The sequence below is a fragment of the Thamnophis sirtalis genome, unplaced genomic scaffold, assembly GCF_051295495.1.
Source record: "Thamnophis sirtalis isolate CommonGarterSnake01/CBP01778 unplaced genomic scaffold, rThaSir2_p1.2 scaffold_5, whole genome shotgun sequence".
NCBI lineage: Eukaryota > Metazoa > Chordata > Lepidosauria > Squamata > Natricidae > Thamnophis > Thamnophis sirtalis.
The window spans coordinates 62927152-63071330 of NW_028261385.1; the positions used below are offsets into that span (position 1 = coordinate 62927152).

Genomic DNA, 144179 nt, shown 5'->3' on the forward strand with positions numbered 1-144179 from the left:
CCAGAAAGAACAAATTAAAACAACAGTGAAGAAGAATTCTGACAGACGGTTCTGAATAACATGAAGAGCAGGAGAAGAAAAGGACATGTTCTTGGATGAGCTTCAAAACCAGCTCTGGTGGTCTCTTCCACGCTACATAAAAGGAGAGGGAGCTAAGGCCTCCTTAAACATTATTTGGGCAAGAATAAAAAGGGAAGAGACCAGGGGTATCCAAAAGAGGGGACTCAAAGAAGTTAAGGTGGTGCTAATATCAAGTATCATACTACGATTAGGCTTGTATTTTGGAAAGTGTCCAGATGATGTCAGCATTCCAGCCAAATGCTGTAAGAAAACCAATATTCACCTAATTAGTTACCTGTCTCCAATCTTCAGTTGGTGGCTCAAGATAATGATTACATTTCCATGCATAATATCGACTGATATAGGCGTATAAGAGTAAGGTAGTTTTATACGTTGAAATACTGCTTGTAAGTTCAAATAAGAATGTAATTTTATTTAAATTTTGGGAAGACCTTGCGGCAGTCACTGATGCTTTTTCTATTTTTTTTCCCTTCTTCTCCAGTTAGCAGGTAGAATGATGGATTCTCATCAACCATAACTCATCCCAACAATATCTTGACATAGTAAGAGTAGCAATATATTAATGTTATTTGGCATGAACAGGATGCCAAGGATTGTAAGGAATCTAAATGTATGACTGTTGCCTTAAGGCAATTAATGCCTCCAAAGACAAATTAATTACTAGAGCCGCCCCAAACAAGGTAGTGGCAGAACTCAATTATACACATTTTCTTTCTCAACAGTAGAATGATAAAGAACATTTCTTCCTCCGAGACTAGTCAGCTGTAACAAGAGCAATTAAATTAAAAATGATCTGTCTGACCCATGCATGCTCTTTTCTGTTTTTCAAAATGTTTTAGAATGATTCATAAGCAACATGAAATAGAATAATAAGGCATTAAGCATTCAGGCCACACCATCAAGCTGTAATGACAACTCTAATGACAGGTCAGCCATAGCGTTTCCAGCAGTGCTTGTTTCCTTCCAATATCAAAGGGGGAAAAAAACAGTGCAAGTGCAAAAGTTACCAAAATAATAACTGATGGCTAAATGTGAAAAAGGGAAGGTACATGCTTGACCAGTAGAAAGCTTTGATGTTTTTCTTTTAATGATGATTTCTATATGCAAATGGCATTTGAAGCTTCTTTTCCAAAATTAATCATCAGCATCTCAAAAATCTACGTACTGAAATGTGATATTTACTCAATATCAAAAGCAAATAGGATGTGGAATTTGAAAGATTTTTAATGAATCAGCGTACATAGCTCTCCAAAACATAGTTGCATTTCCGGGACTCAATATTCTTGTTTTTGACATTCTGGCTATCCCTGCACTCAGAATCTCAAGTTGTTTTCTTCATTTATTATCTTGGTTTTCATTTGGCTTCTGTTTGCGTTAGGTCCCTTCCTGACTTTTGATCTCTGGATGCTTACTGTTTGTGCTCCTGATATTTCTTCATTGCAAAACTATGGCAGTAAGACAAAACACAGAATATACCTATCAGGATAAAAATTTAGGGGAAAAACAATCTTCCATAGACATAAATATTACTACTGCTTCAAATTCTTGGTTACATGTCCCTTGCATATGCCTCACAATCTCAGTTCTCTGAAATATAGATGAAAAGCACAGAATAAGCCCTACAGCTCTGTAGCTTCAAAGGTGCTTCAGAGGGCACATGGGTATTATGGCATCTTCTAACTCTGATTCAGATGCTGAAGAAGCAGAATTCATGGACTGTCCTTCTGGAAAGACAAAGGTAATGAAGGATATCCCAGGTATAATGACCCATAGGATGACTCAGATAATGAGGAAGAAGATTCTAATAGGATGTCAAACTCAAGAGTACACTAGGTGTAAAGGCCAGGATTGGTGAGCATGACTCCTCAAGGAAGGCAGCAATTCCTCTAATTAAGCCACACCTATATAAGGCCAATTTTCATACCTTCTCCTCTTGACCAAAAGGATTCTCCTGCTCCACACATATGTTTCTATATTCTTCTTCTTTTTCTAGCATCTTGTGTGTGTCTTCTGACTGATTCCTGAACTAATGTAGGCAGCTCTCTTTGGCCCAAGTCCTTTGGACCAGAGGTGGTATTCAGCCAGTGTGTACCAGTATGCGCAAACTGGTAGCGGAAATTTGGCCTGGGTCACAGAACTGGTAGCTAACTCTGGCTGGCCATGCCCCCAAACTGGTTCACTCACTCTCCAGACTAGGAGGGTCCAAAACGGCAAGTCCTTGCTGTATGCTTTCCCAGGGCCCCGAGGGCTGCCCTCCTGGAGAGCCACTGCTGCCACTTTGGAGCTCTCTTTCCCCTGGAGCTTGCAATCAAGATCAAAGGCAGGCAAATGGGCCTGGCCAAGGGGACTGCCAGGTAGGCAGTGTGGAAGACAAGTAAGCATGTCAGGGCCGCCTAGCCACAGGTAAGGGACCTAGCAGCCTATTCCCTTTCTCATGGCCCTGCCATTCAAGCAAGCTCCAAACGATAGGGGGTGTGAGCTTCAAGCAGCGGGGGAGTCGGAGCCAGTGGGGTGTGATCTCCAAGTGGTGGGTTGGGCATATGACCATCAAGCCACACCCACAAAATTAGCCACGCCCACAGAACCAGTAGTAAAAAAAATGAATAATACCACTGCTTTGGACTATCCCAAACTGCTTTCATATCTTTGCTTCTGAATTCCTCATACTTGAAGCTTGTGAGCTGCTAAAGTTATAAGATAAGTAAAACCCTTTGAGCTCTCCTGAACCGTAACTGTTTTCTGTCTACTAAATGGTTCTTTTCCTAGGATCTTACTACAGCTGTGAACCATAGTCCTGTGATGCCACGAAACAACCCAGCTGACTTGAAGCATTTCTGACAATGTTATATGCATTTTGAATCATTTCTGCCTTTGAATTAAAATCAAATCAAATAGTCTCATTAATTAATTATTTATTAAGATGATTTAAATGGCCTTCCAATTCACGATGACTCTGGAGGGCTTATATAAGTGAAGGTTGGGATTTTTATAGCATTTCAGACAGATATCAGAGCAAAAAAAAGTGTATCCCTTCTTTTTTTTCTAAGGGTTACAAAATAAGCTCCAAATTTAGTTTGAATGCCTATGGTGTTATAATCAAATTCCTCCTAATTTGGCTTTGGCATGTTTTTATTTTAAATTTCTTGATTGATTGCCCGAGATGTAACACCCTGTCTCAATGAAGGATGTTCTAAAAATGTTTTAGATGCATAATATGCATTAATATCAGGTTTTAAAGTGTTGATATTTATGTATTAGTTCTGCTCGGTCATTTTTTTTAGTCTGTTGGCATATACCACAAGGCAAGAGGAAAATGATATAGATTAAGGAATATGAACATATTTATTTCCATGAAGACAAATAGAGAATTGCATTGCGAAACTGCATTTTAGAGATTCAGGACATATTCTAAGCAGATCAGTTGTACTTCCCAATGCTACACATTGAAACTGATCTTTACCTTTGCATCATAGGTGGTATTAAGCAGGTTCTGACCAGTTCTGGAAAACCAGTAGCGGAAATTTTGAGAAGTTCGGAGAACCAGTAAATACCATCTCTGACTGGCCCCACCTTCATCTATTCTCTGTCTCCTGAGTCTCAGCTGATTGGGAGGAAATGGGGATTTTGCAGTAACCTTCCCCTGCCATGCCCGCCAAACCACGCCCACCAAGTCACACCCATAGAACCGGTAGTAAAAAAAAATTGAATCCCACCACTGCTTTGCAACTTCTAACCTTAAATGTCTGAGAACATGCAGACATCCCTATAATGAAATTAATGCTTCCCTTCTGATAATGAATCAAAGCACACATTGTTTGTTCTTGTATCAAAAATGCTAAAATGGGAGTTGCTGGTGCTCCCCTTTCAGGAAGGAAGGGTGGGAGGGAAGGAAGGAGGGAGGGTAATTGCTATCAAATAAATGCTTGTAGTCCTCAGCTTATGACCACAATTGAGCCCAAAATTTCTGCTGTTATGTGAGACATTTGTTAAGTGAGTTTTGTACCATTTTACAACCTTTCTTGCCACAGTTGTTAATTGAATCACTGCAGTTGTTAAGCTAGTAATATGGTTGTAAAGCAAATCTGGTTTTCCCATTGACTTTCCTTGTCAGAAGATTGCAAAAATTGACCACATGACCTTGGGACACAGAACCAATTGCCAAACGTCTGAATTTTTATCACATGATCATGGAGAGGCTGCAACAGTTGCAACTGTGTAAAACGGTCATAAGTCACTTTTTTCAGTGCTGTTGTAACTTTGAACGGTCATTAAATGGACTGTTGTAAGTCGAGGACTTCATTTCTATCTGAAAAATCTCTTGTAGGTTGTGATGATGAAATGGCGTCATGTATTTTCCTGAAATTTCTAGCATAGTCAAAACTCCTAGCATAGTGAGTGGATGGAGTAAATGGAAAAGTACTATTTATAAATAGTTACCAGCATAGGTATTGGGGAGAAAAGATTAAATTTATATCTCAAAGTCACAACTGAAATCTTGTGATTTATATACAGGCATCCAGTGTCAAGTTGTTACTATCAAAGGCCAGACTTAACACCCTGGTTTTATAATAGACATTCCATCATTTTTCATCACTGCAATTAGCAGCAGATTCCCTTAACAACGTGACCAGGGTGCTGAATTTCTAGGTTGAGGCATGGAGTAAAGTTTCTAACAGTAGGAACATAAATCACCTATCAATTTTGCTGTCTCAATACAAAAGACAGCAAACAAACTTGGTTTCAGATAAACTGTATGATGTCATTAGGGGAGTACAGTATTGGTTTTTTAGCTAATTCTGACCTAATTTGATGGATCTGTGTAAAAATCCCACTGACTTGTATTAATATTGTTAGTTGTTTTGCTCTTTCAGTGCTGATGTTCCTTAACTTCATCTTTTAAACTCAGCCAAAAAAAAAAACCTATGTTGTAATTAGTGGCAAATTAGTTTTGTAAACAGCCTTCTGGAGATTCACAGGTTGAAAGAAGAAAGATAAGTAAGGATTAATGAAGGGGAAGAAAACAGGTGGAATTTGTGGAACAGATGTCAAACAAAGGTAAGATAATACCATTAAAAATAAAAACTGTTCCTTTGTGTATTCTGATTCTGCTTGTGAACCTTGTGTTAACTGTTCAGTTGAAGCAAAGCAAACTTATATTCTTCTGGCCTCTTGGCATCTTGTACCAGAAGTCCATTTGTAACAAATCACATTATATGAAAAACTGTCAGATCTTATGATAAATTGATACTCTCCTTCCCCAACCTCCTGCATCAGTGAAAAATCCACTTCTAGGTGGCATTTAAATGTCACTGGTCAAGAGGAAAGAAAATATAATTGTATTTTATTTTTAACTTTATTGATTTAGAGCCAACTAAAATCTACTAACCTTATCAGTTATCTCTTAAAATTTGAGTTTATTTATAAATGACCGCTTCTTTCCTACAAACAAGCACTAGAGATAGATCCAAACTGGATCATCTAAGTGCCATGTTAATATCAAAGTATTTTTATACATTTTAAAGTATTTTTGGTCTCTTCAGTCATTAAAGTTATCAAACTGGCTTTTAAAAGATCAGTCACTGGACTGGGAGGAATAACCTTTCTTTCGTTGAAGGCCTTGGGAGTACAACTGTTTGACAATGGGAAACATTATATTGAGAGCGGACCCGTCATTGGATGCAGTCAGATAGAGATGGGAAGAGCTATTTGGATTTCTGTAGTCAATGGGTGGTTGAACTTGATTATCTAAGTGGCCCCTTCTAAATTCTATGATTCCATACTTCTGATGGAAGTCTGATGAGTGAATGGCAAGGATGGGTTCCAGCTGATGCTACTGCCACTTCGCTCAGGGACGTGCTGCACTTCACACACAGCCACATGCACAGTACTAAAAAAATCAAAATGGTGGTGCCTAAGCGCTGCTGAGAGAACCAGTTCAGGGGCATGGCAAGCCGAGTTACTACCTACTCAGCCGAACTGGTCCTAACCAGTAGGAACCCATCTCTGGTGAATGGACCTAGACAGTGTGTGAAGACTAAACCATGGCCTCTAAGTCTGAGTCATTTTGCTCCAGAAATGAAGATGGGGATGTTGATCTTCCATTACACATTCAAAACATGATGGGTCTAGCAGTAGAATCTATTTTAAAGATTTAATGGAACAAAAGCCCCCCAAAAAATTGGATGAAAATATATACTTTGTTAGAAAAAATGATAAAGCAGTATACTGATCTGAAACCTGAGATGTTTTTGTTGGGCATTCTACCATAAATACATGACAAAAAGACTATATATCTGGTTTTACATATATTAACTGCAGCTAGAATTGTATTTGCACAACAATGGAAAAATGATGAAATACTGTCAGATGAGAGTGCAATTATGAAAATATTAGAATGTGCAGAAATGGACAGATTAATGCTCATTATTAAGGATAAAGAAGAAACTGAATGTTTCCTGACGTGGGATATATTCTACCAATGGTTAGACAATAGAAACAGAAGTTAGAAAAAAGGAGGTACAAAAAAAGAGGAAATGTTAATGTGGAGAGAATTTGATGATGAAGATGTTATGTATTATTGTAATTGCATTGATGTACAGTTATATTATTAACAGTATTGTAATGAATATTATAACAAACATGTGGATTTTGATTGTCCAAAACCCAGATCCCACTGTCAACTTCTAAAGCGTTTCCATGACTATTATCAAGTTGATATAAAAAAGAGAAAAAAGGGAGGAGAATGCCATGCATATCTTTGGCCAGATTCAGGTCTCATATTTCTACAGCTAGCGTGTGAAATGTGCACGTTCATAGCCTGCCGCAGCACCTTGTTGGTGGATGTCATTTATGACACAGACAGAAGGGAGGGGATACAGGGGTAAAGTTCAAGCTCCATAAAGCGGAATCAGTTTCGGCTCCACAGAATAACATGCCAAAATGTTGATCCTAATAAATGAATGGATTTATTTTGAACTTTGTCTTGAGGCTCATAATTTAACTAGGTCATTGTTTGGAAACTTCACACCCACACTGTTCAGTGGAAATGGAAAGTAATACAAATAAAATAAATAAAAAATGTGGGTGGGGGAAGATTTCATGGAATAAGAGTCTATACAGCATTTCTAAATGTAGCAGTTTAGGGAGCACAGAGCAAATTATCCGGCGTACAAGTTACTCATTAAGTAACTTGCTTAGGACTACCATATGATGGCAAGAAAAAAATCATAATGATCATAGATCAGGGGCTGCCCTGTCCGTGGACCGGCTCTGGTCCGTGGCATGTCAGCAATTGGCCCACACAAACAAGCAAAGCCCCATCCATGGGATGCAGGCAGTATGCAAAACCATCTCCCCTCCGGTCTCTGGTGTCCAAAAGGTTGGGGGGGGTTCACTGCATTAGATGACAGCAAGGTAATATTGATTATGCTTAATCATATGTCAATGGATTATCTTACTCAGTAACTCTGTGAATGTTACATAGGAACAGAGAGAGAACTGATGATGAAGGAGCCCACAGGTAGAGTCTTGATTTTGGGTCTAGAGCTTGGATCTCTGAGAACTTTCTTACCAATAGCTACTGAAATCAATCATGAGGAAACCATGAGAACGTTTTACCGTCCCTTCCACCCTTGAAGTCCAGAATACTATATCAATGGCATCAAGGCCATTGAGAGATCAAAGAGATTTAGAATGGGTGCACCACCCCAAATCAAGTTCTATCAGAGATAATCAACAACCATGATCAATATTATTATGAACCATGGTGGCACAGTGCTTAGAGTGCAATACTGCATGCTACTTCTGCTGACTTCCCTCTGTCCGCAATTTGGCAGTTCAAATCTCACCAGGCCCAGCGTTGACTCAGCCTTCCATCATCCTGAGGTGGGTAAAATGAGGACCCACATTGTTGGGGCAATATGCTAATTCTCTGTAAACCACTTAGAGAGGGCTGTAAAGCGGTATATAAGTCTAAGCGCTATTGCTATTTCAGTAAGGTATCCTATTCTGAAATCTGTCTGAAGGGGATCCAGATAATCTGCTTCTCCCAGGGCCATTTGAAGCTATAACCACCCTTTCAACAAATCCCCCCAAAAGTGGGAGATAGGAAACTGGATGAAAATTGGCCAAAACCCAGTACACAAATGAAAGTACAGTTCGTCAGATTAATTGGATTATCAATATAGAGTATTTATTGAATGGAAAAAGGGATTATGCAAAACAAAATTATTTTACAAGTTTAATGTGCACTAAACCAACAAAAATGACATACTACAAAACAAGTAAAATTTTCAAATAAAAATAAACACAATTATGTCTTATGCACAGGATCAAAACATTTAATAACCAACAAATAATGTTACAAATATTAATGAAAGTGCTTAGTTCTTAAATGTTCTTCTAGCTTTGAACAGCTGAAACGTCTCTAGCTCTTTTTACGTCTAAAGTTTTGTGGTATCTTTCCAAATGAGTGCCTATCAAGACAAATACATACCATCCTAAAGATTGTCAATGTTTTCATTTTATGTAGATCACCTCTGTATTTATTAATACCTTTGTAGGCAAACTTTATTAACACTGTCAAATAGAAAAATTTACTATGTAGGTAAAAAGCACAGGGTATTTTACTGATTACTAGAAAATTTAAGTTCTTTGTTTTCATGTAACTTCTTAGAATATGTTCAAAAAACCCACCTCTAAATAGCAGACTGACTGGCTGAAATTTCCTAAACAAATTGGGCAACAGTTTTACATGAAGCAAATGTGTTTGCTTGTAGGAAATTAAAGCAGATAACCATACATTCTTTGCAAATCCATCTTGCTGTTGCTTTGCATGGGGGCTTCATTTTAACAGATGTCATGACAATGATTACCATGAAGGTAAACATAAAAGTTTCCCTTGTCCAGTCATATCTCACTCCAAGGGAAGGTGTTCATCTCATTTCTTAGCCAAGGGAGCTACTGTTGTCCAAAAACAATTTCCAAGGTCATGTGGCCAGCAAGACTATATGCCAAGAATGCTGTTAACCTACCCATTGAAGTGGTACCTATTTATCTACTCACATTTGTGTGTTTCCAAACTGTCGGTGGGCAGGAGCTGGAGCAGGTAACAGGAGCTCACCCAATTATACAGCACTTGGATCTCAAACCCGGTCTGTCAGCCTTCCAACTAACAAGCTCATCATCTTTAACCATGCCCCCATGCCTACTCTAAAGGGTTCTCTTAAAATCTCCATAGTTTAAAATATTATTATATGTGGAAAGGAGGATAGTGAATAGAGCTACCACATCTAAGCTGCAAAATTCCCCACAGCCATTGGGTGGCAAAGTGGTTTCCTGTGTCTCTGCTGTGACTATCATTTTGTGGCCCTCCAGCTCTGAATAAAAGTCTAGTAGCCTCTAATGAAGTGCAAACTCTTTTAAAAAGAAAAAAGAGCCACCATAATTGGTTCTGTATGGCAATTTATTACTAGCAATTATTTCAAGTCTAAGGTTGCAATGGAAAAAGAAGCTTCAGAGAAATATAGTAACCAAGTTAACTATAAGCAATCATTTCATTTTTTTTTCTTATGTGCCATTACACAACTCAGAAAGTAAGCAATAGCTTTGTCTGAGAGTACCAATCAAAAAAAAGCAGGAGGGAAATGTATTTTAGGAAGAGGGACAACATAAGATTTCAGAAATATAACTGCAGTGTTGATCGTCAAGTTCATGCATATCAGGCTATCAAGTTCATGCCCAGGATATACAATCCCTGGGCAACCACTGTAAAATATGTTTTAAAAAAAATCTAAAATATAAAGTATTTAAAATATATTATCTGCAAATCTTTCGTCCCATCTAAAAATTTAATTAAGTTGTTGAACTGCAAATAGAGTGATCTAGATTGAGGTCTACATTCCATGAAGATCAGTGGGTGATTTTAGGGCTAATCACTATGTGTCAGAGGGATCTGTCTCACCAGATGGTATAGATCCAATTACTCAACCCTGCAACCACTTTGAACTCCAAGGTGAAAGATCAGATCTACAATAGATGTAATGAATCCAGGGACTAGGTTTACTTTCCTGGCAGTGAATTGTGCAGAGAGGAAACTGAGTAAACATGCATAGAATAGCACAGTTAATGACACTTTGAGTCTGATAATTCTCCAGTGGATCACATCACTCAAATGTCTATCCCTGATGACGGGAGAGGAAGAAATCAGAATGTCTATTGTTTCATTTGGGGGGGAAAACCCATTAGAACATATGCCTTATAACTTAATCTTTCTACATTTTTCATATAAGTATAATCACATCCTTTTTTTCATAACAGAAACATTTTGCAAAGTGAATGCAGTCATGGCTATGTATGATTGCAACTATCATATGCCCACCCAGTCATTTAAATCTTCCATTATGTGTCAACTTCTGTTATTATTGATAGCTGATTCTTTTCTTCTTAAAAAGAGCTTTTGTTGCTACTGTGTGCTGAGGATGGTTTCTAATTCATCTGGCAGAAATAAGTCTTTACAGAGTTCCTGTTTATAGAAATTCTGCTGTTCATATTTGGATGCTAAGCGATACTTTTGTGGTATAGCAAGGAACAATCTCTGTAAAGACAAAGCATAAATATACCGTATTAACTGGTCATTTTGTGGATAGCGTAACTTTTTGAAAACAATTAGGTGGATATTAAAGCCAAGTTTCTAATATAGCTGGAAGAATCCATCTCTTTTGTTCACAACTAATTTTCATATTATGAATCGTTTCACTGAAATGCATGTACCATTTTAAATAGAAAAATCCCATTATTTTTAATACTATTCTTGATCGAAATACAACGTGTTCACAGGAAATAATGTGTTGGAACAAAAGGGAGATGCTTCTGAGTCTCTAATGGATGCATAAAATTCAGTGTAATCTAGTATAAGATAGACCAAAAATACATGCAACAAGGGACCATGCAAGAAAACATTTAAAAATGTTGCAGGGGTGATAAATCACACCCCCTTCTCTAAAATATGCAAATAATTCCCAGAACCACCAATTGTTTTTAATAAATTAATAAACATCCCAATCTTGTAAATTTCAGCATTTTTGCATGTGAAATGATTCCCAGATCCTGACTTGGGATAAAGTATGAGAAATGCATTAAAATAGGCTCTATGTATGATTTAGCCTGGTAAGACCCAAGACATCTTCTGCTCTTTCCCCCATACCAGGCAAGTTCCCCACTGCCTTCAAATAAGCCTTTCTGCTACTTGTGTTCTATTGGCCTCTTCTAAATATCAAGAAGCTAGTAAAATGATTTTATTCACAGGTATTAACTTCCAGTAACAAGGCAATTCTACTGTTGCTGCCAAAGAACTAAATAGGGCTCTTTTTCTGCTATACTGTAGTTTTCTTTTTTGCTTTCCATTCTGTTTCCTGTAACTGTTGAATTCAAGATTGAAATTTATGCTATGAACCAATCATTGGTACATGAGAGAAAGAGAAAATGTTTGGATTGGCTGTGGATTGGTCCTGATAGCCTATAGGATCCTTGGTGCTCTCTGAGCTTGGATATTTTTTGCAGACATTTCATTACCCAACTAGGTAACATCATCAGTGTTAGAAGACAGTGGAGTTTGCTTGCCCTGTCAATGTTGATGGGAGTTTTCTTGGTAATTTCTTCATTAGGCTGTCGCTTGACATTTGTCAGAGTGGTAGTTCCTTGATTGGGGTTTTGTTTACTTCTTGATTGCTGGTCTAGAATTAATGTTGGTGTTTATCTCTGCTTATCTCAATCTGAGTGTTGATTGCTGGCAAGGAGATGTTTTGGTCTTATTTCCTTTTTAGCTTTTTGATTATCTATTTTGTATAGTATGTAGATGTTGTTTATACATATGTGCCTGTTGGTGGCTGATTTGTCTGAGTGCCAGGCTTCAAGGAATTCTCTAGCACAGGGGTGTTCAACTTGTCATTACAGCAGCATATTGTGATGTATTGCTACTTTTCCCCCCTTCACTAAACCAGGCGTGGACGTGGCCAGTGCATGATGCATCCGGACAATGGGCTGCGAGTTTGACAACCCTGCTCTAACATTTTTGGACTTGACTTTTGTCTATCTCAGTGCTTAATACAGGAAATTAAGCATCTTCAACAAACCTCAATCAAGACCACTTTAATACCCTCTTGTCTCTGAGCCACTCCATTCCCCTCTCTCTCTTTTGTCCCATTCCTATTTTTCATTATTTTTTCTTCTCTCTGTTTTATTACAGTCCATAGTTTTCTCCCCATCTCATCCCTTTTCCATTTCATCCCACCAAAATCAACTCAGAGGCAACATGACCTGAATGTTCCTCCCTTATCCAAGTTAAACAACTAGTGCCATTTGTTCAGGCATTCAGGGCCTTTTTATTAGATGGGTTTACTTATTATGCAAATCCCTAGTTTATTGAATTAACTATGGTAAGATGAATGTTTATAACACACTGAACCACAATTTACTGGCCTTAGTATCTCTGATCTTTAGCGAACTTAACAAGTTTGCTAAAATCAAGCCAACCTTATTACAGCATAAAGCAAACAGGACACTGTCAGTCACTAAGGCAATTTAAGCCCTTATTTAGACTCATTCTTTATTTTATGATAGCATGTTGTATCTTGTTAACAGTTTGAAGGAACATTCCCCATTTCTGTTTATATACTTTTAGGTTCCTGGACTTAGATTAGTTTCTTTGAACAGCCACAATAAAGTCTATAGCATGCTTGTTATACCTGATAGCTTGTGGCCTGACACTCACAATTATACACATGACCTTCCTGATCATTATCCAAAAAGGTTCTGCCTTATACTATCACTGTGTAATCCATTTGTCAGCTCTTTTCCTTCCCTCAATGGCTCCCATCTGGAGTAAATATTTAGTTTCCTATTGCGTAAATAATCTATTTGCTCTAAAAATGACAATGATTGGTAAGCACTTATGGCACAGTTTGACTAAACGGGAATAAAAACAAGTATCTTAACATTTGTGCTCTAGGCAACTTGTGACAAAACAAAATAAATGTAGATTTATGTCTACATCAAACAAACATCCTGATTCAAAAACTAACAGATTAAAGGAAGTTAGGATGATACAAAATCAACTATGGTAAATGGAGAGAAATCTCTTCTACTACTAGAAGAAACGTGCTTCTTCTGGATGAACACAAGTCTGAGATGGTCCATAAACTAGTCCAAGCAAAAAGCTATAATTGTTTCCTTAAATAACATTTAAGAAAATATTACTGGCAACCCAACCATAGTTGCATTTTCATTGGCAATGGAATTTTCCCATGTATTTTCCATAAGCAAGTCCCAAAGAAAAGATTTAACTGATCCTTTCCTTGCAGAACTGCTATGAATCTATCTCTGATGTTAGTTTTTCGCTCTGACTCCAAGGAGACCTAATATTAACTCTAATTCTATCAATAACCTAACCCTAGTTTAGTTTTCATTGGCAATGGGATTTTCCCATGTGTTTGACTGTAATATATATACAAGCCTGGATGAAAAGCTTTAACTTTTGCTTTCCTTAGAGAGCCAATAAATTTTTTTCCCTGACATTAATTTTTGGCCCAGGCTCCAAGGAAACCTTACCCTAATTCCACCCCCATAACTAATCCAATCTAGTTTAATGTTCATTGGCAATGGGATTTTCTCATGTATTATAAAGTAGTACACAACCCAAACAAAAAACTTGCACCTCCTTTTTCCTTAGAGAACTTTTAAGAATCTATTCCAGACATTAATTTTTGGTCCTGACCCTAAGGGGACCTAACCCTAACCCTAAACCTAAACCTAACCCAGCTATAGTGCCATTGTCATTGTCAATGGAATTTTCCCATGTATTTAAAAGTCTGAACAAAAAGTTTTAACTGAAGCTTTCCTTGCCAAGTCACTATGGATCAATCCCTGACCGTAATTTTTTGCCCTGACTTCAAGGACCCCACACCCTAACTGTAGCTTATCCATAACCTAACCCTAGTTTTGTTTTGTTTTGCAATGGGATTTTCCACATATTTAATTGCAATACATTTACAAGTCTGAATGAAAAGATTTTAACTTTCACTTGCCTTAGAGAACCACTGAGAATCTATCCTTGGCATCACTTTTCTGCCCTGACTCCAAGGAGACCTAAGACTAATCCTTACACTATCCCTAACCCTAACCCTACTTTAATTTTGTTCACCAATTGGATTTGTCATGAATTTTACTGTGGTCCATAAACTAGTCTGTGTGTCAAACTCACAGCATCACATTGTCGTCACATGACATTTCATGACTGTTTTCCCTTCATGGAACTGGACTGGGCATGGCCTGCATATGACACATCTGGCCCACGGGCCACCCCTGAACTAGTCTAAATGAGCATCTTCCTTGCAGAATTTCTAAGAATCTATTCCTGACATTAGTTTCTGTCCCTGATCCAAGGAGACCTAATCCTAAACTTAATCCTACCCCTACCCAAAGACAATATTCACTACCCAACCTAGTTTCATTTTTTTTGGCATTGTGATTTTTCCATGTATTTTATTGTGGTTCATAAACAACTCCAAAGAAAAGCTGTCACCATCACTTTCCTTAGAGAACTTCTAATCTATCACTGATATCTGTTTTCAGTCCTGACTCCAAGGAGACCTAATCCTAATCCTAACACTAATCCTAATTCTAACCCTAACCATGACCTAATTTCATTTTCATTTGCAAAGCAATTTTCCCGTGTACTTTAATGTGGTCTACAAACAAGTCCAAACTGTAAGCAATCACTGTGCATTTCTTAGAGAAACTCTAACAATTTATTGTTCTGTCCTGACTCCAAGGAGACCTAACCTTCACCTTAGTTTAATTTTCATTGGTAGTGGGTTTTTTCCCCATGCAGTTTACTGAAATTTTCATCAATCAATGAAGAGAGAGCAGATGTTGAAGCTTATTCCCTACGCTTAAATATAACTGTGAATATTGTTTGATATGTGCATCAATTTTCTATAATAAATGGCAATGGACAGACAAAAATGTCAGGAGTTGAGGTTTCTATCTTCATCACTTATCATGGATCAATAGCTCATTCTATCAGTTTTATTGGATCTGCCCTTCTGATTTCAAAAGAACCCTGGCACAATGTGAAGTACTTTCTAGATACATTTTCCATGAATGAAAAAACTTAACCTTTTTAATTTCTCTGTGTCATTCTATTAAAGGCATAAGGGGGGGAGTAGCAACTTTTTTATTTTTGATTACATGGTTTAAAAGAAGACAATGGACGGTGAGGAGGGCAAAAGTAAAATTGGAAAACCATCACTTCTGTGAAGTTGCTTTAATATTCATTCTGTAATTGTCAGCAGAAATGGAAATAAAATGGTCTGTCAGGAATTAAGCAAGAGGTTAACACTTGCTTTACTATAAAGGAGCATGTTAGATGCTAGAGAGAAAAGGGAAACCTTTTCAAATTGGCCTCACCTTCCTTTCTGAGTTGCTGGGTGCACTTTTCTATCATAACAGTTAGAAAGTGGTTCTCTTTTTAAAAATAGAAACATGGCATTGCTATGCTGACTTCCAATACAATTATTGTATTTCTTCACTTTTAGTCGAGGCTGAAATGTCTATAGTGCTGTAGTTGACAGATTCCTCAATTTAGCAGACAGCTGGATTGAGGGTATGTACTCTCCCTCCCCATAATGCTTAGCTGTCTCTACCAAATTCCAGGTTCCTCGTGAAATGCTTAACATGGAACGAATAGGCATATACAATTCAATGTTTTCTAAAATGTGTCCAGAAAATAAGTTAGAATGAAAAGAAAATTAGCTTGGAGTTTCATTTAGATGCATCCATACCTCTCTCTTGTATATCCATAATGTAGGCTTTCATAAATTCTTTTTCAAACAGTTCACGATCGCGGTCACTTTCTGTTATTTCTTGAATCTCCTGAAATGAGGTTGTTTCGAGAGGGTTATCCTTCAGGCTTATAAATCTGCAAGGTGATGACATATTACCATGAAAAGGTTATATAATGCTTCTTATCGGGAGCAAATTGTTACTTGTTATACCCACATGATTTGTAGCCCTATAAATTTTCTCTTCTTCCTACTTAGGTGCAGAGCAAAGTCAATTTGTCTGTGAACAAAACTTTGCTACAATGTTCAGTGTTCATAACACTCATTATCTATTAGAAATATTAATTAAGAAGTGTATTTTCTAGAAGCAAGCATAGGAAACCCTAAAAGTGTAAGCTTAATCATTCAATCAAAAAAAGTATCCCCAGGTGTCTTGATGCGCTGAAGCTGCTTATGTCACATCAGTCATTGAATATTAATTTGTGTGACTTTTTAAAAAAGCAAACACACACATGCACACACAAAAACTATTGCAAACTTATAGCAGCCAATTAGGGGCAATTTAATACCCAGAATCTTATTTGTGTGTTGTTAACAATACACCTTATTCCTCCTTATTCTGTTTTGTGGAATATTTATTCCTAATGATTTTTGACTAGCCTGTGAGAAGAGAACTTTGGACCTTTTGCTAGTATGGACCGAGTGGTCTTTTATTTGGGAAAAACAATAATATGCAATTCACCAGGCTCACACAGATTTTACTTTATGCATTGATAACAATAGCACTTAGACATATACCGCTTCATAGTGCTTTTACAGCACTCTCTAAATGGTTTACAGAGTCAGCATATTGCCCCCAACATATTGATGACAATATGATGACACATAATTGCACTCTAAACCATAAATGCAAATAATTGCTCTTATATGCTAAATGTTTATCTTAGCCTACCTTCTTCCTGTTTATGACATAGCTGTTATGTTTCATATTGAGCTGCCTATTCTGGAATTAAGAACCAAGGGAATAACTGGAATAATCCACAAGCCACGACAGACCATGTATTTATTCCAATATGCTTAAGATGTGTGGCATTAACTAATTAAACTACTGTATTTGCTCATATTAATGCATGGTAGGGGTGGGTTCCTGCTGCCATTACTACTAGTTCGGCACCTGAAAAATTTTGCACACACGTGCATTTTCACTAAAAACAGTCTGCGCATGTGCACATTAAAAAAGGAAAAAAAATAACATTTTTTCAATGAAGATTATTCTGTGCGTGTGCAGAACAGAAAATCAAGATGGTGCCTCCGAGGATACCTGAACCTGTACAGTCACATGTCCACCAGAGTTACTACCTATTCAGCCGAACCGTACCGGTAGGAACCACCTCTGAAGCATGGGTAGACATATTGCAACTTTGTGGAATCTTTTAATTAAAATACACCCACTTCAGAATCCAAGCAAATAGCAAGACAAAATGCAAAGGAAGAAAATGTGTCTGAATGTAATTGACTTACTTTAAGCCAGTGGAAGAGTTACAGATGGCTGTGGGCATCTGAACCAAATCTTCACCACTCACAACCAATAAACTGAGTTTTGGCAAGTTGACCAAGGCTTGTGGGAGGTAGGTCAGCTTATTCTTCTGCAGAAGAAGAGTTTGTAACTTCTCTAGCCTTAGAAAATTAACAAAATGGCAAAATTAAATGTACATTATAGAATCGCAAATGTATACATATCAACATATTGTTTAATAATGCAATATAACATATTAATAACTGAAATATTTTTAATCAAAGTCATAAAGTAAGATGAATGCGCAAAACCAACAAAATAGTTGCAGGGTGTGGAAAGTATCATTTGATGTTTTCTTCTATCCTAGGTTAAAAGGTAGGGATGGCTGTTTGATTTCAGCATTGGTGGCAACAGAAAGATTGTTGACATGCAAATTTTTGAAAGGCAGAGACAATGAACACCATTTTGTGGCCTCTCAATCCATTATCTCTGCACAGTTTCCAATTTATGCATAACTTATACATAACTACTTATGTGGTGCGTAGGAGAATATGCTACATGAAACCCAGCATGTACAAACAATAAATCACCCAAGAAAAACTGTTTTTATAGTTCCACTGCCTTTTGTTTTGGACTTCTGTAATGAATATGAAATTAAAATGGAGTGAATGAAGCAGTTAATTAAAAACTGATGAATGTCAGCTTACCTACACATTTCTTTTTGGTTTGCAAAAGTGGGATTGTGAAAAACAAGTGATGCTGTTTTCTTACACTCATCAAAGGAAATTTCCCAAATTTTCAAGTTTAACAGTGTGCTTAGATGCTGCTGGGTGAGACAGGAAAATGTGTGTACACGCAAACCCAGTATGATTGCTTTAAATCTGAAAATATTAGTTGGAGAGAGCTGACTTCTGAATCATGTGGGCATATAATGTTATCAACAGACTCCTTTGGTTGATTTCTGTACCTTCATCTATCAAAAACATAACTTGAGTTGTGAGTAAATTGCAGAATTCTACTGTATCTGAGTAAGGATATTTCCACGTCATTTTCCTTTAGGACCTGTTCCAGACCTGATTGATCTTGCAGCATCTATTTTTAGAAGCTCAGACAATTTACTTCTAAGTCTGCCTTAGTTTATTGAAAACTGCTGTAAAGTTGGTATTTTCCGTTGATAAATATAGATCTACCAATTTTGTATAATCTATTTTCCAGGGACTCAAACCTCAAGAGGTTACAATATCTCTCTCTGCCTCTCTCTCTGTCTCTGTCTCTGTCTCTGTCTCTGTCTCTCTCTCTCTCTGTCTCTGTCTCTCTCTCTCTCTCTACCTGTCACCATCTACCAATCAGCTGGATTTCTGCAGCCTACACTTTCTTTCTTTCTTTTCTTCTTTCTTTCCTTCCTTCCTTCCTTCCTTCTTTCTTTCTTTCTTTCTTTCTTTCTTTCTTTCTTTCTTTCTGAAGGGTCCTTGGTACTCTCTGTGCTTGATGGTTTTCGTGCAAATGTTTCATTACCCAAACTAGGTAACAACATCACTGCTGGCAAGGATGTGATTTGTTCTCAGTTTATAGAGCTTGCCACGTCCGTGTTGTAAGGGTGGTCTTGGGAGTACTTTGGTTGGATGTTGTCAGTTTATTGATTGGGTTATGGTTTACTTGATCGTTGATCTGCTATTAATCTTGGACTTAGTCTATGCTCATTTGGGTGGCTAAGTGTTGGTGCAGAGGTGTGAATGACACCAGTAATCCCTCATTTCAACCCTGAGATACAAATATTCTCCTTTATTGGTTATTTATAAAATGTATTGACCACCCATCTTACCACAGGCTAATTCTGAGAAGCTTACAATCATAAAAAATATACACATATATGAATATGTATAAAAGCAATAATTAATTTAATATGAGCAAACACCATTATCCAATTACAGATGGGAGGAAGGTGGATCTTTTGTTACTCAATCAGCCACCTCCACTGTGATGCTCCCCCATTGGGGCCCCAAACTAACTGGCAGAACCAGGCCTTTAGACTCTTACAAAAGGTCAGAGGGTTGGGAGCTGACGTCATATGGGGCGGGGGACAATATATTCCAGAGGGCATGTGCAACAGCAGAGAAGGCCCTTCTCTGAACCCCAAAGCTAGATTTACTTTCCACACTGTTAGAGGAACACTATTCTGTTCTTTGAACATCTCTTTATATATTGGCTAAAAGTTACCTTTGTTCTTCCACATCAAACAATCATAGCAATGTACAGCCCAGGTCACCTATACTGGGAAACACACCTGATTGAAAAATTGCTAGGATTTCAGTGCAGAATCCCACAGGGATATTGAGGAACAACACTGATTGGCTTGTGATATTATCTGGGTATATTCCTAGCAATTGAGGATGGGAGAAGTGAAGATTATCATGGGTCAGTTTCAGATTGCTTTGTAAGAGGAGACAAGGAAGCCCTGTCTTCAACAACATCGTAAACTCGGGAGCTTTGTGACTCTAGCATAAATGAGCTTGACAGTTTTCCAATCACTTACAAATGTTGACAAAATAGCCAGGCAATGCTTTATTTGCTAAAACCAACTGTCACTGCAAAAACCATATAAAAATCTACCTGTCTATGTCTTGTGGGAGATCTCTCAGACCGTTGTTACTTATATCAAGCCACTGCAGATTTGACATCCGGAGTACACATATTGGGATTGAAAAGAATTTGTTTGTTGATACATCTACAAAGCTCACTTGTTTCAAATTGCTTAGCTGTAAAGAAACAGAGCGTTATTTAATAAAGATTTGAATGAGGAAATAGACGACAATTATAGTTGATATTTTGCTGGCTGAATGAGGTCAAAATATGCTATATTGCATATTTGCCATAAGGCTACACAAGCCATTATTTTTAAAATGAGGCCATGTTCAGAATTAAACATTTTCAGTATTTCTTATTTGTTGCATGCATTTCTTCCCTCAGAGAAATTCTATGCTTAATAGACTGTTGCATTTTATCTCAGTGAAAGAACAATATTTTACATGTTGGTATTCACAGTAGTTCCTACTGAATAGGCATTTGAATGACACAATTCTATGATTATGCCAATGCCATGTCTAGGTTTTAAAATAGATTTATGTCTCCTAAATGAGTATGCCTTTACCTCTCAGTAATTGCCAAATGTTTAATTACTTTAATTTTTTACAAAAAAATAATTAAAAAGATAAGTTGCTTTCTTTCTACAGGCTATGACCAAAAATGGTGAGATGGTGACCATGGTAGTATGGTTGAAGCATCATCCCTTTTTATGTCTGGAACATAAGGCACAGAGAGAGCTTCAATTTCACCATCATGGCAGCCAACTTGACCTTTTTGCACATACATTGTAAATATCCTCACTCCTTCCTCATAGTGTGTACTACCTAAAGACAAGGCAGCAATATCATCCTATATATAGAAATTGATGAGACCTGCAGCTGAATCTTCTACAGGTTATTTAAAGACAGCAAACAACAGCAGGTAGGGCTCAAGACAGACAAAATGGTAAATATGGTTGTGACTAAAGCCTTGATTCTTTGCAACTGTGTATAACATTGATGAACATATAAAAAGGGGAAGACTTGGATGCTTCAACTGCAACCTTGGCAATTTTGATTCTTGGAGATATTTTTGACACATTTGGAGATATCAGGCAAGCTGAATACCTCAGATATTTTTTCTCCTCCACAACCTCCTAGGGCTGTGATGGCGAACCTATAACACGCATGCCACAGGTGGCACACAGAGCCCTCTCTGCGGGGCTTCGGGTCTGTGCCATGCATGTGCCTGGGATGGGGCCTTTCCTGGTCTCTGCAGGTTCCCCCTCCAGTGTGCCCTATATTTCTCCTCCATTTCTGCCACCTGTCCCTTTCCCGATCTTCGCAGGTTCCCACCTCCACAGGTGCCCCTCCATGGGAGAAAGCTAGGGCACACTGAGTAGAGAAACTGCGGAGATCAGGGAAGGGAGGGATAGTAAAAATGTAGTAGAAAGTTAGGGTGCGCTGGGGTGAGAAACTGTGGAAGCAGGGGAAGCCAAAAGGGGACATGGGAGCACTGTGCAAGGCTCCATTTTGGCCCTGGAAAGTCTCCTGCACCAACCTGAAAGCCAAAATGGGGGGCAGGAAGTATGCACAGGGGAGAAAGGTGTATGCCTGGGCAACGTACATGCATGCATAGGGGCTGGGTGCATGCACAGGGAGTGCTCGCATTGTATTTTGGGGATTGGGTCATGCGCGCATGCATTCATGTGCACACACGCACACTTTGGACACTTGACACCAAAAAGGTTAACCATCACTGTTCTAGGGCCTTAATAAGACTAGAGTGGGGTGAGATTATACTTTCTTTCTCACATATACACATATATAATAAATCCATTTCATTGCTTAATAACAGATTGTGTCACATCTAATTTCACATATTGAGGAGAAAGGTGAAGAAAAAGTCAGGTAATAACTGTAAAAACCTGATAAATGCATTTGACATGGCACACAAATAAATATTTCATTTGCAATTTCTCCAAATCCAGTAAGATAAAGTTCAAAAACTTCATATTCAGGATAGTCTGAATATTCAAATATACTGCTATTATTACAGTATCTATATGAATCCAAGATGGAAACCAAGAAATACAAAAACTCAAATCTTTTCTTCTTACAATCCATATAAGGTAATTTTCTCCTGTAAGGGACATCATAAAGAAATTTTTACTGGGATATTTACTATGATATTGACATAGTCAGACTGGTTGAGTAGTCGTGGTGGTGCAGTGGTTATAATGAAGTATTTTCCAGGCTAATTTTTACCCACTGACAGGAGTTCAATCCTGACTGACTCAGGGTTGTCTCAGCCTTCCATCCTTCTGAGATCGGTAAAATTAGGAGCCAGATTGTCGGAGGAAATAGGCTGACTCTGTAAACTGCTTAGAGAGGCGATGAAGTGGTATATAAGTCTAAGTGCTATTGCCATTGCTATTCAATAGTATATTCTTGTAGAAAAAAAAACAGAATTGTACCTCTTCTCATAGACTGAATGATTCCCTACTGGGGATTCATAATCATTCTCTTTAATCAATTAGCTTAAAAGTTATGATGGTAACAGTTGACAATTTTAAATGAGAAACCATGCACATCTCTTCATAAACATTGAGATTCTCAAAATCATACATTTCAATAATCCTTTAAAAGATGACAGAGAGAAATGTTATATGACTAAGAAGCTGCTAACCGACTTTAGAAATAAATATTTGAAGGAAAATCTCACAGCAAAAGCACCATTTTATTATTACTATAAAAGTGATTTATGGCAGTAACACTAAATTTTTTTGCCTGAATAACAGTTTTCCAAAGCATGTCTTTTTTAAAAAAACCATATTGCTGGATTCAAAATTAATTATCCAATCCAAAACAGATATTAAAGGAAATAGTGTTTTTATTCTTATTCAAACAAAATAATCTCCATTGTCAAAAGTGTATGGAACTATGTAATATATGGTTGTTAGAAGAAAGAATACTAACCTAATGGTATAATCTGGTTAATTTATTAGTGGCATGAGGAATCTAAAACTGTTCTTCCAAACTTCACAGCCAGAATGGCCATGGCTGAGGATCAGCGGAACCAATTCCAACTGGTTGGGTGGTTTGACATTAGTCATACAGCCCCTAACTCAAAGAACTCAAAATGGGGAGAGGGGAATGCTGATATACCAGGGGTGAAATTTAGCGGGTTCTGACAGGTTCTAGAAAACTGGTACCGGAAACCTTGAGTAGTTCGGAGAACCTTTGTCTGCAATGTCACTTCTCTTCATTTTGGCTACCATAGTGATTTTGAAGAGAGAACCTCCGTCACAAAACTCCAACAGCTAACTTTATCCAGACAGAAGAAAAAAAATGGTGGTAGAGAGCAATTTCTGTCAACAGGAGTGATTTATTCTGATCCAATCCACGCAGTTGTACTAGATCAATTTTCTCAGCATATCTTGGAATCAGGATTGCTTCAGAGGACATTTTTATTCCCAATTAATAGAAAATAACTCTCAAAGAACCTACAGCATTAGGCCTATGTTTAGTCAAAATACACTTTTCAATATATAATTTTATTTTAAAATTTTGATTATAATACTAAAAACATACAAACTTAAAGAAAGAGAAGAGAAAGAAAAAATTAAAAATGTGAGAGAGAAAAAAGAGAAAATGAGAATATAATAAAGAGGAAAGAAATATATAAAAAAGTAACTCTCAACATTCATCATAGATATAAACATATATAGTGGTTCTCCACCCCTACAGTATAAGGATACAAACAAATTTTTCTACATCATATATCCCACTCCTTATTTACAGACAAATCCACAACACATCAACTTTTCAGTCCAAACAGCAACAAGAAAAAATAATAAACGGTTGCCATAATGGTGGGATTCAAATAATTTAACAACCAATTCTCTGTCCTAATGACTGGGTGAATGGGTGTGGCCAAGTGGTCATGTGGTCATGTGATTGGGTTGGCATGGCCAAAGTGAGTGTGGCTGAGTGATGTCGCATGACCAGCTCAATATTGCTTTTGTAGGGGGGATGCATGTGGTGGTCCAGGCAGGTCAGGGGGATCCATTGTCTCCAGCAGAGAATGGTGAGACCAGGGTGAGAGCCAAACACTTGTTTGAGTATTGCCACTCCTCTCAAGCCATGCAAAGGACCCCCAGACAGCAGCACAGGCTGCCCAGAGCCCTAGGAAGTGGAGGGCAAGAGTCCAGCCTGGCCTTCAAGCTCCCAGGGCACTTGGACCACACAGATTAGCCCTGTCTTCCACATCCCCCAAGCCCTTGCAGCTTGCAATCTCCTACTGCCCATGGCACGCTGATAGGCAGAAGCCCCCTAGGTTCCATGTTCTCTCCTTCCTACCTCTTCCTTCCTCCACACACAAGTTGGGATATGACTTTCCCATGTGGGGGTGGGGCAGTCCCAGGGAAAGGCCAGGAAATGGGGCATGGAGGTGCTGGTGCCACCCATGGCCAACCTTAGATCCACACTGCGCATCAGCCCCACCTTCTGGGTGTGCATACATGAGGCTCCAAGCACTCAAGGGCTGGGCTGGTGTCCTAGGTGAAGGGCAGTGCTCAGTAAGCAGTCCACAGGGACGCCACCCCTGTGCGCTTGCCACTTTGTGTGCACGCCCCATGGGGCAGGGCTATGGTGGATCTAAGCAGGGCCTGGGCAAGGAACCAGGGCAAGGAACCAGAGAGTAGCCAGAGAGAAGCTGGGCCACAGGTGTGACTCTAGATGAGTGGCCAAGGCAAGATAAGTAGTGGCTGAGAGGGGCCAAGTGGAATGGGGCCAGCCAGTGGTGCAATCAGCCAGTTTGCCAAACTGCATAGAAAATTAACAGCCAGTTTTCCGAACCAGCTGAATCCCACTCTGGATTGCCAGCTTTGTAACAATATGTCTTATATTAACCTTGATGAAATAAATCAACTATATATTTCTTCCTTTTATTTTTAACAGACTTAATCTTTAGTTAATTCAAATATTGTTGTAGGATTGATTTTTTCTTCAATTCTTCTTAGCAAATTTCTTCAAGCTTTATTGAGTCTCTCTCATAAATTAAAAAATCCTCTAGGTCTCTGTTTTGGTTTGTCATTTGTATTTCTCTTTTGATTTTTAAAACACCAGCTAGTTTCTTTTGGGAATTCACTAAAGCATCTAGACATTCTCTGGTTTTTCATTCGTAAATCAATTTTTGGTACATGATTTTGATTTTTGTAATTTCTTCAATAATCTTTTGGTTATATTCTATCCATAGAAGTAGACATCGTTACTAATCATTACTAATACTGATGGCATTATGGCTAATAATTTCTGGCATCATTCTTCAAAAATCTCCTTTACTATTTCTAGTGTTATAGCATTTTTTATAATTTGTAAATGTAAATAAAAGCCTGTAATTTTTTTTCACCTCTGATTAGGAACTTCAGTGCCCTGTATTTCCTAAATTCATAAAATTGTTCATCTTTATAAAGCCTTACAATAATAAATAATAATCTGTTTCCCACAAGAAATTTATAACGAATATAATTTATAATTAATTCCACAGTGACATAGTAAAAAACAATATTTAAAATTTATCTGGAAGCTCCATTCATTTGTAACTTTCTTAGATCAAAAGTCCTCATGCTTATAATTTTTATTTTCCTCAAATTGAAGATAAACTCACCTGATAAAAACTGTTCAAAGCTGTTCTTCAAAAAGTCTTCAATAGTTTTAAGATAATAGGCAATTTCCAAAAGTGATTAGAAAGTGAAGCTTGCGAACTTAGTGTTCTTTAAAAGGCTCTGCCACAGTTGTGAGCAAGATGGATAATCCCATTTTCCCGCAGTGTTCAAAACCTATTAAAAAAACACTATCCTACCATCTCCTCATGAGTAACAACCATACAGAGCACATGTAAGCAATTACCTAGCTTCTACTTATACTGGGAGGTTTTAAGGAACAGATCTATGTACTGGTCCTTGGTCTTTGTCCAACCAGTGGTGGGATGCTGCCAGTTTAACAACTGGTTCGGTGAGCATTCGTGTGCGTGCACTTGCATGCAACTCTGAAAATGGAACATATAGAAGCTAAGCTGCTTACCTTCCATGTCAGCAACAGAAAGTAAAACAGTGAGGGGGGAAATCAGCTGTATCACACGATTGAGATGAGCTAGAAAGCAGGAAATAAAGGACAGGATAGGGCAGGGGGTGGGTGGGCAGAACCAACTGATCGTTAGAGCTACCGGTTCACTCGAACCAGTCTGAACCCACTAAATACCATCTATGTCCCAGACATTGGCTCCATTGTTGCAGTCTTTCGTTTGCCATGCCTCCCCCAGAAGTCTTCTTTAACCAAATAATCTGATTGAAAACAATGACATTAAGATTAAATTTACTTCCAATCTATTAAATGACATGCCTAAATTTTCACTATAAAGTTGCAGCCTGTGCTCATTAACAAGATTGAATATAGTAGGTTTTGTTGTGAAGTAAACATGTGTAGATTTCTATTAAATGTATTTCATAAAACTGAAATAGATGGTTCCATTATAGGTTAATATATTAATATTTCATATCGCTAAGACATAAAAAAGTTAGCATTGCTCACTTGAATATATTAATTAAATGTTGAATTCGCCCCCATGGAGACCAATGGGACATAAAAGGCACTAAGTAGATTCTTTTATCCTGGATAACATTCATTATATTAAAATCAATTGAGTTTACTCTCAGGAAACAGATTAAGGATCCGAATGTTAATATCTCCAGCTTTTTGTTTACTGGCATAAAATAATGTTTTGCTTTTAAGGTAATTCTTTTTCTTGAGAGCAAACATCATCTTAGAGCCAAGATATTAAATAATCTTTTTTTCTAAACCAGACTTAACAAAAACAAATTAAACTGAGCATGTCTCCTCATGATTACATAGATTTTTCCATATAGATTTTGGAGGAGAAATTTATAAGTGCTAAGTTTTTCACCCTTAGCAATTTTATGTATGAACTTCAACTCCCAGAATTTTCCAGCCAGCACGAATTGAAGTCCACACATCTTTAAAGTTGCCAAAGTTGACAAATACTGCATAAATAATTTGGCATAGTTTTTTGGGGGGATACTTTTAAGCTCTTATTTTAGCCTTTAGCTGTGAGATTTTACAGTGAGCTCTCATCCCAATGTTAACCATATCTGAGCCTTGGTGTTGCTGCTATGGATATGACAAAAGTAGAAAATTATTCTGTTTACAGAATTCATTAACAACAATGCATTATATTTATTAGAATTGTATTTGAAAAAAACAATGTACCTTGTTGCCTTATTCTGTCCAACCAACCTTCTAATTCCAATAATGGAGGTTTTTGCTAGATAAACAGAAGTTGCCAGTAGAAAGGGTTGACTCCCAATCTATTATGCATGAATTAGTAATAATTAGTAATAATAGAGGTAGTCTGATATAATGTGAAGATACTGGACTAGAACCAGTGGTGAAATTCATTTTTTTCCTATTGGTTTTGTGGGCGTGGCTTAGTGGGCATGGGTTGGTGGGGGTCATGTGGGTGTGGCCAACTTTATGTTACTCACTGCAACCCACCAAGCCACACCCACCACGAATCGACAGAAAAGTTCACTAGGCCAAGTCTTCTAGCATTCAACCTGGCTGCTTCTTGCCTCCTTCTCATGCTTGCTCTTTGTGTATGAGCCTGAGAGGGAGGAGAGGAGCAGCCACGTTGAATGCTGTAGCAGAGAGAAGCTGAACTTTTCTCCCTCCCTTCACAGAGCAGCTGCTCAGAAGGCAGCCGCCAGGTGCAGTCTGTCCCTTTATTGTGCCCTCCTCACTCTCTCCCTCACCCACTTCTGAGCAGGCAAGGTGACTGGTGAGGTGTTTAGCTGGGCCACGTGGTGAAGGCAACATATATAGGGCAGAAATGAGTAGGCGGGGTGAGTAGCCAGAATAGGGAGCAAGCAGCCAGAAGGGAAGAGTGAGTGGCAAGAAGGAGTGGCAAACAGGCGGCATGGGTGGGGCCAACCAGGGGTGGTTTTTACCAGTTTGGATAACCGATTCAAATCCCTACTGGTTCATCCAGACCGGTCCGACTGGTCAAATTTCACCCTTGACTAGAACCTAAAATAATTAAGATTCAATTTCACCCTCTGCCAAAGGAAATCACTGACTTTGGATTACTCAATGTCTCTCAGCCCAGTTTACCTCAGAATGTTGCTATTATGGGAATAAATTGAAGGAAGCTTTGTAAAAGTGGATGGCCTTTTGTTTCTTCGATCAAGAATCATAGCAGAACTAAATCTGGACAATTAACAAAGTGCTTAAAGATTGCGAGACTTCTCTGAACTGTTTGTTTCATGACATGCTACTTCCTTATTTCAACATAATCTGGAATTATCTGGTATTAGTCATTCATTTCTACAAAGGTCAGTATATACTGAATCCACAGATAAGTTATCTGTTACAGAATAACAGAGTTGAAAAGGACTTTGGAGGTCTTCTAGTCAAACCCCCTGGTCAAGCAGGAAACCCTATACCACTTCAGAAAAATGGCCATCCTATCTTGGTTGTGGCAATTGGAACATTTCACCCCTAGTCGTTCTTTTCATTAAACTAGATATACCCAACTCCTGCAACTGTTCATGTTTTAGCCTCCAGTCTCCTAATCACCTTAGTTGTTCTTCTCTGCATTCTTTCTAGAGATCTAGAGAATATACTGTGTGCACCAATGCTACCCAAGTATCCTGAACAACAATTTAAGGACCATCACAAATGCTTTTGTTGCTATTATACCACTTTCATATGTGCCCGAGTGTTGACTGTTGAATGCAAGTTGTGTTTTATTATTTTATTTTGTTCACTTACTGTTTGTCTTTTGGTATTGCACCCCCTTCCCTGTGATTGTAAGCCGCCCTGAGTCCCCTCAGGGAGAAGGGCGGCCTATAAATCTTAATAAAATGTCTAAAAAAAAAAATGTCTGTACCTCTGTAGGTTACATAACATCCTTTTCAAGCAATTAAATTTCTGGGAATAGTTTACATTCCGAATGAAAATATTCAAATATTGCTATATGTATAGATTATTTTTGGTATTTACATTTCTTCAGAAATTTCAAAATCCTTGGAGTTACAGCCCACTCCCTCATACCATATCTAGTGGCTACTAAATTGGAGAAAGCTGAATTACTTCAAAAATTCTGGATAATAAACTTTCCGGACAATCATTGATGAAGTGCCTCTATTTCTCTATCTAATTGGTTCCACTGCCAATTATTCTTACCACAAGAAAAAAAATCTCTAACATATAAGTTGATGTTGAATGATATTCCCCTGACATTCTGATTAACAAGCTAGCAAAATAATATGCTGAATGGCATGACAATTATATGGAACTGTATCTGACAAAAAAAATCCACTCCAAAAGTGCTCATTATATGATTTCAGGTAAACTGGAATGAAGCACCTAGTAACAATCCATAAAGTTTGGTTTTCTGGGTGGGACTTTTCAAGATTTGTTTTAAACTATTATGGAAAATGATGGCGAGAGAGAGAGCATTATCAAATTTGCACAAGATAAAAATTGGGTGGGTTGTACAATATTCTAAAACCCAGAAACAATATTCAGAATGTTTATAATACATTAAAGGAGGAGGGTGAAAAATCTACCTTGTCATTTAGGAAAAGTTAATTAAATATCCAGATAAAGGAGCAGGGATAGTGTTCCAAAACACAGGAAAATAGTAGTTTCATGATTAAACTTCACCTTGAATACTATATACTTTAAAGTTTTGGTCAAACCAGAAGATAAGCAAAGGATGAGACTGAAAATAAAAAGAGAAGGCTGGGTGAACTTGATATACTTTGCTTTTAGAAAGGATGACTGAAAGGGGAGATAATTTTGATGTTTTGCTGTCCAGACAATTCTGACTTTTTCTACTTCAATGGACAACACTTCACCAGGAGTATCTGTCAGTAACTGTTTTGATTTCTTGTAAGATCATGTTGTGATGTTAATGATAGCATTCATCCACATTGGTTTTTACTGCCTTCTTTTTTTTTTGGCTGTCAGCTTTTCCAAATATCAGTCTATTTGAAAAACTCTTCCTTCCATGTTATACGTCCAAAATTTTAGCTTCCTCAATACCGCTTTTATAGAGTTGTCTAGCTCCACAAGTACTGACTGATTGTTCTCTGGGCTGTCTAATTCTCAACGATTTGCAGTCCAAATGCATTGATTTTTCTTCATTCCATCTTTCTGATGGTCAACCATATGTTACTTCTGGCAAGCTGTGGCTTCCATTTACATCCCTTTGTTGGCAGGAGTATGACAGCAGTCTACAAATTTCAGAAGGGATGTACCACAAAAGAAGGCCGACTCAGAATACTCAGATTAAATTATACAAATGTAGATTCTGGCTGAATGTTAAGAAAAACTCTGTAGCTGTTAGAGCAATTCAACACTTGAACCAGTTTCTTAAGTGAGTATCTCCCCTTTTCAAAATATATTCAGCAAAGGCTAGATAGATAATAATCAGGGATATTTTGATTTAGATGTCTATATTTCTACCCTGAACAGGATGTGGCACTTAATGGAATACCACAAGTTGCTTGTCAAATCATTTGATCAAAAGGAAATATACATCATAATCAATCACACAAATAATCATTCCATAAAAAAGATTACAGTGAACTGGTTGTCCGTTTTCTCTTTAAGAAGAAATTTATCCACATATTTCCAGAAAGGCCTGATCAAAAGTTACAGAGTTTAAAAGCTTTGCTTTGTTTTGCCAAGCCAACTGCTAGACAGCAGAAAGGTATAAAATTAATCTTAACACTATTTCACAACTAACAAGGGGCTCACAAAATGCTAAAAAGCAAATGGAAATATAGCAGATGAGCAATTTATTTACTTGTTACATTTTAAGTTTGCTCGTTTGAAGAAACTTAGGCAATGGTCATGGCACTCATTTCATTTTATGCCTACACTCCCAGGCCTCCTCTCTGTGCCTGACATACCAGAGAGCCCACACTGCTTCAGTGATATAGAGAGCCTTCTTAATTAAATATTACTACAGACAGTATATTCTAGGATTTCCATCACTGAGGGAAATTCCAAGCTGCAGCTGAAGCTGCTTTTCTCCCATGCTGTTTCCAGCTGTTTTTTTAATCCAACCTCTGACATTCCAGTCTGGATAGCAGTAGGTTGGCAACAAGGCTGCACTGATGTGTTGGTTATTCCCCTGCTTCTTGCTCTTCCCTTCCATGTGGAGGAGGTGAATCTCATTAGTTGGCTCCTATCAATCAATACCTGCTTTTTTATTATAGAGATTGTTCTTCCATCACCAATCCTTGTGCCTTTCCTTTAGTTTCACAGATGTTGGGAAACCAGCAGTTTAGTCTAATGGTTAAGGCACCAGTCTAAAAACCAGAAACCACAGGTTCTAGTCCCACCTTAGCCATAAAAGTCAACTGGGTGACTTTGGGTCAGTCACTCTCTCTCAAGTTGCTGTTGTGGGGAAGATAGAAGGAAGATGTGTTGGATATGTTGAGTTATTTGTAAAAATAATAAAGGCAGGATACAAATAAATATTTTTTTTCTTTTAACATCCCTATAATCCCTTGCATAATGGTGGAGTTGGGGCAACTGAATGGAGCTGATGCCTTTCTTGACACCTATGAGGGATTCATAGCAGGTATTTTCTCCTTGCACCCAGACGGAGAAATATCTGCCGCTACCTAGGATCAAACTCAGAGCCTTCAGATTCTGGAGTGAGAGCTCCATAGGCTATCTTGCTTCTCAATACAAATAAATAAGTAAAAATATGGATGCCTCCACCTCTTCTTCTCATGCAATCATTTTAACATTAGAATAGGACCTTTCCTTCCCTCTCCCCTTTCCAGTTCCATTTTGCTATAATAATCAACAGAACTTTTGTTTCAGGATTCCTTTGCAGGTCCATGGAAACTCTGCAGCAAGACAGAGCAGATGCTTCAGTTTCATTATAAACAGAATAGCAGGTATTTATCTGTACTTTGCAATTTAAAGACTTAGAAAAGAAGATTTGCCATAGTGGGGACAAAGCTTGAGAAAGCATGCTTCACTTATTCTAGACAAAAACTAAAAGAGTAACCTGCTGGGAGATGTAAGGCATGAATTTCTAAGACTAAGGGCAGTTTGCCAATTTAGTGAGCTATCATGGGATCAATTGCAAAATTAATTTTGTAAAAAAATAGCAACTGCCAAATGGCAAAGAACTGAACCGCCTATCAGTGCAGAACAAAATAATCACACAAAACAGCAACTAACCATGGGAGGGAAGGGGACATATCAGGTACTGCAACCAATTCAATTTTGGGGTTGGCATTAGAATGGAATAGAATGCTGGAGACCATCCGCTCTGAAGAGCATAAGGTGGCCTGTTGCAGACAATAACAGTTAGGAATCAAAGGTGGAAAACATAAGTGCAGTGTATCTTTGCAATGGACTGAGAGGGGGAAGACAACATTTGTGGATTCCCCATTTAGAAAGAGGGGAGTTTTCCACCTTGACAATGGGCTGAGCAGGAAGTACAGATCTGCTGAGTCAAATATCTATCCAATCAGTAGCTCTGGGATTCCTTGTGTGCCTTTGTTTCTGCCTAGGGCAAAATTTCTATTTGCCAAGGGGTATGTATGTATGTATGTATGTATGTATGTATGTATGTGTGTATGTGTGTGTGTGTGTGTGTATGTGTGTGTGTATTTAAAGTCACAACCCCTGGTATGCCCAAATATGGGAGGAAGATCACACTTCCATTCTCTGTCCTTCGGCTCGTCACAAGAGACCATCCAGACAGAAACCCAATATTTTTTACTGTTGCCTTTTTGTTACATTTGTTGTATTTGTGCTGATAAATAAATAAAGGGAGACTAGTATAGATCTATTTCAAGCTATTTAGCTCTCATCAGCTAGCCATACTCTTACAGGTTCCAATCCCAGTAAGGGAATGGCTAGCTGATGAGAGCTAAATAGCTTGAAATAGATCTATATTAGTCTCCCTTTATTTATTTATCAGCACAAATACAACAAATGTAACAAAAAGGCAACAGTAAAAAATATTGGGTTTCTGTCTGGATGGTCTCTTGTGACGAGCCGAAGGACAGAGAATGGAAGTGTGATCTTCCTCCCATATTTGGGCGTACCAGGGGTTGTGACTTTAAATATATACCTTTCACCCTGGCCTGGCTGATAAGGAGTCGAGCTCTGTAGCTCAATGGTTAACACATCTGCCTTAGAGGCAATAGAGCACAGGTTCGATTCCCAGCAAGGGTATGGCTAGCTGATGAGAGCTAAATAGCTTGAAATAGATCTATACTAGTCTGCCTTTATTTATTTATCAGCACAAATACAACACAAATGTAACAAAGGCAACAGTAAAAATATTGGGTTTCTGTCTGGATGGTCTCTTATGACGAGCCGATGGACAGAGAATGGAAGCAGTGAACTTCCTCCCATATTTGGGCATACCAGGGGTTGTGACTTTATATATATGTATATGTATATGTATATGTATATGTATATGTATATGTATATGTATATGTATATGTATATGTATATGTATATGTATATGTATATGTATATGTATATGTATATGTATATGTATATGTATATGTATATGTATATGTATATGTATATGTATATGTATATGTATATGTATATGTATATGTATATGTATATATGCATATGCTTTTCTTCCCTACTTCTTTCTGAGCTGTTTGCAAACAACTGTTCTTTTACTTTCTGATTCATATCTGATTTTGATGTGTGTCCTTTTATCTTCTGTCATGAAAAACTGTTCTTTTGGGTGTTGATGACAACACATGTTTATAACTTGAAAAGGATTGCAACTGATTCTCAGAGTTAGAGAATTATATTAAAGAGAGCTGAGGAGAGGAGATTGATAAATTTATGTACAGTGAAACTTCAACTTAATGGATCAGTTTGGGGAAGCAGATGTCTGTTACTCTCAGGTATCTCTTGAACTGCAAATGATATCATTTGCATTGGTTTATATAATGATGTTCTCAAGGAAATGGCGTAAGTCTTTAAATAACAAAATTTGAAGGGCAGTTCTCCTATTAGGTAATTTGCAACAATTTATGCCACTTGCACAAATCATGCAAATAGCTACTAGTGCCCTAAAATTAACAAGAATGTTACCTGACTTATTCAGAAGTGAATAATGATTTGGATGAAATCCAAAATGTTACTTTGGAAAGGTGGCTGGTCACAAATTTCATTCGAAGACTGCTGAATCAGTGTTTGTTAAATCATGTTTTTTTTAAAAAAAAAATCCTGCTTTCTATTTATTTTTAAATTCTTAAAACGAAGTAAACTTTACATGTATACCTCAAGTGATAATAGATGGGCCCAATTCTGGTTACAACATCCCACTCATTCTGGGATATTACATAGGTAATCAGAGTGGAAGACCCTATCATTATATTCACATTCTGAACATTCCTGGTCATAAATACCAGAAACATGTTTCTGGTATTCTACCTATCATTCTATGCCTTTGTCTATGTTTCTATGGTTCCATGATTCCATCCATGATTCTATGATTTGAATTAATTAGTTAAACATTACTTGCTTTTTCCATGAATTCCATCTTGGTAAACTTCCCATGTATTCAATGCTTTATTATATTTAACTGATCATATAATGTGGTTGATATGAGGTTGTGTGCCCTGGAAATCTGCAATGTTGATAATATCATGCCAAAAAGGTGTCTTCCTTAAATGTACCAAAAGTGCTTTTTTCAGGAGACAACTGGACTTCCTTGTTTTTCTTTTGAAAACATTTCAGTTCTCATCCAAGAAGATTCTTCAGCTCTGACAGGATAGTGGGGAATGAACAAGCAGCTTGTCAGAGCTGAAAAAACTTCTTGGAAGAGAAGGTAAACTTCTTCAGAAGAAAAAACAAGAAAGTCAATTTGCCTCCTGAAAAAGCACCTTTGGGACAATCATGACCTCGATGACTGAGAATCTCTCAGACTGTCTTCCTTAAACTTTCTAGTCCCTTGCAAATGGGATCTGATTGAGAAATATGAATGGATGGACTAACAGGTGATAAAGTGCCATTGGATATTTTGTTTGAGGCTATATTTAAGAAATGAGAGCCAGTTGGGTGTACTAGTCAAGGTAACAGTCTAGAAACTAGGAAACTGTTAATTCTAGTCCTGCCTTAGTTCAGCTGATTTTGAGTGATTTTGAGTCAGTCACTCTTCTCCGAGAAAGAGACAATGGCAAACCACTTCCAAAAAACTTTGCCAAAAAAACTTGTCAGTTTCCAGGAGTTAAAACTGATTTGAAGGCACACATACATATTTAAGAAATAGCAACTACTGAAACTAGATGACTTGGTTAATTAATTCTTTTGCTCATGGACTTGGAGGAAATAATTATATAATCCTTTTAATAAAGGAAGTCCTATATATTTTATTCCTTTTAGAAGGTAAGTGGATTTCTGCAACACTTGTAACAATTTATTTTTTAAAAAAACCTACATTATCCTTTCATTGTTAGCAGCATTTACCTCCCTTTCTTTCAAGTACTGTCCCTTCTAACTCTAAATCAGCTCTAATGCAGACTGTGCCAGTTAAACTTCCCAGCCACCCTTACTCCTGCCCTGATTTTTATTAACAATTGTCATCTTCGTTTGATAAACAACCAACATTTCTGTTGATCTTCATCATTTAATTTTGAAATGCTGCCTGTGCACATTTCAAAGATCCCACTGCTTTTCGGCTTCCTTTCCTAAGTGGCAAGAGTTGTGTGATTAATGGATGTGTTTTCAGTTCTTCTTTATTTATTTGTGTCATTGAAAAGGATTTGCTGATAAAGTTGCTTGATTGTGGTTTCAGCAGGAACTTCTCATTTCATAGCATATCAGAAATAAAAAGGTCCGTGATCATTTCAATTGTTGATTCACTTTTCTAAAACATTACCATTAATTAAATACATTGGGTTGAATAATAGTATAAACAAACCTATGAAATTAAATGGTACATTGACTTCAGTGGGTCAGAATTTTAAGCGTGACAGTGTCTGAATTCAAGCCATTAGATGAGCCAACATCTGATGAGTTAAATCCTAAAGGAGACACGAATGAATGAAGAAAAATCTGGCTGTTGTCCTCTGTATCATTTGCCTTCCCACTCTGTTTATTATACCTTTAATTCTTTAAGTTGTGCATTTCTAGTCTCTCTGCTGGAATGCACAGTTTTTCTGGAAGGCATTACTTTTCTGCAAATCACAGGCTACAGAAGTAAAACAAAGGCTCTGCAAAACAATGTAGAATGCTATTTATTGTCTAGCAATGCCAGTTCTTATATCCAAAAAATTTTTATTGCAGGTTTGCAGGTTATTATTGTTCAGCAAAAGGCAATATAATGATGGGCGTTTCCATCCCACAATCTTTCTGTTTCTCAACACTTTAAAATGCAGTTTAATTTAAATGTGCTTTATTTTCATTTCATCATCATCTTTAAGGATAAATAAAGTTTATCTATTCATCACAAAATCTTATATACTGCCACCCTACTTCCAGATTCCAGACAGTACATTAGTTTTACAAAAATATGCAAATCGAAGGAGCTATACCAATTTACCACATTATTTTAACTAGCCATCCTTCCACACATTTAGAATTTTGCAGCACCAAATCCTGCTCTTTTATTCTTCCCCTTCTGCCTCAAATTGCTATGTCTCATCTCTTAGCTTCCATCAACTGTGCACTAATGAAGCTTTCTTAGTCCTCACCGCCACAAAAATAACATTTAACAAATCAATAGCACTTTCACACATGCACACAGTTGTTGTTGTTGTTGCTGTTTTTATGGTCCTTTCTTTCTCAAGCAGGTGCGTGAGGATCAGCAGCAAAGACAAATCAATATGAAAATGAATGCATTGAAAAGTTATTCAGTTGCCATGGTGCCATACTGTCATTACATTCTAAACATTATTGTGGAATGACATGTATGTGATTGTGGCAAGCTGAGATTTTTTTTTCATTCAGCTGCTTTTCCAAATATGCCCATGGGAATATTTTGCTACGTTGTGTGGAATTGCCAAGGAGGAAATGAAAGATGATAAATTTTAACCACCGTGACCCTGAAAGTTTGACAATAACAACCCATAAATAAACAATAGAACACTGGAAGCTCAACGAGGAAGTAAGTATGTTTCTAGCATAGAGAGAAAATTCTACCTGTTGACTGAGCTAAAAACCCAGGAAACAAGATTTCCCTCCAAGAGGAAATAGATCAGCTCCGTGGATTGCTCAGGTTTAAAGAAACCTGGTCCTTCTCAGTTCAGATTTTAGGAAGTTAGCACCCACCCCTCTCCCAGGAAAATGAAATATTTTAGGAAATATTAAAAAGGGCAGAATATTTCCCCTAAAAGGGTGGCAAAAACTCACAAACACCCCCTTTGCTAATGGACCATTAAGGCCTGAGCCAGTTTATCTGCAACACAAAAGACATGGCCTCCAAGACATAATAGGACGCAACTAGCAACAGAACTCACCACATGGCACCTGGGGAGATTATATCAAGTTTCAACCAGGCCTCGGACACAGTCAACTGTCAACCTACAAAGCTAGCTAAGACCCCCACTGCCCCCTGGGAGTCTGACAGGCAATGGGATACATTTCTTGGACAGGAACAGGAAATTCTAAGGTGGGACCCAAGAGAGAATATAAAACTCAGGCTCTTTCAGCATCTCTCCCCTTTTTTTTATTCAAGGTCTTCAAGGCATGTGACCCCTTTTCTCCCAGGACCTCAAACCATGTGGTCAATAAACCTTCTCTCCAAGCAACTTCCATGAATCTAAGGACTTTTTCTCCAATTGGAACGGAACTCAGAAGGATATTTCTTCCAACAAGATAGGATAATAATATTGGATTTTCTCATTTGGAAAAAGAATGATGTGAAGGAAATAAAAATGGCTCCTTTGGCATTCTGAGAACTCCCTGTCTGTTTATGTGTTTTCCTATAGGCAGATTCGCATGGGTATACTGAAGTCCCTCATGAATTTCCCCTTGTACTGTCTGCTTCCTTTCAATTCAACACCCCTGTCATGACTATTACAGGGTATTATAGTATTAATTTCCTCTTTCTTTCATATAGTGAAACAGTATTACTTTGAAAGGCTTTTTGCCTGGTATAAAAACCAATAATTGAAGCCCTGGATGTGTGAAATAGGAAATGACTACTTAAGAAACAATCAGTAATAGCATCATGCTATACTAAACAGAAAGCATTAGAGATAGAAAGAACAAATCTTTTTGCTCTTACTCTTGCTGCAGCTATATTTGCAATTCTACAAGACAGATTAGAAACAAGAAGGAAAGAAGAGGCCAGAAAATACTAGAATGCAAATGGAATGAAGGTTGAAAGAGTGAAGATTTTAAAAGAAAGGTTGAAATAATTCAAGGGGAACTAAATATGGCCTCCAGAATAAAGAGATTTCATGCAAGAAATCTCAGCCTTGAAAGCTGTTCAAGAAGATGGGAAACCAAGCCAATAGCAGAGCGACCCCTTGTTATCTCTATAGCTTTGGTATGGGGATGCTCTATACCAGCTTTCAGATTGTGCAGTGTTGGCATGGGATAAATCTATGCCATCAAGCTGCACAAGTTGGAAAGTTGGCTTTGAAGTTTGCTCCTTCAAAGAAACTTTTGGGAACCATTGTCTTTGGTTGCTTCATATTTTGAACTGGCCTCAATATTACATGGATTTTCACAGAGCTGAATTGCCTTCCTGTCCAGAATATCATGCATAGCCATGATAAAACCCCACAATAAACTGACAACATCAATTTTAAATCAAAGATGAGAAAGAGGTAAGCTGCAGGATATCAGATAGCAAATGTCACTAGCTGGTATCGGATTGTACTTAGTACCATCCAGGAAGGTACACCTGAGGCTGCAAAACAAGAGTGCATGTTCAGAATTATTTGACTCAAAATTACTTACATTTTGCTGTGTATCCATTTTTTTTCCTTTGTAATTTAAACCACCAGAGGATCATGAGGAATCTAGGTTTTTTTTTAAAGAAGGGCAAACTATGCAAATAAGACTAAATTCAGCCCATCCCCAACTTGTCCTGAATTATTTTAAATTCATGTTTCCCTTTAATTGCTATTTTTTTTTAAAAAAAACAAAACACCCATTTGTAGCTTGCAGAATCAACTAATATGGAAATGTTGCCCCAGAGGAAAAGACTCTGAAATTACTAATCAACAATAATTTAATGTAACCAGAAGCCCCAGCGATGGAAGCTGTTGTTTTATTTTTCACAAAAAAATTAAAAACTCTTTCTTGAAGCATAAGGTAAATCAATCATTGCTTCCTAGAGGACAAGCAGAATGTTCTTACCAAAGTAATTTTATTTGCAAACATTGGAATTCATACAATCCACCAACAACCCAGTCACTGCAAAGGGCATGATAAAACTCTCCTTGGCAAGATCCTTTTATTGTATTGGGGTGGGGTGGGGTGGGGGGAAACAATGACTGTTCATTTCAGGGTTGAAAATATTAAGAATGCTTTAAAAGATAATATCAGCAGCATAGACCTCTGGAAGGGGATAGGAATGTCAGATGTGAAATAAATGTCAGGGGAAAGATGGGAGGTAAATGTTAAAGCACAGCTAAAAAAAAAACCCTGATCTTTAGCAATGTGCTATTATAGCAGCAACATTTCAGTCAGTGATACTTTGAAGATGCTATCAGCTGGGCTGATGGATGACGGTGTTGCAAAATGGCAATTGCTTACAGGTAGAATTATTGAATCGTATTTCCACGGTAACTGGAGAAACTACATTTTTTATGCTTCCTCAAAACAGCATTACGCTTTTTCAAAACCATTTATGATCATAATTACAAACTTTTTTATATCTTTATGGAAGTTGAACCAAACACATTCAGATACTTATTAGAACTAGTCCAGTGTTTCTCAACCTTGACGACTTTAAGTCCTGTGGACTTCAACTCCCAGAATAGCTGGCTGGGGGATTGAAACCACTTGGGAGTTTATCTGTGTCCTCAGGGTCACCTGAGCAGTGCTCCTAGCTCCTGTAGTCTGCAATTTTTCCTCTGGTAATCCTTTCTACTTCCACACCATTCAAAGGGTATTCACCCCAAATTGTATAGCTAGAAGTCTGTAGAGACTTTTAGATAGAATCCTTCCATTGCCCACTATCCTGTCAGAGCTGAAGAAACTTCTTGGATGAGAAGTGAAACATCTTCAAAAGAAAAAAATGGGAAAGTCCAGTTGTCTCCTGAAAAAGCACCTTTGGGACAACCATGACCTGGATGATTGGGAATTTCTACAGACATAAAATGTAGCTTAAAAAAAACCCAGCCAGAACAATAATTCAGTTTCAAACTTAGCAAGTCAAGGAGCTGAGCTAATGCTAAAACAGCACCCCAAGATACAATACAATAGCAGAGTTGGTAGGGACCTTGGAGGTCTTCTAGTCCAACCCCCTGCCTAGGCAGGAAACCCTACACCATTTCAGACAAATGACTATCCAACACCTCCTTAAAGACTTCCAGTGTTGGGGCATTCACAACAAAGTGCTTCAGTGCTTTTTCTAAACTAAGAGCTGTGCTTATCCTTTAAAGGGGATGCAATGAGTTCCCTTCTGAATATTTTTGGTGCGACTTACACAACATCTAAATCAATCTGCAGTCTGTTCTGTTTGGATGTAAGTAATATTAAACAAGCTCATACAATTACTTTCCAATTGCATCTTTAATCATTTTCCTACGTTGTCATGTTAAACAATATTGTAATTTGTAAACAAATGTGAGAAATCTTTAGGAGCCACAACCAAGGCATTAGAAGAACTTCTTGGGAATTTCCACCCTGCCTATTTACAAAATTTTCAGATCCTACCCTTCTCTTTGGCTCTATCTGCAATGTGAAGTGCCAGGAAGGAAGACTGATCAGGAATACCATATATAATTGTGAGTGAAGTCCTTCTGGATCTGAAGCCTTTCTGCTTAAAAGAGCAAATCTGAGGAGAAATTGCTTCCTTTCTCTTTCTGTAGAAAATAAAGCACCTGCTGAGTCAGTTAAAACAAGGTTTGCTTCGCTTTGACTTAGAGTCCAGAGTATGTGGAGAATAGAATTCTTTTCTGAGATTGGATTGAGTTTTCCATTACTAGAACAAAATATTTTGTGTTAGGTTTTTTTTCCAGATTTGTTCAAGAAAGTTTTGATGCAGAACAGCTTGTTTGTTTGCCTATAAGTTTTGTAGCAATCAGAATAGGCAGTTATGCTCATTAAAGCTTGAAGTAAAAGAACACAGCAAATGGGGCTAATGCTTATAGAATTCTCTTATAACAGTTTAGCATCTGCAGATACAATGAACCCATCTGCCTTGAATCAGAAACTCTTTCAATTTCTAGAAATTCTGTCCTTTAGCCCTGATTGAACCAGAGAGGATGTTCCCCCCCCCCAACAAGCTGCTATTGATAAAAGCTAAAAAATAGATACTGCCTGAAATGATGACTCCTTTTCATCCCTCTCATTTGGATGCACTGCACTAGAACTCAACTTTTTGCCTCCCCTAACATTTTCAACTTGCCTTTCCCTGGGAAGAAAAATGGCGATATTCACAATGTTCTTATTTGAATTACATATAATAGATTTAAAAGCATTGAAGGAAGGCTGTCTTAGGTTCTTCCCTTGGGTTCTTTGCACATGCTTCTTTCATCTCTCCAAACATTTATAGGACTTCATGTGGTGCTAATGCTTCTGTGGAAGCCCACTTGACATTTGAGCCCTCGCACCTGCTTTTTGCTTTTCACACCTTCCTACTAATATTGAAAAAAGAAAATATAGGTGATGTCAATATCAACACCCTAAACTCTCCTGTTTCTCTAGAACTCAGCTGTTCCTTTTCATAAACTGTCAGTCATTTGGTAAAAAGGGAGAGTGAAAGATTTGGCACAGGTTTTACATGCATGTGCCTTCCACTTCACAGGACAGGAGAGAAATGTCAGCTTGGAAAAGTGGGATTCTAAAGGTTTTTAATTGTGCAATTCATCTACTTAAAATATGGAATAGAAATAGAAGGGTGTTTAGGTGATGTAATTTACTGAATTGATATTTACTTATCCCAGAGGTGGGTTGCCAATTTGTTTACTACTGGTTTGGGCACACTCCCACACCATGACACTTCTGCACATGCACAGAAGCGTCCAGGTGGGTGGTCGGAGGCTCCTGCCACCACCAGTGGTAGGTTACTACTGGTTCGGACTGGTCCAGCTGAACTGGTAATGGTTTGGCGATCTGAGTCACTGGAACAATCAGTGACCCAGGCCTGCCACACCCCCAATCTGATTCTCCAGGTGCCACCGTAAGTGCCGCCATCTTATTTTTCACTTCTGCTCATGTGCAGAACAATTTTTATTGCATTGTGCATGCGCGCGCAGTGTGCCCACGAACCAATTGGCAGTAGTGACTGCCAGAACCCATCCGTGGCCACTGCTACTACCAGTTTGCCCAATCTGGAGCAACCAGGAGTAACCCACCTCTGACTTATCCCCCCCAAAAACTCTTATTTTCTCAACAGTTCTGGACTGTGTTCCCTCTTTGACAAAAAAATCTATTAAAAGATGCAAAAGTCTTTTGATTGGTGATGTTTGGAGCCATTGGTCTGGAAATGACAATATGAATTGCACAGTATCCTTGCTTGGATTGTGCCCCTTCTTATTTATATAAATTTTATATAATTTATATACAATTATATAAATTCAGATCTACTAACCAAGTCTACATTTCAGTGGTGAAATTCAAAAATTTTCCCTACTGGTTCTGTGAGCATGACCTAGTGGACCTGGCTTGGTGGCCATATAACTGGGTGGGCGTGGCTTGGTGGTCATGTGACTGGGTGAGTGTAGCTGCACAACTGACTCACACACAATGTAAAAGCAGCTGGACTTCACACAAAATGGCCCCTGCAACAAGCAGGAACCTCACAGACAATCAAGCATAGCTGATTGTCACACAGCTGATCAATAGTAAAAAAATGCTTTAAAAAGTAAAAAAAAAAGTTCCAACGATCATGCTGGCACAGCTGATTGTCACACAGCTGATCGTTGGAACTTTCTTTTTACATTTTTAAGCATTTTTTTACTACCGGTCCAGGCGAACTGGCCCGAACTGCTAGCATTTCACTCCAGCTACATTCCAGGGGTTTTTTTGTTCGTTTGTTGGAGGTTTTTTGCAGTCACTGACCAGTATTACAAGTGCAGATAGTTGCAATCAAAGATGATGAAACAAGTAGGTCAAACTCATGGGCCACAGGCCTGATGCATTACATGCTGGCCACAGCCATGCTCGGTTTAGAGAAAGGGGGAAAAGTTGTGATACATCATGTGATACTGTCATGATGATGCAAGTTTGACACCCCTGAAGTAGGGTAATATATGATAGGCAAAAACTCAATATTTTTTAAAATGTTTGACCCAAAGCCTTGGGGATGCTCTCCAGTTAAATTACCCACCCGCAATCAACCAGGTCTGCTGAAAGTAGACAGAAAATTACTCTGCTATCTAGAGTTGGGCAACCATAACAAAAGAAAAAGGCTTGTCCAGGAAGTCTATTTCTGGTGTGGTGTTGTATAGTTGTCTCCCTTTTTTTTCATTGGGGGCTCTACTTCCATCCTGTCAGCACTGATTTTTATTTTGTTTTAAAATAAAAGTATAGCTTGTCTTCACAAAGAAGAATAAGATACTGGTGAAGCTGGTTGTATCTTAACAGTTTTATACATTGCTAATTAAAGGCCTCTACATTCTGCAGTAGAACTTTATCTGGGGATCAGCCTTTATGAGAATTGTTGCATCTCTATAGTATAATGAAGTAGCACTCAGCCTTTAAAACATATACTAGGAAAGAAAGTAACAATTATCTTTAAAAAGCATGTTGGTAAATCTTTTTTTTTAACTTACAAGAAATCTAATAGGAAGTGAGCTCTTAGCTGTGGGACCTTAAGCCTTTTTCCTCAATATAGTTCTTTCTCAGAAGGGCTTCTCGTGACTGCATTTAATCTAAGAACAAGTGTTTTCATTTCCATCTCATTTTTAATAATAGAAAAGCAGTGCATGTTCTATTTTTTAAAAGCAACATTCCATTTGATTTGTGTGTGTGTCACAATCTATTAACACATAGGGTTCAATTTTCATAGACACTTGCTGACAGGTGTCTTTGGTATTTGCACAAGCCAACACACATTGTCCAAATGTCATCAGTTACTGCAGGAGACATTCCTGCCAAATGAAATATTGCATTTTTTTCAATGATGAAATACTGTGCATTAATTTGCTGAAGAATGTAATTTCCATATAATTGGCAATTTGCCTTGCCATTGTCTAACAACTTTGAGTGCTCCAAATAATCTGAGGAAACCCAAAGGGCATTTTTATAAGTGACATTAAAATGTTCCAGTTCTATAGAAATGGGGAATGTGTACCAGAAAGCACATTCTCTGTGGTTCTCTTCTATTGATTCTATGTTTCTTAAATAGTATTCAAAAATGACACTTCCTTGACTAAGAAATTCCACACCAGAAAACTGATCATAACAGAAATATATTTGCTTTAAAGCAGAGATGAGCTTGATGCATTTTTATAGAATGTGATATTAAACATTCTAAGCTTTTAGTTCTTTTAGGTTAAATCATTTTACTTCATATTGCCAGTCTTCTTTATGAAAAGTAGGTTACTAAACAAAGAAACAAAATACATACATACATACATACATACATACATACATACATACATACATACATACCAGTGGTGCGTTCCAGATCCCATTCCAACCGGTATGGTTGGAACAGGTCCAGCGCACGCACACATATGTCGTACCTGCCTCTGACACCTCCGCAAGCTTCCACGATGCTCCAGCTGCTCGGCAGAGCGTCACGCAGGTGCCGTACACAGAAGCGCCAAAGGCTTAAAGACAGGTAAGGAGCTCGGGCAGGTGGGCCCTCTGTAGCACCATACCGGAATGGTACCCAATGCTCCGGGCAGGCTCCGGTACGCCTGCAACCCACCACTGATACATACATACAGTTTACAATTTTATACAATGATACAATTTTAAACAGTCTCTATGTGAAAGATACTATAATCCTGAGATTAAAACATTTGGTTCACATATTAATATTGCTCACTGCATAAACTTTCACACACACACATACACACACACACTTATACACAAGGTGAGTCAATGACATTAGCAAGTATTGCAGGTTCAATTGTCAAAAGAAAATTCAGGACCATGTAAATTGGAAACATACAGAAGAGGCATTCATCCTGCAGTGGATAGACAATGCCTAAAATGATGATAGGCTTATTCACATACATCCAACACCCTACACCCGTGATGGTGAACCTATGGCATGCGTGCCACAGGTGGCACGCAGAGCCTTCCCAGTCCAGTTCCTCTGCATATGCGTGTGTGCCTCCCGCTGGCCAGCTGGTGTTTGGGTCTGCCATGCATGTGCAGGGGTGCATGATGTGTGTGTACATGTGCAGAGGGGGCACATGAATGGGGGCACTGGCATTGCATTTTGTGGCACCCCCGCAACCCATTTTGGTTTCCAGATTGGTGCAGGAGGCCTTCTGGGTCCAAAACGGGGTGCAGAGGGCCTTGCGTGGTACCTCTGCATGGCGCCCCCGCACCTGTTTTTGGGCCTGGAAGCCAAAACAGGGTGCGAGGGCACCCCACAAGACTCTCCTGCATTCTGTTTTGGGCCTAGAAACCCTCCTGCACCAATCTGGAAGCAAACAATGGGTGAGGGGGCGGGGCTCATGCACAGGAGGGAGGAGCATGGGGGATCACACGCACATTGCATGTGGGCATGCTGTCGTGCGCACACACACACACACACACACACTTTGGGCATGTGATGACAAAATAGTTAGCCATCACTGCTCTACACACAAACACAAACACACACGGCATCATTTTAGTGTTCTAATATTTGTGCCTCCTTCCTTGAGGACATAGGAAATAAAATGGCAAGTTTGGGGGGGGGTGCAATGGGCATGTAGGTGTACATGTTAGACAATGTTATCCTAATTTAGCACCAATCTCTAGTATGAGCTCTTCAGAGTGCCAAGATATACTTTAAAATCATCATATAATTGCAAACCTATGTTTGATAATTAAACCAAGAACTAAATCACATCATTTTAAAAAAAAATTAAACCTTTTTGTTTTTTGTAACATTTTATCAGACTAAATATTCAAATGCAGCCTTAAGCCTAATATTCCAAGTTCATCATAACACACTAAGTAAATTATGCCATCTTTAAATCAGTAATGCTAGTCAGTGCTTAGCATCTCCAGCAAAAATTAATAGGCTTCTTAGGAGCTATTAATGAAATAAAAGAAATCAAATGCAATAGAAATGGTCTCAGTGAGCATGCCTCTACTCATCTTGCAGAGGGAGCAATAGAAAAATACTATTACAATTATTATGATTTTACTCTGCCCTCTGTTAGGCATATAACAAGACAAGCATATGGGATTTTGGCCACATCAGATGGATTGAGTACATATTCCTAATATTTTTACAGAATATTAAATAATTTTTCTTTTCCTAAAACATCTAAGCAATTTGTAAAAGATTTCAGCTTCAACCGTGGGCGCTTCCTGATAGGAATGTATATAGGGGTGGACTGCTATGGGTTTGCCGGGCTTCAGAAGAACCCATAGCTAACACTATGGCCAATTCAGAGAACCTCCAAATCCCACTGCTGGCTGGCCCTGCCCCACCCCTCCCAGGAGACTCCGGGTGGCTCATTTTGAATGCAAGGTAAGTGCAGGGCAGAGGCTCGAGGAAGGGGGGAAATATGCCTCCTGAAAGTTCTGTTTCTGACGTCCCAAGCCTGGGGGAGACAATTTTCACCCTTCCACAGGCTTGAGGAAAGTCTCCGAAATGCCCCACCACCACCACCTTGGTGCAGGAGGCTGACTAGGCCACACCCACCCTGCAACCCAGCAAAGAACCAGTTGCTGAAATTTTTGAAGATTACCCCTGGATGTATATCCTTTCATGACTGAGCTGATCCTCACTGAATATGGAGATCAGCTCAGTCCTGAAAGGGTATAAGTCCCCATCTAGAAGTGCATATTGTGACTATGTCATCAAGGAGCTAAGATTTAAGCTAACTGAAATGACCCAGAATTGATGCTGTTTGGATGCTTCTAGATGACAAAGTCACAACATGCAGTGAACTCAGGTTTCAGGCCTTGACTATATTCTGTGAATTTCATGAAAACGCCAACATTTTGATGCTGTGCTTTGAACTAGGCAGCTTTAGAGTTTATTGAAAGGAGTGAGCACTCAGTTCCCATCTGTAAATAGTCAACAAAAGTAATGGGGCAGGAGAGAAGGCTAGCTAGGTCCCTGCAAGAACTGTGGACTTAAAATGAAATAAATCACTAAATAATTTGATCTCCTCCATCCCAACTTCTTCTTTGTCAGGTCAGGAGTCTTAGGTGACAGGAATTTTGGTTGTCTGGAAATGCCCTGAATTTTTGCCAAGCCATGTTTTGCTGCTAATGGCAGTCTTGAAACCAAGCCAAATATTTTTAACCGGCCAAATCTTCATGGTATAGCATGGCTCCAGCTGTCTGCATAATTTTGTTTTTCATGGCACAAAGCCATTCACATAATTAGCCTTAAACAAAGTATGTTTTGGCATAATTTGGTCTTCTGTCCACAAGCACATACAGATTCAGAATCTGTCATAGGTAAACAAATTCATATCTCATTTACTGAGGTTCATTATTTACATGACTTCTAAAAATGAGGTAGTTAAATCATCATTGAGCCATAGAATACATTTGTAATGGTGTAATACTTAACATGGTCTTAGTTAATTGGGAATCAAAGTATCTTTAAACATTCCATTCTTCAGTTGATTAACATATCAAAAGTGAACTCAAAGTCTTACTTCAAATGGAAGCTCCATTAGTTCTAAGTTTCCAGATAAATCAAGTTTTTCAAGATTCTCGCAGTTTCCCAGTTCTGGAGGGATAGTCTTCAAATGGTTGAAACTTACATTCAACTCTTTTAGGTTTTTTAAACAACCTGTCAAAAGAAAGTGAGTTAAAATTAGCTGAGCAATAATTCAATTGAGTGTAAAAGCAGGAATAGATACGGTCATGTTAATGGGAGCAGAGAGTTCTGATGATTAAAATTAATAATAAATTAATAATTAGAATTGTTATCTTTTTTTAAAAAAAGCCTTATTTAATTAAACAAAAGAAAAAAAATACAGAGAATGAGATACTATATATGTATATGGATGTCTTATTCTATATAAGGTTTGACATAATGTGTCAATAAAAGATGGCCATATTTCATTATAACTGTCCATATATAATCTACATTGTAAGCAACTTGTTCATAAGTTACAAGAAACATCAGTCTTTAATTCACTGAGTAATTGGGGCCATAAATTTATCTTTCCAATATTGAAGAACAAGTCTTTTAGCAATAAATAAGGCACAGAGAATTCATTTTCACTGCCAGCTGTTAATTTTCATGTATCAGGGGGCTTCGAGGGGAGGGGCTGCCGCCGTCGGGAGCTAAGTAAAGCTCCTGCCAGGACTCTGGTTCGTATATCTTATAAGATCTATAGATATCTCCCCTTTCTGGCAGAAAGGGGCAGGGAGAAGGTCAGTCGTTAGGATCTCTTTGTAATTCATAGCTTTTTTTTTGCTGTGAATGGAGAAGAGGTTCAACATTAGCTGAGCCTTTACTCCGGCCAGTTTTCCGCGCTGCTTTTTTTTGCAGCCTAGGCAGATTGCCTCCCCCCCAGGACAAAACTAAGCTATTTAAAAGCCAATTCGGGCGGGGAACATTCCCGAGGAACTTTCTCTATTACTATTTAAAATACCAGCTTCAATCTCGCAAAAGGCTCCCTTTCTTCTTTTTTTAACTGCGTCACAAGATGGCGATCTCGTAGCTTTTGTGCTTGATCTGACGCAGCTAGCTGACCCTACTCTCCTGAAGGCTTCTCCGTACTAATTGCTAAAAGATTATCTGAGGGGAGCACAGACTTTGATTTTTGGCTCGCTGGATTGCTTGTCTTTTATTTTTATTCTGGAATGGCTCCCAAACTTAAACAGAAGCGCCTCCTTAATAATATATCTCCAAAAACTGCCAGGAAGTCGCTACCCTCGCCTCCTACACCCTCCACGGGAGATTTGCTAACACAAGAATTCCTTCTTAAAACGCTTAATGATTTCAGACAGGAGATTAATCAACTGATTTCGGATTTATCTGATGAATTTGATGCTAAAATTGCTCAGGCAAAGCAGGATATAATCGGAGTAATGACAGTAATGACAGATTATATTGCTGAAACGGAGGACAAATTGGAACTTTTGGAAGAAAGTAACCTTAATCTGATATCAAAAATTCAAACGTTAGAACAGGAAATTGAATCTGCACAAAAAGAACTTGTCAAATTAAATTATAACAAGTCTGCCTTTGCTATACGTGTTAGAGGGCTGCGTGAAAACCAACAGGAGAATCTGAAACAGACATTCTTTGAGGCTTTCAGCCGCTTGGTGGGAAGTCCGGGACTTAACTTTGATTGGCAGATTCAAAGAATTTACCGCCAGAATTCCTGGGTAGCAAAACAGCGACAGCTTCCGAGGGACATAATAATATACTTTACTACAAGGGAATCTAGAAATGAGATAACACAGAGGCTCTACGGAAAGAGGTTGAGAATTGACGGGGACGACTTGATTGTTTTTAAGGAGATACCATTTCAAATGTTAAGAACAAGGAGACAGTATGCTTTCTTAACCGAAGAACTCAGAAACTCTCAGATTTCATATAGATGGGAAGTCCCAGCTGGTATTACAGTTACATTTGGCGACCAAAAACACCGCATTAACTCTGTCTGTGAAGCCCGAAAATTTTACTACGAGACCCTGAAGGCGGGACTTCCTGATTCATCCGGATCTGGGGAGAGACAGGGAGAAGGAGAAGACAAACAGCGAGACACGTGGCTACAAGGTGGAGCGTGTTGCTTTTCTCTTCCGGAAGGGCAGAAGACTAAAGAATAAAGACTAGCGATGTTTTTAAAGCTTTATGATTTCCGTCTGGGATAAAATGGAGAAGTGGCATATCGATGATGAGACATGGAGACTGAAAGAAGCGTTGCTGATTGGGGACATATATTGTACAGAAATTTTGTTTGAATTCTAACTTTAATTGTGCATGAACTATTCTTTTAGGTGAAGAGAGCGGAAATTGTGATCTTTTCGAGTTGCGGTTTGGGACAAACGGAGTTGGGAGGTGCGTGGGAGAGGGAAGGGCAGCGAAAGTTTAATTAGATTACATGGGGCTAGAACGTAAGCTGATGTTTGTTTGAGTTGCTATATCAATATAAGGTTAAGAAAGTTTGGTCGGAGAATCTTCAGGAAAGTGGAGTAAATATGGGAGGAGCAACGAATATGGATAAAATACTTATGTGGATATGGATAAAGGCAGGGTGGAAGGTAAAAAATTTATATGTGGAGGTGGGTAAGGATAGAAAGGGAGGTGTTGGAAATGAAAAATGAAAGAAGTATTTGAGTTAATGGTGTTATAGAAAGGTTTGGATACTTGGATAAAAAAGGAGATAAATTAAAGGTTTGAATAGATAGACAAAGCAAGGAGATTTTTAGTTGGGGAATTCTAACTGATCAACTTACCTGGCTCAAATATAGTTTGAAACCCTGCAAGTAGTAAAATAATCGAAATTTGGAATGAGTCACATTGATTAAGATTTATAGATAATGGGAAGCTGTGGTAATGTAGTGGGCTTATGACCCTTTTTGTTTCTTTCTCCTTTTTGTGTGTGAGTGTGGGTGTTTTTTTTTTATTTCTTATTTTCTACTATTTTTCCTTCTTCTTTTTGGCTATACTTTTATCTTACTTTTTTTAAATTTTAAAGTTAGTTGGCCTTATTATACTTAAATGCTTGTTAAAGAATTATGCCGGGCATGGGACCTGCGAAGCCGTAAGGGGGTTAGGGAGGGGGGATTATAGGGGGGAGGGGGGAGGGTGAAATTACAGTTTCAATCCTTAGAACAATAAGAATTCACTTGTGTACTGCCGTTTTTTTTTTCTTTTTCTTTTTTTCTTTTTCTACTTTTATTGTAAAAAACAAATTGAATTGTATGGATACACCAAAGTGGGGAGAAGAGGGGAAGAGAAGGGAGAAGTAAAGAGGGAGTGAGAGGGAATGTAAGGAGGGTAAATGGAGGGAGGGGGAGATGTCTGAGGGGGAAGGGAAGTAGAAGAGGGGAATGTTGGAGGGGTGAAAGGAAAGTTGGAGGGGGAGAAGAGAGGGTGTATGGGGGAATGAAGTGTTATGTTGGGGGTTTTTTTTTTTCCTTTTTTCTTTGCACAGTATATAAGTGATTGTACAAAATGAAAATGAAAATGAAAATGAAATAAAATATTTAAGATAATTTTCATGTATCAGGTACATTGTTCAAAAACATATGGAAATCTGAAATTATTAAACCCTGAGCCAAAGTCAAATTAATATGTACAATGATTTCTTCCCAGAATACAGCAGAAATGATTGCAGAAATATCCTGATTCATTAATTCAGCATGTTTCATTCATTCCTTTTCTTTATAAATGCAATAAGTTCAAAATTGGTTTGTTATTGTTGTTGAATAAGCTGTAATCTAAATTCTATTGAAATGTTTGTTGCAAACATTAACACATCAAATGTACAAAATTCTATTCCACTCAATCTATTTAAAATTTGCTCTTTAGATTGCTTTTGCAATAAAAAAAGTTTGTTAAATACTAACTGAAAAGTTTTGTCTAATACGAGCTAGTGAGAGCTTTGTGTAAGTTTAGTGTCGCTGAAGCTGATCTAAGACAGTTACCTAAACAAGTTTGAGAATGCAGTCCTGTGATCTGTAGAATAGTATCCATTAAATATCATACGGACACCAGTGGTGGGATTCAAATTTTTTTACTATTGGTTCTGTGGGTGTGGCTTGGTGGGCATGGCATGTCTTGGTGGGCATGGCTTGTGGGCATAGCAGGGTAAGGATACTGTAAAATCTCCATCCCTCCCCACTCCAGGGGATGGTTAATACAAGATCCCCATTTCCTCCCGATCAGCTGGGACTCAGAGAACAGATAGGGACGGGGCCAGTCAGGGGTGGTATTCAGAAAACTACTCAAAATTTCCACTATCGGTTCTCCAGAACTGGTCAGAACCTGCTGAATACCACCTCTGATGGACACATAATATTGTACACATTCATCTAGGAATTCTAGTAAGAAAGATTGCTGAAGAAGTTCTCATTATATATCCTTCTGCAGTGAAGTTGCCCATTGGCAGTTATAGTAAATGCAGTCATTTCAGAAAGAATGTTGGAGTTTACTATAACGAAACTTTGGATCCAGTGTATCTCCTTAATTTCCATGCTATCCTCTGAGACAAGGCAAAAAAAATCTCCTGCCTGCCCTGAAACTGGGTCACAGACTCTTCTAAACCACTGTATACCTAATTTTGTGGACTCCAAATGAGGAGAAACCCACACCTTGTGCAACTTATAATACATTGCCAGATGTGTTTCTTCACTAATTTTTTTTCCTAAAGGGGCTCAAAATCACAGAAGGAAAGCAACAGAAGCCCTACTTCGAAGAAGGTTTAAAGACTTTAAAGATTCAATGGTAGCCAGCATTATTTCTTCTACCCAATCCAACTCCACTCCAGCTGCTAAACTGTATTTATAAAAGTTTGTGGCTGGGTATTATTTGTTAATGTATAGCACTTTTAACTTTAGACAACTTTTTTATTGTCTAAATAAGCCTGTCCCACAAAAGGATACAATTATTTGGCTTCCCTGTAGAACAGGTAGAAGAGCTTCCTTTGTGTTCCACAGAATTAAGGAAAATAGTTGTGAAGCATCACAGCAGGCATCAAAGTAGCACAATCTATTTTTTCCACAGTCAGCAAGTTTTTATAAGTATTAGTCTGATTGTTTCTTGAATCATGGTTAAATTGCTGACTAGTTATTTAGGAATGCCTATTAAGGGTATATATTTTTCTTCTTTTCTTAAAAAAAAAGACTATACCAGATACCTTTAAAATCCTGCTTCGAAAAAATGCATGGATTTAAGTCGGGCTTTGCTGTTTAGTTTAAGGTTGACTTACTTTTAAAATCCATGTTAGAGAGAATTGAAATACACATCATGTTTAATCATAATATTAGCCAATTTAAACAATTAAGTGTGTTCCTGGGGAATTTGGAAGTGGACTACTGTAAAGCTCTTTCATGTGTTTGGCCTGAAAGTTTATTTTAAATTCTTTGCTCTAATTATAATTGTTTGAATGATTATGAATCTTTGGGGAATTATGCAAGAGGTTTGGATGTTGGCAAAACAGAGTAAGTTAATTCACTCTTGGCTTTTCCTCTCTCTTTTGGCTCACAAATCGTGACAAGGCTTCTGGAGCAGCCTTCAAATTTCTAAAATGAGACAGTCCCTGCCCTGAGGCTTACAATCTGAAAGACATAATACACTGTCCAAGAAAAAAAGAAATGGGAAGGGAATAGAAATACCCAGTAGAACTTCTTACTTGAAATCACATCACCATTTAGTTCCAGAAGAAGGCTTGGGTAAAAGCACTAACATAATTCAGTCAATGCCTTCTAGGATACAAAAATATTGCTTTCCAAACATTTTGCGCAAAGCCTCCTTTTTTCAGGGAAGTTGAAATTGATTCACATATGTACATACATTTTTGCAGCTTTTATTAAGGAACAAGGGAATGCTTACTGCCTCCCTTAACCAATGCAGTCAGTTCCTGATAGCTTCCATAAGATTCTGCTTGCTTTTTTTAGCTGTGATAAAATCAGGGCTACTGTTATTTGTCAGTAAAGATAAAGGTAAAGGTTCCCTTTGGACATATGTGCTAGTCCTGTGCAACTCTAGGGGGCAATGCTCATCTCTGTTTCAAAGCTGAAGAGCCAGTACTGTCCAAAGAGATCTCTGTGGTCATGTGGCCGGCATGATTAAACACCGAAGATGCACGGAACACTGTTACCTTCCCACCAAAGGTGGTCCCTATTTTTCTACTTGCATTTTTACATTTTTACATGCAGAAGCTGGGATAAGTAACAGGAGTTCGCTCTATTACATGGCACTAGGGATTCAAACCGTCAGACTGCTGACTTTTCTGATCGACAAATTCAGCGTTGTAGCCACTGAGCCATCACGTCCTTATTTGTTAGTAACCAGGTGTTAAAACATTATTATTCATACGAGCCTTTCCATATGTGTTAATTAGGATTTTCCTTGGACCTATACGCTATGTATTTTTCAATGACTTAACAGCTTTTTATAGGCCACAGGATTCTGAGTAATTGTCTCCCAATCCACAACTCAAAAACCGCACTCCCTTCCTTTCTTCCTTCCTTCCTTCCTTCCTTCCTTCCTTCCTTCCTTCCTTCCTTCCTTCCTTCCTTCCTTCCTTCCTTCCCTCCCTCCCTCCCTCCCTCCTTCCTTCCTTCCTTCCTTCCTTCCTTCCTTCCTTCCTTCCTTCCTTCCTTTGCTTCTCAATGGCCAGTTTTCATAGTGAAAGTTAACACTGGAAGGCTTCTTTTAGGTATTGTAATGTTTGTTGTCACTAAAATATCCTTTCCACTATCTTGCCTAAATTTGACATTACCTTTCCTCCTAGGGCTAATCCCACTTGATATCTCAAAGCACTTTAGCCACTTTTATCAATTCTTGAACCCAGTGAAGCAAAGGCAAAATCTTTATGTCTTCCTTATACCTATAAATTCACTTAGCATGTACCTGTAGGTTAACCATATATAGCAGCTCTATTTTCTTAATACTTAACATTAAATGGACTTTCCACCAACTGTTATTAGTTTCATAATGAGCTTCTCTACAGGTAGTCCTCTACTTACAACCAATGGCAGATTAAGGCTCACGTGCTCTAAGCACTGACAAATCTTGGTGCCCCTCCTTTGTATTTACTGTACAAATCTTCATTGGTTTTTTTTAATTTCTCAACTTTGTGGTGCCCCCTTGGGCCTGGTGCCCTAAGCACGTGCTTAGTCTGTTTAATGGTTAATACACCACTGCTTACAACCATTCATTTAGTGACTGTTCAAAATTACAACAGCACTGGAAAAAGTGACTTAGGACCAGTTTTCACACTTACCAGCATTGCACATCCCCATGATCATGTGATCAAAATTTGGGTACTTGGCAACTGGCATGTATGACAGTTGCAATGTCTCAGGATAATGTGTTCACCATTTGTAACTTTCCCAACTGGCTTCCAACCATCACAGTCAATGGGGAAAGCCAGATTTGCTTAAGAGTTGTATGAATCATGTCAGCATCACTCCATTACATAATTAGGAAAGAAAGACTAAGAGACTCCATGGGAAGGAAATCCAAAGTACTTTTACTAATTATAAATGGTAAGCAAGCAGTTGCGAAGCAAAGTCTACTTAATTAGGCGCGAAAGCAATTGATATATAGAATAGCCCATTCCCCACCCCTTAGGATCATAGCTCCAGGGCAATCATAAGTCCTTCAAGTGTCAGGTGTGAGATAACTTCAAAAGGCATCACGAAGATGGAATGTCAAGGCCGTTATTCTACGCGGGAAGGTCTCACGCATGCGCCATCCGAGCATCTCGAACATCCTAGAAGACTCCTCCAGCACATTAATTAACCCCTCCCAAATACCAGCCCTCCCTCCCCGTTTCATGGCAGCTGAAGCAACAGCAAGGCAGAAGCTGACAAATCACTTAACAACTGTAGTGATGCACTTAACAATTGTGGCAAAAAAAGTTGTAAAATGGAGCTCATCTCATCTAACAATTGTCATGCTTACAATGGAAATTCTGGGCTGAATTGTGCTTGTGCATTTTTTCTTTTCAATAGTGTATGTCTGGCCAGGGTTGGATACACTGCAGATTCCTTTGATTCAACAATGTCAGTCCAGGAGAGAAAGAAGGTTGAAGAGAAGCACCATAGTGGAAATAGTGATTAAATCTCCCTACAGTTCTATGAGTTTGAAGATGATGAAGATATGCTCAAAGATTTGCCTTCCAAAGAAATAACCAGCGGGCCACCTATTTTCCCTTTGGACTGGATGAAGGTTCAACCTTTTCCTTAGATATTTATTTTATATTTATTTGTTTTATTTATTTAGTTTGTCAAACATGTAAAAAATAACAGCTATAAGTATAAATATAAATATGAACACAGTAAATGGGTATGAATAAATGGAGACAGTAGAACAGGGATGGTAGGCAAGCTGGTACACTTATGCACACTCCTTACAGACTTCTTAGGAATGGTGCGAGGTCAACAGTAGACAGTCTAAGTTATGGGATTTGGGGATGAAACCACAGAGTCAAGTGGGCCATTCCCGGCATTGACCATTCTGTTGCTGAAGTCGTATTTTCTGCAATCAAGTTTGGAGCGGTTTACCTTGAGTTTGTATCTATCGTGTGCTCATGTATTATTGTGGTTGAAGCTAAAGTAGTCATTAACAGGTAAGACATTGTAGCAGATAATTTTGTGTACTACACTTAGGTCAAGCTGAAGGCAGTGTAATTCTAGCTTGTCGAAGCCCAAAATTTGTAGGGTATATGTGTTGTGTTCATAATTGCTTTCCTGGAATGCTTTTGAGAACAGATGCACATCTAGAGGGTGGGGGGAGTGTGTGAAGTGCCACAAGGCTAGGCTAGGCTATGTTTGCCTAGAGAAGAGGGATAGCTTCACTCATGAAAGGATGGATACCCATTAGCAATCTTGAAGTGTACAACGTGAATTGACTTGGCTACTTAGATAAAGCACAACTTATATTTAAACTGCTTCTTTCTGTCTTGAATAAAATGTGTATAAAACATAAAATCTGGAAACTAGATGTCTTTGCCTGGTCTCCATCCAGGGACGTGCAGTCACTAGAGGCAGGGGAGGCGGGGCCTCACCAGTCTCCTGAGGGAAAGGAAGAATTTTAAATAATTTTTTTTAAATAATTAAAGCCAGGGTAGTTGCTACCAGATTCAAAGTCACAGTGGCTTGGTGTCTGCTCTCAGTGTTAACTATGGGAGGAGGCCAGAGAACTCGGGGCCTCTTTTGCCTAAGGAATTGTTCGCCTTTTAAAAGTTAAGGAGGAGTTAACAAGTGAACACTTTCATATGCAAAAGAGGCACTGATTCTCCCGCCTCCTGATCGGGGAGCAGCGAATCATGCCTTATGAGCTTACGTTAGCACGCTTACGTTGGGCGGACAAGAGGAGAGTTGAGAGAGTTTCCACAGCTGGAAAAGGTGGATCAGACGGAGGGAGGGGGGGTTCAAATTTATTGTAATTTAATTTGTAATTTAATAAAACAATTATTTTTTTATTGTGAGGTTTGTGTGTGTTTTTTTTTTCTTTCTTCACAGCGGTGGGGTCGGAGGAGGCAGGCGGCGGAGCACGGAAGCGGCAGGGACGTTCTCGACGCTGTGTTTCAACAGGCCAGGCATCTCGCATTTATGTCCGCCATAAACACGAGACACCTGGCCTGTTGGACACAGTGGTGGTGGTGGGAGGAATTGGCTGGGTGGGCTGGCTGGCTGGGGAGGGGAGACCCCTTTAAAGCCCAGCACCGAGCGGGGAGGAGGAGAGCGGTGAGTCCAGGCAGGGAGCAGGTCGGGCGGGCTGGCTGCAGGCTGGGGCAGCAGGATTGTGACTGTCCGTATGAGGAGGTGGGGGGCGGGGACAAGGCGGTGGAGCGCGACGGTGGCGAGAAGCATCTCAGATGGAGCCGGGACACCCGGAAGACAAGCCAGCACTTCGGCATGCCTTTAAGTGCCGGCTTGTCTTCCGGGTGTCCTGGCTCCATCTGAGATGCTTCTCGCCACCGTCGCGCTCCACCGCCTTGCCCCCGCCCCCGCCTCCTCCGACAAACAATCCTGATGCCCCGGCCTGCAGCCAGCCCAGCACCGAGTGGGGAGGAGGAGGAGGAGGAGAAGAGCGGTGAGTCCAGGCTCGGTGCTGGGCTGGCTGCAGGCCGGGGCATCAGGATTGTTTGTCGGAGGAGGCGGCGGGGCAAGGCAGTGGAGCATGACGGCGGCGAGAAGCAACACCCCCGCCACTGTGTCCGACAGGCGTCTCGCGTTTATGTCCGCCATAAATGCGAGACGCCTGTCGGACACAGTGCCGGGGACGTTGCTTCTTGCCGCTGCTGCGGTCTTGCCTCACCAACGGTAACCGTCACTGCACGTCATTGTCTCCATCAGATTATGAACTTGGGGTGTTCCCTGTGACAGACATGCTTATTTTTTAAATACAATATTAAAACTGTCCCAAAAGAATATTGTTGACTTATGTTTCCATTGTGAAAAAAGCTAATAATAAAGTACTAAGAAAGGACAGATAGCCTCTCTACTATGCTAGCAAAATAGCATAGTGTTTCCATCATGCCCAAATCAGTGTCTCTTCATATATTAATAGTACCAAAATTTGATATATTTCAAAATTAAATTCACATCTTTAAACTTCATTTTTCCCTAAATCATATTAGCAAACTTATGAATATTAAAATACGGAGATCACAGTACAGCAAGCATATATTAAATAGGTAAGTTTTCACTCCATCATTTCACATTTCAATATGTTGATAGTCCACGGTTTCTAAACATTCTCTCAGCTGTCCAATAAACATGAAAAATAATCTTTACCTATCTAGCTAGATATTATACATAGATGGGCAGAAGCTACTGAAGAACAGGCAGACTCATAAATAACCATGACCCAAATCATGAAAGGCTTTATAGATTACAATCACCTTGAATTGCATCCAGAAGTCAACCAAAGACCAGTGTGGCTCACAAAGTTATCACATGAGCAAATCAAGATACATTGATTACTTACCCCAATTAATATATCATGTGATTATTCTGTCAACTACTCCAGACACCAATCAAGTCACAAATGTTGACTTATTCAGTCTGCAACAACAACAACAACACATTCTCTGTTTCTTACCACCAATTGGCATTCAATCCGAACTGCCTGCTGCTATTATCCAGGCCACAGGCCCATATTGACAGATATTTGAAGTCCAGATTTCCAACTAAGATTGGCAAACTGCAACTTGCAATGACCCTGTGATAGTACTCCACTTGGTCCAATCCAATAACATTCCTAAACTCACACTCACTACTCCAACCACAACCACATCTAGACCACTATCCAACATTCAAACCCATTATCCCACTGAAAACAACCTAATTCTCCAGCCTAACATTAAAAAAAGAATTTAAACTTAATCTCAGCAGGATTAAGTGACTGTGACCCTGGGACATGCTAATATCAGAGCTATATATTTGTTTGTGGGTGGTTTGCACTCCATTGGGTTCACCTTTACTTCTCAAAGATCAGACAATATTTATAGCTAAAATTATCTTCTCAGAGTTACTACTGGGTGTCAGTTATTGTTATCTGAATCATGAGACCCCTTTTTAGTTACTCATGGCTTAGTCACTTTTGGTTTGGACTACATAATACACTATTGAAGGCTACTCAGAGGATCAATTCCATTTAAATGTGTTTTGTGAGGAACTATTTTTTTTCAAGGCAGTCAAACAACATTCGTAAGAAGCAATTTTTGATTTGTGTTCATTAAAATTAGGTGGTACATTAACAGGCAGTCCTTGCTTAACAGCTACTTGTTCAGTGACTGAAGTGGCACTGAAAAGAGGGAATTATGACAGGTCCTCATAGTTGCAGCTGGTTCAGCTTCCCCACAGTCATATGATTGAAATGCGTGTGCATGATAACTTCTTGCAGTGACAACATTGCTGTATCCCACAGTCACATGATCACAATTTGGAGCCTTCACTACTGGCGTCACATGAGCAAAGTCAATGGGGAAGCTGGCAGGAAGTCACAAATGGTGATCACATGAGGATGGGATGTTGTGCCCATGCAAGATTTGCCTAACAATGGCAACTGGGATTGCCAGAACTGTTCAGTCACATGACATTGCCCTTATAAGTACATTGCTTAGTGTCAGAGTTCTCAGTCCCAGCTGCCATTGGTAAGTGAGAAGTACCTGTAGTTTGAAGATTTTTAACATAGGTCTGATGTAAATGATTCAGGGCACAAGGTTGCTATCAACAAGAATAATATACCCATTCAGAATTAAACAATAATAAAAATGTTTTTGCTAGAGTTATGAGCTATCAGATTAGAAATAGTCAAAAGTAATAATGAAATGTATTTTCTGTGGTAATTTCCAATCTAATAATATTTTATTCTTAATTAGTAGTGCAGTCATCCCTGGGTCACGATTTATTCTCATTTCTTTTTAATCATTTTTAAATCTTAAATCCCATAATTAAACCAGAGCTTTTAATTTTTAATAGGCAATGGCTATTATCATTATAGCAATGCAACTTCAAGAAATAGGAAAGCTGTATAAGAGTTCCTAAGTGGCTGTTCAAAGAATTATAAGTAGAGCTAATCATAAATCCATTTTTACAACTTCTTTTAAAAGACTGGAAGATTCTTGCCATAATACTAAGAACTGAGGAATGCCTATAACTCAAGACAATTTCTGCCCAGCCATATTCTGAGTTGTTAGGGTGCCATGATGTGTTTTACCAATTACTTTATCTTAAGGGGTTCAGAAGAAAGAACAGCTCAACTTAAGTAGGGAAATTTTATGAAGGTCTAGGTAGAACACATTGTAGAAAGGGGAGTGAATGCCAGAAACCAAAAGGAAAGATAACTGTGGAAAGGCTACGTAAGAACCAAATCTTCTACCAGTCAATTTTGCTGGTAACTTATCTCTGGATCTCAAAGTTAAATGTTTAGTTATCATAATGATTGCATGCTGTACAGTAGTATTATAAATGGGAACTTGATTTTACTGGGCTGCTCCCATACTGTTCATTTTCCAAAAGATTCATTGTTCTCTTTTTAAGTTTCCCTCATGATTCTGCGAGAAACTACTTTCCTTCTCCTGTATCTTTGTTCCTTTTATTTTCCAGAGCTCAGAAAATCTGTTTTATTCTTCCTTTTTATTGATTTTTACAGAGCACTAAGCTATTATGTGGTTGGTTTGCCTTGGATTTAGTCGGATGTACAACCATATCCATTATGACATAGCATTACTGCAAACCATTAAGTCACTAACCATAATGAGTTTTGGTTTTGACTTAATGTGATGTGCAGATTAGACCTTTGGAACAAACACTATTTAACCCCCAAGAATTAAACTTCCATAGTTGCTTAGTAGCTTTACAGGCCGTTTATGTATGACATGTAGCAGCTGTTCCAGATTGATACGCCCCTTCTATCTAAAATAAATTATAGTTCTTGAACCTTGCCGACTCTGGGGCATTGACTTTACATCACATATAATATTTCCATTTAATGTAAAGGAAGGGAATTTTAAAAAGGCCGGCAGAACTTTAAGTCTTTCCACTTCTCTAGCAAATACACCAATTTGATTTGGGAATAATGTAAGTTCATTGTAGTAATTTTTATAAACTCCACTATCTGTTTTTCAGAAACTCTTCAAGCGAAATATTTTCATAGAACTACCCATCTTTATATGGCAAATCGCCCACATGAATCTCTATCTTGGGCATGATTTTTAAAGAGGAGGAGGAAGACCACTTGAGATAGAATCTAATCTGGTGAATGATTGCATTTTTATCTTATTCTCCACTGCCACCTTGTGGAACACAAAAATCAATTAAATCTGCTTTGTTTCATCCCCAAGATTAAAAACCACCAATAAGAGAGGAAGACAATTTTTGCTTCATACTCATAAACTCATGTTTTTTACTCATTGAAGTTATTCTAATGTGTTTTGTTTCTAGTTTGCTCATAAGATATGGATGTTAGTTGACAATTATCTTTATAAAATAAAATGGACATACACAAATTGTCTCCTTTTTTATTGTCTTAGAAGATGAGGATCAAAACTGGCAGAAAACTTTAAAACCAATAACCAGAAATTGAGAAAAAATCCTTAGAGATCCTAGAGATTATTCAAAAAGTCCCTCTCCCCAAAGTACAAAAAAGAATACAGTTTTATTTCAGTTTGTCATTCTTATACCTTTTTTTATTAAAGAAAAAGATAAAATGTCCCAAATCATTTCAAAATAGTTTCATGAAAAAGCGTTGTGGAATTTTTGGAAGACTTTGGAGCAGCAAATTAGGGAATTACTTTCTCCTTTTTATTTTATAGTTTTTCTTTAACCCAAAATTCTTCAACCCCTAAAATAACTTCTCCAATTTTACTTATAAAAGTTATTCAGAATAACAGAGTTGGAAGGGACCTTGGAGGTCTTCTAGTTCAACCCCCTGTTCAGGATCCTATACCACTTCAGACAAATGGTTATCCAACATCTTCTTAAAAACTTCCAGTGTTGGAGCATTCACAACTTCTGGAGGCAAGTTGTTCCACTGATTAATTGTTCTCACTGTCAGGAAATTTCTCCTTAGTTCTAAGTTGCTTCTCTCCTTGATTAGTTTCCATCCCTTGCTTCTTGTCCTGCTTTTACTACCATTTATTTGTGGCAACCCCTGAGATATTGGAACACTGCTATCATGTCACCCCTAGTCCTTCTTTTCATTAAACTAGACATATCCAGTTTCTGCAAACATTCTTTGTGTATTTTAGCCTCCAGTCCCCTAATCAGCTTTGTTGCTCTTATCTGCACTCTTTCCAGAGTCTCCACATCTTTTTTACATCGTGGCGACCAAAAGTGGATGCAATATTCCAAATGTGGCCTTACCAGGCATTATAAAGGCATTCAAGTTATACATAACATGCCTTTGTGTGTGTGCGTGAGTGTGTGCGTGAGTGTACGTGTGTGCACACACACGTTTAGAAAGAGAGATGTTTTAGCACCTATATTTTGGGTCTTTAAATCATGATGACATCTCCTGATTCCTAATTGCTCTACATTAATGTCCTTGATTGATAGAGCCCTTTGTTCCTATATCCTCCCGATGCAAATATCTTCAAGAATTGGTAATTCTTGAAAGTCCATGTTATAGAGGGAAGTACTTCTTTCACTGACTTCTCAACTATATATCCTACTTTAATTAGTATAACTTTGGGTATTTGCCCACTTGCACAAATCACAGGAAGAATATGCATAGCAAGCTTGAGCCGAGGTGGCGCAGTGGTTAGAGTGCAGTACTGCAGCCACTTCAGCTGACTGCTAGTTGCAGTTCGGCGGTTCAAATCTCACCGGCTCAGGGTTGACTCAGCCTTCCATCCTTGTGAGGTGGGTAAAATGAGGACCCAGACTGTGGGGGCAATATGCTGACTCTGTAAACCACTTAGAGAGGGCTGAAAGCCCTATGAAGCGGTATATAAGTCTAACTGCTATTGCTATTGCTAAGCTCACTTTTCTGCCATGTGCTCATGATGTCGCCTTACTCTCCTCCCCAGCTCACCTATGAGGTGCTTTTAAGTTGTCCACACTGTATGTGTTCCAGTGATGGGTTTCAGGTTTTTTTAGAACCTATTCTGTAGGTGTAGCCTGTTTTCTGGGACTGGCTTCGCAGTCATGTGACCAGGTGGGCGTGGCCAACTTGAAAAATGTGGTGAAACTCACTTAACGAAGCTCTTGCTTAGCAACCAAAATTTTGGGCTCAATTGTGGTCATGAGTTCTCTTTCTTTCTTTCTTTCTTTCTTTCTTTCTTTCTTTCTTTCATCTCTCTCTCCCACTTTCTTTTTCTTTCTTTTCTTTCTTTCTTTCTTTCTTCCTTCCTTGCTCTTTCTCTCTCTCTCTTTCTCCCTCTCCCTCCCTGTGTCTGTCTGTCTGTCATTCTCTCTGTGTGTCTGTCTGTATGTCTCTCTCTCTCTGTATCTCTCTGTCTCTCTCTCTCTCCTCCCTCCCCCATCTGTCACTCTGTGTGTGTGTGTGTGTCTGTCTGTCTGTCTCTCACTCACTCACTCAATCACTCACTCTGTGTGTGTGTCTCTCTCTCTCTGATTCCTTCCTTCCCTCTCTGTCTCTCTCTGTGCCTCTCTCTGTCTGTCTGTCTGTCTCTCTCTCTCTCTCACACACACACACACACACACACACACACACATACACACATACTGTGGTCACCTTGTGTTCCAATCACAGGTTAAAAGTACCTGGCAGCAGCGTTTTTCTCTTCAGGAACAGGTCCTCTTCAGAAGGACAAGGCCCCACTGGTTGTCCTCCCATTCCTCGTCTTCTGGCTGTGGTTCCACGCCATGGAAAACATAGGTGCGCGCATGCCCAGCACAATTACAGCCCGGAGCAGGACCAAAGCCCCTCTCCCAACTGTTTCCCACCGTTACAAAGTCTCTGAGGCTGTAATTTAAGGGGTGTGTGCATGCGCCTATGTTTTCTATGGCGTGGAGCAGCGACGAGGCTCTGCGTGGCTGGTGATGACTCTGGAGCCCATCCAGGAAGATGAGGAATGCAAGGGAGACCCCTCCCTCTGCAGATGGGCTTTGGACCAGCAGAGCCTTGTCCTTCTTTTTAACCAAGCGGCTGTCAAGAGAGGAGGGGGCAGCGCGCACCACATGGGCTTGTGCAGTAGCCGAAGAACAGGAGGCAAGGATTGCACAAGCCCAAGGGCAACGCTATCCTCTTCTCTCTGACGGCTGCCTGGTTTGCTGAATCTGGTGCAGTGGCAAGACTCTTGCCTTCACTGAGAGCTTCACTGGCAGCTGCTTCTTGCCATCACCGCTATGCTGGAAAGAAGCCAGTCCTTGGAAAGAACCTCCCCCTCCAGAGAGCCCATGCCGGGAGAGGAAAGGGGGTGGGCTGGTTTGAATGCAGACTAACAGGCGGTTTGGGACCAGCACCTCCTTCGCTAATTTGGGCAGGCAGAGAAAGAAAGGAGGCTTGTGATAAAGCACCCCTGCCACCAAGGGCGAAGAGGAGCACCTTCGTCCTCAACTATTGCATGCCTCCTTTCTCCACCCACCCAAACTAGCAAAGAAGGCGGGCCACTAAACTGCCCGCTCCCCTGCATTCAAACCGCCCGCCTCCTCTCTTCTGGCATGGTCTCTCTGGAGGGGGACGGAAGGTCTTTCCCAAGACCTGCTTCCCTTACCTCGCGGTGCAGTTCTGGGACATGTTCGGGCAATGGGGGGGACTTTCTCACATGACTTTGAAGAAAGAAAGAAGGGGTGCAAGAAAGCCCCCTCCCACTGCCCAAACATTTGAATGAAGGAGGCTGCAGCGATCTCCTTTCATTCTCTGCTGCCTGAATGAGTGAATGAGGCAGATGGAGAATGAAAGATCGCAATGGATGTGGGGGAGTGAGCCAAGCATTCCAACCGGTTCTAAACGGCATGATAGATTTGTGGAACCTCTTCTACCGAACCAGTTAGAACCAGCAGGAACCCACCCCTGATCTGTTCCAATGTTAAAATAGTTTCCCTTTTAAGCAAGTGACATGCAGTGGCAGGGCTACTGAATCTGTATCTGATGTGTTTCAGAATCAGGTGATCCTCAAGAGATGAGCTTATCCCAGCCACTGTTCCCAAGAGTCATTCTGCCTCACAATGTAAGAACATCTTGTTCTTTCAAACTGGGTTCTCCCCTTATAATTGCCAGTCTCTAAACCAATCCCTCAGAGACATAGATCAACACAGCCAGCAGCTGACCAGCACTGACTGCACACTTCCCCAAAACCAATACAAGCTTTCATTGATCTAGCTATTCATCTAGGGATTCATTAAAATCACTTCCCCCCTCAACTATAGGTGGTCCTCAACCTATGACCACTACTGAGCCCAAAGTTCTTGTTGCTAAGGAAAGTAATTGTTAAGTGAGTTGTACCCCATTTTATGACCTTTTTGCCATGGTTGCTAAGCAAACAACTGCAATTGTTGGGGACTTCCCCCATTGATTTTACTTGTCAGAATCACCCTTAGGAAGGTTGCAAATGACAACCCCAGAACTCTGGGATGCTGCAATCATTATAAACACATGCTGTCTGCCAATGACCCAATATTTCATCATGTGACTGTAGGGATGCTGCAGTTGTTGTAAGTGTGAGAACTGGTGATAAGTCACTTTTTCACTGCCATTGTAACTTTGAACTGTCCTTAGACAAATGATTGTAAGTCAAGGACTACCTGTATAGCATATTTTAAGAGGAAGGTGAATCCCATAAGTAAGTAAGTTTGTAAGTTTGTAAGTTTAATTTTATTTATAGGCCGCCCAATCCCGAAGGACTCCAGGCAGCTTACAGAAGGGAAGAGAAAGAAAATAAAATAAAGTAAAAATAAAATAAGGCAAGTTAAAACGACACAGATACATTCGTTTCAGTCGGGGCTGGACCTCAACAATGAGGTCAACAGCCCCAGGCCTGCCGGAAAAGCCAGGTCTTGACAGCTTTTCTGAAGACCATGAGAGTGGGTGAGGTCCGGATTTCTGGGGGTAGTTTGTTCCAAAGGGTTGGGACAGCCACAGAGAAGGCTCTCCTCCGGGGGGCCACCAGCCGACATTGTCTGGCTGACGGCATCCGAAGGAGGCCAACCCTGTGGGATCTTACCGGCCACTGGGAGGAATGTGGCAGTAGGCGGTCTCGCAGGTATGCTGGTCCTAAGCCATGTAGGGCTTTAAAGGTAATAACCAACACCTTGAATTGCGTCCGGAGACCAATAGGTAGCCAGTGCAGCTCGCGGAGGATAGGTGTAACATGGGTGTGCCTAGGTACACCCAATATCACTTGCACAGCTGCATTCTGGACTAGTTGCAGTTTCCGAATGCTTTTCAAGGGTAGCCCCATGTAGAGCGGCCCACCCAAAATGAAATCTTTTTCTACTTCTCCCTCTTATACTCCAATGAGTTTGGAAGGAGGAGGAGGAGAAGAAGAGGAAGAGGAAGAGGAAGAGGAAGAGGAGGAGGAGGAGGAGGAGGAGGAAGAAGAAGAAGAAGGAGGAGGAGGAGGAGGAGGAAGAAGAAGAAGAAGAAGAAGAAGAAGAAGAAGAAGAAGAAGAAGAAGAAGAAGAAGAAGAAGAAGAAGAAGAAGAAGAAGAAGAAGAAGAATCCTAATATTAAGAAAACCAATCTGGTGTAGTGGTTAAGTTCTAGGTCTGCTTTAGATGTGAAAGTCATCTGGAGGACTTTTGGGCAGTCATTCTTTCTCAGCCCAACCTACCTCACAGGGTTGTTGTATAGGAGTTCTATATTTAAAAAGTTGGGATAATAAATAAATCCTATATTCTTTCCCAGGACTTAAGGAATGCTTCTCTCTTGATTGGTTTCATAATGGTTTCTGAATATTGACTTCAAGGCAACCTCTCTGGTTCTCTGTTGGTGGATATTTTCCTGTCAGCAGGTGAGAATTGGTGGGAAGAAAGAAAAGAAAGCTGGGATAATCTAACAATTACTTTTCTTAATGTGCCCTGTCCACCGTAAATAAGAGCAGCATTTTCTAGCATCATGCCTGGGCAGGATAGGGGTCAACTCATCAATTGTTTCACCAGGATAGTTTTCTGCCAGCTTAGTCACAGATAGTTGGCACTTTAATTTAGCCATAAAGAAGAGTCCCATATCTGTTTCAGAAGAAGCCTGAAGGATCTATCATTTCAGTAAATGGATCTGGCAGGTGGCCCTGATGGATCAATTATAAAAGAGTACATAGCTGTAATGCAGAAACATCAACCTTGTTCCCTCCTTGTGAATTACAATGCTCCCATTCAGGTTTTTTTCCGCCAGACTGATACCTATAGGGCTGGAAACTCTAGGAGTTGAAGCTTCCACATGTGTAGGATGCCAGGATTGTGAAGATTGCTGTTTCACATTATCATATGTGAAAATATTTGTTTATAAAATGAATCCCCCAGATTGCTTTAAAAAAAACATCCTTATTGATTGTGATAACAAGAATAGATATAAATGTCTACAAAAAAGGGACACCTACCAATTTCAACAGGGAGGTCTGTAATCTGATTACTGGATAATTCAAGAATTTTCAGTTCCTGAAACAAGGCAATGTAACTTGGAATGCTTGAGATCTTGGTATTGTTTATGTGCCATTCTTTTAGGTATGTTTTCTCTTTCAGCCAATCGGGTAACTCCTAAGAAAAGAAGATTTGGGACAGTGAGGAATCTTTGGCAACAGCAGCATTTCTATCTTCCTCTCCTTCACAAAGCCATTTGAATTAAACCACACTCATTGGCTACGGATGACTTTTCAGTGCATGAAGCACTGCTTTCCCTTTTAGCATTCTTGAGTTATAACAATTCATTTAATGACCATTCCAAGTAACAACCCCACCTGGAAAAAATGGCTGATGACCATTTTTCACACCGTTTCAGCATCTCCATGGTCATGTGACACTTGGCAACTGACTCATATTTATGACGGTTACAGTATCCTAGGGTCATGTTATCCCCTTTTGCTACTTTCTTTCTTTCTTTTCTTAGTGTATGAATATGTTCCTGTCTTTTGTTATTGGAATATTTCAACATAAATTACTATATCCAGATCTATTCAGCTAAGACTTTCACTTTAACTTGATATACATTTAAATTAACAATAATCTTTGAAAAGGAATTAAGGAAGCAGAGCTCAGATATGTTCAAGTATGCTCTTACAATATCAGTTTGTGCTATATCCCCAAAACTGAAACTAACCCCTTGTTGGTGGGCATGTCTGTGTCTTTTTTTCCCCCAGCTAATTAGATAAGATTAAATGAAATGGCTTTGGAGAGGTAATAGTTCCTCACAGTATTAAAACAAAACAAAACAGAGCAACAAACTTTTAACATTTGTAATGTAAATAACAGAAGGGAAGGGAAAGCAAAAGGTTATACAAACATTATTTAAATATCTTTCCAGATTCTTGCTTACTACCATAGAAATAAATATAATTTGTCAGAGTTTAGACCCATCAATCAATCCATCAATCATATTAGCTTTTGGCTTACAAATCTTGGTCTGTGGTTAATTTGTGATAGGAATTCAAACATACATCCTTTTGTCTCTGCTTTTTAGTCCCCCTATATTCTTCTACAACCTTCCCTTCAGTACATACACACCTATAGGAAGCCAATCAGTTGTTCTCCACTGTCAATGAACTAACTATTCAAATTTGTATGTGCAAACCTCATGGAACATGATGCCCAACGAAGATCAAATCAAGACAAGTTATCATAAAGTTTAATATCCTATAATGCCTCCCACCCATCCTGAAGGATGCCATGTTATAAACACTCCAAGAGATGCATCTGTTTAGATTGCTTGGCCGAAAAATAAAAAGAACATATATATAGGGGGTAGAGAAGGTATTATCAGCTGCTAGGACCCTGATGGCATGTCAAATGTTTGAAATATCACACACATTATTTTAACAACAAAGGAGCCATTGCTACACTGCCATTTCTACTGTTGTGCGAAATATAATACAATGTAATTAAATTTCTAGGAATGTCAGTTCTTCTGACACACAAAAAAAAAAAGCCATGGCATCAACCTCTGTCTTTCGTTGATGGTATCACTACCAGTAAGAAGATATCAGTCCCAATATCAATGAGGAAAAAAATCACATTGCAATGGCTGTTGGGTTGCTAAAGATAAAATTGAAAATATTAAGGAGTTGGAGTACCTACTAAAATAAAATATATGCTCTGTCATTTATACAAAGAAAGAAAGGGAGCAGAGACAAAATTACTGACTTTGCAAAGTTCAGACAAATTTAAATCTGTCCATTGCAGTGGTTATAAGCAAAGAAAAAGTAAAAAGTAATTCAAAGAATATACTTACTGTCCAGTGTTCACCTGAAAGTTGAAAAATAAATTTGCTTCTTTCTTTGTCATTCAGCAAGGCAATCTTCTTAATCAGTGGCGAGTTCTTTTCAAGTTTATCTAAGATGCTGTTAGTGTCTATGAAACCATTATTCAAATATGCAGTCTGTGGAATGCCTTTTCTTCGGCAGTCTAGCATAATATCCCATTCTTGCCTTATCCTGAAAAAGTACAAATGAAAGCATTTTCATTTTATTCCTGCCTCCCCTCCCCTTGCCACCTTCCTCAAATTTGCAATTACATCAAATTCACCAAGAAAGCCTCATTAAGCACTCAAAGGAATTTGTATCCTTTCCTCTGCTGCTAAAGAGGTGGTTTAAGGGCAGGAAAAGGAGATCTCCTGTGCTTATGAGACAGCCAGAAGGATGATCATCATGGTTACACTGATTGGCTAAAGACAAAAGATTCAAGGGGTCATCACTTCTTCCAGAGGCAATTTACATAAATTGGCATTAAGAAGGTGCAATCGGTTCCTGAGAAGTTCCAGGGCATTTTTGAGATAGTTAAGTTTTAATGCTATTGCACCCTTAACTGCTTTTCCAGACCAGCCATACATTATTTTAGTATTCACCAAGCTTGGTGTCATCCAAAACTATGAACTTGAACTCCTTAGAGTTATCATCAATGGGTTTGGGCATTGGGGAGTTCTAAAAGTCCACACATCTGCAGGGCGCCAGGTTGAGAAAGTTGAATTATACTGATGTCAGCGGGTGATTGGTTCTTGCTTTTCATCCATCTCTGGGATTGAATTAGAAAGCTGTTTTCTAAGCTATCCCTCCTTATCTTTATTTCTTCCCAAACCAATTTTATCCTGATATGTGCAGTAGCAACGTGAATGAAAGAGCTGTCAGTTGTGGGTAAACATATGAAGATTATTTCTTCCTTTATTAGATGTATATATTGCCTTTCTGTACCAAGGACTAGACCCAAATGCTAAAGGCACACAGGTACATTTTCTAAGCAATTCTTAGAGGCCTAAAAGTCATTTAAACATGAGTCTGGAGTCACATAATCATGAAAGATGACCTTGTAGTAGTGCATTGCTATTTCTGCTACACAAATTAAAGCATCTGATAAGACTCAGGCTGCTATTCTCATGCCTCCTTTCTTTTCCTATTTCTACCAAGCACTTTGATACCCAAAAACAAAACAATGTTGTAGTAACAGTTCTAAATAATAAGAACCAAAGGTCGCCTTTCCCATATAGCTTGCTGAGAGTGACTTTGTAGCGTGAAGGTCAAAGTGCAAAAGGGAATTCCCACAAGCAGAACAATGGTGAAGTGGTCACGCGGGCTTTACTAAGATAACTGATCAAATGTCCTTCTAGTATTACTGAATAAAAATAGGCTCCAGACACTCAAGATTCTTCATAAGCTATTCCTAAGCCACAATTTCTAGCAAACCATACAGATTTAAGGAAAAGACTTTTAAATCAAAGTCTTTTCTTTTATGAAGGGAATGAATAGGTGGGAGGGAGGGTCTTAAGAGAAAACATTAACAATTTTCACAAGCAAATATACATTAGAATAGAATAAACTGGAATTCCATTCAAAATGCAGCAATGCTTAGAGAAGAGGACAGGACCAAAACAAGACAAAAGTGGCCACAAGAAGCTCTGAAGTAGTTGCAGATTACAGATTTGCCCAAAATTCCATGCATGTCAGCCAAATGAACTGGCTTTTGGAAAAGTCTGGCTATTCTCCCAGTCATGGAGACTGGGAAGTTAGTTGAGCCTCTGCAGTATTATTTATTTCAGATAAATTTGTCCTCAGTTGCTATTTTCATATGCTTTTTTTGTTTGTGTTATGTTAACATGCATATTTCTATCTTCTATTATTATACAAATTTTTTAACTAGGTTTGCCACCCAGAGTCACCTTGGGGTGAGAGTGATCATATAAATGGAAATGATAAATAAATAATTAGTACCCATCCCCGGTGGGTTGCAAAAAATTAAGCCTTAACATAGCTCAGTTTAGGTAGATTATAATTAAAACATGAGGTTAAAGTAACCTCCATGGAAAATCATTCACAATTGGGATGCTGTCATTAGAAAGCACCAGTCTCACAATTCTGACAGCTGCTTTTGTGTTGATCAGATTTTCAAGAATGACACACCGTCGTGTGTGTGTGTGTGTCTCTGTGTGTGTGTGTCTGTGTGTGTGTCTGTGTGTGTGCATGTATCTGTGTGCCTTTGAGTCAGTGTTGACTATTGAACAATTCTGTGCAGCTTTCTTGGAAAGATTTCAGAAGTGTTCTGCCATTTCCTTCTTCATAGCGTTAAGAAATTATATAGGCCAAAGGTAAGTTAGTTGGCTTCATGGTTCCTTGGTTTCTGGCCTAATGCCTTAACCACTATACCGAACAGGCTCTTATCATAAGGTGTAGACAAATGTGTATGCAAATATGTAGGCATTTTACTAATATATCCTATCTCACAGTCAGTAAAAGACAGTTCTAAGCAAAGCATTATTTTATTTTGAATTCTGCTTTTCTCTTCTAATAGCTGAAGAGGCTAACATAATTTTAAAATCAAAACCCTTTTATAAGCAGTTAGAAAACAAAAATTAATATTACTATTTAATACTAAAACCAATTGGTTTAATCTCTACTTAAGATGGTAGGCAAGTGCAAGTTTTTTCATCTAAATATGGTAGATTAATTTTATTTTGGGGAAAAACTTATGTCTCTTAATTTGATACATTCTCTGGTTCACTATATAATTCTGAATAAAATTTAAAAAATTGGCCATTTATATCCATTTAAGTTTTATAGATTTCATCTTTCACCTCTAATAATTGGAATCATTGCCCTGTCTTGCTTTTATTTTAAACAATTAGTCAAGATCTTACCAGATCTTTCATCATTCTCTCTGGTTGTTTCGAGTCAACATTATCTTGATGGCAAACAGTCAATGAATTTTCATGCAACGTTTTAAGTAGTGCTAACAATGGTTTATCAAAGGTAACATCTATAATTTGTTCCTGAATTGTTTTGTTTGCTTAATGGGTTTTGAAATTACCAACTCAAAAAAGATCCCAGGCAGCTTACATTATTTAAAAGAATGCCTAATTTAAAAAGTGACATGGCTTCCCAGACAAAACCAAGTAATTAACATTGGGGGGGTAGCAGAATCTCCACAAACATCTGGAACATCTGAAGGATGGGAAGCATACATTTTTTCCAAGGTATGCTGTTTGAGAAGATACGAAGTTTGTGTGGCTGTGAAAGAAGCACAAACTAGAAATGTATATACTGTATAAATAAAGTCTAAAGCTCTTTCAAAGTAAATGAATGTCATCGATAAGCTTCTTTAGGGACTGATAGATATTTTTCAGTGCAATGTCATAAAACTTAGTTGATGTCTTATCCTATACTTGGCCTGCTACTCAGCAATTATGCTTTTCTGTTCTTTCCAGTCCACTGGATTCTAAAACAAACGTCTAGCAGCTTATTTATAATACTTAAGAACCAATCATAAAATATTTGGAAGGATTGGGCCTGTCTCTTTTTTTAAATATGGGAACAATAATAGAGTTATTGTATTTGGTGGGATTTTTCAGTGTGGTTATGACCATGAACAAAACCACCAAAATGGGTGTCAACTAGTGAAGATTTGAGTTTCACAACTCATATGGGATGCTGCTACTTCCTAAGGTTTTCCTTTCTTCAGTGGTGATATTAGTTTAGTAGCTTCAACTGAGGTCATAGGTGACCAATCTGGCAAATCCATCTGTGCCTCTTTAGATTACAACTTCCCATGTGGCGGGAGAGATGGAAGCTTTTATTTTGACCCAACACCTTTCATATCCTTTTTTTTATTTTTTCGCAAAGCTTTACATTCTTTTCTTTTGCTCATGAGTAATGGACCGTCATTATTCTAATATCAATTGCAAATTTTCAATTAAAGAGTTATTTCCTTTTGCACGATCCTCATCAAACCATAGTTGGATAATCTTTTGCTAAAGCTCATTTACTTTTGCAAATCAGTAAATGTAATAATAGTACAAACTATGTTAAGAATCCTTCTGGGGGACCTTAATTAAAGAATTGTACAAACTGTCTCCCTTGCCAGATTTATATATAGATTTCCATGTTCTTTCCACCTTCTCAGTCCATTTTACACAAATGTATTTCAGGATTTAAGGACTATTCAATGCAATGAGATTTTTAAGTATATTTAATTTGCCCATTTGAAACCAAATATAAATTTAAAGTCAAGTGGTCACTAAACCAACTCTGAAATTAAAGATCATATTTATCATTTCATGGGAATCTCACTCCCAGAAAGCATAATATCCAGATATATTATTCTCCCAGGTACCATTCAAGATTAACAAATCTAAGATAATAACCAATTGAGTCAGGTACTATTCTGCAAAGTTAACTCCTCTGTCTTTGCAGTTACTTACAAGAGAGGGAACTGACATCTCCCTCTGGATTTAAAACAAGATAAGAGTTACACTGTTCATAAAGCACATAATCATTTGTACCAATCCTGGCATTAAATTCTTCAGCTAGTATCACCAGGGCCTTTGGCAGCTGTTTATTAAAGATGCTACATACGTTTCTAATTCATGCCTTTTTCTTTCACTTGTTTTTGTAAGCGCTTAAGAGGAAAATAAATATTTATAACTATAAGTTTAAGTATAATCTTTATTGTCATTGTACTTAAATACAACAAAATTGGTTATAATCTAAATTGGACAATCTAAATTGGAAATTTATAACCATAGCAAATGGGCTATATAGATTTTTAATTCAGTCACTGATGATCTAATTTTTAGACAAATATATAATTCTCCACATGTTCTTCCTCTTTCTAGATGCACCAGCTTTGAGAGATTATGCAGTATAATTATCAAGCTCTGTTTCCTTAGTAAACTATGGTTAGTTCCTGTAAATGTTTTCATTATCAATTAATGGGCACTCTCAGATAACTTGTTGAAGGGGATACTTCAAAAGAAGACTTCCAGTTTGTAGAAAGATCAACCGTGATCTGCTATGTCATCCTCAGATAGGACTTGGATACGAGGGAACTTCCCCTGTCCAAGATAAGTGGTTGTATGCTTAGGGATTGGTGTTATTATCCCTTCTTCAGCCTCCTAAGACTTCCATATTGTACTTGCTACAAAATTTGACATAGGAAAAATCTCCAGAGACATCATTCCACTGATGTATGGCTAGAATAAAATCAGTAAGATCCTCTTCAAAACCTCTTGATTCCATTTCTCTTTTATTAATCCATTCTTTCTAAATTGTATTTTGTTTATTTATTGTATTTTATTATCAAAATCTCTTTTTGCTGTTCTTTGTTTTGAGGCTGAATGTAATCTTGCATCTCTTCATTGCTGCTCTGTTTAAGATCTTGGTTAATGAGGGAAATGCAGGCTTTAATTGATTTGAAATTAACTGTTATTTTATGTGACCAGTTATATTTTCTTTATCCTTCTGTGGCGAATAATTATGCAGGGGTTGAAATCCGTAGATACCATGCCTGAGTTCATCAGTCTTTTCTAAGTTGTCTTCTGGTTCCTACTTTGGCATCAAGACAACTGTTTTAAGGAGTTTTGTTCAAATGAGCCTCGGCATGATTCTCTTTAGTTGTTAGTTGGGGGCATTTTAATCCTGTTCCAACACATAGATAGTAGGGACTACTTGACTGGCTGTTCATGCCTAACTTTCCAAGAAGAATTGAATGCTTATAATTAGAGGTGGTAGAGTTTTTTTCCCCCTTTGCTTGGAATAATCACCTTTCTTTGAATACACAGTTTGGAAAGCTGTCAAAAATGGCCAAACCTATCTTCAGTAAGGTTGCAGCCCATGTACAATCATTAGCAAAACTCTTTTCTTCCTTTTCTAGTTTGGCAATCACTCCCACTTTTTCAATTGTTTAAGATCAATTGAATATATTCTGCAATTGAGAAGTTGCTTAGAAAGTAAATAATTAGTCCCTTAAAGGGCCATTTCCCTTTGTCTTGATAAAAGTAACATTTTAAGTGCTATTTGGTTTGGTTGTAAGAAGTAGGAATTTCTCCCATCCCTTTCAGGGATATGCTACATGTTAATCAAAGGGTTCAGTGCTCTTTCATTAATAATCAGAGTGGTAGAATGTTTATCTTTAGGACCTAGTTTGAATCTTCATTATGTGGCTTACCAAAACTTCATATAATATTTCAGCTCATCTACATTCCTACAGATTACTGCCAGTTGTTCAAACATAACTGTCACAGTTCCAACAATTAAAAGACATTGTTCATCCACAAAGCTTTTCATGGAGGTCTTGTAAGGTAGTTTTGTCATTTTTGAATGGTTTTTAATCTAGTTTTTCAGCATGTTCTTTAAGGAACTCAATAATTTCAAAAGTACTGATTTAAAGAAGATAAACGGGGATGTAGCTTATCCTACATATTATAGAGAGGTTCTTGCTGCAATGTCTCAAATCTATTAGAAAAATTCCAAACATTAATATAATATATATTTAATATAATAGTATAATAACAGATTGGAAGGACCTTGGAGGTCTTCTAGTCCAACATCTTCTTAAAAACTTCCAGTATTGGAGCATTCACAACTTCTGGAGGCAAGTTGTTCCAGTGATTAAAATCACTTAATCGACATAGGTTACTTACAAGTTCCTTTGCTGTTAACTACTCATTAATTTTCACTTGCTTAGATGATTGAAGAAGATTCATAGCACCAGACCTGGCCCTATGTCTCTTTTTCTGATGGTTATTAGCATTCCAAATTGCATAGTTGTCAGGGTGAGAAAGCTTTTCACTCTCCTTTGCAATTAAGCAAATAGTATAAGGCACAATGGAGAACAATACACAATGCAAAATGAAAAGAGGTAAGAATGTCTGGCTGCTACTGACAACTTGTAAAAACAAACAATATTTTCCCGAGATGAAATTGATTAAAATGCTAATAATTTATTTTTAATGAGCAAACAATGGAATAAACCAATGCTGTAAAAGCTTGTTTTGCAACCAAATCACAAGTGGGATTTTTTTTAACATTATGAGCAAATTGTAGAATATGTCAAATCCAATTAATAATTTGTGTGCTGAATGCATCTGAATCACCTTCAGTCTGTCTCATGCTCTTGATATGATGGACTTGGTTTTCTAATTTATAAGGCTTCCTTTACTGCAGAATATAAAACAAAAGAGAGCACATTATCAGGGATTCTTGTTGACTAAGAGTGTTTTTTGGTGCTCAGGTATGTTCTTGTTTCATCTGTGCTTTGAAGACCTTGAACTAATCTATTGAAGAAGATCAAACACAGTATGAACACTGATAGTCTTCAATAGATTATTTCAGAATCTTCAAAGCACATACATAGTTTAATTAAGAGTTTATACACTGCTAGTATTCTAGTGAAGTTCTGATGATAACATTACATAGCATCTTTCAAAAATTTGTGACTGCAATTCCCAGAACTCCTTAATCTCACCAAGCTCCCTGGACTTTGTAGGAGTAATTCAAGGCATTTGAAGGGAACCAGATACCTGCTACAGACAAATATTAGATCACTTGTAATTTCTCTTCCCAAATATGCTTACTAATTCTCTAGGCTCACCAGTTATAGGCTTGATGATGGAGACTGAAGAGACAATAGTAAATATTGTTCTATCTCCAATTGCAAAAACAAAGGAATTTGTAACAACTGGGCAGATGACAAGAGATATCTATTCTTAGTGCTAAAGTAAAACCTATCATTAATATTCCCTGTAAAGAGGTGAGGTGATGTAATGGTTAAGATATCAGTCTAAGAGCAGGAAAACCCAAGTCCAGTGTCAGATATTGAGTTTCATTGATCACTGTGGGACATTTTCTTTCTTACCTCCTTATGATATTTTATTTGTTTTCCCTGTTTATAGCTAGCCATGTAATTTAACAAATAATAATAAATGTTGTTTTCTCAGGGAGAGGCCCTTTCTACCTTATCTGCAAAGTACATCAACAATTCCTTAAACTCCAGAGGCAAGTGCAAACTAGCAGGAAAAAACTTCAGCCCTGACCAAGGATGGGATGATGGAAGTCTAGCACAAGAATTTGGATTGCCACATAATTGCTACATATGCAATTTCGAATTGGCATTCATTTACAAATATTCAAAATTATATACATTGTGAACTATGTTTAAAACAAGGATTCTTTTTCCTTGGCATGACAAATTTCCCTTCGTTTTTATCATAAAACAGAATTGCAACCACAAATCTTAACATTCTGTTTTTCAGTGTGTGCTTATTTTCATATTAGGTGAGCCAATCTTGGAGGGCAATGCCTCAAAACAGATATAAAATATAAACATGGCAATAGTACATTACATTATGATTTAAAATGCTGCTTCACGTCTATTGTGTAATTGATTTTACATTTTTATATTTTCTATTGTTGCCTTTAATCAGCTTCCTTTCATTTCCTCTTCTTTGGACCATGCTAACTGCTAATACGGTTATATATACTGTGTGTGTGTGTGTGTGTGTGTGTGTGTGTGTGTGTGTGTGTGTGTGTGTAGAGAGAGAGAGGATAGATAGATGATAGATAGATGATAGACAGACAGACAGACAGACAGACAGACAGACAGATGCTGGTCTTGTTGTATTCGGGTCTTTTCCTGTGTAAGATCTTACACGGGAAAAGACCCGAATACAATAAGACCAGCATACCTACTCCTGTGAAAATCTACTAAAACACACACACACACACACATTCCATGCAAAAATTGAAAAACCAAAAATTGGCTGTATTAGTAATATTTATAGACAATTTTTATCATAGCAGCTTGACTGCAATCATAAAAAGGCAAAAGTAATCAAGGTTAATGCTACAGGGCCATCTGGGACAGGGCATTTATCCAGCTTAAAAACTGTTTTCATTTGTGATGCTTTGCAAATTACGACTGACTGATAAATTCATCAAGGGAAATGCAAAATATTACAAGTCCAGCCTAAGTGATCACACATTTGGATGCCACATAGAAAAAGAGAACACTTTTAGACACCTTCACTTCAGAGGCCATCAAGGAAGCAAATTACAAAAACATCATCACTCTGTAGGATCCAGTCCATTAGTATGTGCATTGTGCCATAACATGGGCATATGAAAGGATGGAACTTGCACCATGCCAACACAGTAACACTTTCATTATTTTGAGACAAAAATGGTTTTGATCCTACAGAAGCCTCTGGATTACTATCTACCGATTATCTGTCTGTCTGTCTGTCTGTCCGTCTAACCATCTGTCCTCTATCCTCTATCAATCAGTCAGTCAGCCAGTCTATATATCTATCTATCATCTAGCAAGCTATCATCTATCAACTTATTCAACCACAGGCCATAGAAAAGTCTCTGAATTACTGTCTATTTCAAGATCACATACTATCACCATTTGGGCTACCAGGTCATTACCCCCAACCAAAAGTATTGATGCAAACTTCTGGCCAAGAAAAATACTATCCAACTCACTGCTGTCCATTTCATAGCACAAAATCAGCACATAGAAGTATTCTGGCCCTATCTGTGTTCACTACTATATCTCCACTTCATCTATACGGAAATGCTATTGATTCTGTATGAAAACTTAAGTGAAGGCAAGGACATTAGCTTCACTAATTCATGACTATTCTGATCCATCTTGAAAATATGTTATTAGTCTATTCCAAGCTATCTAAAGTGAAGTAAGTCCTTGGTTGGTTTCTCTCCAACTGCTAGAACTTCAGAAATAGTTTCATGGAACAGCAAAAGAGGGCTTCCTAATCAAGTTCGTGAAATGGTAGCTTTTTAGAAGATGGGCTCAAGCTGATCTGATTCACACAAAATATAGTTTGTTTTAAATGAATCAAAATTGGTTGGTTTCCCCAAATGAAAAGCTATAAGCTAAGATTTTCAAAGTATGGAAGTGATATACATATAACTCACTATCCATAGGCAAATATGCCACAACATGTCTTAGCATGTTGTGAACTAGGTTTCTGTGTTGAACTAGTTCTATCTACAAATCAATACTGATTTTCTTTGAAGAAAAAGGACGAGGAGGAGGAGTATTTCAACTATTCTTAAAGAGAACAATTAAAAAGTATTGTACTATTGTTGAGATAAACACACAATTCTACATACAACTACAGCAGTGATTTCCTTAGGGTAGAATCATTTTCAAGTCAAACAAATTACCAGTTACATATTTCCTCTTAACAGAATATGAAAGTTGAGTTTTACATTTCATTTCATAACCATAAATGAATTCATTAGGTTGCTTTTCAAGGTTCCCTCTGGACCTCTGTGGAAAGCAACTGGGATTTCAGACATGATATGGATGACCATTGATTTGCTATACATAACATCCAATTCTAACATAATCAGGCCTACAGTACAGCCAATATGATATGCATTATGCATTGCCTAAAACTATCTCCAAAGCAACTTTATTTGTGGGAGAAAGAATTCTCACACAATTAAAAGTTAATTGTCATAAACATGTAATATAACGGGCTTCTTCAGCACATTGCAACTATCTTAAGAGTTGCAGATCTCATTAAGGAGACTGTTTTTTACAACATAGTGAATTCCTGCCCCGTTAACAATACCTTCGGGACCCTGTAAGCTCTTTAAAAGCTACTTGAATGAGTACTCTTTAAGTTCACATGCATATCCCAGGCACAGCACTACTTAAGCTCAAACCCTTATTATGGAGAATGATGTTATTAAATTTACAAAATCCCCTTTCACACTTTTTTTAATCATGCTCTTTTCTTTGCTGCTTTCCTGAATTAAGATAGGAGAGTGCAACTCTTCCTTGGTTGAGGGTCACATTTGGCACTAGAGTGGTGTGTGAGTTGATTATGCAAAATGAAATCAAGAGAGAGAAATTCCCCCCAGTGTAAATACATATGATAAATATCTAAATATTCTTCCAAAAGAAGCCAAACAAAAGGATCTTTTCAAATAATCTCAGGCTGTGGGATATTCAATCCTGCAGAACAGATGTACCTTCACTCTGGCCCATCAACGTTCTTTTTGAGCTCATGTAACTGTTGCTTGGGATCATGTTTTCATGATAAATGGTTACTTGGCATGATTGTACCCATGTGTTTATAAGCATTCCAATAATAGTTATAAACCATTAATAATACAGAGAGAACAAATGAGACTCTCTTGATTAGGGAACAGTATAAGCAGATGAAAATGGCAAATGAAAACAGCAAATGGTCAATACAATTATGTGAATCCCATCCTCCCAAAACAAAAATTCCAATCAAATACGGACTACTAGTTATCAGAAACACTATGCTGAGATGAACAGTCATATAAGAAATATAAATAAATATATTGGTGGCTGTGGTGGACAATGGCTTAATTTATAATGGAACAGTAATGATAACATTGAAATAACAAAATAGTAAATATATCCTTACTTCTCTAATGCACTGTGAGCTATTCGTTCTTTTTCCTGCTTCTGTTTTTCTTTGTGCTTCTTCACTCGAATCTCCCATAAACCTCTTATGGCTGAAAAGTCAAATACTATCACCTGATGTCCCATAATGCTGGCATTAAGATTATCTGGGAAAAAATAGTTTTAGTTGAAAAGTGCCATGATAAGGAACAGGAATAATAATACTAAGAAAGCCATTTTATTTAAGTAAGTAAAATAGCAAACAAAAACCAGCAAACACCAAGTCATACAGTGTACATTGTTTTAAAATACATAGTTATATTTTTTTTTCAATCCTACAGGTGCCTGAATTGATTTACCCATTAAATGTTATTTATCACCCTACGCATGAGAAGAGGCAGCTTAATTTATGAACCAACTGTAACTTAGATTCAGACATATAAAACAATTGATTTTGTCATCATAAAAGAGTGTGAAATTGGTAATAATTTTAATTTATGTATTCAATTTTTTCAACTTGGGAGACTTGCCTGTCATGGGTTTTTGTTTTGTAGCTGAGATGCTAAAATGATATGGATGATCTTGGAGAACCATAAACTTTAACTGGAGTCAATCAGGATTGATAGTAAATATTGTAGTAACTGGAATAAGGCAGAATCTGATACGGTGGCATTCATGTGTTGGAGTCCAAGCCACATAATCTGTAGCTATCATGTTAGTTGGAGATTATTTATATTAAAAACTCCAAAAGATTGACAACAAAGTAATGTTATTATAAGTTTCAATTCATGAGATGAAGAGATATGTGTATTCTACTTGCAATGTATACATTGGAGGCAAAAGATGTTTTGAAGTCCTACATAAGCACTGTCTGCAAATAATGCATTCCTATTTGATTGATGACTGAAAAGACAATATATGCAGTTACATCCATCCGTAGGTAGCAAGAGTGACTCTTTTCACACTATTAAAGCAGTTGCATCTTTCTCCAGGTTTACTCAATTGCTTCATAGTATGCAGACTGCTAAAATTGAACTTGGGTTGCTTGGATAAAAAAATGCACACACATTCTAATTTACACAGGAGAGATGCATCCAACAGACCTGTACACATTTTTCTAGTTACTACTGATTTGAATTTGGGGTGAATTAATTGCTTTCAGAGGCTGATGCTCATTTGTTGAGAAAACAGTAGCCAAATTCCAGTTATACTTGGTTAGGGGATTAATAACATCTCTGTTTCTAAAAAGGGCTCAGTGAGCTCTTTTACAACCAACAGATCCAGCCTTTCTATCTTGTCCAATGACCTCCAATAGAGTGTCACGCTAGAGTAGTGAAGAGACTCTACTTCAATATTGAAAGTGACAACCCAGAGATGTCACTAACAGTGGTAGAAGCCTAATAGTGAAGTCTTCTCCCTTGCTTAGAATCAATGGCTGAAGGTGTCACTGTTTCAGTGTGATTTCTATCAAGAAGTACAACTAATATATCTGGACTGCGCTTTTGTTATGCTTGCTCATTCATAAAATCATTCACCAAATCCAGCTTGCAGGAATTCCGATGTTACACAGAAGTCAGGATGCCTTTCAAGAATAATTGCTTCAACCCAAGGTTGTTGGTTTTTTTTGCCATATCTTGAAATTTCATTAGATGTTATCTTTATTAAAGTTAAATAGAGAGTCGGGAACTGTCAATCTAATGAAAGACAAATCAACATTTCTCCCTTCATTTTCTTAAAGATTAGATATATTCATGGATGAGGGATTTTAGTCATTCTGACTATATTCAAATTTTAAAGACATCATTCATTTTCTTAATATTGGTTCAATGTGTTGGACAGCACAGAATGAATAGTTTTGTTGAAGTTATTCTGGGATATGTAGAACTTTTGAATGCAGGATTAAAGATTATCTTGCTCTTCTTTGTTCATTTTTTTTTTACTAAATATTGTGTTCTTTTTCCATATCTTATTATCTTTCCATGTTCTATCCCATTTATCCCCAATCTTTCTTATTGCTATAAATAATTCTAGTCTATGACCAACCTTTCTGCAAGAGCAGTTAAAAGCTTTCTGCTTTGAAAGCCATTTTGTTACTTATTTATAACAGATTTATATCTCACTACAATCGTAATAAACTCTCAGTGACTAACAAATAAGAACAATAACATAATCATAAAAACTTAAAAAATAAAATATATACAGATTTCATAACAGATCTTGGCAACAACCTCCAAATGCCTTCCTGAAAAGTTCAGTGTTCAGCTATTTCTGAAAGATTGAAGCAAATGAACCTCCCTGGGAGGCCATTCCAAAGACACAGCTTTGAAATAGGAAAGCATAATCTTTGGGCTTCAGGCTTTCTTACCTCCCAGAAATGGGAAACAGCTTGCTGCTTTTCCTGAAAAATCACAATATTCAGACCAACTCCAATTGAGAGATGTGGTTCTACAAGTAAAAGAAATAAAGGAGAAGCCAGAGGAAATTTAGAACTTAAAACTAGGACTTTAAATTGCACCTGTAAGCTAACAGGAAGCCAGTACAGGGACCGCAGAATAGGTATTGCATGAACCTACCCATAAACACCTGGATCATCATATTCTGTACCAATTGAAACTTCTGGATGGTCTTCTAAAGATGTTCCATATAGAGTGCATTGCTAAACAAGTGGAGAGAGCAAGGCACCATAATCAGCTCCTTCCACTCCAAGTAAGATCACAATTTGATGCCCCAACTAAGCTGGGTAAAAGTCACCCTGAGCAAGGCCTCCCTACCGATTAGAACGGTACCTTCACAGGCAGTACAACCCCATCAATGGTGGGTTCTGGATCCCGTTCCAACTGTACTGTGGCAGGCGCATGCATCGTACCTGCCAGCGATGCCTCCCCAAGCCTCCGTGACACTCCAGCTGCTCAGTGGAGCATCGCACAGGGTGCGCCATGTGAGTGCATGGAAGCGCCAAAGGCTTTAAAGTCCTTTAAAGGTAAGTAGCTCGGGCGGGCAGGTGGGTCCTCCAGAGCACCATACCGGAACGGTACCCAGTGTTCCGGGCAGACTCCGGTACGCCTGTACCGGGGAGTACTGCCTGCAACCCACCACTGAACCCCATCCACAGACAATATGGAGAACTTCAGTATATAACAGTAGCTCTGTCTTCCTAGGATGTACTCCAGGAGTGGGATTCAAACTTTTTACTACCAGTTGTGTGGGCGTGGCTTGGTGAGCATGGTTTGGTGGGCGTGACAGGGGAAGGATATTGTAAAATCTCCATTCCCACCCCACTCCAGGGGAAGGATATTGCAAAATCCCCATTTCCTCCCAATCAGCTGGGACTTGGGAGGCCCAGAATAGAAGGGGGCGGGGCCAGTCAGAGGTGCTATTTACCAGTTCTGCGAACTACTCAAAATTTCCACTATTGGTTCTCCAGAACTGGTCAGAACCTGCTGAATACCATCTCTGATGTACCTTGAGTCTATTCTTTCCCATCCATAGTAGAATTTGTGCTGATGATTTTAAGGGTACCTCTCCCCTTTTGTTTAGTTTCCCTTTGCTCTGTTGATAAAGGATCTTCTTTTCCTGATTATGATTGTTTCAATTGATATTTCATTGTTTTAATCATTATTAGACATTTTAAGAATTGTATGGTCTCGGATATTGGTTTTTTTTTAAAGATATGTTGATATATCTTAAAGATGTATTGTTGCTTAAAACAAAGGATCCTTCCTCCTCTCAATTTAAATCTAATTGGGCTGGCAGCAGAACATATTTCAACACTGTTTGCAGACCAACGCCCTTCATTACACCCAAAGATAAAAAGCCAGTTTAGGAGAGATGGGGCACCACAGCCGTGAAGCACAACAGGTTTTTATAGTTGCTCTCCACTTCCAAACATCTGCTAATTGAAGCTACGGATTAATTCTGGTTAATGATAGGGCCCATAATAAGAGATAATTAAAAAATAAATGGGATTTTCCCCCTGCCCATATTCCAAAAGATAGTTTAAATTTACCATAAGTAATCCCAAAGGTGCTTTTTCAAGGGGTAACTGGACTTTCTTGTTTTTCTTTGAAGACGTTTCTCTTCTCATCCAAGAAGCTTCTTGGATAAGAAGTGAAAAGTCTTCAAAGAAAAACCAGAAAGTCTAATTGCCCCTTGAAAAAGCACTTTTAGAACCAACATAATTTGGATGACTGAGAATCTCCATAGACATACCATAAATTATATTTCACCCTTCTCGTATTTTATGGCTATTCTATAACCCCCTCAATTAGTACCAATACTAAGCTGCATGTTACTTCGAATATACTGTAATAGCATGTGCTTCAGACATAGTAATATTTACTTATGCTTTCATTGTTTCTTTATGCTTGTTATAGTATAAAGTATCTATGAGCTCATAACAATATCATAAAGGGATAAACACATTACAGCGTTACGCCTAATATTTGCAGAGATTGTTTATTGACAAAGGTGTCAATTCCCAGCTAGAGACAATTGGCAATTTATTATTCTAGACATGCATGCAAGCAAAATATTATGCACTGGTATAATATGTAACTAGAAAAATAAGGGGGAAATATATTTTGAAGTCTCCTAAGAAGACACTAAAATGAGCAACCTTTTTTTTCAACTGAAACTTGTTAAATTTAGAAAGCTGCTCAATTCTATAAAAACCTTCGGTAGCAAATAACATGAAAAACTTAAGAACCAGTAAAACAAAGACCAGAACACTGTATATCCAGAAGACGAAAGATTCCAGGTAACATCTACACAAACACACACACACACACACACACACACACACACACACACCAGGCCAATCAGCCACCTTAAAACAAGGTTTCATGGGAAAATGCCAGGCTACCAAAGATCTTTTAAGCACAGCCTGAATGGGAGCCATGCATTTGTCTGGGAAGATGCTACTCCAGAGGGTAGGTGCTGTGATCTGCTTCCTGGGTTTGTTAGGTGGCATTTTTGGTAGGTAGGACCTGAAATACGCAGCCTGTGGCTGATCCTTTGGTAGATGGAAGTCAAATTTAGGGCCATTTTTGGGGGTCAGTTAAGTGGAATTTCTGCTTTTAAAATGTTTGGGTGTTGCTTCTAAAAGGACAGGGATATGATTTTCAATACAATGACTACCTAAAGAAGTCATTGTATCAGAAATGGCAGGCTGGCTGAGACTTCTCTAAAGTTGCACTGCAGATTCAGATATATTTCCCTTATAATAGGAAAGTCAACACAAAGGTGATACTTTTACAAAGCGTTAAGAAAAAATGATACTGCACATCGACATCTGGAATCAATAGCAATAGCAATAGCAGTTAGACTTATATACCGCTTCATAGGGCTTTCAGCCCTCTCTAAGCGGTTTACAGAGTCAGCATATTGCCCCCAACAACAATCCGGGTCCTCATTTTACCCACCTCGGAAGGATGGAAGGCTGAGTCAACCCTGAGCCGGGGAGATTTGAACAGCCGAACTGCAGAACTGCAGTCAGCTGAAGTAGCCTGCAGTGCTGCATTTAACCACTGCGCCACCTCGGCTCTATCCAGGCTGATGCTATGCATGCTAGAACCCATTATGTTTGACACTGTTTATCACAATGCCTCTTTTGTTTGATCATTTCTTTATTATGGCTTATTGTTATTATATCTAGAGAAAGACCATATAGGAAAGATCATAGTTACAGGCATAGAGGATTTTTTAACAATAAAAAAATTGTTCTGAAATAAAATTGTGCTTCTTCTGAAGTGCCATTGGCTGAGGATAATGTAGACTTTTTTTAATACAGGTACTCGGCCCATGGATTCTGTCATACTTCCATTAAGAAGACATTCTTACTACTACCTTTGCTGTAGTTATTTTTTTATCAGTTTTGTGGTTTATGAGAATAGTGTTCATATAACAGTGATTTCCTAAAGAGCCATAGCAGAGATATAGCAGAGACTACCTAAAGGAAAATACATCATACATCACTTCCTTAAGAGAAATTATTACACCACAATGTGGAAAAATAGAAGGGCATGCCCATAACACTGAGCAATTCTTCTGTGTGTCGCATTATGCATTCTTATTGATGTAAATGAAGTTATGGGCAGGCTAGCTTCCTGCTACTGGTCCTTTATTTTGAGTTCTGTTCTATCAACTGCTCTCTGACTGTTTTACAATTTATCATTTTCATTAGAGCTCATAAATAATCAACCAGCTCTTTTTTATCAAAGGAAGATCTTGTTTTACTTGTACGGTGTGTACAAGTAAAACAAGTACAAGGAACAACTGGATGAATCCTTCTTGTTTAGTTTTTTTGTGGTATGGAAGGAATTGTTAGTAAGCCAGAAAGACATCTTCCCTTCCTTTTGAGTTTTTTTTTCCTACCACGCATTTTGAATGAAAGAACAATTAACCATAATCTCTACGTAGCTTAAAGTATAGCCATGCAAAGCTTGTTGGCAAATATCACTTTTTTAGACGACATCTGTTTAGGTCATGGCGTATTTCTCTTAGGTAATGCCTGATTGTAGTATTGTATGTCCCTGTAATTTATTTGTCATGAGAGGTTATGAAACTGGATCTATTCATAATATCTACAAAGAAAGCAAAGATTCCAGAAAAGATAGAGTCTAAGACTATAAAAAACAGAGAAAACGAACGTACAATGGCACCATGAATGACAAAGGTCTGTATGTGGAGTTTATAGTAAGGGGTAATTTTAGTTTTAGCAATACCTGTTTACACATGAAAAATTTACCAAGACTCAATCAATGCTCTCATGTTTAACACAATGAGCTAGATTCATTCCTGCTAAGAGTTTCAACAGATTTATGCAAGAAATGAGTCAGTGCATCAACTGTGAAATTCATTGCTTTTGCAAAACCCTTTTCTGCTTCTTAAAGCTTACAAAAACCAGAGAATATACACATTTTCAAAGGAACTGCTACCATTTTCATAATTGCTCAATTTAAAATGGTGTTTTATTCAACAGACAGCTACCAGGTGTCACATCAGAAATATTTCTATTCCCAGGATGATGTGCTATTAAGAACTTCAGAAACAGAATATGTATTATACTGATTGGTCCTGATATTATTCCTTTTTTTTTTGTAAGCTTTTTGCAGTCTGAATATTTTCCTCAATTTATTAATACGGTAGGAACCCTACATAGTTATTCAACATCCTTTGATGCAGAGGCTGGTGTTCTTTTTGAATAATGAAACTTTTGTACATGATTAACTTTCTCAAAGTTGATCTTCCAAGTCTAACTTAGCATAATTATAACTCTGATAAAGTGCTGTTCTAGATTATCACACATTAAAACCAAAGTCTTCTCGACAGATACTGTAGATCATCCCATTGCACCTCCGAAAGTAAGGAAATAAATATTCAGAGGTATTAGCATTAATATGGTCTTGAATTTGACTAGTCTAAGTAGTCTAAGGATTAGTGAAGTACATTGATCACAGAAAAAAAAATATTTATTTAAAGAAATAGTGAAGATAGGCAAAGCCAGCTACATCCTAAAGGTAAAAGTAAAGGTCCCCTCACACGTATATGCTAGATGTTCCCCCTCGCACATATATGCTAGTTGTTAGGGGGTAGTGCTCATGTCCATTTCAAAGCCAAAGAGCCAGCGCTGTCTAAAGACATCTCCATGGCCATGTGGCTGGCATGACTAAACACCGAAGGCACACAGAACGCTGTTATCTTCCCACTAAAGGTGTTCCCTATTTTTGTACTTGCATTTTTAGATGCTTTCGAGCTGCTAGGTTGGTAGAAGCTGGGACAAGTAACGGGAGCTCACTCTGTTACGTGGCGCTAGGGTTTCGAACCACCGAACGGCTGACGTCTTACCGTCTTAGCCACTGAGCCACTGCGTCCCTTTAGCTGCATCCTATGAGGAAGTAAATCTGTGGGCACTAGGATCTCTGTCGGCACTTTTGTATGTGTGTGTGTGAGAGAGAGAGAGAGGGAGGGAGAGAGAGAGAGGGAGAGGGGGAGAGGGGGAGGGAGGGAGGGAGAGAGAGAGCGCATAAGCAGATACATGCAGACCTTGGTAACAAAAAGCCTGAGATTAGCAATCTCAAAACAAAGTGCAGGCAGAATGAAAGGCAAGGAGGAGATACAGAGTTAATTCCTAACTTTATCCACAGCTTGCATTCCCTTGTGAGGTGCTAAGCATCAGTGCTACTAATGCCGAATTTCCAGCGAGATATTTCAGGATTCATGAAAGAAAATTATCTCATCATTAAGGTTCACTTGAGAGCTGCAGTCTTTGTACTGTCAAGTCTAAACTCCTCACAGAGATGCTAATTAATATCTTTAATTATGGATTAAACAGTGGTTGATATGAGAGGCTTTCTTGTATCCCTCTTGCTCTTTCAGCATTACTGTAATATCTTTGCCACTGGGCTGAGGGATGAAAAATGACAGATTTCCACCTCTTCTTCTTTTCCATGGACTGGCAATCATCTTCTGCAAATGAATTCTGCCTTCTGTGAGATAATGGAAGGCTTTTAATTTTATTGACAACAACTTTGATGAGGAAAATTTAATACCGATATGTATAATCTGAGAGCAGCTTGGCCTATACTCAAGTAAACACTTGATTAGAGCAAGCAGCCAGGTCAGAAGCAGAGGGTTTCCAAAGGCCAGCTGGCCCTTCTGAAATTATCATGGTGCAGCATGTGACAAGGATCAGATTCAAAACTACAGTACAGGCCAAGCAAGCATCCTCTGGCAAACAACAGTGGTTATGCTTCATTGGAGCAGAAGGGAGACAGCAAGTCCCAATCTCATTTCTGGTAAGATATTATGAAACTATAAAGAACAAAGCACCTACTTGACATGCTGGCATGTTTACCTATTCAATTTCGAGTTTCCCTATTCCTATAGCAAAAAAATGGATGCAGACACACTGGAAAATTAGAATAGGCTGGGACCCATATAAAGGCTGCATGGTTTTGCTCTGGGATCAGTTGTGGGTATCTGATTCTGGAGAGATGCTTTTTTCTGCTTTTACACAAGACCAGGAGTGGAGAACTATGGCAACTTTGTCACCTGTGGACTTCAACTGCCAGAACTCCTGAACCAGCATGGCTGGCTGGGGAATTCTGGGAGTTGAAGTCCACAGGTCATAAAGTTACCATAGTTCCACACCCCTGCACCAGACTTCTTCCTATAGGCATGGGAATAGGAAACCTACAGAAAACATGTTCCACTCTACCATTGGTTGGGGTTCAGCTTTTGGCATGAGAAGCAAACCCGTAACTTCACAACAGAGAATATCACAAAGGACCTGGTGCACAATACAACCTAACTTATCTATTAAGATTTGAAAAATTAAGTACATGATTCAGTTCCTGATGCTGATACTGAGGGAAGTCTTTAGTTTAAGGGATTGTGACAAAAGGAGGGTGAGGCCATCATTGCCTCTGGTTCTCAAGGCAGAGTGATGAGGGAATGCAACTTGCATGACAGCAGGCATATCCCAGCATAAACCTTTTAATGATACTGGTTACGATAAGCAAACATACTTCCCAGAGTTATAATAAAATTTAATTTAATGTAATCAAATCAAAGTCATCCCCTTGGACCAAGATACTTGCTTCAACTGCCTTAGGCTGGGGTTAAGCTAGACCAATTTGCTAGACCAATTTGCTAGACCAATTCTCAAACACAGCTCATCTGTCTGGAATCCGCACTGCTTATCGGACATTAATATAATTGAGCAAGTCCAGAGGTATTTCACAAGAAGAGTACTCCACTCCTCTGCTTGCAATAGACTACCCTACACCACCAGGCTTGAAATTTTGGGTTTGGACAACCTAGACTATGCTGCCTTTGGTCGGACTTAAGCGTAGTACACAAAATTATCCGCTACAACGTCCTACCAGTCAATGACTACTTCAGCTTCAACCGCACACAATAGATACAAACTCAATGTAAACCGCTCCAAACTTGATTACAGTAAATACGACTTCAGCAACAAAGTGGTCAATGCCTGGAATGCAGTACATGACTCTTGTTACATCTTCAAATCCCCATAACTTTAACCTTAAACTGCCTACTATTGTCCTCATTCCATTTCTAAGAGGTCTGTAAGGGGAGTGAATAAGCGCACCATCGTGCCTACCCTCCCTCTCCTATTGTCCCCATTTATTCATACTCATTTCATTCATACTCATGTTTATTCTTATACCTATTATTTTGTAAACGATTGACAAATCAAACAAATAAAATAAATAAAATAAGCTTGTTCCAGTCACTATATTCAGTGTTGAATACAGATGTTTGTATTTGTTTCTGAATATTTTCTCTGATGCCATTTGTCCTAACTGAATACACAGACCACAGCAGCTTATAGTTCCTGCAGACAGCTTAACAGGGCCTTCCAAATGTGTTAAAGGTTCAGGGCTGGCACAGCATATTGTAGGTGCTGAAAATGCAATTTTGCTAGGAGAGGAAATACCTTTCATGAGTTTTGAAGTCATACTGTATATCACAGCTTTAACTTCACATATGACTGCATGATCCTTCCCATCTCATCCACATCATATTTTTTTCAAACAAAACTTTGAATCAATAGAAAAATCTGCACATCTTTTTGTTAAAGACACCAGTAGAACTAATTCCACAGTAAATGAAACAAGAAAAACATTGTGTAACACAAGAAACAATCATTCTTTTTCATATTCGTTTTTTATAAAGTGGGAAATAAACTACTGCATACACGTTACGGTGGATCAGATCAAAATCTATCTAATCTATTGTTCTGTTTCTCATTCTGACCAAGAAGATGGCAATATGAAATATATATACACTGAGGTCAATAGCGCTATTGTTATATTCCAGCAACGGGTATTCACAAGATATGTTCATCATAATAATAGCCATTAAGCCCCATGTCTCTTTCCAGTCTTAATATTTATTTTGTGAACGTTTAGTATATTTTTTAAACTAACATTTATAAGTGTAAGGAACCAGATGATAATGTGGTGATCTCATGCAATATTTTGTAAAGGTTTTTATTTTTTTCTTTCATGTACAAATATTTGGTTGAAATAGTCCTTAGAAGCAGACATTCCATAACCTGTTAAATATCCCTCAACATTCCGACACACAAAGATAAAAAGTCCTTCTTTCAAACCATATTTTTTTAAATAAATTTTTGTTGCTCCAACTGGGTACCTAAGAGACACAGCAGTATCATCTTTGTTACTTGACGGGAAACTACAGAATTAGTAGCAACAATTTATAAAACCATACTTAATACACTATATCAGCTTATTCTCAGATGAAACTGTTGAGTAGCGTGAACCTTTTAAGCTATGCATCAGAAACATTTCATGCTTCAAAATTCATAATAGCCTGAGTGATGTTAAGGTATTTATGTTGCTTTTCTTTTTCCTTGCACCCAAACACATCTACATTTTGGCAGGAGCCAACCAGATCTAGCAGCAATTAAGACACTTCATATATGATTCTCACAGGTTTCAAGTTTCCTATTTTCAGTCATTATCCCAATAAGTACTTACCTGCACCTAAGGATCACTTTTGTGCACAGCTCCTCAATTGTACCTATGCAGTAAGTATGCTGGAAACCTCTGAGGTTGTTTACAGAAACATAGCTGTTGGTCAGTTCAATATCTCCATTTGTTTAAACTTGCCAGGATGCTAATGTTGCTTTCCAGATTTGCTAATGTTCTATATTTGTAAAGTGCTAACTTGATCTGTGGCTTGAAAGCAGCCACGGACATAGAATGGTATGACAGAATATCAACACTCCTCAGCTTCACTTGGAGAACAGAATAGTACTTTTAATATGATAAGCCTCATACTTCCACTAGAGTGATAGAAATAACACTGGTCTGACCTACAAATCAAACATAATTTAAAATTATTCGGAAGCACCAGATTTAGTACTCTCCATATGACAGAAAAGAGAAAATAACAGGCTGTTTACTTTAGGAACAATATATTGATTGATGGGAGGGACATTGCATAGCCCAAATCCCCATCTACAAGACACTCCATTGAGACAGGCACATGTTTTAAGAGAAAGGTTGACCTTCTGACCTTCCTGATATAGTCTCAAAGATCTTTGAAGGAACAGATCCAGCTGGTCTTTCCTGGCAGAACTTCATCTCTGAGGTAGCTGCATTGCAATGCATGTGGAGAAGAGGTGCCAGGAATCCATGCGGTTAAAGGTCTGTTCAAGTAAACAATTTACTAAGGCTGCAACAGAAGGCAGTTGGAGAAGGCTCCTTTTTGGTTTGCTTATAGATCAGTGATCTGTGATCTGTAAAAGGCAAAAAGAGAAGCCATTTTGTTTTTATTACAAAGATTCCATAGATATGCAGGAAGCTATTTCTTGTGAGATAAACCATACACTACACAAACACACAGAAAAGGAGTTAAAGATAGTAAGCACTGAAATTAAAGGCATGAGAAAAAGCAAAAGAAATATAGCTAAATATATTTTATATTTACACCATTTTGAATATCTCTCCAGTGACATCTTCTCTTGTCTAACTAGTTATCATTGCTTCCATCTTATCCATACATTGCTACATATATTGTTCTTCTTACCTTTCTCTTTTTCAGTATTTCTGCAACCTCAACCAGCCACAATATTCTTGTTTTCCTTCCTCTCAATCTATTCATTCTTCCTCTATGAGCTCATTTCATGATTTAATTTTCATTCATTGTCTTTAAAAACCAAACTACATTGACATACCTACTTATTTTGTCCTGGTCACTTATTTGTATTCAATTCACATTCATTCAATACCCATTTATTCTTGACACTACCTCTTCAGGTTTTACTATACTTATTTCTTAAGTAACCCATCCTACCATATTCAACCTACTGTACATTTATGTCAGGGATGGGTTCCTGCCAGTTCTAACCTCTTCTATAGAAGAGGTTCTACAAATCTACTGTGCCATTTAGAACCGGTTCCAGCTGCCTCCCCCCCCCCCCCGCCCATCCGCACATCATCAAGATGAAGAGCGAGAGGAGGAATTCCAGGAGTTGAAGTCCACAAGTCTTAAAGTTGTCAAGTTTGAACACCCCTGGGGTTTTTTTTCTAAAGGGTTAGGGGTGCAAGGGTCTTGTAACTTGACAGCTTGCGTGCTTCAAATGCCAGTTTCTGAGCGAACATTTTGGTTGCTAAGCAAGAGAGTTGTTAAGTGAGTTTCACCACATTTTACAAGTTGGCCACGCCCACCTAGTCACATGACTGCCAAGCCACTCCCACCTGGTCACATGGCCAGCAAGCCACTTCCACAAAGCAGGCCACACCTACAGAAGAGGTTCTAAAAAATTTTGAAACCCATCACTGACACAGAACCACTGTGGTTACAGTGAACCTGGGAGGCTTGGGTTCAAGTCCAACCTCAGCTATGGAATCTCAGTAGGTGATGTTGAACCAGTCATTGTGTCTCACCCAACATACAGGTAGTCCTCAATTTATAACCCCAACTGAGCTTCTGTGGCTACGTGACATAGTTCTCAAATTAAGTTTGCCCCATTTTACTACCTTTCTTGCCAGAGTTGTTAATTGAATCATTGCAGTTGTTAAATTAGTTGTTAAGTGAATTTGGGTTCCCCATTGACTTTGCTTGTCATAAGATTGCAAAAGTTGATCTCATGATCCCGGGATACTGCAACTGTCATAAATATGAGCCAATTGCCAAGTGTCCAAATTTTGAGCACATGACCATGGGAATGCTTCAACAGTCATAACAGTGAAAAATAGTCAGAAATCATTTTTTCAGTGTTGTTGTAGCTTTCAGTGACATTGTAACTGTAATACTAATTAGATCCCTGTGTCTCTTTTCTGCACTAGAGAAGTAGTTCCTCTAGGCCAATAGAAATTTTTACCAATTCAAATTACAGGTAGAAAAATAGAAAGAAAATCACTTTAAGAAATGAATCTGAGATGTCATTTTCTTCTTTATTTTTGAAAAATCTTTGTGCTGAAAAATGAAAAATGACACATTAGTAAGCACAGCTGAATTAATTTCATGTAAATATCTATGCTTATCAGTGGAGCTTTTCATTTAGTTAATTGTCTGTGTAATGTTTAATTCCTTTAACTACTATAATATATTCAATGTTTATGTTAACACTCTTTAGTATGGACATTTTCTTTTGCATTTCATTAGAGACATAGGTGGAGAAGATCCAATATCTTCTTAAATTATAGTGTTGGCAAAAATTTAATGCCCTGCCCAAATTCAGTAAGCCTGAACCAGTTCATTCAAACAATTATATCAGGTTACATGTGCTATAACATGATGCACTCTGTTGCATTCTCATGATTCTCAGATTCTTCTGCCAATTTCATTGAATTTATCACATTGCATTTCTTTCCTTCCATGTTTTGAATAGAATAGAATAAAAACTTCATTGTCACTTTAAATGTACACTAATCAGCATACATTAAAATGAAATTTCATTGCATTCAGCTCTCAAATGATGACCATTATGCATATACCCACATAGACACAATGTCAACCTGCAAAACAACTTCAGCTGAAGCCATGATTACTTCTGCTTCATTTCTTGGTTGCCATTCAAAGGGAGGGAGGGGAATTTGGGAATGTGATGCCTCAGCTGTCTAGCCATAACAGCTACCAGCCGGTGTGTGAAACCAAGTTCATGTCAACGGACACCTATGGGAATCTACATCTTGATTGGTTGGCTCATGTGACCTGAGAGACATGGAGTAGTGGGGAAATCTCATTCTTTTAGCTCCTAAGCATTGGGATAATTTAGAGCAAGCTTTACTTTTTTAAGTGCCAATATGATGTGCTCAATAAAAGGGTTTCTTAAACCTGAACACAGTGTCAGAGTCCTGATCTCCCAGAGTTCATTACTCAGAACAATGACACACACATATATGGCACAGTCTAGTTCAAATGTATACATATACATGGTGGAAGTGGGGGAAGAATCCTACAAATTTACAAGATGTATGGCATAAGGAACAAAGCTGTTACAGAATCTAGTGGTCCTGCTATAGATGCTTCGAAGCCTCCTCCCAGAGGGGAACAACAGAAACAGACTGTGAAGTGGGTATGTGGGGTAAATAACAATACTTTGAGCTCTAAGCACATGGCACTTATAAGCTGTATCCTGAATAATGGGAAGCAAGCTTCCTATAAACTTCTCAGCTGTCCTTATCACTGTCTGTATGAATCTTCTAACTGAGGCACTGCTGCGACCCAACCAAAAAGTGATGCAGTTTGTCAAAACGCTCTCAATTGTGCCTCTATAAAAAGTATCCAGAACAGAAGGAGAAAGATGCGCTCTCCTCATCCGATGGAGGAAATGCCAGTGCTGGTTTACATGTTTCACTAAGGATGACGTGTGGTAAGACCAAGTCAGATTGTTAGTTATCTGCACCCCCCAGATACTTAATACTATTGACCACCTCCACAGTTGCAGTCTTGATATAAAGTGGAGTATGACTATGCTGGCTCTTTCTAAAATCAACAACGATCTCCTTTGTTTTGTTAACATTCAAAACTAGGTTATTTTTATTGCACCAGTCCACCAAAGCCTTCACCTCCTCCCTCTAAGAATTTTCACTGTTATCCCAGATAAGCCCCACCACTGCTGTGTCATCTGCATACTTCAGAATATGATTCGTAGTAGGCCTGGCACAGGAGTCGTGGGTCATTAAGGTGAACAGTAACGGACTCAAAATACAGCAAAGGCAACAACAACAAAAAAGGAACCAGGGTAGGATGGACATGCTGCACTAAATAACCTAAGTAAAGGTTACAAAACCTTACTATAAGACCTGATGTCCTAGTGGCAAATTTAAGTCAGTTCAATTGACCTTTTCTTATCCTTTGGAAGATGTAACAAAACAAAAAATTGGCAAGGTTTATTATGTCAGATACCACAGCATCTAGAGCATAGTGTACAAATATAACACGGCAGAATATCATGCCTCTGACACTGTAATCAGAAAACTTTTCTTGTGCTAACTGTCATATAGGCGGGAAATTGAGAAGCAATCCTGCAAAAGGCCAGGCTGCTTCAGAAAAGGATGAAACTATACTTTTATAAAATTACACAGAGTGAAAGTGATTAGAGAGGTGTTTTTCTCCCTGTCATAACAGCAGAATCTGAAGTCATCCAGGGAAGTTGGTTGATAAGGATTCGGGCTAAAGGAAGTAAAGTATTGTTTCTTTCTTTCTTTTTTGCATAGCACATTTTTAAACTATGGATTTGGGTTGCAAAATATATATACTACCTTATATGCCTTTAAAAATCATCCACATCTAATGAGAATAAATGTTTAAAGGTAAAGGTAAATGTTCCCCTTGTACATATGTGCTAGTCGTTCCCGAATCTAGTGCTCATCTCCATTTCAAAGCTGAAAAGTCAGCGCTGTCCAAAGACGTCTCCATGGTCATGTGACTAAATGCCAGAGGCGCATGGAACCCTGTTACCTTCCCATCAAAGGTGGTTCCTATTTTTCTACTTGAATTTTTACATGCTTTTTAACTGTTTAGCAGTTTAGCAGAATTAGCCTGCAAGAGCCGAGGTGGCGCAGTGGTTAGAGTGCACTACTGCAGGCCACTTCAGCTGACTGTTATCTGCAGTTCGGCGGTTCAAATCTCACCGGCTCAAGGTTGACTCAGCCTTCCATCCTTCCGAGGTCGGTAAAATAAAAACCAGATTTTGGGGGGCAATATGCTAACTCTGTAAACCATTTAGAGAGGCACTGTGAAGCGGTAGCAGTATATAAGTCTAACTGCTAGTGCTAGTGCTCTCCAGATCTAAGATTTTATGGTAGCTTATTTATTTTAAAAAGAAAAGGAATAACTCTGTTGATAGGAGCACTGTAAAATAAGGGCCCCATATTCCAAATAGCTAAAAATTATTATCAAGCTACACAGAAGAGGAAGGAGGTAATAGCACTGATTATGTTTTCAGGAGGATAACTGGTTAGAGACACGTACAGATTATTTTAACTAGTAATGCAAAAGCAAGCCTTTCTCCATTAACCCAAAGCAATCTACTTTGTTGGCAGCCAGATTCTTCTAGGGAAATTTAATATTCAAAGGTGCAGCCAAAAGACATCTAAGCACTGAATCCTCTCTCCATTATAGGGTTCTTCACACTGACACACACATTCCCTACTCCTGCACTTCCTTACTAAGTAATTATTCAACTAGATGGTTTTGGAAATCCCACCCCCTCTAAAAATTGCTTTCTTTAAATAAGTTTTTAACATTTTTTTTCCACTTAATCAGCACACCCAGTTGTCATGGGAAGTATTTCCCAGTGCTATTTGTTATTTTTTTAAGTGACTTCAAAAGCATATAATTTCCTCAAATCAATGAACGACATCCACTTATACATGGAGATAATTGTTTATATCAGATTTTCTCCTAGCCACGATATGTATTCTTTTTCAATTTGTTTCCAATGAAGTTTGAACTTCTTTGAAAATTCTCAATCACTTTAGCTTTTCTGAGATGTAGAACAATCCAACCAAACTATTTACTACTGTCTGATAAGAATGGGTACTCAGATATATAACATCTTCATATATATAGGTCTCTCTATAATGACTTTCCACAGACTTGTCTTTCCTCAGATCAGAATTATTTTCCATCTGCAAAGTAATGGAAGTGACTTAACATTCAAAGGCACAAAATGTCTAAGAAAACCATTAACAAATCATTTCTACATTTAGCTCAACCCATCCCCAACTGAAGTCCATCAGGTTGTTTCAGAATTCACCAGACCATCATGTGCAATCCCCAATATATCTGGAAAAGACAAGTTTTGGGAAAGCTGTCTATCTTTCAGTAAAGTCAATATTAAAGCTGCAATTCCTCCCAGAAAATCTTGGCTTTAGTAAGCTCAGATTTGGTAAGTAGTAGGATGAATAAAAATGACCAAGTCAACAAAAGGGAAAGGACATGTTGTTGTTTTTTATTAAAATGAAATGAAGGGAGATTTATAGGCATGAATGCTTGAAACCCAAGAGCAAAAGAACTTTGTTCTTTTATTATTTTAGAAATATATTTTTCATGTTTTCACAAGCATTTTTATTTCTTCCTTTATAAAGATTGTTTTCTTATTCCGAACATTGAGGCTGCCTTAACCACCCAGAAGACTCTGACTCCATCTGACCACAATACATTTTCAATTGTTTTTCAGCTTACTTGATACATGTCCCAGCCAAATCTCACATATTGCACTGGGAATATTTTGCATTTTCAAAATGAGCCTTGTCCCTGGTGACAACTAATTGTAATACTCTAAAAGCTTTCATTTTCCATTCCAATAGAAAAAAATTCCAGTGTCTCAGCAGTAATTATTATTAACCTTTTCCTAAGATTTCAATGTCTTTGTTACAATAGTGTGATTGACCAATATTAAATGCTAAACTTTGCCGTCTATGCCCCCCCTCTTTTTTTTTCTTTTTTTTCTAAATGCAAATAGGCATTATCATGACTATTGAAATGAGTGAAAAACCTATTCATTAATATTTCAGTGGTCTTCCTGTTCATTCTTTTGAGAGGGGCCTTGAACTTCTGCTTCCAATTTTCCCCTTATCATCATATCAACATTTGTAAATAAAATATAATACTTCAGTGGTGGAATTCAAAAAAATGTATTACCGATTCTGGGGGCTGGGCTTGGCTTGGCTTGTTGGGCGTGGCAGGGGAAGGATACTGCAAAATCCCCATTCCCTCCCCACCACACTAACCTGCTTTCCAGCTCCATTCTCCTGTGCAGGGCAACAGAAGAAGACCCAGCCAATCAGCTTGGACTCAAGAGGCAGCGAATATGGGGGCAGAACCAGCCAGAGGTGGTATTTGCTGGTTCTCCGAACTACTCAAAATTTCCACTATCAGTTCACCAGAACCTGTCAGAACTGACTAAATACCACCTCTGTCCAGTTGTAGACTATTTTCAACTACTGTCAATGATTCAACCACTGATCTTGAGTCCAACATTTTTGTCGCTAAATTGTGTTTAAGAGCTTGGCTCAGAGAGGAGGGAGAATGACAAATACTGTATTTTTCAGTGTATAAGACACACCTTTTTCCCTCAACAAAGAGGCTGAAAATCTGGGTGCATCTTATACACTGAATACAGCATTTTTGGCCTCCTGAAACCCCATCCCCTTCACAAAACCGGCCCTGCATAGCTTGTAGGAGGCTTTCGGAGAGCTCCTGGGGGCTTGGGAGGGCAGAAATGAGCAAAAATGGGCCATTTTATGCTCATTTGCCCCCCCCAAAGCCCCCAGGAGCACTCTATAAGCCTCCTTTTCCCCCTTTTTTGGGAGAAAAATGGGCCCATTTTTTGCAAAAAAACAGGCCTTTTTGGGGAGGTCTGCAGAGTGCAAAAACTTTTTTTTTAATTTGCCTCTTCAAAACCTTGGTGCGTCGTATGCTTCAAAAAATACGGTAGCAGAGCTGCCAAACATTCACTCAGGTTTTCCAGTTTATTTTTAAGAAGATGATTTGCATTTCCTAAAGATAACCACCCCCCCAATCCCCAAATTGGATGAACATAAAGTTGCTCCTATGTGCTAGTCTTCTGGCACAGTTTTCCCCATTTTGGCATTCTCCAAAGATATCCAGTTAATGATTCCAGATATTGCAAAATCTAATCTTGGAAGGAATAGTCAGTGTATTGTTCTAATATACAGTATATTGACTGTATCCTTACATGCTGCTATAACATATCCAACATCTGAGTATTACTGCAATTAAACTCTTTTAGAAACAAGAAAAAAATCAACTTCTTAAACTGCTTTTCAGGTATGATCTTTTCTGCTCTTTTCCTCTAGTTACTGATTCAGAAGGTGGAATAAAGCAGATGGTCGGACTTACTAGCTATGGAAAACCCAGAATGATTGGGGTATGTATGCAATAAATATTCAGAATAAAGCTTTTCCCTCACATTTGTTGTCAAAGTATATACTAATATAACTATAAGACTGTTGCAATTATATCCCTCTCCTGGATTTTTTTTTTTTTAACATAACATCACAAAAGGTTTGCGATAGTAATAGTGAGGCTAACAGTGCCATCTGCTGGCTGAACAGTATCATTGTCTGTATTATTCACATTATGTCAAAGGATTCCGTATCAGTATATGGGGGGAAAAACCCACGTTGGTATAAATTGACTAGACTTCGTAACTATAGTCTATATAAATGTTTAACTCAATCCTTCAGTTAAGAATGTATTTCTGGGGATCATATGATTTTTCTAGTTCTGCATTTCAGAGCAACTTGCTACAGCAAGCACAATTTCCTGAAAAGCTGCCTGAATGGAAAGCCAAGAAAAGCAGCTGAGAAATAAAATGCATGCAAGCTGAATCTCTCACAAAGCCCACTCAGTTTAATAAGGCTTATTCCACAGTAAACGTGCACATGGGCACCAAGGTTCCACCACAAAACCGCGCTCGACTAAACCGCGCCCGACTAAACCACGTCGCTGACGTCATCAACAGGGCGACAACAGCGCGGAGACAGAAACACGCTGTAAACCCTAAACCTAAAATTAACCCCTAAACCTAAACCTAACCCCCCTAAACCTAATCCTAAACCTAACGCTAAACCTAACCCTTAACCTAACCCTAAACCTAACCCTAAACCTAACCCTTAACCTAACCCTAAACCTAATCCTAACCCTTAACCTAACCCTAAACCTAACCCTAACCCTAAACCTAACCCTTACCTTAAGTTGAATCGGCTTGCTTTCAAAGCGCTATTTAAAGCGCCCTTCTTTCTCTGCGCTGGCTGTTGTCGCCCTGTTGATGATGTCAGTGACATGGTTTAATCAGGCGCGGCTTATTCGAGCGCGGTTTTGACGGGTCACGGGGCACCAACCAAGTCAGGAAGACCAGTGTGGCGCAGTCATTAGAAGAGCAAATAAAGGTATGAAGATACAGCTTTCAAGTCCACTATAAAGTTCAAAGGCTCATCTGAAGCCCATCGCCAACACCCAGACTTATTGACCTAGTTGCCATCCTAACCCACTGAAATCAGATAAAATGGGCATGAAAGAATGGAAGCAGTGGTGAAATTCAATTTTTTTACCACTGGTTTTGTGGGCGTGGCTTGCTGGGCATGGCAGGGGAAGGATACTGCAAAATCCCCATTCTTTCCCCACTCCTGGGGGAAGGATATTGCAAAATCTCCATTCCCACCCCACTCTGGGGCCAGCCAGAGGTGGTATTTGCCAGTTCTCCGAACTACTCAAAATTCCCTCTACCGGTTCTCCAGAACCTGTCAAAACCTGCTGAATTTCACCCCTGAATGGAATATAATTGTAACAAATATCCCTTTTATTGTAAAACAGAGCAGAACAACCCTGGGCCTGACAGTCCTAACTAAGATGACACTATGTTGAAAATTTGGAAGAGCCAGATCTTTTGCTCCCAAATATGCATTTAAAGCTTCATGGGATTTCTTTTTCTTCAAACAGTATTTTATTTGGCAAGCTTACATATTTCAATGTAAAACCAGAAATGGATTGAAACGAATAGAAAACTGGAAATATTTCTCCAAGATTGCTCTCTGATTGTTTCCAGCGTATTATATGAGGCCATCAAGACCATTCTCTTATGCAAAATTCTGCATAAACTCTGAAATTCAAGACTGCATTCAATTAATATATAACAAATGAGCTTAGATTGATGATGTATTTGGGATTATCTCTGTATCTTTATTACAGTCTCTTGGTTTTTTTTCTTTCTTCCCAAATAAACTTTTCATATCTGAACATAGGACAGTCTTATTTTAAAGTAGATTTCTTTTTAAAATGATCATAATGCATAAATCTGAACAACTGCAAAGCTCTCCTTGGAGATAGTTCATGAAGTTCTTTGAGTTGCTAGCTCTAGGGCAAAGAAATCAAAGCATTTTTCTATTTTTTTTCTATAGACAGGTTGAGGACTCAGAAAGTCTAACCAACTGGATATAATAGGATATTCTCTTGTGATGAAACCTTGAAAAGATGGGCTACAACTAGTCGGAAGTGTCATTCTACCGCCAGATGCATAAAAAAATAAGTATGTCCATCAGAAGACTCCAATGCATTTCAACTGGACAGACATTTTGTACTCCAGGAGCATATTAATGGCATTTTTGGATTCATAAAATCCCTCATTCTTTCAGAATTTCATTATGGGCAATGTCCAATGGCAATGTAAAACTGCTCTTCACCAACACTTGAGCTGACAGCAGCAGAAAATTGCTACCCTTTTGCCTATTTTGTAACAATAACAAGTGCAGTAATGGATACTGTCCTTATTTTTAACTGGAAGGGGCAAGTTAAGAAGATGGCTGACAAATCCCTCAGCTTCATTTTCCCTCTACCAAGCTTCACCGCTGGCAGGAAAATAGCAACCAATCCCTGCCCTTGATGTGTGATGGGATAAGGTTGAGCAAACATAGATGGGTGCTTGGAAAGGTACATAATGCCTCTTGCTAAATGCTGGATTAACAGATCACAGATGTGGAGCACCCCGTACCTGTGCCCTGTCAGTTTGATTATCACTGCTGAACTTAAATCTAGCACTCTTTTGAAAGAATGCTAAACCTGGGTCTAAACCTGGCCTCAGGTTTCACATGAAGAGGAGAGATGTGGGTGTGAAATAGCAATAGAGGTAACAATAAATAACAAGCAAACATTTTTAGGGCTTGAAGGGATTGACAGGAATGGATCAAGCTTGTTCAATTCTGTCTTCAATTTTAATCATGGAGCCGGGATGGTGTGGGCAAAATGATTCTGCCTCCTCCTATGCAGGCATGGGATTCAGCCGGTTCTCGATGGTTCAAGTGAACCGGGTGTTAATTTTACATCTGGTTTGACAAACTAGTAGTTCTGATGACTGGCTGGTCAGCTCCATCTCACCCTTCCTAGGAGTCCCCATGCACCCCATTCTGGCTCCCAAGTAAGTGCAGGGAGGCCTCCTAGGCTCAAAACAGGATGGGGGTTAGGCACGGGGCCCCCGTGGCCTGTTTTTGCTCTCAGGGGGAGTGCAGGAGGCCAAGTGCTGTCTGTCACACACCCTGGCCATGCCCACCATGGCCATGTCTACCCATCCGGTCATTAGGGCAGAGAACCAGTTGCTAAATTAGTTGAATCCCACCACTGCCTATGCTTAATGAAAAGTATAGCCCCCTGAAAACGTTTGTTGAAAAAAGCAGAGAAAAATATGTAACACATCTTATAATGATAGAACAAGCAATACACAGCAGGCAGAACATGGCTGTCATTCTGAGATTAACTTTTGACTTTTGTAAGAAGCTCTGCCTCTCTCCACAGGGCTGCTTCAAAGGAGACTAAATTTGTACCATATATTCCGCCATATAAGGCGACTGGGCGTATAAAACAACCCGCTACTTTCAGGCACCCGTGAGCTGGCTGAAGGCCTCCGTGCTGCCGGGCTTTTGTTTGAGCTCAGCGCCTTCCTCCTCCAGACTTCCAGCCAGACCTTACTAAGCCATCCCAGCACTCATCCATGTGCCCAGGCGAGGAGTGCTGAGGTTATCTGCTCTGGTGGCGGTGCGGCTTTTTGCTTGCCGGCGTTGCTTTTTCTTAACTTTTGGTTTTTTGGTATACTCAGCGTATAAGATGACCCCCAATTTTTGAAATAATTTTTGGGGTTAAAAAGTTTCTTATATGCCGAAAAATATGGTATTTATAATAAGTCAGCATAAGACTTAACAAGCACTTTGGAAAGGATTTGTTTAGTATTGGATAGTCAGATACCTTTTCAGCAGAGGTGGGTTCCTACCAGTTCGCACCTATTCGGTAGAACCGGTTCGTCAAATCTACCGAACCGGTTAGAAGAGGTTCCACCAGTGGACCCAGAAAGCAGGCCACACCTACAGAAGAGGTTCCAAAATTTTTTAAAACCCACCACTGGTCCTTGGATATGATTATTCTACAATATCATCTCATATTTATAAAACTCAGTGCCTCTGTGAAAGGTAAGGATGACTACTGCGTTTGTGGTGCAATCAGAACATTGTGTGTGTTGAAGTTGTTTTAACGCAAACCAAAGATGCCTTTCAAAAAGCAAGTTTACATCATATTCTTATGCATGCCAGTGCTGTGTGTGAGGTAATTTAAGGTGGTTCTGACAAGTGTCGTCGGCATCTTCATATCCAGTCACATAGGCGGCAAGCCTCTCCCATCTGGTCACATGGATGGCAAGCCACTCCTACAAAGGAGGCCACACCCACAGAGTAGGTTTAAACAATTTTTGAAACCCACCACTGCCTTTTCAGAATCCAGGTGTTTGGTTTCTCCTGTAGACTAAGCTCAAATAATCACATAGGGCAGCTCTAAGATAGGACATGCCCATAGCAACTAAAATAGTCAAGAGGAACAGGACAGATTCTATAACCCAACTGCATCAGAAACCCTATTGTCAGAATATATTAGAACAATGTTTTGCAACCTTGGCAACTTTAAGATGTGTGAACTCTTCAGATCCTAGAATTCCACAGCTAAGATGGCTGGCTGTAGAATTCTGGAGGTTGAAGTCCACGCATCTTAAATTTTCAAGGTTGAAAAATATTGTGCAGGTAGTCATTGACTTACGACCACAATTGAGTCGAAAATTTATGTTGTTAAGTGAGATATTTGTTAAGTAAGTTTTGCTCCATTTTACAACTTTTCTTGGCACACTTGTGAAGTGACTCACTGCAGTTGATAAGTTAGTAACCTCTTTGTTAAATGAATCTGGCTTCCCCATTGACTGCTTGTCAGAAAGTCGTGAAAGTTGATCACATGATCCTGAGACACAGCACAGGCCATACATATGCACCAATTGCCAATCATGTGAATTTTGATCACATGATCATGGGGATGCTGCAAAGGTCATAACTCTTAAAAATGGTCATGAGTCACATTTTTAAGTGCCATTGTAACCAGGGAGGGGCTTCAAAAATTTCAGCAATGGGTTTTCTGCTCAGTTGTTGGGGGGGGCATGGTGGGTGTGGCCTAGTCAGCCTCCTGCACCATGGCAGGGGGGGGGCGTTTTCACCTTCTAGAGGCTTTCCCCAAGTCTCTGGGATGGTGAAAACTGCCTCCCCTGGGCTCCAGAGGCCTTCTGGGAAGCCCATGTTTCCCCCTCTCTGAGCCTTCACATGAGCCCTGCACTTACTTCACATCCAAAATGGGCTGCGTAAAGACTCTTGGGAGGGGCATGGCGGGGCGTGGTGGATGGGGCCAGCCAGGAGTGGGATTTGACCATTCTCTGAACCAGCCATAACATTAGCTACAGGTTCTCCCAAACGCAGGCAAATCCATAGCAGCCCACTCCTGGTTGTAACTTTGAATTATCAAGGGCTACCTGTATTAGAATGCTTTCATGGCAAAAATTGTGCCAGGAGGGAAAGTTGGAACAGTTCCAACTTTGAAGTTGGAATAATCAAAAACAATGTTAAGATGTCTCAGCTGTGGCGATGAGATGAAGGCAATTTCATGATTAAGGCATTCAAAAATAGCTGCCTGGGCGTGTTTGTATCACAATTAGGGGACAGGATGACGGCATTACCTTCAGAGGAGTATCTTCAAACAAAAATAGTTCAGACATTCAGTTTTGATTAGCTATTTGGTGATGTGTGTTTCTATACAAATCAGCCCTCCAAACAAGGAAAAGAAGAAAGAGAGCGGAGTTAGTGAAAGGCTGCTTCTCAGCATGTCACTAATAGTGCTGAAGTGTTTGTCATATCAATAACTGGCTCTATAAAGGTGCTTTCCATTAAATATATTGTTTTTGGTCTGCCATGCAAATCTTGCAATAAAAGGAAGGGCAAGAACTACAGAAGCAATTTCAAAAGTAATTACAAGCAGAAACAATAGAATCCATCACGGAGGATGAAAATATAAAGAAAGTCTCTACATGAGAACTAACGACTTCGCTGCATGATTTACACAAAAATAAAACAATAAGTTTAAAATAATTAACAAGAGGGAAAGTAATGAGGGGGGGGGATCCCCTTGGACTGGCACTAAATGTTGGATTTGTTGCAGCAAGTTGTCCCATCAGACTCTCCATTAATCACCAAGAACTGTAAATGATACTTTCTTATTCCCAGCAGTAACTGAAAAGAAATTAATAATATTGTAAGGTATTTCCAAAGTTATAAACAAAACTAATTTGTAGTCTTATGGTAATATAATGGCTTTCGAACTGTAAGTAGAAAGCTGAGAGAAAACGATATGCATAGGTGTATCAAAAGGAAAGATCAATTCTAGGAGCTGTTTCCAAATCACGAAAATGTTGTTTTTTTCCTCCTCTCAAATGTTAATATGCAATTATTTTATCACGGTTAAACCCTGAATTTTTTTTAGCTCTAACCAAGGAATCTATTTAACTGCAAAAGCAGAAACCTGCCCCTGAAAAAGAATTTCCCGCCTTCAGATTTGTGCCATCCTGTTTTTAAAAAGGTGATCCTATGCAAGGAAAACTCCCTTTCTTTATAAAGAAATCCTGGGAAAGGATGAACCGCATTTGTCAAAGACTAGGAAGGAAGTATTTGATAGCTGATTCACCAGTCTCATCGGAAGGTCATTAAACTAGAACAAAAGGGGCTAAGAAAGCAGAATAAAAAGGGAGAAGGAGGAGACCAGGCTGTGGACTCTGAGTTTTGCAAGAATCTACAACAGAGTGATCAGTAAGTGGTGCCATTCAAAATATCAAATACTAATATAACAGCACAGATTATGGACAATAATAAGGTAGTGCTAGTGATACTAATTCATCATATATTTATCATATATATTATCATCATATATAATTCAACCAAAACAATACACGAGCACAAAATAGATACAAACTTAAGGTAAACTGTACAATACTCGATTGCAGAAAATACGGCTTCAGCAACAGAGTGGTCAATGCCTGGAATGCATTACCTGATTCAGAGGTTTCTTCCCCAAACACCTACAACTTTAACCTTAGACTGTCTACTGTTGACCTCACCCCATCCCTAAGAGGTCTGTAAGGGACGTGCATAAGCACACCAACATGTCTACCATCTCTGTCCTAGCAACCTCATTTATATCTATTATCTTACACATGCTTGACTATATATATGTGTGTGTGTGTGTGTGTGTGTGTGTGTGTATGTGTGTATGTGTGTATGTGTGTATGTGTGTGTGTTTTCTGAGGTTTTCGCAGGTGTTAGTATGTAGGTCTTTGTTTATTCGGGTTTTCTCCCGCGTAAAATTGGAATTCGGGAGAAAACCCAAATAAACAAAGACAGACAGACAGACAGACAGACAGACAGACAGACAGACAGACAGACAGACACACACACACACACACACACACACACACACACACACACACACACACACACACACACATATATATATATATATATATATATATATATATATATATATATATATATATATGAGATTGGATCACTGATATTTTGTTCAGGGTTTGTGTCAGAATAAAAGGGGAGAGGAACAAAAGTAATATATGAGTCTTGGGCAGGTCAAAGATACAGATGAAGCATTTTTGCATCAGATAGCCAATTTTTCAAAGAAGCATATGACTGTGATAATGAGAGTTTCAATTGTCTTATTGCTGAGAATCTTTGTCAAGAATCAGAGGTTCAACAAATCTTTGTCCTCTCCTGTTAATAACTTCTTTTGTCAGAATGCAAAAGAAAGAACAAAAGGGGTTGCTATCCTAGATCTTATTCTCACTGAAAGTTGGTTGAGGAAGTGACTAGCATTTTGGGGAAATTGTTTATTTTTGAATGTATAATATCCGGGAAGGAGGAACTGAGAGAGTTTATGCTGGACTCCAGAACAGTGGATTTTGGCAGACTGCAGAAGGTAAGTCAGATATAGGAACTTGAAATCTTAAAAAAGAAAAATGGCAGCCAGTCAGTCAGTGGAACAACTTTCCTCAGGAAATGCTGATTTCTCCTTTACTAGAAGTTTTCAAACAGGTTGTTAGGTCACCTGTCAGAAATAGTCTAAAGTAGCATTTCGCAACTTGGGCAACATTGTGATATGTGGAATACAACTCCCAAAATCCTAAATAAAAGTCATATTGGCTGATGAATTCTTGGTCCACATCAGTGGTGGGATTCAAAAACTTTTACTACTGGTTCTGTGGGTACGGCTTGGTGGGCCTGGCTTGGTGGGCATAGCAGGGGAAAGATATTGTAAAATCTCCATTCCCTCCCCACTCCAGAGGAAGGTTACTGCAAAACCCTATTTCCTCCCGATCAGCTGGGATTCGGTAGGCAGAGAATACATGGGGGTGGGGCCAGTCAGAGGTGGTATTTACCAGTTCTCTGAACTACTCAAAATTTCCACTACCAGTTCTCCAGAACTGGTCAAGACCTGCTGAATAGCACCTCTCTGGTCCACATATCACAGAGTTATCCAGTTTGGGAAATGCTAATCCAGAGTGGATTCTGCATGAAGCAGGATATTGTATTTGATGATATCTATAATATCTTCCAATTCTATGATTCTATGAAACATGTTTCCCTTGAAATGAAAGGAAGAAGAATTGCAGCTCTCCATGGCCATATAACTACTCAAGAAACTCTGGTTTGAAAATATCTTAATACACACACATTCAAACATCAAACACATCACTCTTACTATTTTATTCCTTATCGAATTTAAATCTTTCCATTAACTGAACATAAGAAAACCAATGACGTATGTTACCTTCCAATTCTAAATCCTCTCTTGTTTTTAACTTAAACTCTTCTTGAGAGAAAAATAAATATATCAGCATGTTAACCAGTTTTGTTTAACTATCATTTGTCTTCTAAAAACAGTTTCTTGTGACAACCACAATGGGATATTAGATGAGAATCTTACCTTATACCTGTACTTTTAATTTTAAACCAAAACTGATGATTTCTTAAAATATTTTCTGACAGTTGAAAGAAGAAACTTGCCGCCGATCATTCAAGCATAATTATTTTCATACTAAATATTCTAATCTGTAAACTGTAATATTTGTCCAAAGTCAATAAAGCAAATGATCAATAAATCCATTTTCTCATTGTTCATTATATGTTGTTGAAAAATAAAATGTAATATAAAAACCAAAAAACCAATTCAATTTTACCTGATTTCAGACTAATACAATTTAATTGGGGCACTGTAAAGCTAAAGAAGAAATACAAAAGAAAAATGAGCCAAGATAAAGTTTTGTTCAGTAAGATAATGAACTGTAAAAAAAAGAAGGCTTTTGCTTGGGGGGGGAAAGGATGAGTCTTATACGTACCTACATTATATAGGCTATATGAATATATTACATTTTAGACGTATTTTATTTGATAAATTATTAAAGACAGCAAGCTTAGCAATATTCTATAAAGCAAAATTAATAAAACTGTCATTTTTAAAGGTATGACTAATTCTAAAATATAAATGCTTAATGTAAAATGTAACTCCTTTCCAATATTGTGACCTACATTCCATACAAAGAAACTAATGATTGCTCATTTATCTGGAGTATATATCCCTCTCCTCTATTTTAAACATATTCCAAATGACATTCAGAATAACTAAAACGTTGCTGCCATTGGGTTTACAACTAAAAGGACAAATCAGCTAAACATTTAGCTGATACCATTAATATATTATTTGTATTGTAATATACAAATATACAAATTCTTAAATTTTCTGTTTTGTTTTGCCCTTAATGCTTTGTATACAGTGATTTTTTAAAATTACTGTATACAAAGCATTAAGGGTAAAACAAACAGAAAATTTAAGAATTTTTTTTAAATTTACAATTGAAGTGATCAATAATCAATTGAAAAATAACTGTGAATTTTATAAGAAAAAAAGATTTGGGGGTGTGGAATTAAGGGGTAGCATGACATGTTCAGTTGAGATTCAAGGCTAAAAGATTCTAAAGTATACATTGAATAAAATCTAGTTAAAATATTAAATGAAGTCATGACATCGTTGCTACAGTATCTTGTGATTATTGCCTGCAATTTTGTCCTGTGGTGCCTCTGACAATGGTTGTTTGATCATTCATTGGAATGTAGAAATCTTTAAGTTAGTGACTATTAGCAATAGCAATACAGCCCTCTCTAAACAGTTTACAAAGTCAGCATATTACCTCCAACAATCTGGGTCCTCATTTTACCAACTTCAGAAGGATGGAAGGCTGAGTCAACCCTGAGCTGGTGAGAATCAAACTGCTAGCAGTTGGCAGACTTAGTCTGCAACACTGCATTCTAACCACTGTGCCACCACAACTACTGCATTTTTCTATACAGTGAATAATGACAGTAGAACAACCTCGGATCTCCGAGGACACAATAGAACCAGATACAAGTTTTGAGGGAAAATGGTATGATTTGTTGTAAGTAGCAAAAACAGAACCAAAAATTCACGGTCTGATACACTATTTTATGAAAGTTGGGCATGTCAAGAGAAACATAAGTAAGTAAAATGCAGTAGGAATGAAGTATTTAAGTGCAGTAAAGCAAAAAGGTTTACAGATTGAATGAAAGTTGAATGAATGACTGAAGGCTGAATATAAAAGTGAATGAGCAACATGAAAGAAATATGCGTGGAGGTTTTTGTTTTTTTTACTGCACAAACAATGAATGCAGACTGAATCAGAGTGTGAAACAAAAGTGATTGGTTTGAGAAGAAGGAAAACACCAACAGTTGTAGTAGGCTGGAATTGATGATGAACGTGGGTATGTTGCTCTTCTGAAAGGATGCTAAATCCTTGTTCAAAATTGGTTGAGCTGGCAGGGTAAAAGGCACAAGAAAAGAAAATGAGTGAAAGAGGAGACAGCAATAAACAGCTGGGCTCTGTCCCTGAATAATGTCATGAGGGAATGGCAGTGAGGCACAACAGAACAAGAAGTCCAGATCATGACCTACTAGCCAGAAGTAGCCACTACATGGAAAATGAACACACTAGAATAGATTTCTGTATTTGCACAATTAGGATTGGTTCATACATAATAGTTAATCATCTCCATGGAACCTAGTGCTGCCACTCCTGAAAGGGAATAGATAAAAGGGTACCATCTCCACTCACCAGGGAGGCACTTGTAAAAATGGTGCATTGCAGAAACAGATGTATAAACTGCAATGCAAGTCCTAGGACAATTGTGCCCAGTTAGGACAATATCTATATAGCACTTCTGCGCAAGTCCTCGGGTAATAAATAGAACAAAAACAGTAAAATAAATAAATAATGTAAGGTCCCTTGTTGCAGAATGCATCCAAAACTATAAGCACTTATCTCTTCCCTGGCTTAAACTGACTTTCTGAAGGACAGATACACTTTCAAAGGACCAATAAACCCATATTTATAGTAAGCCCAAATAAGACCTGATAAGTATTATAGAAAACACTGATTAGGCATTACAGCATGTGGACAGATGGCCCTGCAAAAACCTAGGTTTCCACTATCTCATGCAGCCTCAGAGAAAATATTCACAGACAGAATAGCCCAGAAATTGGGGAACGGTGGGTGGGATGTACAGTGATCTTATGGACTTCTGATAAAAATCCATAGGTTTACCCACACTGCAACTCATTTCGTGAATTGAGCAGAATAGTTACATTCTGAATAGCTTGAACTTGAAAGCAACTAGAAAAGGAAGATGCAATAAATTTTGAGGATGTGGGGGGAGGGAGAGGGTGTCAAAGGGATGGATTTGGCTCTTTCAAATGTAGAATCTTTTTGAACTTCATACTTTGTTAATGGCCCAACTAGATTTACCCTCTCTTACTAATCTTGAGAAGATTAACAAAGCTAAAAACTAATAAAGGATGCTGCCACTTCTTCAATCACTCTATTTTGGAAACTTCACACTTGCTATACTTCTAAGAATCGCCATAATGTATCCAGGTTTTTCTTCTTTGCTGTAAAACCACAATTAATCCATATTTTTCTTCTTGCTAGCGCTAGTTATCTTTGCATTTCAATATTTAAAATACATTTCAAAACCATCCTATAGTTCTAAAAAAATATTGATTTCGAACAGTCTGAATGGGGGTCATCAAAAACGAGAGACAGCTATACACAAAATTCTGGAGGGGGGAACTGTGATGTCAACGCATTTTGGAGGGGGAAAAAATCATGTAACTTTGTATACATCTCTTTTTCAAAATGAAGATAGGAACACAAACGGATGTCCCAGAATGCATTTTCCTGCCTAAAGAAAAGTTTGTATTTTAAAAAATTACCTTTCTCTAAATGGCAAGTTCATTCTTTGTTAATGTTAAAGAAAGGACATGGTTTGAGGTTTATTTCCTCTTAGACAGCTGCAATATTTCCTTTAGAGGCTTGTTTCTGTTCTATATCCAAAGAAGAAACTCTAGCAATATTTTTTACTAGAAACACTGAACTAGTTTAGCAAACCATCTGCTAGTTCCTTTCATAGGATAGTAAGAAGACACTTATTAGTTTAGACAAAAGGCCTCACTAACTAATCAAGAATTTCTGTATCTCAATGCCAAACTAGAAAACTCACAAAGCAAAAGAAGAGACAACTTCCACTATTGTTCCTCTGGTATAAGGCCATCAAGATTTACAGTCATGAAGTTGTCCAGTTCTTTCTTTTTAAAATTATGAATATAAATTGATAATTGCAACTGATGGTAGTGAATTCTACAGCATAATTAACACTCAGTAGAGATGTTGTTTCTTACTACTTACTGGCACTCAAAATGCTCAATCTTCCTCAACTGAATAAAATTAAATTGTCCTAAACCAGTAATAAGGATACTAACATTGAACAAAGAGTTCCAGGTAGGATTGTGGGAGGCTTTGTGAATATCACACGGGAGTGGGGACATGTCACAAAGGGTGCTAGGAAGTATCAGGGAGTCTTTGGGGACTGTAGGAAGGTCAGCAAGGGATATAGACGGGTTCTAGGGAGTATGGACTGGTAAACTGAGTGCAATGAACTAGCATCTCATACTCTGAATTGGAGTCCTAAGGAGAATAATGGGTGGAAGTGACTGAAGGAGGCAACTTCCCTGCAAGTTTCCTCATTGATTTTGTTTGTGAGAAGCCAGCAGGAAAGGTCACAATTGTCAATCATGTGACCACAAGATGCTGCAACCATTGTGTGAGCCAGTTTATGTGACATGACCATGGAGTGCTTCAATAGCCAGAATTCTGAGGAGCATTTGTACTGTAAGTACCACTTGTTCAATGCTGTTGTAATTTTGAATGTTGGATAAACAGCTGGTCCTAACTTGAGGACTTCTGTTTGATCTTGCTCTGGGATGTATCTCAGCCCAGCATAGATTAAAAGCTGGGGATTAAATGATCTACATCAATCGAGATCAGATATAATTTGTTTCCTCAATGGGGATTTTGTTAGTACTTGTTTTGACGTTAAGCAACATATGCCTATGAATTTATGGGAACTGAAATGTGAAAAGTGAATAAATGAATTTTTTAGCTTACAATAAGTTTGTAAGCAAAAAAAAGAGACCAAAATCACTTCATAATTGAATTGGACCCTTCAGATTGGTTGCTGGGTGGACACAAATACCATTTTTGTTTTTCCATCCATTTGAAAGGCAATGCCCTGTAAAATATGACCTGGAAATTGTATCCTTAAAACTGCCTTGTTGCCTGCCTTAAGCAGTCTCTTGCCTGCCTCTGTGAAATAATGTGACCTACCCCTGGGAGCCACTGATTATCTGTCAAGGGCTGGATCCTCTCAGCAGGAGAACTTGCATGAAACAGTTTTATTATTAAGTGGAAAGCTGAACGCATTGCCTAGCATTTCTTCCTTGAAGAAAACTATTGACACAAAGTTGATTCCAAACAGCACAGGTTCAGAAAAGCTGAGTAATTAAGGGTTGCCATGTAATTGCTTATAGACATGAAGAGTCAAGATACTACTACCATAAACTGCATATATTTTATTTACATCTACTTTTCATTTAGGTTTTTTAAACCATTTTTATATCCATCTAGTTCAAAAGACTTTGGATAGGTTACAACAAATCAAAATGATAGTACAACAGTAAATAGATCAACAATAAATAACCTCTTCTTGGAAGTAAGGTTAGCTTAGCTAAGGTTGAAAATCTGATAAAATGAAACTGTTTTTAAAGATTGCCAAGGTACTGAGGATTTAATAGCTGCCAGGTGATGAAAGGTTGTAAGCAGTAATCAATAAGCTGATGCAATGTAAGGCAAGGCTGATGCAATGAGGCTGATTCATTGCATCTATGGTATCACCTCTTTAAGACTCTGATGGGAGGTCCACAGAAGTCTATATATAGATGGCAATTAGAGGGTATTTCTCTCTCTCAGCAAGTATTCAGTTCTCTCTTGCTGCAGTGAATGGTAGGGGATTTTTATCTCTGCACGTGTGTGTATATACAGTAGATTGTGTAGATACACCATTAGAAGTTTAGAGAGAAAGTCTTCAGCTTAAAGCCTCATGTTTTAGAAATATCCTTGGCAATATGACTTTCGGTAGCAACAAGGTTATATTTCATATGTATGCTGGATATTGTTGCCTTGTCTGTCTAGCCTCTACAGTAAGAAACAGGAGCTTTAATTTAATTTTTGACATTTTCATTACATTAAATTTTCATTAAATTCATTAAACATATACAAATAGCATAAACACCTAACTGAAAATGATAAGTAATGACATTTCTGGGATTTGTTTTGCTTTTTAAAGTGGGGGAAACCATGTTAGAAAAGCAATTTTGCAGCAACAATGAAAACTATGTTTTAATTCATAAAAACCTACTGTGAAAGAGACAAGATGACATTTCCATTTCATAACTAATATTTTTTAAAACATCACCCCTTCTGCTTTCTCACAACAACTTTCAGCTTCTATTGTTTGTCCTCATTATTTTAGTTTTAACTTCCAAAGCAAGTTCAAAGGCCTTTTATTCTCTAGAATGATGTCTCCAAAGATATCCTGAGAAACCTAAACAATTCACATTATTGTTTTCTGTTTCTATTCCTATTCTGTCTCAGAATTTACAGTGGGAACATAAATCCTCACTTTCCAGAATAATAGGACAGTGGAAACACATGGTCTTATTTTAAAAGCCTACAGGTCATCATCAGGTACCTACAGTTAGTAATACAGGGGGAAAGGTTTAGACATATCCCTGTAGGGTTAAGCAGGCTCTCTATATGCACCAGGAGAGTATTTGCTTGTTAAAAGTTAATAGCATTTTTAAAAGCTGAGAGAAAGGGGGACAAGTCAGGAATGTTATGACCCTCAGCATGTGGGGGAAAAGTCAGCTGCAGAATCCCAAATACAGCTTAATACAACATTATTTTCTTTGGCAGAGCATAGCAGAATTAACACAAACACATCAAACATGTTGGTCATTCCTGAAGAAAGCAATCTTATATGCTTAATATATTATATATTATATATTATTATAAATGTGCTTGTGATAGGAGGCTGAAGCAGAAGTCAAAAATAATCTCAAAGACTTTGAAAATGGGATTCTATTGTGGCTGTGAGTGGGTATCTGTGTGTGTGTGGAGGGGTGCTCCTAGCATTGCAGATCACCAGATCATTAAAGGTAGTGCTTCCACTAGCTTGTGACCCTTAAGAAAAGACTGGGTGCAGATTAGATTGGGTGCTGTAGAACAGAATACGTGCAGTTCCTGCTTAATGATCTTAACTGGGTTTGGATTTGCCAAGTGAAGCAGTCCTCAGGTGAAACATTACACACCCATTTAGCAATTTTGCATCAGTTGCGAAAGATTTATACTATCTGAAGAGAAACCAGTTGCAGTTGTTAGGCAAGGACGTCACACTTCTCCTGATCTGCCACGTCCACCTCTATTTCAACCCCCCATATCCATCTGTCTTCTCCCCACACCTGCCATCTTTGCTGTTTTGGCTGCCCTGTACTTGTACTCCACATCAGTGTTTCTCAACCTTAGCAACTTTAAGATGTGTGGACTTCAAGAGAGAGAGAGAGAGAGAGAGAGAGAAATATACAGTTTGATGGTGGCTGAGAGAAGACAGCAAAATGTTCCTGATAAACACTTTGTTTCTGTCACTCGGAAAACAGCCACAGGGGTGGAAAATCATTTTCTTACAAAAATCCCCCTTTCTTTCCTCCTCCTAGGAAAAAAATGTAAGCTTGCTTTTTAAAGGGATTCCCTCTTCCCCTCCCCTAAGGACTAGCTTTGGCTGTAGGGCTTTACTGAACAATGTAGAAATCCTGTGCATGTCTGCCTGTTGGCAAATATGCGGATAATTTGCAAATAACTTTACAAACTTTCCCTGTTTAAGATGGAAATGGGGGGAGGGGTGGAATGGAATCTCAAAGTTATTGTATACAACAGCTTGTCTTGTAAAGCCTTAAATAGCTTGTCTTGTAAATGCCTTAAAACATGGACAGTTTTGGCCTTGTGAATTGAAGGGACCACAAAAGTTGGAATAAAAAAGCCCATTATCTGAAAACTGGACCCTAGTTAAAAATCAGAGACAGCATAGTTTAGTGCTCAAGTTATTGAATTAACATGAGGTAGACCCAGATTCAAGTCCCCTATTAGCCATGGAAATTCAATGTTGCTTTTTCACAGCCCAATCTTTCTCACAGGACACTGTTGTTTTTGTTATGAGGATCAAAGGAAGACAATCAAAACACCTGTAAAAGGTACTTTGAACTCTTGGGGGGGGGGAGTTAGATATGACTAACAGATTTATAAAATAAATGGAAACATACATACATACTACTATGCTGAATAGAAGATAAAACCCACTTTTCTTTTACACCTGGAAAAAAATATACCTGGAAATTAAATATAGCAAAAGATAGCTTTGGGGATTGAAAAGTCAGCAGGTTCTCTTAAGCAGGTCTCTTAAGCAGGAAGTTTAGATCCCCTTACCCAATGTTTCTCAAAGTTGGCAATTGTAATGTTGGAAGAAAATTCATTCTGGGTTCAGTTCCAAGTGGGGGAAAAGACACTGGAAACATGGAGGCTGCTTGGAAAGATGGTTTAATGGTGGACAGGATCACATGGTTTGAGCTCCTGAACAGAAAAGGGGGATCACATGCTTCAAGATGTTGGATGAAGAAGAAAAGAGGAAAAAGGGCTTGCTGAGAGTTCCTGGGTTTTTTTATATTCTCTGTTCCGCCCCACCTCTCTGTTTCCTGTTCTGTTTCCTGTTCCTGTGTAAGGAATGTATTCTGATTGGTTTGACTCCCAGGGGTGGCAGGGATGTGTGTTTTAGATAACTTTGTTGTGTGCCTTTTGAGTCCCAAGCTTGGTTGAGTTCCCAGTTGCCATGTGATGAGTTTCTGTAGAAGGCTAATCCTACCTTTGTTATGTAGACTAGTTCAGGTGTTTTTTTTTAATGGCCTATTGACAAAGGTGGGGGCTATTAAGAGTGAGTCTGTTTCTGTCCTAAAAACATGTCCATTTCTTATCCAGGAAAATATAATCTTCTGCATTTTCAATATTTCCCAGAATATTTCATTTTTCTAGGAGAGGGGTGGGTGCTAACTTACCACAGTAAAATGTGTGGACTTCAATTCCCAGAATTCCCAAGTCATTTCCAGTCCTGGATTGTTAAACTATAGTTCCTGCCATTTGACACCCAAGGATGGTGATCAGTGATATCAACATCATCAGTCAGAGAATGCTGGGAGTGGTAGTTCAAGGCATCTGGAGGATATCAGTCTTAGGAAGATTAAGATTCTATTACTTTCAGGTAAATTTATTTACCTATATTACCTGAAGGTATTATCTTTGCCCATGATGAAAGGCAATCAAGTGCCTCGTGGGTTCAAGGTTGATATAGAACAGGAGAAACAGATTTTCTGTAAGATCAGTATTAGAAATCACTCTGGTATTTACTTTGACTGATACAGTAGCTGAGGCCCAAGGCCAACTTAAAGATAATGGAGGAAGTTCATGAGCTATATCTCTTGTGTTATGATGTAATTATGAGATTGTCCTGCCTCGATAACTACACTGATATTGCCAATCTGGAGAAATGGGAATTTAATCCTTCTATGATATTTTCTTTCTTGTTTTATCTTATCTGATTAATGGTTTGGGGAATTCTTGAAATTAGTGACAGGAGAATATCAGCAGAAGGAAAGTTGCTGGTTTGCTACCATGAATTTCCATTGCAACTGTAGATCTCATCAAGATGATAATACATGTATCATAATTCATTTCCATCCTCCAGTCACAATCATTGCACCATCATTTAAATACAGTTCAATAATAAATTTGCACAAAATCAAAATGTTGTTGGTTACTCAAATTATTGAACCTGTATTTTTCTTTGACAGCAGTATCCACCTTCTTTCCAGCTGGCTATGTTTCCCAAATCCAGCTGATGTGGTCATTAAAATAAACTCCTTTGCTATCATTTAATAAGTACAATTAAAATCTGGTAAGGTGGTACCAATCACTTTCTCTGAAGTGCACTAGCCTTCAGACAGTTCCTTTATTCTGAAAGAGGAAAAGCAATTTTAAGAGCTAATTCTCAAGTAAACCTTAACTTGTTTTTAGCAGTTTTCTCTGGTTCTATTTGAATAGATTCTTACCAAATCCTTTTGTTGCTCCTTTATACATCACCTCTAATCTTGTTTTCAAATTTACAACTTTCAGCAAACTGAAAAGACTTAGGCTGGCAGAAACAATTCCATTTATCTGCAGCCTTCATCCTTATTTGAGAGCAGTAAATAGCTAAATAGGCTTTTTTTAAGGTTTTGATTTAGTTTTCTTCCCTTGCCTCCCTCCTTGCCTTTCGTTCATCCCACTGGGGAATTTAACATTCTTAGGCTCTGTTTAAAGCCCATTGAAATCATGGGATCTTCCATGGCGTGTTATTTTATTGGTGAAAAAAACAACAAGGAATTTCAAACTACACCAAATTTTAAAATATTTATTCTACTTGTAATTTTTCTTGAAACAGCTTCTGAATTCTATAGTCCTGTAACATATAATGGTAGTGTGACTTACGACCACAATTGAACCCAATTTTGCAACATCATAATCCCTCATCACTAATTATGCTGGGTAGGACTACTGACAATTATTATGTCTGGAGGATCACCATTTTCCTATGCCTGATGAAAGCCCAGACAAGTTGACATGGGAGATTTCTTTTAGGTAATAATTGAACTACAGATCAACATTAATGGTGTTCAAAGATTAATTCAACAAATATAAATTCTCCCTTTAAATATTTTCATCTATTAATTTATTGCCAAAGGAGAATGACATTTTCCCTTATTAAGTGTTGCCATGGTCTTCTGTTGAAAACAGAATGACATTTCTAGGGTTAGTTCTGAGTTGAGTTTCCAATCTTATCTTGTTTAGGAGGACTGATAAAAGTGAAGGATGAGGAAGGGGCATATCATTACTCTGCCGGTCAGCTTTGGGCCCTTTAAGAATTGTTTCCTGATGGACTTTTCTTGACATCAAACATTGGAGGCTATTCAATATTTCTAATGACAAACTCCTTCCAGGTCAGAGAAAGAAAACAGAAGTTTAATAGATCTGTAGCCATATTGCCTACTCCTTCTTTCGGGCAGAAGCAGAGGAAGATACATGACGAGAGGGTGAGAAATATTTCTCGGTTGATTTACAGCGGCCTGAACCATTAGATCTTTCACTTAAGGCAAACTTCTGATCTTAAGCAAATGGCACGAGGTGTGACATGTCATTCATATTTCTAATATTGCCTCTTGCTGCTCCTCCTGACATAGAACTGAGGTCTGCATTAGAAATATATCCACTTGACAAATGGCATTTAAAGAAATATTACATTTTCTGAAAACAAATAAGTATTCTGACTTGGCATTTGCTTTGCCTCTTCAATTTTATGATGAAGGGCAAATGCATATCTTGAATGTTGAAGAGAGTTCGGTTCTTATATTTCTTAAGATGATAAGTAGTAATAACAAAAACTGTCTACAGGCATTCAGAAGCAGGGATACATGGACCTAGCCAAATTTCCCTCAACAATCCTCAGATTATATTCTCCTTAAAGTTTCAGAATCTGTGTAATTGCCTCTCAATGAGATACGTTGATTATCCTCCTTTCAAATGATCAGTGATGGGAAAGGATGATCAACATATCTCAATGAGCAGCAATTACACCGATTGTGAAAATTTAAGCAGACTGTAATCTTAGAATTGTGCACTAATCGTATACATGTTTATTCATGAATTTATTTTTCTACTTTATATAAATTATACATGCCAACCCTATGAATGCCTTAGATACTTGACCCACAATTTAAAAGGATTCATTCTCAAAATAATGTACATGAGAATATATTAATTCTTTTCTTAAATCCCTTTTAATAACTTCCACAGTATTGTATTCTATAAGCGATGTCAACAGACATGATGGAAAATAGAATGCATTTGTAATTATTTAAAGAAACGTGCTATTAAGATTTTGTTATTATTACATCCCTACATTATAAGGAAAAAGTATTGCAGAATAGAATGCAGAATAATAGAGTTGGAAGGGACCTAGGAGGCCTAGAACTCCAACCACCTATACCATTTCAGACAAGTGACTGCCAATCTCTTTTTAAATGCTTCCAGTGATGAGGCACCCACAACTTCTGAAAGCAAGGTATTCCACTGGTTAATTGTTCTCACTGTTAGGAAGTTTCTCCTTAGTTGTAGGATGCTTCTCTCCTTGATTAGTTTCCATTCATTGTTTCTTGTCTTGCCTTCTGGTGCTTTGGAAAATATTACTAAGGTAATATAGTTATTTCAAAGTCAGTTCACTTAGGCTCAGTAGGCTTTCTTACAAGTAGAATTACATAAACTGCTTTTCTATAAAACTTCTAACAATTTAAAAAATACCTGCCTTTTAACCTTCAAAGATTAAAATAAAAACATAATTACATATTTTTTTAAAGGGTAAGTAATGATGTCAAATTCAGTCCATGACTCCTCAACATATAAAAAACAGTCCTTTATAACTTATATACTGTATATCTAACTAATGGTCATGATGATATCATCATGTATCTTGCAAGATTTGACAGTTTAAAAACATGTTGGTCATTTTTATTCTTAGTTTGTTTTTGTGTTTTTAAACTATATTGTGGTCTTGTAATTGACAACTGAAGATTTGTCAAATACTGTACCTTAGGGGTGTCAAACTCAACTCCATTGAAGGCCGCATCAGAGTTGTGTTTGACCTTGGGGGTGGGGGGGGCAAGGTGGGCATGGCCAGATTGATATCACTCATGTGAGGGCACCTATGGTGGCCCAAGAGCTCTGCCAGCAAAAAAACAGACTCCTGAGCTCCATTTTCGGCTGCAACAGCCTCTTGCACTCCGTGTTTGCTAGCAAAGGGCTGCAGGGCACCCTTCCCAAGCTCTGTTTTCACTGACAGAGGCATAACGGACCAGCCCTTCGCTGTTCCTGTGTGGCTCCCGGGCCAGAACTAAGCATGGGCATTGAGTTATGATGCTGTACATCATAACAGCATATCTGAACTCCAAATTAACATCAACTGGCTTATGTGGTGCTCCTCACAAGTTTTCAGTAACATTAGAGTGGTCCTTGACATGGAAAAAGCTAGGAATCATTAGACTATAGTCTGTTTCGTTAGTTCATGATTTGGCTGGTTAACTGACAAATGCATGTAGCTAGGAAAATATGGACATTCAAATGATCATTATTTCCAAAATGTTGGTGCCTCTAGCACTGTCTCCTAGATACAACAGGCTACTTTATGCATTCCATTGCCATCTGATCCCACTAGTGATTGTTATTCCACTTACTGCATAGTTAGTTGCCAATTGAGCATAAAATTCTTCTGGAAAATGAGGAAACTCAGGGGAATATATGTCATAGTCATTAACCTTCAAACTGATATCGTTGTTTTGTTGCAAAAGGCTTACATGATTAGCTCTCTAAAAATGAAATTGTACCAATTATCTTATACGATCCTCACAAATTCGAAATAAGTGATTCAATCTTATTTTTATTTTGGAGAGAAGACAACTGAGGCTAGAATGGTTTATTAAATAAAACTGAAATAGATTTAAACTTTATCTTATCTTATCACAGCAACCAAAACCTGAGATCCTCAAAGAACTGAACAAATGTTTACCTATATTTACATTACAGAAACAAATGTAAAATATCTGAACTAATGAGATCTGTATCTTTCCTTAAGTATCCAATTTGCATTCATACGGTAAAAATTTATTGCAAGGTAAAATACATTAAAAATAACTGCTTCCTACCCTCCCAAGCTGACAGTACTTTTTACATTTAAGGCATTTAAAAATAGTAGCTATGTTGGGATGCACCTTTTTATAGCTTGCAGGGGTTTTTTCCCCCCTTTAACAATGACTTTTGTTCCTTTTATTATTGCTTTTTGTAGGTGTATTACAATCTGAATTGTGTTGCTATGGAAAATATTTGGTTATTTTCTTTGAATGCAGAAGTATGTAACTGTACCTTCTGGGTGAATCAATTCCATGTTTTCTTTCTCTTAATCATTGGTATACTCTAAAGGTTGGGCACTAAACTCCCGATTGTGAGATGATGTGGCATATAAATTTAATTTTTTTCGAAATATGTGGGCTGTTCTCATGGAGTTCTTTAACCCCAAATTCATTGGGTCTAACCAGTAACTGTTTAGGTGACCTAGCCAGAATGGAATCTTTCAGTTGGGGACTATTTTAGGAATTTGGGAGTCGGGCTATGCCACGTATACAGGTGGTCCTCAATCTACGACCGCAATTGAGCCCAACTTTTATGTTGCTAATCGACACATTTGTTAAGTGAATTTTGCCTCATTTTATGACCTTTCTTGTCACAGTTGCTAAGTGAATCACTGCAGTTGTTAAGTTAGTAACACGGTTGTTAAATGAATCCGTCTTCCCCATTGACTTTATCAGAAACTCACAAAAAGTGATCACATGACCCTGGGACAGTGCAACAATCATAAATAAGAGCCAGTTGCCAAACCTCCTAATTTAGATCATGTGACCACAGGGATGCTGCAACAGCCACGTGGGAAATGGTCATAAGTCATTTTTTTCAGTACCATTGCAACATAAAAATGGTCACTAAACAAACTATTGTAAGTCGAGGATTACCCGTGGAGGCATCAAGTATAATTCATCAGACTGAACTCTCCTATGAGAAAGTTGTTCCTATTGAAATGATGCCCAGATTCTCAGCCCCAGTTTTCCCAAGTTAAACTGAGGATACATTGAATTTTAAAACTACTGAAATGCAGAGGTTGAGCTAAGTCTGTATCTTGTTTCTTATATGGTAGTTTGATTTTTCAATCACAAGCAGAATAAAGTCTTTGAGCATTTCCATGCCTGTAGCAACCCACAGCACAAACATCCTCTGCTGTTTTCCCATGACGTGTTAAATCTTAACCCTACACTTTCTTTAGGAGTTCGAAATAGTTTATATGGGTATCAGGATAATATTGTAACATAAATGGATATGAAGAATGGGAAAAACACACTTTAAATGACTAGTATGAAATATGTATAAAAATATGAAAAACAGTGGAAGGTTAGAACTTAATGGGTGAATATATGAATTATATGGATTGAAGAAATGGAAAGAATATGAATAGAAATATCCTAAATGTATAAATGATCATGACTGATACTAAAACTGTATCTGGAGATATTGAAAAATGGAAGAATGAAGGATGGAATTTTTTTTTTAATTTACTTTATTTGTATGCCGCCCTTTTCCCTGAAGGGACTCAGGGCGGCTCACAATTCAAGGGAAGGGGAAAAAACAAACAAAATTACAAAACATAAAGACCATACACAGCTAAAAAACACAACAATCATACCATTCGGAGTGGGGTTGCAAGTCTTTAGCCCCAGGCCTGTCGGAACAGCCAGGTTTTAAGGGCTATGCGGAAGGCCTGGAGGGTGGTGAGGTACGAATCTCCACGGGGAGTTCGTTCCACAGGGTCGGAGCAGCCACAGAGAAGGCCCTCCTCCGGGTAGTCGCCAGTCGACACTGAGCGGCTGATGGAATTCGGAGGAGGCCTAGTCTGTGGGATCTTATTGGTCTAGTGGAGGTAATTGGCAGTAGGCAGTCTCTCAAGTACCCAGATCCAATACCATGAAGGGCTTTGTAGGTGACAACTAGCACCTTGAAGCGAATCCGGAGACCAACAGGCACCCAGTGCAGCTCGCGGAGGATAGGTGTTACGTGGGTGAATCGAGGCGCACCCACGATCGCTTGCGCGGCTGCATTCTGGACAAGCTGAAGTCGCCGAATACTCTTCAAGGGCAGCCCCATGTAGAGCACATTGCAGTACTCCAGCCTAGAGGTCACAAGGGCACGAGTGACTGTTGTGAGAGCCTCCCGGTTCAGGTAGGGACGCAACTGGTGCACCAGGCGAACCTGGGCAAATGCCCCCCTGGTCACAGCTGACAAATGGTGTTCAAAAGTCAGCTGTGGGTCCAGGAGGACTCCCAAGTTGCGGACCCTATCTGAGGGGCGTACTATTTGACCCCCCAGCCTGAGAGATGGAACACTTGGCCAATTAGTAGGAGGGAAGCACAGCAGCCACTCGGTCTTATCTGGATTGAGTACAAGCTTGTTAACCCCCATCCAGTCCCTAACATCCTCGAGGCCCTGGCTCATCATGTCCATCGCTTCATTGAGTTGGCACGGGGCGGACAGATACAGCTGTGTATCGTCCGCATACTGGTGGTATTTTATCCCATGCCATCGAATGATCTCATCCAGCGGTTTCATGTAGATATTAAAGAGGAGGGGGGACAGGACCGAACCCTGCAGCACCCCATACATTAGGGGCCTAGGGGTCGATCTCTGCCCTCCAACTAACACCGACTGCGACCTGTCCGAGAGGTAAGAGGAGAACCACCGCAAGACAGTGCCTCCCACCCCCACCTCCCGCAGTCGTCGCAGAAGGATACCATGGTCGATGGTATCGAAAGCCGCAGAGAGGTCAAGGAGTACTAGGATGGAGGCATGGCCTCCATCCCTGGCTCTCCAGAGATCATCGATCAACGTGACCAAAGCGGTTTCCGTGCTGTAGCCAGGCCTGAAACCCAACTGGAAGGGATCTAGATAACTGGTTTCCTCCAAGGACCGCTGGAGCTGAAAGGCCACCACCTTCTCAACAACCTTCCCCACAAAGGGGAGGTTGGAGACTGGACGATAGTTGTTTAGGACGGCTGGATCCAAAGATGGTTTCTTCAGGAGGGGTTTCACCACCGCCGCCTTTAATGCGGGGGGAAAGACCCCCTCCCAAAGGGAGGCGGCAACAACCGCCTGGATCCAGCCCCGTGTCACCTCCCTGCTGTTAACAACCAGCCAGGAGGGGCACGGGTCCAGTACACATGTGGAGGCACTTACAGCTCTCATGGCCTTGTCCACGTCCTCAGGGGTAACAGCCTGAAAATCAATCCAGTGATGTCCTACCAGATTATCCCTTGGTGCCTCAGCTGGTTCTGTGGGATTGGAGTCCAGGTCCGTCCGAAACCGAGCAACTTTATCCGCGAGGAATTGGACGTAGTCCTCAGCTCTGCCCTGCAAAGGATCGCTCGTTTCCCTCCTATTTAGGAGGGAACGGGTTATCCTGAACAAGGCGGCTGGGCGCGACTCAGCGGAAGCAATCAGAGAGGCAATGTATGTTCTTTTTGACATCCTGATTGCCCGGATGTAGACTCTGATGCTGGATGTTAAAAGTGCTCGGTCCGACTCGGATTTTCTGGATCTCCATCGGTGCTCTAGGCGTCTCTTTCGGCGCTTCATCTCCCGGAGTTCCTCAGTAAACCAAGGGGCCCTCCTGGATCCACTGCCTCGGAGCGGCCGTAAAGGCGCAATCCGGTTAAGAGCCCCTGTCGCTGCTGAATTCCAAGCAGCAACCAGGGTCTCCGCCGGACTGCGGGCGAGAGTATCAGGAATAACCCCAAGCTCCGTCTGAAAACCCGACGGGTCCATAAGTCGCCTGGGGCGGAACCACCTGGTTGGTTCCTCCTCCCTACAGTGGGGGTTTGGTCTCCAAAAGTCAAGCCTCAGTAGGTAGTGGTCTGACCACGACAGGGGTAAGATCTCACTACCCCTCAGACCAAGATCACAAGTCCACTGCTCTGAGAGAAATACGAGGTCGAGCATGTGAACTTTGATTTAACTACGGATATATGAACAACAAAACAGATCTTTGAATATTATAGCGATATGAAAGGGGGGGGAGTTAAAAGAGGGATAGAAAATAGTGAGGGGAAATAATAATTATATATTAATATGTTAAGATATACAAAAGGACAGAAAGTTGGTTCAAAGGGTGATAATAAAAGACATGTATAAAAATATGGAACAATGGAAATGAAATGTAATATTTAGGAATAATAAGACTATGTTTATGTGTACTGAAATATATGTTACCCAGTTACCACACCATTCATGCATTGATATGCATAAAGAATATAAAAAATAAAAAAAATGATTGGAAAATAGATAGTTTATATGGGAAACCTACAAGGTAGTTCTTGAGTGGTGGTTCGCTCAAAGTCATCCAGTAAGCTTCCGTAGCTGAGAGACAACTTGAACTTCAGACTCTCCACTCCTAATCCCTTCTTGTCTGCATATCTTCTTAAGTCTTCTTTAGTTGATTCTCCCTTATTCTGGCATGGTCCAAGGGAAATCTCAAGATGTCCAAGGGCTCAGTGATCTGAAATAGAAACAAAAGAGGAAGGACAGTAAATGTCATGTCCATTTTTCTACAGGATCAGTTCAATTTCTGGTGTGTTTTTCTTAAATGCAGAGAAAATTGTGAATGCATACTTTATATTTTATGCAACTCCTTTTAAAAGACAAGCCACAAGCACTTTTAATACACTTTGTATTAATTTAAAAAAACGGATGGCTAAATATTCAAGTTTTGATCCATCCTTTTCTTTGATGAAAAGCATCTCACCTTTTTCAGAACTATGACCAAACAATGGCCATATTTTATTATCATATCTGGAATAAATTTCTGGAGTAACTTCCTGAATCTCTATCATAACCAGTGGCAAAGAGGTTTTTTACAAGGACATGAAAAGGACATATTTTTCTCTGTTGCATAGTAAGCTTCACCTTCCTGTGGACTATTCCACAATTTAAAAGTGCAGAGAGCCCTTGTCTTCCTTTATACCTGACCTTCAGCTCTTAAAAACTCAATGCAAGCAAGAATTAAATATTATTGGCACAGATAGTGGCCCATTCTTCTGTGTTTTTTTTTACTGTAAAATAGGAACAATGAGAAGACTAATAGTAATACTAAGGCTGCATTATTATTACTATTAGTCTTCTCATGTTCCTATCACCCATCTCCTCCCACTTATGACTGCATGACTGTAACTTTGTTGCTTGTATCCTTACGATTTATATTGATATTGATATTGTTTCCCAATTGCTTATTTGTACCGTATGACTATCATTGATTGTTATACCTTATGATTCTTGATGGATGTACCTTGTCTTTTTATGTACACTAACAGCATGTGCATCAAAGACAAATACCTGTGTGTCCAATCACACTTGGCCAATAAAGAATTCTATTCTATTCTACTCTAAAATAGGGCAATTTATCAGGACCAACTTACTAGTTGAAGACCAATGCTAGAAGACTCCTTGGGAAGGAGAAGCTCAACCTCCTGCTGTGTGTGTGAAAGATTGCTCCTCCCCCAGCAAGATGTGTTTATGGAGGGGAGGGGTAGGAACTAACCCACTTTAGAATGAACTATTCCTCTCTGAAAATCTAACCACAGAAGAGCTTCTAGATTTAGAAGGCATGTGCCCCTGGAGCAAATGAGAGACAGCTAAAAAAAAAGGTTCTTCTGCTTTTATTAGTCCATCTAATCACGGGAAACAGCCCTTTTGGGGGTGAGAAGTCTCGACCCTACTTACTTGGAAACAGCATTAGAACTGAAGTGGGCTTGAAGAACAAAAACATCTTAAGAAAATGTATTGGAGGCAAAATACCAGGTAAGTTTGCATTTTTATATCCTGATAATCGAGTTGTATTCAGTCATGCATCTTCTATTCTTTATATGCACAAAGGCAAAATTATAAATCCATGTAGAAGCAAGAGATATAACATATATTGCTCATTTTGGCTCTAGTGAAAGTAAAATATAATTTCCAGAACTATTGTCTTTTTACAGTACAGTGCTTTGCTTTGGTAACAGGGCTACAAAAGTGATTTTGAAGCAATTAACTCAGTAACAAAGAAAAGAATAGAATTATTTAGCTGGGATCTTATAACTATGTATAATAATGTTTCCTGCTGTAGAGGCTTATCCATACCCTAGAATTGTGTTGCTCTTTGAAAGAAGTCTCAGACAATTCAATTTGACTTTACTCTACTACTTTGTCCTAAGCATATTTAGCCTCAGATTGCTTTGTCTGTAATTAAGTCTGCCTTCCTAAATATAATTATCCAGTAGGAAAATTCAATGAATTTTTATAATACTAGTTTTATAGTACTACTACTTTCTTCATGCTGAACTAATGTCTGTGCATACTTTGCCTCTCCAGGTTTATTTTAACAATCACTCTGGTTTTGCAGAATATTAATTTTGGAGAAGGTGAGTAGTTTTCCCATAATTTGGTTCCAATTTTGCTTTCTGTAAAATGGTGCACTCTCTTATGTTCTTCTTTCTTTGCATCCCACCAGGCCTTAAAAAAGAAGATGACACTCCTCACTCTGAAGGAAATGTGGATGACATTATTCAAAAGCACAGTGCAAAAGAGAGAGCCACCACATTAAAAGCCTTCAGTGTTATGAATCACAGCTCCGAGTATAAAAAGCAGATCCACTCGAGACCAATTGTACCTTTCACTGGGCTAACAGAAAGTAAGTTATTTTTTTAAATACTCTAAATCTTGATATCTGGATTTATTATAGCAACAGATTTCTCCAATCTAGTGCCCGTAACACCAGTCAGCTGACATAGGTAGTATTAACATGAACTTAGCAGAGAGACCTGGGTTCAAATCCTTGTTTTGCCATGAAATCTATTAGCCAGTCCTATCCATAATCATTTTGTACTACCTAGTCATTTTGTACTACTCTAGTCATGAGGTCTTTAGAGCAAGCATTCAGTTTTACTTTTGCCCACCTCTGAGGAATGTGTTAAGGATAAAATATATATTTTACAATAAAAATGCAATAAATGCCCATGAACCAAAATACTAGTGGAGAATCTCATCTTGCAGTATGTCCATTGGAAAATCTGTTTCTCCAAAATAACTTCTTATCTGCCCTGGACAATAGGCAAGGTAGAATGAGATTTTTTTTTAAATTGTTTTTTATTCAATTTATGCATTGCCCTGCTCCCAACAAGATGAGATTCTCCACTAGTATTTTGGTTAGTAGAATTTCTGAAGAATTCAACTGCAATCCAATGTAGTCTGTCTTTACACTGCATTGGGCCAAAATGCTATGAAACTTTGTGCTATAAATTACAGTCATTTGTAGGACCCAGCAAAGGAAGATTTGGAGCAGCCCAACACTTTATATATGCTAAATTGTATTCCACTGAGCCAGTGGTGTATTTTTAAAAAAATCAATACCCAGATGCTGCTCTGTAGACAGTTAATCCCATGTAGGTTTAGAGACCCTAAAACTTTTGGATGTTTAGGATTATAATTCATACGTTTCTTCACTTGGAAATCTAATGGGGGGTGACAAATTATGGTACTTTTCTAGCAATGTTTCTGTAATGAGCTGTGACAAGTAAGATCCAGTTGCTTACTTCTGGAAAACGTTGATCTCCATGTATCCAGGACAAACCTTTTTAAAAAATACTCATCAGCTCTACAGTTCCATTTGCAATAACTCTTTCTGCCAAGCAAATTAGGAGATAGGCATATTGTAGCATAATGTTTTTATTATAGTTAAAACATAAATAGATATAGAATAGGTATATACATTGTGTATGATTTTACTTGAAGGTATAGTTTAGCTAAAATAAGATAAATCTTTGCAGATTTAGAAAAGGATAATGTTTGTTTTCTTTCCGCTATTTTCAAAAGTAAGTATGGTTATTAACCTTCTGCTAGAAGTGAAATCTGCAGTTTGACATGGAGCTTCTGCAGTAGAACAAGTCAAGGGGTGGTGTTTGGCCATGCAGTAATCTCTAGCAGTTTGCTTTTAATCCTTATCTAAACAATCTGGTCTTAGCTGAACAAACAGCCTTAACAGGCAGCTAATTTTATGGTCCCCTTAAGGCCAATAGAACCAGGCCTTTGGCAGCTAGGAAGACTTGGCAAAAGCAAGTGAAAAAGAAGGTTCAAAGAAATCTGTTTCTTTGTCATCTAAGGGCTATTTATTTTTCAGGTCGGACCCTTAACCGGCACTGTTGTAAAAATGGAGGAACTTGCATCCTGGGCAGTTTCTGTGCATGCCCCCAATACTTTGTTGGCAGATACTGCGAGCATGATGAACGGAAAAGGTAAAAAATGTATACATATATTTGGGGGGGGATTGTGGCTTGTCAATGAACTTGGAAATAAGGTTGCATCTTCTGATTTGTCATTGACAGCAATTGTGGCCCATTCGTGCATGGAGAATGGATATGGAAGGGTTGCCAGTTGTGTCGATGTGCTTATGGTGTTTTCCAGTGTTTATCTGAACAAAGACAAAATTGTGGTAAGAAGATACATCACCGGGGGTGGGGATGGGGAGTTAAAAATACGCCTATAGTTGATGCAAAAAAAAAAAAAAGGAATCAAGAGTCCTAAATCTGAAACATGATCACATTTATAAAGTATAAATTATTCTGCAGTAAAGTTTAGCTTATTTAATTGTCAGGCTTTAAGATGTCAATAGTTTTGTACTTCTCATTGCAAAAGAGTAAAGGAGAAGCTATATATGAATTCTTGTGGGCTACTCTAAATTGAATTTATCTCACTGAGTTAAAACCGAAAAAGATTTCTGTGAGTTTGTTGAGGTGGTGCTTTGTTCTATATATCCACTTTATATGAAACACTTTCCAAAATGTCATAGCATTTATCTATATCAATGGTTTTCTTTTTCTTCACAGAGGGTTTAGTATAGCCTTCTAGATCAGGCCTTCTAGATCAGGTTTAGGCAAGAAAGGGCCTTCTCAGATGTTGTGGATCAGGGCTGTTAAACTCCCGCCCCATGAGCTGGATACATCCTGGTTTAGCAAAGGGGAAAAAAGCCCCGATAAGTCACATGAGGCCACCATGACAACACCCCTATTGTAGACATTGATTCATAGCTGGTGGCCTAGGACTGAATTTTTAGAGTCACCCCTCCCAGGCCAACTGCTTTACATGAATATGGGTAGTCCTTGACTTATGGCTACAAGTGAGCCCAAAATTTATGTTGCTAAGTGAGACATTTGTTAAGTGAGTTTTGCCCCATTTTACGACCTTTCTTGCCACAGTTGTTAAGTGAATCAAAGCAGTTGTTAAGTCACATGTTTCTTAAGTGAATATGGTTTACCCAATGACTTTGCTCGTCAGAAGGTCATAAAAAGTGATCACATAACCCCAGGACACTGCAACTGTCATAAATGTGAGTCAGATGCCAACTATCTGAATTTTGATCATGTGACCATAGGGATGCTGTGATGGTCATGAGTATGAAAAATGGTCATAAGTGAGGTAACTTCAAACAATCACTAAATGAATTGTTGTAAGTCAAAGACTATCTATAGTTGGGAAAAGCAATTATAATGATCCCTTCAGGTCTTGAGTGCTCATTGTTTTCTAAAAGTAGTCATACAGTATATCTCCCATATTTAAATACCTTATTGTCTTTTCACTATGCATTAGGCAATTCGATTTGAAAACAAACTAGCTCTAGTCATGCCTACCTTCTATTTATATGCAAACACACACACACACACACACACACACACATATATATCCTATATAACTGAGGTGACAGAGCTATGTTTCTAGATATTATTTCCAATTGTTCATTTAAAAAGCATCCACTTTTCCCCTTAAAATACATTTACAAACATCACAAGCAAACATTCATCAGATGAAGCAGACTTCTTGCAAGAGAACTTCCAGATTTTTCTGTCCCTGATGCAGCTGTTGTGGCACAGAAACCTTGGGAGGGACAGGGTAGACTTTACATAAGAATTTGTCTCATGTACCACATTTACTCTATTGCTATTTTATAGATCAATGAAGGAGAATATTTGTAGCTCAGGGATGAAATGAAGAGACCTTGGTGCTCTCTGAGCTTGTTTTCTTGTAGATGTTTGATTACCCAAAATAGTTAACACCAGTGTACTCATAAATGGAACCATTTAATTTTGTATTAGCATCATATGGTCAGTTGGGGGAGTTATTAAGTCAAGCAGTATACCTCTTTTTTGTGCCTTCAAATCATTGTTTACTCTCTCTTAACTAGTCCTTGTAGTTTTCTTGGCAAGGTTTTTTTTGGAAATGGTTTGCTATTGCCTCCTTCCAAGAGTTGAGAGAGAGAAAGATTGGTCCAAGGTCATCCAGTTAGCTTCATGCCTAAAGCAGGATTAGAACCAACTTTCTTTCCAACTTGATAACTTAACCACAACACCAAACTGGCTGTCTCAAATCATCTTATATGAAACAAAATATGTTGGAATGTCTAGTCAACAGTGATAACATTGTTAAAGAAAAGCAAAAAATACTCTCATGATATAACATTTTTATAAGCCATTTATCTAGCACCACTTTTCTTAATCTTGCTTCCAGTAATTGTGTTAGGTAATATGATTGCTGGTGAGTTCCAGTACAATATTTGATGGGAGTCTTGTCAACAAGTTATAAGTGTTAATCTCGTTTTCTGTTTTCCTTACCTGGGACCGAAGGCCAAGAAATACAATCCTCTTTATTAGCAATGCTTCTTAACTAGTGATTTGTATTTACTTTTGATCCGTGATGTGATTAATGCTGATAAGTTACCATTAATTGGTTTCAAAGGCTCCTATGGGTCCTATTTGCACCTCTCCTATGAGAATTCAACAGCCATTGACTTCTGCACTGTCTTACTTAATATTTTACTTAAGTACTTCCAGAAGAGCTTAGAGGAAATTACTAAGTATTGTTGAAAGAATTTGTATGCAGATTTCTTTAACTAGCCCTTCCCCCTTTTTTTCTCAGCTTTAAATGAAGAAAAGAAATTCATCTATTTCACTTCAAATTGCCCAAGATTACAGCAAACAGTATGCTTTCTTATTCCTCTACTAGGCTGCTACCTCACTTGTTTCAGCACAAAGCTTTTCTATCAACTTTGAAGGTCTCACTTATTTGGACTGGAAATGCAAATGGATCTGCAGAATGCTAGAAGGCTAGAAACAAAGACTGTTGCATGTCTACTATTTATTAACCTGTTTAACAGGAATGCTTTAGGATATTTACTTTTCATAAAATTCCAGTTAGCATTTATATGGTGAAATGACTCTTAATTACCTCATTCAAATAGTGTTTACTATATAATATCAAGGAGAAAAGATGCAGATGTGTTACTATTAAGGATTTGTATAAGACCTAATTCAACCTTGCCATTTATGCTGCCCCTCAAATAGTTGAATTTCAGCTCCCATATTAAAATTGCAGATATTTCAGGAGCACCATAGTGAGAATGCTTCTGTGCCTAGTTGTAAACAAATCTGCATCAATGAAAAGTAAAACCAAAATCTTTAAGTGAGCTCAGTTCCTACTGACCTGAGAAATATACTCTTTTTTTGTGGTACTATGAAAATAATTTCTGATTAACACCTAGTATTCTCCCATTCAATTATTAACCAAAAACGCCAGTGGTGTTTCATATTTTAGCTCCACGTTAAACCAAAGGTTAAGTTATTGTTAATCAAAACTAGTATGCAGTAATGTTGCACAAATACTACTACTGTTTGAATCAGATTTAAGCAGTATAAAACTTTATCTGTTGCAATATTGACTCTTCCAGTGGAAGAAAACTTAGCTATTCTGTGACATTAAAATATTTTCAAATAGTGTGTCTGTCTCGCTTTCTTTATGATGTATATTCAAACTGTTAATGCAACAATTTATTATAGGTTCCTCTTTTTCAACTTCATCATGTTTCTTACTAGAAGACTATTCTATCAGTTACATTACATCGCTCTTACATTATTAGGAATGTGTAAATTGGTCTGTTTTTGATTCAGGTAACTTGTATATGTGTTCATTGATACATCAGCTCTATTTTCTTCCTTAATTTGTAAAATTAAAGACAAGCTATTTCTTTTCAAAATATATGAGTGGAAGGGTACATTTAATATAATTTGCACATTTATATTAATATAAATTACTCATTTCTAATTGTTTTCTCTAAGCATGAATTTTAAATTAAATGTATTTTAATGCATCTTTGGAGTTAAGAATTGGTATATTTGGCAAATATAAAGGTTTGCAAATCAAGATTAATATATTGTGATCTGTTAGCTTTACATCAGAATTCATAAAAGACAAATGTTTCAGTTCTCTCTACCTGAGGTAAAATCTCATATTCGGGAAGTTTGTTTCAATCCATTCTATTCCAAACCACCATCTGTATGGTCAGGTTCATACATGTTTGACTATGTTTGGTTTAGAGGCCTGAAAAAATGAGGCTTAACAAATATATTTTCTAATGGTGAAAAAAGGAAGACAAAAATGACAGTCTTCTACCTGTTTTTGTAAAATAAAAAAAAGCCTCCTAATTGATTTGAGGGTACCAGAGATCACATGTTACCAGCACAGGAGGAGAGCTGTTAACTTTGGGGTGGTAAAAATATGGAGATTGCATGTAACAATCCAGTTGACTGCATTGATTTCTTCGTGTGTCAGAAATCTTTGGTGAAAGTTAATTTGAAACTTATTTGATATATGGCTCCATTCAATATAGTGTTAGCCTCTATTACATGAGAAATGTCGAAGTTAACAGATCAATATGTCATACATTCAGTTCCTCATGCACGTCTTTTTTTAAAAAAATAAATAATGCTTGGAACAATGTTATACTTGTAGCCCTGTAATGTTTCTTACATGCATCTGATTCTTCCTGGAACTGTAACACACACACACACACACACCCCACACACACACAAAGAAAATGTTTTGCCACTGTATTCATCAAACTTGCAGTGACTTTGGTGCATTTGGATAAACATGAATAGGCCAGAGGAATCTTCAATAAAGCACTGTGTATTAAACTTGCCTACATGACTGAAGCAACCAAGTTCAGGATTTTTAAATATGCCATTGCACACACACCCCTGGACCTAGATTTGATTTAAAAAGTAGAAGACTTGAGTTGCAGGCAGGGAAGACAAATTGAGGAGTTTAAAAAAAGGAGCACTGATTTTTCAGAAAGATTTTCATAAAACTTCCTATATGGATACAGTCATGCAGAATGTACCTGCCTGGAAATAAGTCTTGAGTGATTTCTACTCATGCTTAGATGAGAAATTACTTCAATAGCAAGACAATGATACATTAGATCAATAACTAATTGCCTGGGTGTGCAAATGTTGTTTTGATACTGAAATACATAGATGAAATGTATGTACTGAATCTTAAGAACAATTTTTGTCTGTTCCTGAATAAATATCTTGGTCTGTTTCATAACACATATACATTACAAATGTACAAACATTTGCTGGCAAATGATTCTGTGGCAGAGCAATACCAATCACTGGGACTTACTTGCTACCTAAAACATGTCTTAAAATGTAACTGTTACATATAACAAATGCACACAGACCAAGCATGGTTTTGTTTCCTTGTTTCTTACTGAGAAAATGAGGAATGGTTGAAGTTAAAAACAACAGGAAAATGTCCCTGTGATGGTGATTGATTTCTGCTTATTCTTTATCTACTTTCCAGCAGTGCATGCAGATAAAATGAATGGGTTTTTTTGTTTTGCAAAAACAGAGCAATAGTTTCCACAGATCCAGAGCAACATTCTCTGAATTTTATTTTATTTTAGTCATTAAATTTCTATACCACCCATGTCTCTTAAGTGATTTTTAATTTCCTAAATATAAGCAGGAGATACTGCTGTATTCATGACTTTTAACAGGCATTGGGTTAGTCATGACCGGGAGGGGAGAGGTAGTTTTTAGCTGGTTCACCAGAGCTTTCCAGCAATGCTTCTCAATCTCAGCAGCTTTAAGCGGTGTAGATTTCGTGTCCCAGAATTCCCCATTCTGGCTGAAGTCTCCCCATCTAAAGTTGCTGAGCTTGAGAAATATTGCTCTAGAGCCTGGGTAAAATGAAAGCCAAAGACAATGAAATGAAAGCCAATTACCTCCCTTCGACCAATTAGATCCCACAGATTAGGCCTCCTCCGGATACTATCAGCCAGCCAATGTTGACTGGCAACTCCCCGGGGGAGGGCCTTTTCTGTGGCTGCTCCGGCCCTTTGGAACGATCTCCCCGTGGAGATTTGGACCCTCACCACCCTTCAGGCTTTCCGCAAAGCCGTTAAGACCTGGCTGTTCCGGCAGGCCTGGGGCTGATGAGTTCCCAGCCCCACTCGAATTGCTGATTGTTGTGTGGTTTTAACTTGTCTTTGTATCCTGTCTTGTTCCGTTGTTTTTGTATCCCCCACCCCTTCCCCATATGTCTGTTCGCCGCCCTGAGTCCCTCCGGGAATAGGGCGGCATACAAGTCTAATAAATGGAATGGAATGGAATGGAATGAAGAGAAACAGCTAAATAAAGACTGCCCTTGAGTTCCTTACTTTTAAAGATCACAATATTATTATTCTGCATAAATTCAAATGTTCAGATCTTTACTGATCTAATAAATCTATCATTAGTTCAAGACAGAAATATAAAGACTACCGTTAAATTGTAATTATTCCTTTTTAATATTCTCTAGGGTTCCTTTGATTGGAATCCTCTTTTCTTCTGTCATGAAATGACACAGACTTTGGGCAGCCAATATTTAGTTTTGGTGTTTCTTTTGTGTACTGAGTGACCCTGTTAGCATCACTTTGTGAAATTCAGTGTTTATAAATGAGCCATTCCAAAAGTAGAAAAAAGTCAATGTAAAATGAGGTCTGCCTGCGTATAATGGAAATCAAAGCCTTTATTTAACAGTGATTTGAAATAAATCCTGACCTTTTTTTTCTTTTTCTACCTCATTTCTCTTTTTAAAACTAGATAGACAGAGACATGGGCCAATGACATGCACAGAATGTTTTGCCCAAACTGCAACAGTTTGAAACACACAGACACCATCACCCCCCCCAAAAAAATCCTATCTGTAGTTGATTGGTCATGGAATTTATTATTCGAGATTTGTCTCAGGATAGGATTTTATTTTTTATTATTTTTTTGCTCCAGGATAGCAGCCAGACCCATTGATGTAATCTTCCCTCATGAAATTTGCCAGATTAGACTACCTACTTTTGTAGAAACCAATCTTCACCCACCCCCAACTCTCCATCCTGTGTCACTGTTTACAGAGAAGCAGACACGTTGACTCCAATGCCCCCAGCAGGGGCCTAATTATTCAGGCCTCTGTTGAGGAATTTACAGTATATTCCAGGGTTATGAATGCATGGCTGGTATCTACAGGAGAGGACAGAGATTACATTTTGAGCCAATTAAATTAATTCCTGCCTAACCCTGAAGCTTCTCCTTAGGAGCACAATGGTGGTGCAATGATTATTTTTCAGCATGATGACTGTACATTTATTTTTTGCATAAAATCTTCCAAGGTTGCCTTTTTGCTGTTCAGACATTTCTCTTTATGGACACAATAAATGCACAATTTATTTTGTAACTGGGAAAATGCAGTCCTGGTCCAATCAGTATCTGAGTAGGAAATAATGTGCTTGCTTCATCTACAGAATTTAAAATAACCCTTTTAAAAGAAATCTTACCATCTTTCCAAGCTCACTTAGGAGGGATAGTCCCAAGTGAGTAAAATTGGAATATAAATTGCAAAGATTGTGCTATTTGTCTGTTATTCAGTTGTGGCAGATTCAGTAAGAAGATCTGGTCTACAGGCATGTGTACAGATAATTTGCCCAAGTAAAATCTGAATAATAATAATATTTACCATGTACAGATCATAGCTTGTTAAATAAAAATTGAATCACAGATTAGCTACATAGAGCATACAAATCCAGAATGGAAATTTCCCAAAACAAGCAATAGAATATAAATAGCTGTCATTGCTTAAATAAATTTTAAGTTCTAAGTTTAGCTAATGATGGAGAATTGAATCAAGTTAGAGGTCATTTTGTGTTGTACTAAGCAAATTAAATACAAAGAAATATGATTTATGAAATCATATAGTTATGTGTCCAGCAAGTTATTCATGTCCTACCAATTACATGCCACTTATGCTCAGCCATGAAAATGCCAGAAAAAAATCACCCTTTAGACTCCAATGTTCAACTACATCTGTATACAAAGATAATAGATGCTTACTATAAGCTCCTTTGAAAATTATCTGGCTTATGTATGTAACATGGGTTTATTGAAAGCTTTTTATGGGTTAAAGTATTTCTGTTTACATTTAAACTAATAGAATGACAAATATACAGGTATTTACTCAAGTAAATATGCAAATGTTTAAATGTATATCTCCATCTTCTTTCCCATAGGGATAAAATATTTGACCACTAGCAGGTGCAACATGACATCCGTCAGAGATAGTCATTATAAATCAGCTATTTGATAGATATATGTGTATGAATGTAGTATATATTTACTTATATACACTGCGCACACACACACACACACACACACACACACAAATGCATATTTTTATAAATATATATATAAAACCTGCATCTCTGGTGCAAAAACCAACCTGCTCTGGGTCAAATCCATACCAATTCAATTTTTTTTAAAAAAGAATAGCTATGCAGTTTAATAGAAGTGAAGATACAAGTTGAAGAAAACTACACCAGCTCTCCAAAAATTTCTCCCTTTATGCATCCAATGGGAAAGCTGCAAAGTCAAAGGAACTCTAGCAGACTGACTTGGTTGGCATGTCTCCACTCTTATCTCTTTCCAGCTGTTCCGGAGCGTAGATAAAAGGAAAGACTTTTTTACTCCAGAGCCCAAGCCCGCTTCTCCTCACAAAGCAAATTGAAAGCACTTGAGTGAGGGTTGTTTAAAGCAAACAGGAGCGTTTGCTCTACAGCTCTGAACAACCTTACTTAGCTCAGTTAAATGAGGGTTGCAGCCAGCCCAGCCTCAGTTTTCTCACATTCATCATATCCACTTCCTTGCCATGTAACTGTGCTTTGTGGGAGGGGCTGGCAAAGAGAAATATTTATCAAGTACTTCACAGGTCCTTGAACGATTTGCTCTTTCACTCCTCACAAGTTACTACAGAGCTTAAACAAATGGCATATCATGTGTTCAGCCTTCTAATTTGGAGCCACCCATTAATAGTCTTTCATTTCCATTCATGCATTATTGGCATATAGTTGTTCCTTCTGCTAGATGCATGCAGCTATTCCTACAAAACATTAAGTCCATGAAGAACAGGATAATTTGGTTAGCAGAAGAAAAGATATCCATTCTAAATGTGGCTGTTGGATGTACAATACAATACATGCTATTGGATGTCCAATAGCAGAGTTGGAAGGGACCTTGGAGGTCTTCTAGTCCAGTGATCCCCAACCCCCGGTCCGCGGACCGGTGCCGGGCCGTGGAGTACCTGGCACCGGGCCGCGCAGCGGCCGGGGGCCATGATCGCTGCAGCGGCTGGGGGCCATGATCGCTGCAGCGGCCGGGGGCCATAGTTTCTTTCTGTATGCAAATTAGGGCTAACTGGCACAAGGGGTGTTACTGGACCGCTGGTGGCACTCTGACGTCACCAGCGGCCCACCGCCCCCCTGTGTCCAGCGCCACCCTTCTCATTCCTTTTCAGCGCTTCAGCGCTGGCCGATTCCTGAAAAAAACCTAAGAGCGCCTGCGCAGCTAGGTAGGGCTAGCGTAGACAGCGCTAGTAGCGTAGCCTTGCGTAGGCGCAGTTTGTGCTACGCTATCTACGCTAGCCATACTGAACAATCAATGTGTCGTCGCGAACAACGCCCCCCCACCCCTGCGCGCGCTCAGCGGGCCACGGTAAAATTATCAAAGGCTGACTGGTCCGCGGCGATAAAAAGGTTGGGGACCACTGTTCTAGTCCAACCCCCTGCCTAGGCAGGAAACCCTATACCATTTCAGACAAATGGCTATCCAACATCTTCTTAAAGACTTCCAGTATTGGGGCATTCACAACTTCTGGAGGCAAGCTGCTCCACTGATTAATTGTTCTAACTGTCAGGAAATTTCTCCTCAGTTCTAAGTTGCTTCTCAGGTATCTGTGTCTAAGCTGTATATGTGATTCACAAAAGGGGTTCTTCCAATGCTATTAATTTACGATATGTGTACACAATGTAAACATTGTGAATTTTGCTTCAGAGTTTCGATGATGGCATACTGCTGTTTTTTTTACCTACAATTAAAGTAGGAAAGTATCTTTTCCGATCAATGGTACTGCCATAAATACTCAGCTGACCTCATTTTTCTTTACTATTACATGATTCCATTGCTGCTTTCCTGTTCCTAAAGTACTCTAAGTATCTAACATGATAAATACATAAAAGCCGTATTGTTGGGTTCTGATTGTCATAGATAATATATATTTCATAATATATATTATCTATGACAATATATATATTGGAATATATATATATATATATATATATATATATATATATATATATGTATGTATGTATGTATGTATGTATGTATGTATGTATGTATGTATGTATGTATGTATGTATGTATGCATGTATGTATGAATGTATTGTGTCACAACCCCTGGTATGCCCAAATATGGGAGGGAGCATACTGGTTCCATTTTCTGTCTATCAGCTCACTCTGGGAGCCATCCAGGCCGAAAGCCATTTTTTATGTTGCCTTGTTACATTTGTGCTGATAAATAAATAAAAGGAGACTAGTATAGATCTATTTCAAGCTATTTAGCTCTCATCAGCTAGCCATGCCCTTACTGGGAATTGAACCTGGGATGTATTACATATTAGGCAGTTATATTAGCCACTAAGCCACAGGCTTTCCTCCTTTATCAGCTAAGCCAGGGGAATAGGTATGTGTTGTGTCATAACCCCTGTTATGCCCAAATATGGAAGGGAGCATACTGCTTCCCTCTTCTTATTTATCAGCACAAATGCAACACAAATGTAACAGGCAACATTAAAAAATGGCATTCTGCCTGGATGGCTCCCATAGTGAGCCCATAGACAGAAAAGGGAAGCATTGGTAGATTTTCACGTGTGTAGGTATGCTGGTCTTGTAGTATTTGGGTCTTTTCCTGTGTAAGATTGAAATTGTCTTGGCAACATTTTGGTGAGATCTTGCTCGCCATCCTCAGGGGCTGGTGTTTTTGGCTTAAAGCCAATATATATATGAAAGTAGGGAATAAAAATCTAAGTCGCTGGAGTTAATTATGGACTAAAATTAACATATGAATGATGGGACAGAGTTGACACTCAACATATATTGGAAAGCTTCTTATGTGAGGTCACAATGGAAGATTTAAACATCTCCAAATATGCAGCATTTTCTTTCTATGTGATCCAAACAATCTTTATGGGAAAGGAAAAATGGAAATTGCTCATATTTATAAAATATGGTACAAAGGTGCACTTCTTTTTAGGATAGGCTTTTAAGAGCAGACCATTAAAAGCTATTAACAGTACACAACATATAGCCCTGTCTATATTATTATGAAAGTTTTATTGGGTTAATGTCTGTCATATATATTCATCATTAGAAAGATTCTTCTGATCAGAGCTTCCCAATTTGTCCACCCTCAGGGAAATTTCTTCAAACTGACATCTGCTGAGGGAACAGCCTCTGTGGCAAAATTCCTAGAAGTATGCTTTAAAGGAGGAAGACTGATAGCGCTTTGAAGAAACTTTGTCCACCATCACTTATCTTTCTCTGAGATACCTCACATGCTGTTCTTAAGGAGCCCCAGGCTTACTGCTACTGAGAAAGGAATTAAATCTATCAAATAAAATTCCAGTCTCCAGGAAAGATTGCTCATTCCTTCCATCCTTTTGCAAAAAGGAAATAGCTTTTGCAGATAATATGGAAATCAGAAACTGAGTTCATAGCTATTACAGGACTATATGTCTTGTTAGTTGAGGGTTAAAATAAAACTACTACAATATAAAATATTATATTAGTACGATCCGGGAATCACCTATTTCTGTACTTACGTAGTTGCATTTCATTTCTAAAATCTGTTCTCATTAATGACAGTCCCCCTGTGTTATTAGCAGACTGAAGCTCCAAAGTAGCTTAATTCCCTTATACGGAATGCTAAATGCAGGAACTGATTTATATCATAAAGACTGAAATAAATTGAGAAAGTGATATGAGGCCATTGACTGAGAGCACATACATTTTTTCTATTTCAAGTTCATGTGGGATGTTCACGCCTCACATCAACACTTAGGGAAAATATTTGTTGATACCCAACTCTGTTTTCCATTTGTGATAGGTCCCTGAGGGGTTTCTTCTCAGTATTCTTGATACAGTTGATCCAGCTGATGAAATCATAGGAAATCATCCACGTGGCCTGAAATGACCTTCCAATGACACTCCATGAAAGACAAAGGGTTTTTTTTAAAGAATACTTTAAAAATGTCCACAGAAATGATATTTTAATGCTTTAGATAACCCTTATTAAAGTCTCAATGAAGCCTAGTTATATAATTTATTCAAAGATAGTGAGTGAAGAAAGAGAATTTTAAGCATTTGAATAGGACCTGAGGCTGTAACAAGGAAGGAAAACAGGAAGGCCCATGAAACTGGCAGTAGGTACAAAGATGGCGTATAAGACCCTATGGCATCTAACTATTTTAAATATAGGATAACGAT

At 38.4% G+C, this 144179-nt stretch overlaps 2 protein-coding genes across 4 annotated transcripts; one reads left to right on the forward strand and one right to left on the reverse strand.

The window, feature by feature from the left end:
• Window positions 1-9658: 9658 nt before the first annotated feature.
• LRRC2 (leucine rich repeat containing 2) lies at window positions 9659-83936 on the reverse strand. 3 transcript variants are annotated; one of them, XM_014051639.2, is made up of 9 exons: window positions 83852-83936; window positions 81301-81445; window positions 69841-70042; window positions 67997-68153; window positions 48005-48141; window positions 20047-20192; window positions 17442-17597; window positions 15921-16057; window positions 9659-10675 (listed from the first exon to the last, which is right to left on the reverse strand). In XM_014051639.2, the coding sequence occupies exons 1-9, from the start codon at window positions 83871-83873 to the stop codon at window positions 10626-10628; spliced, it is 1152 nt and encodes a 383-aa protein (XP_013907114.2). In that variant the 5' UTR covers window positions 83874-83936; the 3' UTR covers window positions 9659-10625. The 3 variants fall into 3 exon arrangements, with proteins under 3 accessions (XP_013907114.2, XP_013907117.2, XP_013907118.2); XM_014051642.2 differs by lacking the exon at window positions 83852-83936 and adding an exon at window positions 83644-83714; XM_014051643.2 differs by lacking the exons at window positions 81301-81445; window positions 83852-83936 and adding an exon at window positions 70436-70630.
• A 45305-nt stretch (window positions 83937-129241) lies between these two features.
• Window positions 129242-134861, forward strand: LOC106537487 (cryptic protein-like). The gene is made up of 6 exons (XM_087716402.1): window positions 129242-129264; window positions 129817-129866; window positions 129956-130135; window positions 131621-131735; window positions 131826-131932; window positions 134410-134861. The coding sequence occupies exons 1-6, from the start codon at window positions 129242-129244 to the stop codon at window positions 134541-134543; spliced, it is 609 nt and encodes a 202-aa protein (XP_087572528.1). The 3' UTR covers window positions 134544-134861.
• The last annotated feature ends 9318 nt before the right edge of the window (window positions 134862-144179 follow it).

What these genes read in the sequence shown, in the direction of transcription:
- LOC106537487 (XM_087716402.1), top strand. Translation starts at nt 129,242, where the DNA reads ATGTATTGGAGGCAAAATACCAG. An exon ending in TATTGGAGGCAAAATACCAG is followed by an intron (nt 129,265 to 129,816) that starts GTAAGTTTGCAT and finishes TTGCCTCTCCAG; the next exon opens with GTTTATTTTAACAATCACTC. An exon ending in TTTCACTGGGCTAACAGAAA is followed by an intron (nt 130,136 to 131,620) that starts GTAAGTTATTTT and finishes TTTATTTTTCAG; the next exon opens with GTCGGACCCTTAACCGGCAC.
- LRRC2 (XM_014051639.2), bottom strand. Translation starts at nt 83,873, where the DNA reads ATGATGATCCAGGTGTTTATGG. An exon ending in TTTCAGGTGAACACTGGACA is followed by an intron (nt 68,154 to 69,840) that starts GTAAGTATATTC and finishes TTCTTTTCTTAG; the next exon opens with GAGTTACCCGATTGGCTGAA. An exon ending in TATGGATATACAAGAGAGAG is followed by an intron (nt 10,676 to 15,920) that starts GTATGGATGCAT and finishes TTGTCTTTACAG; the next exon opens with AGATTGTTCCTTGCTATACC.